Source organism: Podarcis muralis, chromosome 6, assembly GCF_964188315.1.
Source record: "Podarcis muralis chromosome 6, rPodMur119.hap1.1, whole genome shotgun sequence".
Lineage (NCBI taxonomy): Eukaryota > Metazoa > Chordata > Lepidosauria > Squamata > Lacertidae > Podarcis > Podarcis muralis.
The window spans coordinates 35,818,237-35,926,703 of NC_135660.1; the positions used below are offsets into that span (position 1 = coordinate 35,818,237).

Consider the following 108,467-nt stretch of genomic DNA (forward strand, 5'->3'; position numbering starts at 1 on the left):
AAGTTATTACATGAAGCCATGAAGGAAGGAATTCTTGTTTTACCCTATTCAACAGAACATGGGTTATATAAGAAACCTGAAAAAGATCTGGGCTCTCATCATGACTTGAGAAATTAGTTTAAAAAACAAAAACAAAGCATAGTCTCTCTCAGGATTGCTTAACTTCTTATAGGTATTTATCGGTTCTAGCCATAGCCTGCATTTAATGAGAGGAATCCATGACCTCTTCCTTTGTATAAACCACCTTGTTTGCAAACCATAAAGATTGCAAAAAGAAACTGAAGACAGAAGTCTCCCATCACCTCCATGCTTCATAAGGAAAAACTATCAATGCTTCTTTAACAAATGACAACATGGAGTCATTTCTAATTCAACATAATACCATTCCAAGCTACACCTTTAAAAATAAAGGCTTTTTTATTGGCTTTTGGTTTTTTAAGTCTACCATTACAGAAACCTTAGAATAACTTCTTTCAGCAACTATAGTTTCTGCTGTCAGGTAGGAACTGGATCACAAAGATACAGAGTCACTGCTTCCAAGCTGCTTCCGTTTTCTTGGCCTCGATTCCTCTATCGTGAAACAACCTCCTCTTTGTTTTAAGGAGTCACTTTCTTGTAGGTAATGTGAAGGTGCTGAGTCATTGGCTGCGTAGTGGTTGCCATGGAGACAGTCTGTTCTAGTTTCCCATCAGAATTGAGCCTGAATTTTCTAGTAATCTAAGGAGGGAAATAGAAAACACATGGCTTATTATTTGATCCTGTTTATAATTCAAGAAGAAAAACAGCAGCAAAGCAAATCACTGTCCAATGACCTGAACCAAATCTGTGTCCTCAGGAATGGGAAGCAAAATGGCTCACCCCTGCAAAATTCTACAGAGAAAATATGAAGACCTGCTTATATTCCCACCACCCAAGTATTATTCAAGAGGAACAGATAATATATCCCATAAATCAGGAGAAAGGTGAACTATTTTGTTCAAGATTTTTGCTTATATTTTGTACCAGGATCCTGCTCTGAGATCACTCAACCTTTCAACAATACACAAGACAAAATAGTGAAAGAAAACAAAACCGACTGCTAATCATTTGTGATTGCTTCACTCAGCATTGTGCCTCATTTGAAAGCATCTTCTGCTTTCTAATTTGCCAAGCTAGGTTTAAACCAAGTATGAGAATACGAAGGCAAGGAATTGCAATGCTGAAATTGAAGAAAACCATGATGGAGAATTGGATTAAACATATTAAATAAAGGGGAGAGGGGGAGAGAATAGTTTAGAATTTGATAGCTATGGAATACTGGGGGTCTTGCACCAAACAGCCCATAAATGTAAAGCAAGGCACTGTAGTCAGAGCACATTTTGGCAGAGGCCGAAGAGGCCCACCCCCCCACTTATTTCAGTAAAAGATTTCTGCACACAATCCAAGATTTTGTGTATGCTAAGTTGGTGCCCTTTACCCTTTTTTGCCATAGTTAACATGGTTTTTAAAGAAGAGTGGAGATATCCGGGACTGCGGGATCCCTGCCAAAGAAACCCTGCCAAAAGTTATTTTGTTAAGTATAATTGCAGCAAAAACACCCACACCCCACCAATATGCAGCTATCGAAACAGAATAACTTCAGCTCCATGAAAGCTCTCTAATACACTTGTTATTTCGAACCATATATTGTGAGGAAATGCAAACACAAACCGCGCCAGTAAAATCAATTTCCTGTCTTTATTTGAAGAGGTCTACAGAATAAAATACTTTCCCCCTTTTAAAACAAACCGCTGAATATTGGTAATTTTTACATAATCACCCAGGAAATGTATCCCAAACATTACAGGCAAGATAATCTGAGACAAGGAAAAGGAGACATGGGTGAACTGGGATGTGTCTCCTGCTGCTCTCACCAGCAATAGAAAGATTAGCTTGACCCCAGCAACTGGCTGGGAGACCTATAGCTTCTGGGAGTTTGCTTCCCCCCTCCCTCCAAAAGGAACTCAACGGCAACTGTAAGTTGTCCTACGGCTGCAGAAATCCTTAAGGGAATGGATGGAACAGGATAAAACCTGAATAAACAAACCTCCGGTGTTATTGTTCCCGTGTTGGAACTGAATTAATATGAAGAGTGAGTGGTCTTGCTTTTTCATGTTCTTGATTTATCTGGACCTTAATATTTAGTACATTAAACCTTTAATACATACTGATAATTACCATGCTTTTCAGATAACATGCTTTGCAGGTGAACCTTGTGTGTTTTGCATTATAGGTGGGCTTGAGCACACTCAAACTGGAGATTATGAAGTTGACTTGCTTTCACCAGCCACAGCAAACTTCAAACATAGTTTAATGTTCAAACAAGGTTACTTGTGGTTAATCTAAAATGGAAGTGGAAGTTTCTCATCTCCTTTTGTTAGTGCTAGAGGAGAGGGGGAGGAAATAGCATATAAGCCAAGGGAGGAGAGGCCAGGCTTGTTCTTGTGATGCATCCAGTTACATTCAAATTGCAGCCTGTGCCTTTCCCAACTCTAAATTCTACAATGCTTTGACTGGAAATCCAGGAGCTATTTTTATCAAATGTTTTTAACAGTGGCAAACCTTGACATCTCTACAATGAACTAAGTGGTATGTTGCATTTTCGAAGCACCCACCCTCAGACAAGTCACTAGAATATAAACAGAAGTATACTGGAATACTGTTAGCATTGCTTTGCCGCAGATGCAGGGTACTTACATAACAATGTAGGTTAAATGTACCAATAAATTAAATTAGTTCCACAGTCCAAAATTATTCAAACTATTTTAACATTATGTATTGGACAGCTATAAGCAACAGGGATATAAGAGGGTGAGTGTTTGTAAACAAGCAGTTTACAAAAGGTCATAAATAGATATTCTGAGTATCTTTGTGGGATGTGGTTTTGTTGTTAGGCAATAGTCAAGAAAAATGAAAAATGTAAGGGTCCGGTGTGCGTAGGCTCGTTTCAGAACATCTGTGAAATGTAGGATCATTATATTTTTAACTGGCCACCAAAATTTTACATTAACTAAATGGTTAAAAACTCTTTTAGAGGGATGCTAAGAGTTGTAGTCCAATAACATCTAGAAGGCACTAGGTACCTCCACCCTGGGGCTTCACAAGTACTTTTTTTAATTTTTAAAAAATCCTCTTTCTTTATAATTCATAACATTGCATAATTCTGCATATCTGGGAGCTTGCTGTTATCTAGAAATGAATCCCTGACTTTTGAGTGGCCCCATTTAGCTTCCAAACTGATTGACACTCAGTCACCTGAGTTAATCTTCAGTAGAAACAATTAGGATCTGCAACAGAATGTTCCAATGTATTATCATTTCCTAATAGGACTCCTCTTGTTCAGGGTTCAAACCAGTCAGTTTGGTCCAGGGAGCCTTCCATCTACACACATCGCTTCTCCGCTTTTCTCTTTCAACTGATACTCAGCCTTCCATGGGCACTGAACATGTTTGCTTTAATATATAGTTGTGTACTTCTGTAAATCTTGGCATTCCACTGAATGTGTCATTGCCTCCCTCTTGTTTCTCAGTGGTCCCATTTCTGTTGGCACTCACTACCCAAGTTCCCTATTAGAGGGAAGGTTGACAGTAGCCCTCTCTCAGTAGCTGCCCTTCTACAAAATAGACAAGACCTTTCATTTCTCTGTCATTTATCTGACCTCCATATTTTTTTCAGGTCCTCTACTGCTGTTCTCGTTTTACCTCTTCTACCAAGTGCTTAATGCATTTTTAAAAAATTGGCACAGATCTCACAGTAGCATGAAATATGAGGATGAACAGAGCTACTTTAAATTTTATAGAAGCAGACTGTCTACTTGACTTTGTCTTTTTTCTCCCCCAAGGGAATGTGCTTGCTCTGCTAAGCTCTTCAACTGCAAGAGTCAAGGCTGCCTGATGAGGAAAAGTACTCTAAGACCTTGTACAGTGCTACCAAATAATAAAAATTATTATTAAAAGAGCAATATGCCTTACATGAAATTATGTGAACAACATGAAGAGGAAAATATGTATACAAAGAAAAAAGAAAAGGGAGGGAGGGGGGAGGGAGGGACAGTCCTACGAAGAGAAGAGACCTGTTGGCTAGAAGTATGAGAAATTCTTGGACAGATGAAATCCTTGAGATCAGGTAAGAAAGTGAGGGGTCTAGCAACATTTTTTTTTTTTACAATGCCTATGAACAGTCACAGCCTGCGGAGCCAGCAAGCACTCCATCAGCATGGTGTTTTCTTGTGTTGCCTTCTAACAGAGCAGAGAAAGTGGTGGCAAGCACCAAGATAAATGCGCCTCCTTTCATCCAAGTCATAATTAAGGCTCAGCAGGGTAAACAGCCCAGGGACAGGACATTTCTGTCTCTCTACAAACCAGGGGCCTTCCCAGGGCAGACATCCATATTAAAATAGCCAGAGGACACCTGAGGACAATTTTTGTCTCTTCTGTATAGTATCATGCCAGCCAGAGAGAAACCTACTATTCAATTCAAGAGGAAGGAAAAGTCAGGACTGTTGAAAGACTGGGAATGTCTGGTACAAAATACTGAAAATTTGTTCCTGCTTCTGAAACCCCAAAGAACCAGTCTTGTGGGGGTAAATGAGGGTCCCCAAAATTAGGTAACTACAGCCTTGACATCTGCCACAGAGGTTGTGGGCAGGAGAGAGAATATTCACTAAAATATCCTATCAAGTCAGGAGTACACATTCTGGTCAGAGTTTTGCAACTCAGAGTAAGAGCAGTTTCTGCTACTGTAACTATCAACCAAGCAGTGCTGCTGCCAATCTGTGGGGAGACAGATTGATAGAAAGGTCTGCTGGGTACAAAAATTGACAGATATTGGAAATCAGTTACAAAAAATAGGTAGGGCTGAAGAGAATGTCAAAGTTAAAGGCTTCCTGGGGCATGAATGAGTCAGACACTTATCCAGTGAGGCCCTGCACCACTCTTTCTGATTAGCTATATAACTGCAGGCACATCTCCCTCTCCACCCTTTTCCTGTGTGAGATCATAATCCTTGGCCATATCTGGGTCCTCTTGTGGTCTAAGTGGTTCTACTGTACTAGTGAGTTCAAAGGGCCCCATCATGAGTCTGCCTTCTGCCATTTCCTGAGATGTGGAGCTATAGGAAATTTGGGTTCAAGTCTAGATGCTCTTCCTACCTTCAACATCTAAAATAGTTGCTGCTGCCAGAATACACAAAAGCTTTCTTGTAGTCACTTCAGCATCTCCCTTCTGCAGGAACTGAACCCTATCTGTTTTATCCCCCAAATTTCGGTAGTTGTTTGCAGTCTGCTTGCCTGCTGACTAAGGGTTCAAATCCTTAACCACTGAAGTTCATAGCTACAGATGTTAGTTGCTCTCTCCTACTCTTTAGTGGTCTTTTTCGAGCTGCCCATTTCACCTTGTGTGCATGTCCTAGGTTGGGAGATATCATATAACTCTTCAGGCAGGCAACAGAATGCCGAGTACGGATTTGTCATACCAGTTCAGCTGGACCACACCTAAATATACTCACTTGCTCTACATGGGGTTTCTTGGCAAATGAGATCCTTGCTACGGAGTGGGAAGCTATAGAAAGCTCCTGACCATTAACCTCTCCTTCCTCCACCTCTACCAAACCTGGATCAAGAAGAGAAATTATTAATACTGACACAGTTCATAGAGCTGGAATACAAGACAACACTTGGCTTATAAGCAGGCAAGAGAGATTTGTTGAAAGTACGGCATCAAGCCACTTTCTGACTACCGGTACTTTAAGGGAAGCTAGTTTTAAAGCAGAAAGAGGGGGAAACCTGCTAATGTAATTAGGCTAGTACCTGTATTCTGAGCACTGATGAAGGCCACCTTGTTAGTGTCAGGTTTGATGCGGATAAATCCACATTCTCGGTGCATCGGTTTCCTGGTGTCTGGATGGAAGGCGTTGAATCTATTAGGATAGGAGGATACTAACATTACCATGCCTCTATAAACACATCCTCCACAGCTTTTTCAGCATCATCTGTATGAAATGAAAATAGCGCTCCCATACCTGTCCTCAACAAACAGTAAACCCGAAGTCCCATTTAAGAAGCACAGGATCATATTCAATGCAAGTCTTATTCAGAATAGACCCACTGATGTTAAGGGCATTTCTAACTTATGTTCACTCACATATGGCTGAAGATAGTTTCTTGGATATCTTTTTTCCTCTCTTGGAAATTTGTACATTCTTTTAACTATGCACTGCATTTTTGCCTATCCCACTAGATACTTGTCAGAGTATATTTTTCATTTTACTTGGCAACTCCAGCAACTCCTAATAAGGAAGATTGAGGTGTACCTGTCATCGCAGGAGTAGTATGACAGTGTTGTTCTTCCTCGACATAATACGCTGCAGTAATACAAGTTTCCTTACACATAGCACTCCTGAACAGTGCTTTTAAAAACTACAGAACTGTGCTAGTAAAAAAAGTGCTGATTTTATACATCAGGTCCAAATGTCATGTCGGCAGCAAAGAATGCTTTCTTCCATAACCGCCCTATTACCTCTCCCATATTTATGATGTTTCTGGATCATTTCCTACACTGCATTTCTGCAGAGGTCATGCAGAGGAAGAATGGATGCTCACTTTTGGCCTAAATAGTCCCCAAGGAGATAGGCAATTTTGCCATTTACAGAATCAGCTGGCAAGTAATATTTTAAAACACAACTCTTTAAAGCAACTTTATAGGGGTTCAAATCTTCCCAAATAGTGAAAATCCGTATTTCAGCTGGGCAATTCAGCAGAAAGAGTTATGCAACTAGAATAGGCATGTGGCAGAGTGCATTAAATTCCAAAGCACACTGAACCAACCACTTTTTAAAGGATATAAAAACTAGAAGCTTTAAGCAGTGCTTCCCCACCCCCCAAAAATAGGTGCCAGTATTCATCACAAAGTTGTTACAGTAAGTGCCACAGTTTTTAACAACAACAACAAGAGGTGCTGGTACTGCATACCCTTGAGTACCTCCTGGCGGGAAGCCATGGCTTTGAGAAAATAATATCATGCATAATTGCAATCATTGAGGAGGTGTTTGTTTATCTTTACAACAGCATAAGGTGAATATCCTTTCAACCCTCAAATTTCACTTTCCATTTTAAGAACACAAAAGACTGCTCAAAATTCTAAGAAAAGCTGTTTTTCTCAAAACCAAAACCTGTTACATTTCCAACTTTCCATTTGTGCTTATATAGAAATGCATCTTTTTTTAAGTCAAGAGAGCTGGAAAAATTTCAAAAATATATTGAAAAAATCTTTGTAATGCCTGGAGGATAATAAATCATACATTTGATCACGCCCTCTCTTGCTTGGCTCTGGAAAACACATTCCATTCCCAGGCTACCAGGAAGGACCCCATTAAGCACTTAAGCCAACTAAAAGAAAGTGTCCAGATCACAACATCCCATATGACCACTGTTCTCCTGCAACACATTCGTATGCCATTGAAGCCCCTTCAATCTATTGTTCCCAAATCCATCATACAGCCACTGCGGCTTTCCCCCACCTAATGTGACAGACTTGTATTCAACAAATCACCTGGCAGCCATGCATAAAAGGAATTCCATGCAGGTGAATAATTAGGCTGGTGGAGGAGGGTCATCTCCAATCTACTTGGTAGAAGGCCAAAGTTTGAGAAAAACCTCCTCTTAGCAGGGCAGTATAAATGTTGCTGACTAGTAAATTTTGGGGTCTTATTTACAAAGTCTATGATCCCTAGACACCCAATTCCTTGGTGAACCCACAAACAGTTGCATAGCTACCTTGACCCTGCAGCTACCACTGCCTCTTCCACCATATGCCCTGCTGTTACCTTTCCCAGGCACACACAGGATGGGAGCACTGGGAGGGAACGGGAAGCAGGGGGGAAACAAGATCATAAGGGGCTTTTAAAGATTTTGCTGCCTATTTACTTTCTTAAAGTGCCTGAGAACTCAATTTTGCACTAGAATTACTAGCAGGGATGTGGAGGTGTTACTTCTCTCCTTTCATTTATGTTTGAGGTCTTTAAGAAAACTGACTGCATCGCTAAGGATGACAACTAAATGTAAAAATCTATGTGTGATAGGTTAACAGCTGCTTAACAGCTTCTGAAAAACAGGATGTCTATTTCTAGGAAGAATTTGATTTATATTCTATGCACTGATTTTATTTAAATTGATTCTTAGCTTGTACCTCACTAACAGTCTCATTTGATAAACAACACAGATTATTTCAGGGTGTCCCTGTTGCAGAAAAAACCCTCAAAAATAAGGAAACTTACGAAAAATTCAGCATGGGTTGCCCCACGTGAGAGATGCACACTTCTTCGAGGTATTGAAAGGGCTTCATTGAAGGGAAGGTACCATCTCCCGGGGGGTCTGACAGCCAGGTGCCCAGCATCCAGGAGAGAGGCTCAACCACAGGGTTCAACTGCGGGGTTTCTGTGAGAAGAGAGAGACTGAGGATAAGAAAACTGCACCAAGACTTTGGGCAATTAGCTCTTACCACGTCAATGTTGGCCAACTACTTTGCATTGGTGAGACTGTTCCCAGTAGCCATGTTGCGTGTTCTACCATCCTCTTTCATTTTATCTGTTTTTATCCAGCTCTTTTTATCCAGGTGGGTCGAAAGTTCAAAACAAACAAATTTCATATTTTACAAACCTGGCTCGAATTTTGACTAGCTATGTGCATATAGGCTCCTTGACCATTTCTTACCCCCCTCAGGGTCAAACTATATGTTACAGAGAAAACCTGCAATCAAAGCAGCAATGCTGGGGAAGGGCATAATTACCCCACCATCAAAGAAAAACTGCTGGAATGTTCACAGTCCTGGAGACAAGAAGAAGAAATAATACAAGTATGTCCTTTTCCTAAATGAGGCTAACATAAATTTTCAGGCATGGAAAAATTTCAGCTGGAAAACCAGAGTTGGGCAAAGCTGTACACACCCAAGTCCCCTTCATATTAATGCTGAATGTGCTGCCACACATTCAAATAACTATATATGTGTACACAAAGAGCTACTAGCTATATTACAAATAACTGTATCAATGGCAAGCATTATTTTAGACTGAGAAAGCAATGTCATAACAAAGCTATAACCTGTAAGTTGGGAAACACAAGTAGGAACCAGAACAAAGCATTGTAGTCTTCCCTGCTTCCTAACAGGAATGGTCCCATTCAAGGCTCAAGCCATATGAATGAGTGATTGACGGTACACAAGACTGACATAACTATGCTTTGGATGAACACCTGACCTCAGTGTTCTCAAATGTCTGCTAGCATCCAGAAGTATCTGATTTTCTTGTTCTTTGATGAGAGCTCAAATAATAATAAGATATTGGTATAGTAAAATGGATGTTTTCTATAATTAAATTACCATTGTAACTCTTCAATATAGTACCCCTGTCTACAAGCACCCAAAGCACACTTTCTTTAAAAATGAACACACAGAATTCTACAGACTGGCTTGTCCTTTTAAAAATTTGACTACTCCATGCAAGATGGCAAACACTCCATGCAAGTGGTATAGTACTGCAGGGGCAGGCAGGGATGAAACACTTATTTTACACCAGGGACAATATCTATATCTTTAGGTATAATTTTATTTTATATGGGGTGCTTTCCAATTGCTGAAAGCAGAGTAAATAAGAATTCTTTTTGTTGTGAATAAATAACTTGTGAGTATATATTTTGGTGCTCTACTTATTATTTCAGTTTATGTACTAATGTTATGCTTGTGTTAGGCAAGTCTATTCTTTTTCAATTTTTAAAAAATACAATCAAATGGGCATAAAAGGATATTTCAAAGCTAACTTTACTCTACATAGAGCAGTGAGAAGTGTGATGGGTGATGAGCTATTCTGAAAAGCTCTCTTTATCTGGGCAGATTTCAATGAAAACTCTTTTCCTTCCATCTCCTTAAGCATAAAATGGTGGCAATATTTATGACAAAGCACAATTTACATGCAATTACGGTAGTATAAGGTCATGCAAAAGTCTGACCTCTCTCCCTTGAAGAACATATGCAGTTTATAACAAAGAGACTTGTGGCAACTTGAAGACTAAGAATTTATTATGACTTAACTTTTGTAGACTAGAGTCCATTAATTTATAAGAGGATGAAAACAGGGAAGCTTGCATAGCTGAAAATGTGGTTTTTGCTACCATCTAGTGGCTCAAGTAATAATACAGCAATTCAAAGCAGCCCTCCCTGAAAGGGTGTAACATGGATCCATATTATCTACTCCTTTTTGTTGTTATTTTTGTCACTTTTGTTATCTGGAATGGTATCACTAAATGAGAACAAAGAATAATTGAGAGGTCACTGCTAGACCTTCCAGATTCACTACGTTAAGAGCTCATCTAAATACACTTGCAAAGTTCCAAAGGCACTGAATCCTTTGCAGTTGTATCTTCACGACAAATTCCATTGCAACACATGCAATTTGAAAAGGAATATTGGACTGCAAAAAAAATGACAACCTTTCTGTTAGATTTGTACTAAGAGGTTGTTGGTCAGAGATACCAGAGAATGCTGACTCAAAGTTGAAATTCAACTCAAAGTTATTCAATTTATCATCCAGCCCGGACCGGTAAGGATATCTATGTTTATTTTTACTCTAATGAAGAAAGAATGTGAACTGAAAATTCGTGCAAAATGTTAGATGACTAGCTGGTCAAAAATCTTATCTGATTCATAATCAGCTATTTTTTCTTTTTTTAAACACATAGAGAAGCCCAGGGTGTTTTACAGTACATCTCCTTCCTCATTCTCAACCTTTCATACAGTACATGTTAAATGTCATATTGTGCAACTCCAAAGCACACATATTGCCTTGGAAAATCTCCTTAAATACAACCGATAAGTTGATTCTAATAAGATATATTTGATTCTACCGCTGTATGGTCTGTTTTGATTCCTATTCTTAATCACTATTTTAAAACTATTTAAAGTAAACTCTGTATAGGTTTTTTATTAAGCCATATATAAAACTTGCTAAATAATGCAGATATTATTTTATTGTACTTTCATTGTACCAAGAGTGTTTGTTAACCAAGTTCCCCTCTCACCATAAACAGAAGTTAACTGAATAGGAAGGTTGTGGGCTCTTCCCTGTTTTACTTGTAAACTTTTACCCACGATGAAGAGATAATAGAATCACAGAATTGTATAGCTGGAAGGGACCACAATGGTCATCTAGTCCAACCCTCTGCAACGCAGGAATCTTTTGCCCAACGTGCAGTTCGAACCCACAACCCTGAGATTAAGAGTGTCATGCTCTACCAACTGAGCTATTTGGATCAAGGGAGTGAGTGCATAATTCTGAGGTCTCATTCTGAATACAATCCCATGGACCACACAGCAGCTCCAAGTAAAGTTGCAGAGTGCAGGTGCACTGTGCTCTGTTGAGACAACAAATCTCTGCACACAAAGGCTGAGAACAATGGCCTGCAGGATAATTTAAATAGGCACGAAACTTAAGAAGAGCTCAAATGGAACCCAAATCTCCATTTTCAGAATGTCTGAAGTGTTTCGATAAAAGTGTTAAGCATTTTAGACTGTACCTGTGTCTGTTTCAATGCTGGCCATATCGTGCAAGATTATTTTTAGCTTGTTCACTCTAGATCGCTTATCATTCCCTATTCTCCAGGAACACTGTGATGCAATCTAGTAAGACAAGACAGGAAACAACCTTGGGCCTCTACACAGAGGTTACCCCAGTGTATTCTGGGACTTGTAGTTTAATTTAAGCAAGCTATGGAGAGAAGAAACCTACAAGGATGGCATATACTGTGACTCATAATTCCTTTCTGGCTACTACTGCCTTTTCATAGACAGAGGATAAGCTACATAAAGGAAGTTAAAGGCAAACATATATGTATTTACATTCAAGTTTAAGCAGTTAGTCCAGATGGCGATCATTTTGTGCAGGGGTTCCGTTCCCAGCCCCCGCACACATTGGTGGAGTGTGCGTAAGTGTGTCCCTGCCCATTATGCTCCACCCCGTCCCCCTTCTTCTCTCTTCCAGGTCCAAAAGGACCTGCATGTCGGTAATTGTGCACTGATTGGAGATGCCTAAAATGCTTGCCACCTGTATAGTTGAGTAGCAAAATTCTACTTGGAGCCTTTGCTGCGATGCAAAGGGGAAAACATAAAGCAGGGGGAAGGCTTTACATATACTCATTTGCAAATAATATGCGTCTCAGCAATAATATTGCATACCCTCTAACATGTCCCAGAGGAAAACTGGGACACACGTCTTTGGGGCCATGGAGTCACGTGACTTGTGCAAGAGCACAGCCCCCCAAAATGGGATGTCCCGCTTAAATCGAGACAGTTGAGGGGTATGATATTGCAGATTAGCAAAATTGCATCAGTAAGTCATACAAATTGAGATTTTGTCAGGCAAAGTTACATATTGAGCCTACAACTTTGTCCTTCGTTTCTTTCATTCTTATGAGACAAAGTAATCTGTAAGTAACAGTGTCCACACAGAAACATATTCCTTGTTTCTCTACAGAGCACACACAAAACAGTTAACAACTGTTCAAAACATCAATCAGAAGTTGTTGTTGTTGTTGTTGTTACTAAGGTTAGTACCTGCCCTTCACCAGCAGGTCCCAGGGCAAGTTACAACAATTTAAAAATTACCGTATTTTTCCCTCTATAACACGCAGATTTTTTCTCCTAAAAAGGAAGGGGAAATGTCTGTGCGTGTTATAGAGCGAATGTGTGGTCCCTGGAGCCAAAAAATCAAGCAAAAGTCAAATCGCGAGTCACAGAGAAGGGAAACCTGAAAAGAGGAAGTGGCAGCTTTCCTGCATTCTGCCTCAGGGTCTTACTGCCCACCCCTCCTCTGTTTCATTGCTGTGATTGCTGAAACGGAACAAAGAGCAGGGAAAGCCCCTCCCCTCCAGGCAAGCAGAGTGTAGTTCTTTCTAATTCCTCTCTGTGCTCCGGTGCTGCTGGGGGAGAGAGAGTGGGGGAGGGAGAGGGAGAGGGGGGGAGGGAGAGGAAGAGAGAGGGGGGAGGGAGAGAGAGGGAGGGAGGGAGGGAGAGAGAGAGAGAGAGAGAGATGGCTGGCTTGGGGGGGAACTTTTGCCTTTCTTTCTTTCCTCCCACCCGTTAAATCCCTCTCCAGCATTCTTAGCCAGCTGCTTCTCTGCACACCCCTCTCATGTCCCTTCTTTGTTTTTCCTTCGCTCCCCACTTAAAATGTGGTTACAAAGCATAAATCAACATGGATCCTCAGGATCTTTGCATTGGGTCACCCCAAATTCACCATCAGATCACATAGCATGTCCATGGCTACAGCCTGCACCCAAAAAATCACGCACCCACTGTTGCCTGGGGCTGCAATGGTGCAAAAACGTGGTTTAAAAGCATGGATCCACATGGATCCTCAGGATCTTTGCATTGGGTCACCCCAAATTCACCATCAGATCACATAGCATGTCCATGGCTACAGCCTGCACCCAAAAAAAGCACGCACCCACTGTTGCCTGGGGCTGCAATGGTGCAAAAATGTGGTTACAAAGCATGGATCCACAGGGATTCTCAGGATCTTTGCATTGGGTCACCCCAAATTCACCATCAGATCACATAGCATGTCCATGGCTACAGCCTGCACCCAAAAAAAGCACGCACCCACTGTTGCCTGGGGCTGCAATGGTGCAAAAATGTGGTTACAAAGCATGGATCCACAGGGATTCTCAGGATCTTTGCATTGGGTCACCCCAAATTCACCATCAGATCACATAGCATGTCCATGGCTACAGCCTGCACCCAAAAAATCACGCACCCACTGTTGCCTGGGGCTGCAATGGTGCAAAAACGTGGTTACAAAGCATGGATCCACAGGAATTCTCAGGATTTTTGCATTGGGTCACCCCAAATTCACCATCAGATCACATGTCTGTGGCCACAGCATGAAGCACAAAAATGATACATCCACGGTTTCATTCAGAATGTTTTTTCCCTTGTTTTCCTCCTCTAAAAACGATGTGCGTGTTATGGTCAGGTGCGTGTTATAGAGCGAAAAATACGGTAAAACAAATTACAGTCAGGGGAATAGCCTGATCACTGCTAGCAAGGGCGTGATCAAGAGTTGATGGGAGTTGTAGTTCAACAGCTGGGGACCCAAGTTTGAGCAACACTGGCCTAAATCAGCACAACAAACTAAAGCAGGGGAGGCTAACCTGTGGCCCTCCAGATGTTGCTGGACTACTTCTCCCATCACTGGCCATGCTGCGTGGGGTTGGTGGGATAGCCACAGCTGGACAGCTACAGGTTACACACCCCTGGTCTCAAACCTTCTGATAGTAAATAGGTCTTGTATATGAATTCTGAACGCCTTCATCACAATCCAGCCAGGAGAGGTATGCACATGCCACCTCTCCCTTATTCCCTTATAGGCAAATGACTTCCATTGACCTCTTTGGCAGCAAGGAAAGGAGAACGTGTGGCAAAACCTTCCACAGTCCTCAGTGGCTAGAGTGTTTTATCCTACCTCAGCTTACAGGTCTTCTTCTCCAATGGGGAGATGTTCCAAGTAAATTTCAGGCAAAATTTGGCTAGTATACCTAGACAACCCTGATGTGAGGAGTAGGAAGGAAGTTTGGCCCCTTCCCCTCCGGGGCTCTGAGGATTTTGGTGCACACATACAAACACACTCCACTGGAACACCTGACTTGCTAGGTCTTGGCCACATCAGCACTACTGAATCTGTACCGTCATTCCACTGTCTGCTTCCTGAACACAAGAAATGGCCATTTGCCTAAGGTAGGATTGCTCAAGGACCATATTATCTCACAGCAAATCTTCCAAGGTCATATGCCAGTAGCAGGTAAGCCGAAGGCAACAGATGTGACTCTTACCTTTTGTTGCCAGGCAAAAACATTCACTTGGCTTTTAACTATATATGGGCTTTTTCTGCGGGCGGTCTTTTTAATGCTGGATTTAATGTATGTATGTCTTTGGTTTTTCCCCTTAAAACACTATAAGTCATTTTGTACAGTAAGCTACATTCCTGCCATGCAAAAGTTAGAGGTTTAGTACACACACACACACACACACACATGGTTCTTCATTCAGAGAAGGATACATTCCAGCCAGGCAAAAGCATGCAGAGGATGCAGGGCTAGTGATGTGTGTGGCCTGGGGGGAGCTCCATGGGATGGCTAGAAATGCCAGGAGGCCTGCATCTGTCTTGCAAGCCTATGGCTTGAGCGGCATTTTTTTTTTTAAATAATGCATCTTATTTTGGGTATAACCAACCACAGAGCCTAGGACTTGCCGATCAGAAGGTCGGTGGTTCGAATCCCTGCGACAGGGGGAGCTCCCGTTGCTCGGTCCCTGCTCCTGCCCACCTAGCAGTTCGAAAGCACGTCAAAGTGCAAGTAGATAAATAAGTACCGCTCCGACGGGAAGGTAAACGGAGTTTCCATGCGCTGCTCTGGTTCGCCAAAAGCAGCTTAGTCATGCTGGCCACATGACCCAGAAGCTGTACGCCGGCTTCCTCGGCCAATAAAGCGAGATGAGCGCCGCAACCCCAGAGTCGGTAACAACTGGACCTAATGGTCAGGGGTCCCTTTACCTTTACGTACTTTACCTTTTACAGTGTACCAACTGCATGTCAAATGGTAACTCAACTGTGTTTGGTTATAAGAAAGCTACACATTCAGAGGGAAAGCATGCTGAGAAATCATGATATTCATAAATGAGAGGTATATGATGGATAAACCGGATTCCCAAGCAACTTTCAAACAAGTTTTAAAACTGCCATATTAATGACTCACCCATAGGCAGTAATGCAAACAATCGAAACCCCTAAAATGTAATTCTAAGGACAATATTCCTCCTCTCCTCAAATTTCAGAGCACTGGTGCATGGCGTATGGGTGGGGAATGTACGTGTGAATGTTTCGGTTAGGGTAGGACACCTGCAGCTTTCCTAGTTGTATAAAAGAGGAAATCTCAGCAGATGTGGCTTGCATAACAAGCCACACCTGCTGCTGAAATTCTCTTTTTTACATGACAATTTAATGTGTGGGTTGCTTGGCCTCTTTTGCACCTGACGATCCTAGTTTCAACAACAAAGCATAACAGTTTGCAAGCAGTTTCATTTTCAAAAACTGGAGGCTATATCACCAATAATAATAAGGTATTTTAAAGGAAATGGGCAGAATTCACCCAACACGGACTTCTGCTAGTGCAATGGGAAGTCCTGCCCTCTCCTCTCAGTGCGTGCCCCCTGAAATTGGCTCAAGGGGCAGTTGGGAGAACCCACAAATCAACACTGAAGGGGAAGAGGGGTAATGGTTCCATCTGGCAAGATGCAATGCATGCAGTGTGTGATTGTTCATTATAACGCAACACTGAATCCCACCCATTATATTTAACTAAATGGCTTCATATTTTTATATCAGTTTCACCCTGGCTAAGAGTGCAGAAGATACTGACCACAGTCCTGGGACAGCAGGTTGCTCAGGCATGGGAAATTGATCCTCTTCAGTTCATCTAGTTTTTCCTTCAGCTTTCTAACTTGGCTGTCGGAGCGACTGATCTTTTGTCTCAGCTGCTTTAGCTCTCCATTCTTCTTCTCTACCTGCTCTCTCAAGCAGCACACTTGACTTTTGCTCTGCCTAGAGGAGAAGCAATACGAATGCAGGGAATCAATGAGCTTGCAGGCTCCTGAAGCAGACATGATGACCTCATTGATGGACATGGGGTTGGCATCCGTTTCTCCCTTCTGACCTACAACAGCTTCTGTTGCTGGCTTAGGGGTCAGATCTGCAGGAGAAGCAGACATGTTCTGGGAAGGTTTCTGAGGGATAGCAGTGAGAGAGGAAGTAGAGGAGGATTCTGTTAAACTAGTATCCTGCTCCAGAGTGTTGCTACTACAGCTTGGATCCGCACTTCTCCTTAACCTTTTCCTTTCTAGTTGCTCTTTTGGAAAAGATGACCTCTCTCTAGTGTGCTTGGAGAAAAAGCTGTAAGAGTGAAGGGAGCCAATAAATTTGCATGCGCCAGACACAGGAGGTGTGAAGTCATCCTCCGATATACCACTTTTGTCCATTTTCAAATTCCCAGAATGGATAACTGCTTCAGAACAATCCTCCAGAGTCAGTTTTCCTGGCTTATTTTGAGTTACTTTTGTGACTAGGTTATCTGCTAACATCCTCCTGAGGGAGCCTTCAAGTTGGTCCTGGAAATTTTCTCCCTGCTCTGACATTGACCTGATTTCAGCTTGAAGAGTCACTTGCTCTATTTCTTGAGTCCCGTGAACTATCAAGTTTTGGTCAGATGATAAGATTCCCTCAACTACCTCACCGCTTCCTTCCTTTGGTTGATCGCCATCTCCTTCTAGAGTCTGACTTGCTATTTTCCTCCTCCTTTTGACATAATCCCTGCTCTCCCCTCTTTTCTCTGAAATATGGAAGATGGTTGGCACAGCTGTGGGCTTCAGCAGCCGGTGCTGGTCTTCGTGCCGTTTTGAAAAACTGTCTTTAGTAAAGTGCTCGCTGCAAAGAAAGGAATACTTGGTGGGAATCCAGTTGTCCCGCTGAACTGCTTTTAACCACTGGATCAGTCTCTTTGAATCCTTTAAGGGAAACCTTCAAAACAGTGTAAAGGAAAAGCATTACTGTGTATGCTTTTTGCCTAGAGCTTTTCAAAGTAGCTTATACATTGAGTTACGTTTAAGAGCAACCTGGATTTTATAAAAAGACAGTCTGTTAAGATTATATTGCAGGGCACAGAAATATGCAGCAGTAATTACATTTTCTACAAATCAAAATTTGTCATGTATGTTAAGACTCTTTCAGCTTTGAACCTATTCGTTCCTTTTTTAAAATGCAGTAACTCTGGACAAACTGAAAACGGTTCTTGCAGCAAACAGAAATACATACAATTCAGTAACATTAATGACAGTTAAAATATTTTTTATCATTTAGCCACTTGCAAACAATTCTTACAATCCAACCAGCAGATTTAAATGAGCTGCCAAGTGCTATGCTAAAGCTGCAACTCCTATGCAGGGTTGGATATGGTTAAGCCTATTTCTTTCCAAGGGGCTCAGACTCACCTAACTTTGCATTAGGTCAGGCTGAATGATAAGAGGCAGCTGGACAGATGGGTCTTCTACAGGGAAAGTACTATAGTAAGGGCACCACCACCACTGGTAATCTATTGCTGAACTTTATATGGTACCCTAGTTAGGTTATCCCTGCTATACCTTAAGTCTAGATTTGGGAGCTTAGCAGCTAACCATATCACAATGTATTTGTACCAGTCAGAAATATATGTCTATCCCTGACCTAATATGGAGTTACGCAGTCTTCCAGCTTAGTCTGAGATCACTGACCCATCTACCTCAACAACTTTCTCCTCAGATGGCACATAAATATCCTTCTACCTTCCTTCCCAGTGCAGTGCGAGATACAGACAAATAAGAGGAAAGGGTGGTGAGACACTGCTGGGGTTACCACTGTTCACTCTGGGGAAGAGAAATTGTAAGCCACACCAAATAATATGTGTGCATTTATCTGTTTGCCTGTGTCTTGGTTCAGGCAGAGGTGCATCTAAAGGTACGTCAAGTGTTGTTGACGGCACTATAGATCCTGATCAGCACTGTAAAGTTAAAAGAGCAAATAGTGTGAATAGAAAAACTCTGTCTGGCTCCACTACATCGGCGAGTTATCCATGATGAGAGAGGCAATCTAACCCATTAACCTGCTTTGTGAAACAGACTCTTCCAAACTGTAGGGAGAGAATATCAGGAAAGGTATAAAACAGTCTGAAATTACCACTTCAACACAAAGGCAGAAAAAATGGGTTTTCAAGTGTCAAGCCTTCTGATTCAATACACCTGACACTGAAAAGTTGGATGGAGACTATGCCAGTTTCTCATGTCTATCATGAGCAGACAAAATGCATTCTGGGAGCTAACAGGAAACCTGTGGTGCCACAGGCCAAAATGATCACCTATTGTGGGGGCGGCTTGCAGGATCTATTTCATGTGTGTGTTTTTAATAGATCTCCAAGATCCTCCAACTGAAGCCAGGCAGGGGAGCAGGACATACTTTAACAATGAAGAATATGTTCAACTCAAAAATATGCTATATTTAACTCATTCAAGGAAAACTAGGATATAAGTGTAATAATCAATAACATCAGCATTGTTGCTGATCTACTGCAACTTATATCTACTGGGATATCCTTATCCAAGTTCTGTTCACCCATAGTGCAAAATGCCATTGTTGGATGACAACTTTTCCTTTTTCATCTATGTCCACTTTAGTATTAGTTACTTCTGTTACAACAGAAGCTGCTGCCTCAATGCAGACCAAGTAGGCATTATAAAGTATTTATTTTGCTCAATTTAGATGTCATACCAAATCATGAGTAAGGAGTGCAATCCTCTGCAGGTTTACCAATGACTAAGTCTCACTATGTTAAGTGTATAGGATCTAACTATTATGGTTTAGCATGCTGACTGAATTGATATGTCATGATTTGCAATCAGTCAGCAAACCAAAATCATAAGTAATGGTTTGAAGTGTATCTGCACTTGCAAACAACATTATGTCTGAAATGACAAATTATAGTCATGGTCTTTGCTTCATTTCTGGAGTGCAAAGCAAAGGGGAAATGAAAGCAAACAGCTTTAAACCATGGTTTGCTTGTACATTGGAAGCTCAAAACATGATTTGGGCTCTAACCCACGCATAGGCAAACTCAGCCCGCCAGATGTTTTAAGGCTACAATTTCCATCATCCCTGACCACTGGTCCTGTTAGCTGGGATGATGGGAGTTATAGTCCCCAAACATCTGGAGGGCCGAGTTTGCCTATGCCTGCTCTAACCTATGGTTAGAGCAAACCATGGTTTGATGTACTATGATATCTGAAGAAGTGTGCATGCACACGAAAGCTCATACCAATAACAAACTTAGTTGGTCTCTAAGGTGCTACTGGAAGGAATTTTTTTATGATATCTGCGGTAAGCCTGTGCTTTGACAAAAGCAATAGCTGTTGGTCATCAGTCCCACTTTAAGAAACAATGTAATGCACTTTGCTACTCTCAATGACAGAACAGTTTATGTAATCTAAATCTGTGTATACTCTAATACAAAAAGAAAAAAACAATATGTGGGCAAAATATGGAGGAGTATGACTCCCATCATCCCTGACCATTGGTCATGTTGGATTCAATTGACTAGACTCAGGAGCCCAACACCATGTGGAGGACCACAGATTCCACAGCCCTTCTCTAGACAGCACCCGTTTGCTGAGAATCTACCTTTTGGCCTGATTGTGAATTCTTGGTTGCTGCTGGAAACAAAATGCTGAGCTGGGTGAAATTTGCTTCTTTTCTCAATTTATAAATATATATTGTTTTCTCAAGTTATTTATAGTAAATTCTGCATATCTTTGCAACTTAGCTATTTGTCATTTCTATATGCGTGGGTGTGGCATATTTCTTAACGCTAGGGAATGCTCTTCTTGCACGCTACCAGAAAAGCAAAAAATCAGGCATTTCTAATTGTTGCCATCTGCCGAGATGTTTGCTGCACACCTGATGGACAAGTTGCTTTCTCCAATGGGTGCATACACCTTATTCCCAGAACTCTGACAGGACGAGACAGGCAAACTTACAAACAGGAAGGCTATGTACTCACACCTGTGCTCCACACCTTAAAAGTGGGGCTTACTTTTAGAGTTCAGGACGTACCCGCCCTAGAACCTGTTTTCAAAGGTTGCGCTTCTGCTATAAAACGTGGGAAAGTGAGGGACGGACGGGGCAATGTGTCATCATCATCATCATCATCATCATCATCATCGCCATAAGGAAGCATGTGCAGAGTGCCTTGCTCTGCCTTCCCGGGGGGTGGGGGCACAGCCCTGACACACCTCTCTCAAAATTAGGTTAGGCGGCCGGAGTTGTATTGGCGGAAAGAACATGGATAAGGGATTCTCTTTTGTCCCTCGATCTGCCTGGGAGCGGGTGGAGGCGAGGTAATAAGGGGGGCAGCGGATGCAAGCAGCCAGGTATGCGAGCGGGGCACCCCGTTTCGTGAAGCATCAGCCCGTCAGGGTGCTGCAGGCGGCGGCGGAGGAAAAGCAGGAGGCTCCTCGCCCGCCTGCCCAACGTATGTCACGGAGAAGGAGATGGGCAGGGCTGCGCTCGAGTCGCCCTCCCAGCACCAGGTGCGACCTGTTCCTGCCCTCCCCCTGGTTACCTGTGGAAGGAGACGGCCGCTCGACCCCGGGGAGCTTTGCCCTGCCGGTTGGAGCAATTCAGCGCCGCGCAGCAGATCACCATCTCGGGAGGCCGCGCGGGCGGCCCTGCCTCTCCCCCCACCTCCACCTCCTCCTCCTCCTCCTCCCCCCGCTCCGCGTCCGTACAACAAGATGGCGCAGCCTGTCGAGTCCCCTCAGCCGCCTCGCCGCACCCTGAACGGCCACTTCCGTACGGAAGGAGCAGCCGTTTCACAGGGGCGGTCCTCAGGCGGCGTTTGGTCAGAGCGTACGTGTATCTACAGCACACTTGCCTTTTTAAAAAAACAACAGCAACGGCTTTTTACATCACTGTCGGTACACAGAAAGACGGTCGGACTGTTGTGGGGATTTAATATGGTTAGAATGGAAGTGTGACGTGAACTCCTAGACACTGCAATGTTGGAGGTGGGGGGGGGGGTAAGGGGGCGGGGCGTTAAGGTTCCGTACACAAATATGGCGGCCTCCACAGTCTGAGCTTTTCCTATCCTGTGGTGGTTGTACTACTCGGAGAGGTCGGGAGCACATCCTGAAGAAATCAAAGCGCCCCCCACTTCAGAAAGGTGCGAAGTTGGACCTAAAGGAGCCCGTTTGGCAGAGTCACCCTCTCCGTACAGCAAGATGGCGCCTCCCTAGCATCAGGAGGAAGCGTTGCGGTGCAGAAGAGCTTGCTGACCTCTTCAGCGAACCTATCCGCCACTCAGATGGGCTGCGAAGAGCTACGCGATTGGGCGAGAGTCGGACAGTCGAGGCGAGTAGGTTAGAGTGCGCCGTTGTGGTGGTCTGTTTCTGTAAGGAGACAGCCGTGGTCGCCCCTGAATCTTGAGCGGGGGCAGAATGGACGCGGGTGAGAGAAGGGAAATGTCTGGGTTACTGGAATGGGGAGGCTATTCGAGGGCCGGCGGGGGGGGGGGCTTTCTTTGTGTCTGTGGCTCAGGGCGATTGGGGTGTGAAAGGGTGGATGATCGGTCTGTTTATCAGGAGAAGCTGGTGTTGCGGGATGGGCTAGGGAGAGGGTCGTTCAAAGAGTGGGGAGATGGAAGGGGGGCGCTCTGTGTCGGGGGCACAAGAGGTCGTGTCTCAAAAAAGAGGGGGACACACTTCCTTTATAGAAGAGGTCATTGGGTAAAGTTGTTAAAGGGAGTCAGGCAAACGTGGTACTTCGCCTCCCGGTCTCCTTTCTGTAATAGACACACAGCTTGCTATGGCATTGTATGCTATTTATGCATTCCCTGCCCAAGCCAGCCTGTTTTTTGTCTTCCTAGCAATTAGCATAGAATGTTGTTTTCAGTCCACAGTGCTGACGCTTCATCACCGGTGGGTGCTGTGACCTAGTGAAATATGCCAGGGTTAAAAGTTTTATGAAGTTGACAAGAACTTGGGAATTAGTGGGAGTTGGTGAAGTTTGCGTGTGAGGCCTTGTAAGCTGAAAGTGTGTTTTCCTTTTTTTGCTCCCCGACATGTTGCTGCAGTGGATTCTCTTTGGAGCATTGTGGAACAGCGCGGCTGCATGACAGCTGGTTATAATACTATGCCAAAGTGCTACAACTAAGATGGAAAAACTGTGAGGATAGTAAAGAATAAGATAGCGAATCAAGTAACTCTCTTATTCTTCATCCCCTCCTTGAACTTCCCCAGTAGGTGGAAAAACATGTGATAGTCAAGGACTGAAGTTCTTACCCCCCCCCCCCCAAATAAGATAAGTTAAGCAAGTACACACACATTCTTAAATCTGTGTGCCCTACTGAACTTTGTTGAAAGCCCCTAGGTGCCTCCCAGATAACCGATCATTCATGTCTGACAGAAATGCACAGTATTCTACTGGCATACCCCTTCTGATCAACTGTCATGTAGTAATCAGTTGTTCTGAATCCATCATGGTATGAAATGTATGGCTCCTAAAACTATACAAATACCCTCCAAAAATATATGCTCTTTATTTCACCACACCATAGCTCCATGGCAGCCCTATCTTTTGGAATTTTGATCAAGCCATATGAAGTGAAAATAATTAGAATTAGTTGCAATACAGTATTCGAGTCATTTGATTGCAGGTAACCTGTTTCCTTCAGCCAGAATGCTTGAGGGCAACTCAGAATTGTGTCTGTGATCACTTGCCTTGTGGAAGAAGATTCCTAGTTCAGATCAAATTGTTGGCTTTTACTGGCTGTGTATTTGATGTCAGCCACATTTTAAAAATTACATTTGTATTCTCCTGTTCTCTCAGGAGTTCAGAGTGGTATTTTAGTCTCCCAGAAGCCCTGTGAAATGGGTTAGCCTGAAAAATAGTAATCTGTCCAGCACTAAAGAGTGAGCTTTACAGCTAAAGACCAAACTATTAGCACATTTTGTCTTAGTGTGTTTGTGTCTGTGTTTGCTGTTTTTTGATTTTTACAAATACCTGGTGTGTGAAAGCTGTTTCAGGACTATAGTGTAGCAAAGGCATAAAGTCACCCTTTGCTCCATGCGGTGGTTCAGTCCAGCTGGGTGTGTATTGTATGCAAGCTATTTTTTAAACAGGCCAACAGCCATAAAAGGGTTAATGGTGGTAATAATGTCATGACTACTTTGGCTGTTATTGGGTTTCCCATATCCAACTCTCTAGCCACTGCACCTACTGGCCACCTGTGGAAGGTTATTATTATTATTATATACAATGTTGCCCTTCTGTTTTCTATTGGTTGGTCACATGCTGAAGTCATGCAAAAGGGCACCCTGGGGCTTTTTTGTTTGTGGGTTTGGTGCTGGTAAATTTTTAAAAGATTTTCCCCAATTTCATCCCAGTCATATTTTGACATATTTAAGAGTTGTGGCTTATCTCCAGTGCCTTAACACTAACCAATAATTTGCTTACCTTCTTGAAACTGGCACTATGATAAACACTTTATTTTAACATCGGTTGCTAAGGATCAGTTGCCCAAGAAGTTGCTCTTGAGCTAGTGAAGTGACGGCTCAGTAACTGAGGTTGCTTTCTTTATTGTAGCTTGGCATTCCAGAAACACTAACAGTTTATTTTGTTCTGATCTTTGACTATAATCATTTAGAAATGAATAAGATTTTCTCATTACTGTACTAAGAGTCTTAACAATGGCCATTCTTTATCGGGCCTGGCCATTCTAGTTGTGGAAGTTGCAAAGCAGATAGAATAAGTGGTTTTGAGTTTTTTCATGGTGCCTTGGTTCACAGACAGCTGTGAGAATGATGTACCATTTCCCAGAGTGTAATGGCAGTTCCTTGTTATATTTCATTTTTTGTCCTTCCTTTGACATGTAATATAGAATCATTTGTCTGTAAAAATGATGGCTGTGTCCGGATAGGCGATATAAACCTCTCCTGCTTTGACCAGTAAAAATAACTGTGCATGAATAGCCTATAATGGTGGCAATTGTCCTGTGTTATTTATTTATTCTTGGATTTGCTTCCTATGAAACTTATTGAAGCGATTTCACAACACAATAAAAACAGTTAAAACAATTGCATATATAAAGCAATTTCAAATAAATTCAGATACTGACAATGGAGACTCTGCCTGTCTGATATATAATGGGAGGGATTTCCAAAAGGTAGGTGCTGCCATATTAAATGTCCAGTTCTGGCACTGTGTGGAACACCCTTCCTGATAAGATGGCATCTCTTTGTTTTGAGTCACTTTGAGTCACTTTTGTGAAAACAACAAATATTGATGGGGGTAAATAAACTGGATGCTTTCTTTGCCGGTTTGTGACTATCTACTACTATTACTACTAATTTTATTATTTGTATGCCACCCACCTGACTGGGTTTCTCCAGCCATTCTGGGTAGCTCCCAACAGAAAAATATAAATACGTTAAAACATCAAACATTAAAAACTTTCAATAATAATAACATAATACGTCCAGAATAGAGAAAACTATGTTGACTGCATCACTACAAATCTGGACTTCCTGATTGCTTCCACTTTGTTAAAACTATGTTTGTGAGAGTCCTATCTCCTTTGGATGAAATAAAGTATGGTGATATAATATATGAGGTACCAGTTGAAGGAATAACAAAAATAGATAGTAAACAAACATGAGTGAAGATCATAGAATAGAAATAATAATACTTATGTGGCTTCTGGTGAGGGGGGGGATTTTTTACCCTTCCTTTTATGGATATCAATGTGCTCGTTGCAAAATAAATCAAATAATTATATTTAATTTATTTCCCACCCAAATATTCTAATATTTTTTGGGAGGGGTAAAATAAATATAATCAGCAGCAGCAGGTTGCCATCTCCTAGAGATCTCTGGGATGATCTTTTAGCTTTCTATGTAGAGTTGAGTCCTTTGGATTGCTTTTCTGACTCCTTGCCACAGTTAGTTCACAAGAGTTTTTCCTTGTACTGCACACTTGGTAAGGTTGCCAGAAGTTATTTGTTCCAGAGCAGCCCCATAGAAGTCAACAGATGAAAGATACTGCAGCTGGCACAACAAGCTAATAATCTAAACCATGTGCCTGTGTATGCTGGGACCATCTTTCTGCTGCTTATCATCATACTAACTTCTTGACCACAGTATCATGTGGTTTATAATATATATCAATCTTGATATTGAAACATCTTAATGCAGAGGAATTATTGAGATGTGACTTGATGGGCACCCTCACTGTCTGGGAAGAGAATATAATAAGCTAGCAGTGGGGCATGATGTCCTCTTAAGGTGAGGCTGCAGAGCATGTGAAATTTGAACTGAATGTATGATCTGGAGATCTATTGATTTTTTTGACTACACAAAATGAAGAAGGTCAAGGAGAGAAAGATGTGACATTGAGGTGCATATTTGCTTCAGAACCTTTATTTGTTCATGGTGATTCAGATTCCTAGAAATGGGTTGTATGGTTCCTTTGGTGTTGCTACAGAGGAATAGAATTTTCTCTTTTTATAGATTTCAGCCTCCTGCTACTTGTTCATCGTGTTACTTTTAGTGTTGCAGATATGAGTAAATTGGCGAAAGGTTACATTTGTTTATCAGATTTATTTCTTGCCCCTCATCACATTTGATCCCAGGGTAAGCTGCAACAATATAAAATACAATATGTCCATAAAATACAGTTGAAAAGCATTTAAACAGGTCCATCTCTCATGTAAACCCCAATATCCTCAGGTGGCTTAGACAAGTGGTTCTCAAAGTGGGTGGCAGGCATGCCAACTCCTAGGGCTTGGAAGTGTTTTCAACTCCCTCTAAAACAGCTGGCAGGGGGCTGTGCCCCCTCCATGCTGAGCGGGTAGAGGAGGCCGAGTGAGGAGCCAAGCGTGGCTGGTTCCTTCTCCTGTCAATGCAACGTGTGCATGATGTCACACACTTGCAGTGTGCACTGGGGCCCCTCAATCTTAAGTGCAAGGCGGTACCCACCCAGGAGGGCAGTGGGATTACCCACAAGAGGCAGGGGCACCGCAGGTGTAAATGACTATCAGCCTTTGAAAAGCTGGTATCTTTGGATCAGGGTTGTCAATTTTGCTGACTTAATTCAACTATATATTTTGAATTGGATTTTGAATAAATGTGCAGTTGTTACTGTTTTGAATTTTATTGTGCGAGTATCTTCTTTAGTGGGTCGTGCAAACTGCTATTCTGAGTAATGCTTTTTACGGGATAAGATAAGGGACACTGGAGAGGAGTTTTTAGAACCAAGGGGGAGGCGCGAAAACATTTGGGAAACACTACTTAGAGGAAGAGTTCTGTCTTCAACTGGTACTACAAAACAGGCAAAGTAAACACCAGCCAAGCTTCAAGAGAAGAGTGTTCCACAACCAGGACACCATTGCTAAGAAGGCCCTCTGGCAGTGTAGCGTGGAATAAGTGTTGGAGTGTCTCTTTTGCTCCCAATAAAAGTGAAATGTAAGACAGGTTCCTAATCTGTAAATCGGGAGTGAAATAGCACTTCTGGGGATGAGGGAGTCTTCCTCGCAGCCTAAATCCCTGAAGGGTTATGAGGAGTGAAGTGTGTAAATTTTGTAAATTGCATAATATTCTTCTCATCTAACTCAAGGAAAGTTGTAGCCTTCAGCTTTTTCCCTCTGAGTTGTTCTTGCTCTGTTACTTTATTTCCTGTTGCTCCTCTATCTTTATTGTTCTTTCTCCAAAAAACCTGAAACCAAAAAAAGTGCAGGTGGTGGCTTTGGTGTGACCCACCGGTTGAAAACCACTTGAGAACGTACAATGAAATACCAGAATCTAGATGCATCCTGTAAGTGGCTGGATTCCAGCAGAGTATCTATCTTGGCAGACAGTGAACAGAAAATTCAGCTTGACATGGAGCAATGTATGTCATGTTGTTCACAAATTGGCTACTGGTTCTTTTGCTGTGTGTTTGGGTGTGAGTAATGATGATGAGGCCACTCCCACTATTGGCTTGTCTTGTGTCTACATATGCTGGAAAAGGAAGAAATGAAATGTTGAGGTTTTAAGATTAGTGATGGGCAGATCAGTTCATAAGCGTGCATTCATCAATCCATTCTTTTCTATGTTGGTGTGATTTTTTAAAATCTGTATGAAAATGCACATTTAAATATGGACTTTTGAACTTATTTTCTCCCAAAATGTATTTAGAAATGTGCTTTTTATCTGAAACCACACATTAAAAAAAAATCATTTTAATACCTCTTTGAGTAAGGAAACTGCATTGCAAAAATTTGGTAAGTATAACCTCCAAACCTTAGCTACGTGTTGATCCTCACATGCAGGGACAAAAGCCTCAAAAGATTAGTGACAGTCTTGTGTATTTTTGTTTTTGAACAGCTACTCTCACGTACGATACTCTCAGGTTTGAGTATGAAGACTTCCCGGAAACCAAAGAGCCTGTTTGGATCCTGGGGAGAAAATATAGTGTATTAACAGGTAATTGAAGGGCTATAAATACTCCTGTCAGCTGTGTTGCTAACTCTACTTTTTGAAGACTTGGGGTATATGTGGCTTTGATTTAACAGCTTGCCTTTCTCTTTTCCCTTCTTAACTACCTCCACTGAATATTCATAGAGAGAGCAGTCCACCCTCCTTCCCCATTTTCCTGAATGAGCTTAGGCTCTGGAATCTAAAGGCTAAAATAAAGAGAGAGAGAGCTCCCAATAAAAGATGAAATGTTAATATGTATTCTCCCTCATGCATACTGTATTAGTCTTGGCTTAGTTGTCTTGTACCTTTTGTAGTCTGTAGTCCAGAGAGCTGATGAACCTAAACCTCCCTAAAAGGAACCACTTTTTAAAAAACTTCTCTTGGTTTGGTTAATTAATTCAGTGACAGTACCACTGAATCAGCACAGTGTCAACACACTTCCAGAAAAAATGACATTTGGTGTTTTCACTTCCTTAGAGAAAGAGGAGATCCTGTTAGACGTGACCTCTCGTCTTTGGTTCACATACAGAAAAAGCTTTCCTGCCATTGGTAAGTAGGAGAGTTCATTCACTATGTTACACCTCAAATGAAGCTGGTTTATTTCTTAGTACCCAATTGCCCCTTAGCCCAGTGATGACAGCAGGGATCATGTGTTGAGTTGTGCTACCAAAATCTGAAAGCCCTGTTCTGCTCATTGGAGGGTGGCATAGAAGCATGTTGCTCTGCTAGGTTCTGGAAAGCAACTTTACTTCTTCCTCTGTTCTGATGTGACATCTGATTCTATTTCTGGTATTCATAGAAAAAGGAAATGTGCTCCCACCTTGAAAACAGGAAACACAAAAAAATGCAGAAGTTGAAGAATACAAAGGAAACTTATTTTGGAGGGCGGGTGTGTGGTGCTTAGAAGTCTATAATTTATTTGTTGCATATCTGTATACCCATACCCTGGGATCACTTGTTGGGTGAAAGGTGGATTAGAGATGAAAGGAAACATGAAATAGATCAATACCTGACTTGCAAAAGAGGAAAATAGCTTATATTAGCTAAAACAATTTGACAATATGTTACTTTCAATAACATTGCTATTGGATTTTTAAAAAATGCTCTGGAAGCCAAAGTTGATAGTTCTAAAGAATGCTGAGGATGGAGAGAATTTTCAAGAAGGTGACAACCCACTCCATTTTAAGGTGTTAAAAATAATAATTAAAAGTATAGGTGGAAATTAATGTTTTCTTATAGGGTTAGGGTTACATGGAAAGCATTATACTGAGTCAGACATTTGGTCTATCTAGCTCTCTAATGTCTACACTGATTGGCAGTGTAGTGTGTTCTAGACAGAGGACATTCCCAGCTCTACCAGGAGATACCATGGATTGATTCTGGGACCCTCTGCATTTAAAGATATTCTACCACTGAATTAGGACAGTGTGCGAAACTCGCATTGTTCTAGGCGCATTTTGCAACTGGGAATTTCATTAGTGTGAGCAGTTTCTGAGCTCTGGGTTCAGTACTGCACCTATGATTTCAGATTAAAACTGAAGAGTGGAAGGAAAGGAGGACCTTTTTCTGCCTCCCCTACTTCCAGCTACTCTCTGAAGACTGGAGAAGAGACCCTCTTAAGAATATTAGGGGGGTGGGCAGGGGAAGGACTAGACCAGGGGTAGGCAACCTAAGGCCTGTGAGCCTTCTCAATCCGGCTCGTGGATGGTCCAGGAATCAGCATGTTTTTACATGAGTAGAATGTGTCCTTTTATTTAAAATGCATCTCTGTGTTATTTGTGGGGCCTGCCTGGTGTGTTTACATGAGTAGGATGTGTGCTTTTATTTAAAATGCATCTCTAGGTTATCTGTGGGGCATAGGAATTCGTTCATCCCCCCCAAAAAAAATATAGTCCAGCCCACCACATGGTCTGAGGGACAGTGGACCGGCCCATGGCTGAAAAAGGTTGCTGACCCCTAGACTAAACCATGCGAAAAATGAGCATAATACTTTAGCTGCCGTTCATTCATTTTCAGTTTTGTATTCTTGTTATAAAAAAGAGTGCCTAGACATTCTGTTGTTCCGCCTATAAGCTAGGTTTAAGGTGCCATTTAGCTCCTAGCTTTCATATCTCAGTTTCTAACACTGAATTAGGGTCATTCCCCTTCTCCCAAGTTATGACCATGGGGGATTGGGACATTCAGTTTGCATACTTAGTTGTTCTTATAATGGCTACAAAATATCTGTAGCTCTTTTTCCAATACTATGTGTAATCCGGGTTCAATTCAATAAAAACGTGTGTATTTGTGTTACATAAATATATTTTACTTCCTCTAATTTTTGCATTTATTTTTCTGAGCTGAAGAGAAGACCAATATGATACAGTGCTGTCCTATGAATGCCAATGCAGAAATAAGTCATACTGTGTTCAGTGGGTCTTAACCCCAACAAATGTAAATAGGATTACAGCCATAGCCAGGTTTCTGGGCTTTCCAACCTATGCCTGCTCAGGTATACAGCAAAAATCACATTGCCCCACACCACATATGCCACACGTGCCACTATGGTTAGTTTCTGTTTTTTCTTTTTGGTTGCAGGGGGAACAGGTCCTACATCTGACACTGGCTGGGGCTGCATGTTAAGGTGCGGTCAGATGATCTTTGCTCAGGCCTTGGTTTGCAGACACTTAGGCAGAGGTAAGTCAAATCCCCCCCCAAAACAAATGAATATGGTACTGTGACAATGTGATATGTTTGTGTGTTCAGATACCAAAAGGGCCTTTTAAAAACTGCATTTAAACTGTGAAGAACTGGACAATAAAGCTGTCCCTAAATATAATATTCCAGTTCATCCTTAGTAGCACCACCTCCTTCATAATAGATAATATGTTGGGTACAAGTGCAATTCACAAGGGACATGCTAACCTACAGTTATTTTGGTGGTGGGTCAACTTGCTTGCTCCTTGCAGTGTGAAGTGTTTTTTGAGCATGGATTTGTCACAGTAGGAATAAATCGTTACTGTTAGTGCTACATGACAGGAATGCAAGTAAACACTCAACTGGAGGGTGTTAAAACAAGATTGAGGTGTCTTTCGCTACTCAGAGACCAGACTGGAAAGTAAAATGTTGATTTTGCTTTTCTTTGATAAATGGTTTTGTTTAATAGTTCGGGATTATAGTCTTCAATATTCTTTGTCATTTTTTGTGATGTTGTGAAAACAAATAATGTGTGGCGTTGAGAAAATTGATTAGATCTTCTATATCTCAGATTGGAGGTGGGTGAAAGGGAAGAAGCAAATGGAAAACTATTACAATGTTCTAAATGCCTTCATTGACAAAAAAGACAGCTACTACTCAATCCACCAAATAGGTAAGATGGATACCTATGCTGTGTTTCTATGCCTTCCTTGCAATAAGGAGTTCCCAATTTATTTATTTTTTGAGGGAAACTACTTATAAATTGCACTGTCAACTATATACTAAGAATGTGGACTGTGTTTAGACAGTAAACTCATGCCAACTAATGAGGACAATGGTATATTCAAAGCATCTGTTGCTGTTGCTGTAAATGAACAAAACAACATATGTTGTTTGTGCTGTTCAGAAAGAGAGGTCGTTATGTGAGTTCTAGAGGAGGAGGAAGAAACATGGTGATGGAGGTGATTCAGATTTCACATTTTATGGAACTAGGTGATCTAGATGTGGGCCATTTCAGAATTATGCTTATTTCTATAATAGTGCAATCCTATACATATCTACTCAGAAGTAAACACAATTGGGCTCAGTGGGACTTTCTACCAGGTGCATAGAACTGTTCCTGAAGTCTACTGTACAGTGAGATAGACCTTCAACTTCCTTTCATCTTTCACAAACAAGATCTCCTGGCACATCTACTTCACAGAATGTGGAGTGAAATGTGCACAAAGTGAAGGCTAGTGAGACTTTCCAGAATAGCCTTCTATTCAAAATCTTCATACTTCTTCTGCACTGAGCCATTAGAAATCTATTTGTTTTTAATTTTTAAAAAGTCCACTGTGGTTTGACCTTTGATATTGCCCTGATATTGTCCTGCTCACAAACAAACAAATGAAGACAATGGTATATTTTAAAAAAATGTGTGTTTTATATCTGATGCCAGAGAACAACTCTTGCTGAATGTTTTCACTAGACAAAGTCCCTTGTGAGTCTGTCTCTGACAGCTGTATATATCACCTAAATGGTCTTGTGAATCCACTTTTGGATGGATGGACCTCCTCCATATTTAGTGACCGTCTGATACTAGGCACTCTCAACTTCATTAGGAATCACAATTAAATTAAAATCCTGGTTTTAGCATAACGAGCAGTCTGATACTATGCATGCTTACTGAGAAGTAAATCCCACTGAGTTAAGTCTGCTGATGCTGTGGTCCTATACTAATTTATCCAAGTAAATAAGACTCCTGAAAATAATTAGGATAAGAAAAACAGACAGCGTGACTATCAACTCCTATTCATATGCAGTTAAAAAGAGTCAATTGATTCTGTGTGTGTGGCACGTTCTAAGATTTTTGAGGACTGCTTGAGAGTAACTAATGAAACTAATGAAAAGTCAGGAGTTGCCCCAGTGGACATCACAATGATTGGCAGCACCCACACATATGTAGCAAACACTGAAGTTTTAATGCTTCCAAGGCTAAGGTGCAGAAATGTGTTCTTAGGGATAAACAGAGAAGGCAGGAAACATGTTATAGTCGTGGTCTCCAGATATGCCAAGCAGCTGCAATATGATTTAAGGAGAACTGTGGTTTCTTGACATCTCTCAAAATCTGGTGAACAGAATGGTTTTTCCAACAACAAAAACTGTGTCAGATTATTATGGCTTTCCCCATGGAAGCACAATTTTGGTACTTTCCTTGATGCTTCTGAAGTCGTCTTGTACATTAAGGAGTGAGAGCATTTCTCCCCCACTTTTTAATACCTAAATCATTTCAATAGAGATTAGAACGCTTTTCCTAAGCCTTCTAATATGCCTTATTTAAAGGAGTATGCAGATTGTTGCTTGATGCATTTTGCAATTATTTCACGGCCCTTTGCCTCCAGAGAGGTAGCAAAATCTAAGTATCTGCTAACTAATTGAAGTACCCATAGTGTTTCAGAAAGTGCCTTGGCTGAAATTATGGACCAATTATGGTTTGTTTGCTGTTTGCTGTTGCAGCCCAGATGGGAGTTGGAGAGGGGAAATCCATAGGCCAGTGGTATGGACCAAACACAGTTGCACAAGTACTCAAGTAAGTGCTCAGTGAATCCAACTGTCTTGGGTGTTATTATTTTTTAGTACACAAAACTCTTAGTAACTGTTACTGTGCTAAAAATTAGAATGATTTGCCTTGGATCGAATGATTAGAAAACATTTATCCAAATCAACACACATATATGCAGTTCTGACTTGCACCATATCACAATATGCATTTTGTATTGGGTTAGTGGAAGGAGTGATTGAGGTTAGGGTTCCATATAAGTAAAGAGTCTATGGGGAAGGCGGATAGCACTACGTAGATATTCTGCCTCACTGGTTATTAGAAGGCCAGCCTAGACCATGTCTCATCTCTGACCTTTTACTATGATGTTTGTATTTTATACACACGGGAAACATCTCCTGTGAAATAAGAGCTGCAAAAATTTGCTCGCTAAAATAATATGAAAAATAAGACTTGGGATACCATATTTGCTACATGACTACCACCGGGTAGCAATCTGGATTTCCAAAGTGTTCTAAACCCTTGATGTAGTGGCAGATTCTCCTTTCTCTAATGCATTTGCCGCTAACTTTCTTCTCGTTCTCTTCCTTCTAGAAAACTTGCCACTTTTGATACATGGAGCTCCTTGGCAGTGCACATAGCCATGGACAATACTGTTGTGATGGAGGAAATTAGTAAGTGTTTCCTTTGTGGGGCTGTGTTGTCTTTTTGATGAAATAAATCTATATGGAATGGAACGGAACTGTGGAGTGTCTATGTTACAGCAATGCTTCCTGACTCTCATGGGGATGTGCAACCAGAAAAGCCAAATGAGTACAATTAACTTTCATCATTTCAGATTGTAAAGTGAAACTGATTCTTAACTATGAACAAGGGCACTTCCTTTAAAGAGGGAAAAGAATTTTACAAATATCAGACTGCTGACTAATTTAGGTGGGGCATGTTAGAGGTGGATGCCTGAAATAGGACAAGACCAGAAATCTTCTCGAGTGCTTTCATATTGTGCTTGGAGGAAAGTGGAAAGTTTAGGTCCTATTGTTGGTGCCCCGACTCTTAGATTCTATGAACGCAAAGGATGTTTTTTTGGCAGCTCTTTGAGACTTTTCCTGAAAGTGTTTCTGCTTATGACTTATCTCTTCATAGGAAGGCTGTGCAAGCTCAGCTGTCCATGTCCTGGGGCTTCAGCATTTCCTGCTGCAGAATTGGACTTGCTTTCCAATGGTTATCCAGATGGAGCAGAATGTATGGACAGGCTATTGTCCTGGAAACCTTTGGTGCTCCTGATACCTCTTCGCCTTGGTCTCACAGACATCAATGAAGCCTACATTGAAACACTGAAGGTAGAGGGGGAAATTACTTACCTGAGAGCAGAACTTGTTTATGAGTAGACATGCCTAAATAGTGCTGTCAATTACCTTGCTCCTTGCAAATCTTGTGCACTGCGGTGGTCCTCCCTTGCGGCAGAACATTTGTTCTAAAAATGACTGTTCTGCTGCCTTTTCCTGAATAATCTGCAGGCCAGCATGTGTCTCCTCCATGTTTCTAAACACAGATTGTTCTTTACTTGGGTAGATTTTCCAGTTTATGCCAGCTGATATGTGACTCATTGCCTGCCTGTTTTCCAGCACTGTTTTATGATGCCTCAGTCCTTAGGAGTCATTGGAGGAAAACCTAATAGTGCTCATTATTTCATTGGATATGTAGGTGAGTAACTGTCATCAGTGAGTACATCAGTGGGTTACCTAGCTAAATTTTGGGAGTACAGCTATAAGCCTACCAAGGGAGCAACTTTATCAGATGCACATTGCCATGTCACATGGCACGCCTTGCCATTAAAGAGGAATGCTTTGCTAAATAACAAATCTTTGTGTGTCATTTGGTTTAGATAAAATATTAATTGTTGAGAAATAGTCAGTGCTTCCCACACCCTCTGAAAAATAGGTGGTACCCCCTGAAAAAAATCACTGAATTGAGTGATCCCTCATGCATTACCATCTTACGCCATTTTTCACTGTTTCCTTTTGCAAGTATTTAAGACCTCTCTGACTTTCCCATTCCTGATCTCCCCGAAATGTAGCAACAGCGTACATTTGATCCGTTCTCTTCCCATGGGAAGTCTAATATTGTATTTCCTTTTTATGGCGTCTATTTTTGTCTAGGTGAAGAATTAATCTATCTTGACCCACACACTACGCAGCCTGCAGTGGAGCCCATGGAGAGTGGCCACATCCCTGATGAGAGTTTCCACTGTCAGCATCCACCCTGCAGAATGAGCATTGCGGAGCTTGATCCTTCAATTGCAGTGGTGAGTGTGTGCACCTGCAGTGAACTTTCACATTGTGAGACAGCTGTTAACTGTCTTTCAGCTCTCCATTAGTTTCCAGCTGATTCCTCTCCCTACAAGGACAGTGGTGTTGCCTTGCCTCCCTCCCATCTTCTCGCTATACTAACCTTTTAGCTGTCAAAATGTGTCTGCTTCTCAAAACATATCCAAGATATATTCATTTACACAGAACACGAGACACAATTTTTGCTGATCTTGAAGGCATTTTCTGTTAATGTTAAGCCGATGCAAACTTTGCCTTTCCTTGTAGGGCTTCTTCTGCAACAATGAGGAAGACTTCAATGACTGGTGCCAGCAAGTAAAGAAGGTTTGTCTACAGCAAGTCCTTTGGTAAAAAAAGGATGATATGTGCCCAAGTAACTTTTAAAAAATTATAGAAGTGAATTCAGCTTTGATGGGCACTGACTAATACATTTGAACAGAATCAGCATTAATGCAAAGATGTGTTGACCATATGACTTCTTTGAGACCAGGGCCTTCCTTAATAGCCATGTGACCAGCGTCTGGGATAGGTCAGGAATGAGGAACCTGTGATCTTTTAGATGTTGCTGGATGCAACTCCCCTTAACCCTGTTCCCTATTAGCCATGCTGACTGGGCCTGATGGCAGTTGGAAGTCCAGCAACATTGAGGAAGCCACAAGTTCCCCATCCCTGGGGCAGAGGAACGTTCAGGTTGTACTTCACTGGGGAAATGTTTCAGCTGCTTCTCTTTTTAAAACTTTTTGCCTGCTGCTCCTCCTGTGAAGTTCCCCGTGAAATATATATTTGTTAATATAGTTATCGATCATTTGCGTCTTCCAGGATTATTATTTTTTTAAGTCATGGTGTTTTGCAAAAGAGCATCTAAGGCTACAATGCTATGCAAGCGTTTAATAATAATCAGCCCAAAATGGGGAATAAGCCCTAATGAATACTTGCTTTGAAGTAAACATGCTTTTCATTTCACTGTAAAATAAATCTATAAAGTGTGAAACTGGCTTGCTCAGCATTAACAAGTTATGGTAAACCCTAGGAATACCTTGACTGAGGAATTACCAGCCAGTTGTACACTTTTTCCATTATTTTCCAACAGTTGTCACTGATCAGAGGAGCCCTACCAATGTTTGAACTGGTTGAACACCAGCCTTCGCACTTCTCTAGTCCTGATGTTTTGAATCTTACTCCAGGTAATGCTTGCCTATTTGACTGTTTTTTGGTTACTCCAATTGCATAATTGTTGTGGTAGCTTTTATTTCTTCTTAGCCTAAAGTATATATCCTAGATGAGGCATTCGGCATTGGAAAGCCCACTGAAATTATTCATTTCAGTTGCAGTTTTGGAATGTTTAATCCCATATAGAATCACTATTGAAATGAACATAGTGACCATTTAGGCACATTTTCTTTCATTAGAAGGGATGAGGAGACCAACCTATTTCTTGTCAGGAATATTCTGCATACACTTGTGATACTGGTCTCCCTTCTAGCAAAATATTAACTAATGCTTTACTTATTTCACCATTCCTGCTTGTGGGAAAAAGTTTACTTTTAAATACTATTTTCTCTGTAACAAATCCCCCTTTTGTTGTTGTTAAATTTATATCCCACTGTTTCTCAAGGTGACTTATGTGGGTCTCCCCCTCCTGTTATTCTTACAACAATCCTATGAAGTACAGTGGTACCTCGCAAGACGAATGCCTCGCAAGACAAAAAACTCGCTAGACGAAAGGGGTTTTTGTTTTTTGAGCTGCTTCACAAGACGATTTTCCCTATGGGCTTGCTTCGCAAGACGGAAACGTCTTGCAAGTTTGTTTCCTTTTTCTTAACACCGTTAATACAGTTGCGACTTGACTTCGAGGAGCAACTCATAGAACGCGGTGTGGTAGCCTTTTTTGAGGTTTTAAAAGACTTTGGTGATTTTTGAAGCTTTTCCAAAACTTTCCCGACACCGTGTTTCGCAAGACGAAAAAAATTGCAAGACGATAAAACTCGCGGAACGAATTAATTTCGTCTTGCGAGGCACCACTGTAGGTTAGAGTTGACTGACTCGAGGTGTTTCTGTGAGCTGCTAGACTGAATGGAAATGTAAACCCTGGTTTGCTAGGTGCTAGGTAACCACTAAACCATATTGACAGTCTCTCCAAAACTCCTCTCTACAAATTTTAGCGGAGAATATTTGGTAACATTGTCATTACATAATTTTACAGCAGCAATTAATATTTGACAACCAGCATACAATATTTAGTAAATTATAATAATAACTCTTAAGTATCCTCTTGAGTAGGTAAAAAACCCAAATATTATTTAATTTTGATGTCAGATTTAGAATCTGAATTTTGAGGTGAAACTCCAAATTGTGAAACTTTTAATTTTGTCAAAGGTTTGCAAAAATTCTTATCAGATCTGATTTGAAATTTGTTTCTAATATTTATCATAAAATTATAGCATGCTTTGCTTGAGTTTCTGCTTTTTAGTGTTCACTAACATTTTTTGTCAGTACAATGATCTGTGTGTTTCTGTTGCCCACTCATGTCAAACTGGACCTGTTAAATTAGCTGGACATGGTGAATCTCATTGCCAGCTACTTAAACTTGTTCTCTTTGGATCATAGACACCATGGCAATGTTGTTGTTTTTTGCATCTAACCCTATACGGGGAATATGGTGAAGAGACTCACATGTCATTAATAATGTGGCACTAATTCACAATTTCAAAGCAAAGTATTGTACATTGTGTAGTATGTATCATGTGTAATATGCAAGGGAACAAACATAACTATTTCAGGATAAAGAGTATAGCATCAAAGCACTTTAGTATGCTCTCAATCTTCAGAGTTAGGAAAATTACAATATTCATTGACCTCTCCCAGGTATAACAGGAACAGAGCCCGTTTGCCTGTTATCTGATCAGTTTTTTTCTTTTACCTGCACAAGCAACTTTCCGTAATGTGCTGGTTCCCAAAACAGTCCAGTAGCGTTCCTGGTCTTCTTGATAGATCTAAATATATGTGCTGGTGTAAATAATTCCAGGACTATATTAATTATGATTTATACCTCTCTTTGCCTTTCAGATTCTTCCGATGCAGACAGACTGGAAAGATTCTTTGATTCAGAAGATGAAGACTTTGAAATCCTATCTCTTTAAAGAACAATAAGAAGCTAACTCTGCCAATTTGTGTTGTGGGGGGAGGGGAGCTCCATGGAGAGCCTAGGGCTACCAGCTTTCATAGGTGCTTGTTGACATCCCTGCCTCCCATCCACCCCAGCATTCTGTGCAGCCTTGGAGCTGAGTGGATTTTTTTGCAGTGGGATCAAGAAACGGGTCATCATTTAAGGCCTTAATAGATTTAGTCAGGCTTTCTCCGTGCAAGAGTACCTGCAGGAAAAGGAGGCAGTGTTTCCTAGGAGCTGAAGATTATTTTTATGTTAGCAAGCCAAAAGGGTGAGCAAGAATAGTAAAAGCCCTTCCGAGTGCTTGGCTCTTACAAGTTCTGTTATTAAGGAAAACTTAAAATCCCATTTTGCTTCTGTCTCACTTTTTGTAGTTTGATGTGGAAACCAGCATAAAACACAGACACCTATCCAATAGCTGTCTCTTTAGCCCAGCAGAATGTGTCCTGTGTAAATTGGGGGGTAAAAGCTCTCACAAGATGATTTGCATCAACTGTTGCTACTCATGCTTTAATTTATCTCGGATACAGTGCTTCCAGAGAGATGTATTACTGCTTTTAAGTTCCAAAATGGCCCTTTGTTTTAAACTCTCATACTCTGCCCAGTGGTGTCATTCTAGAAATCACGGAATCTCATCATGCATAGCAAATGATACAGTAAGAAGTATGGGTCGGAAATTACAAATATAACTGTTCAGTATAGAGAGTAGGGAGGGCTTGGACAAGTGCTCTCTTTCAGCTTGGAGGCCATTCACAGCACATCCAAAAGGAAGAACTGACAAGTTAACCAGGATATGGCTTCATTAAATATAACCTGTATTTGTTGGGTATTTTTCTATTCCATATTAAAAATATGGTGGCTGCTATTTAATAAAATGTGGTGGTAGAAACATCCACCAGCTCACTTGAATTGAAAGTACCTCTGCTTCCTTCTCTTGATTCCATCTCTTTGTGTTTAGATTCTGATCATGAAATCTGGAGATTGTTACATGGATTTGAAATGCTTTGCTTTAATGCCAAAATTGTGATATTAAAAGCCTGGCGTGGTTATTGCCAGAGGCTTGCCCCCCCCCTTCTTTCCCCGGTTTATACACTACACAAGGTTAAGTTTCTCTTGCGTGGTGATGTTCACTTGCTTTTCAGTTTTATGTTGTGACTTGTAAGGTATACTAGTTTCTAAAGAAAATCTCAGCAAATTCTGGATGCCTTGAAATGTTAATTTACCAGCTCTCAGCTAGGCTGGAAATGGTGGCTGTTGTACTCTTAAAATAGCATTAGTTACCTTTGTTTAGAAGAGATGAGAATGGCTGGAGAGGACCCGCCACTCCCCCCACCCACAAGTATTGACCACCTTTTTGAAATTCAGTCGCTTCATTGATGGATGCTGGAGGTGGCAAATATGTTTACAAAGCATTTTTTCCTGCATTTATCAGCAGTGCTATCAGCCTAAAAGATGGCAGTATAGCCATCTATAAAGTAACTGCATCTAGGGGTAACTGGTCTACTGGTAGTAGGTCGTAGGTCTGATTGCCCCTTAAAGCTGCCAGAAAGCAGAGGTCTGAACCATGATGCTTATTTGTCATTGTTATAACTTGCTGTCTTTCTCTTGCTGTTTCTCCTCTTCTCTTGATCATAGACTTTTGGAGGGAGAGGAGGCAGAGGAAGTGGGGCTGTGCTCCATTCATCAACTGCTTTCAATTTGTAACTGAATAAACCAAGTTAAAAGAAACCTTTGTATTTTTGGTACTTCTGCCCTGCTGAGTCGGAAATGTCAGACTAATTGAAAAGTGGGTCATAACCAAATGCTGTTTGTGACATATTCCATGAAATTTTTGGCCTGCTCTGTCAGATAGGGTAGAGTCCCTTCCTCTGAAAGATCAAACCAGGAGTGGCAAGAAACGTTCTGCTCACTTCTCTCCTCCATATTCTGGTCCTGCTTGCTTTGTGAGGCCAAAGCTGCATTTTTCATAGAATCAGGATTGCAGAGCTGGAAGGGATCCTGAGGATCATCTAGAATCAAGTCCCTCAGGGCCTCTCCTTGCATGCCTCTTGACAATGCTTGCTCGATCTGTTGAAGCCAGAGCATTTCCCCACCAGTTTGTGTGATGCAACTGGCGCTCCTGGGACATGCTCGGCTCTCTACTTGTCCTGTGACAAGGGCAAAATATAGGACAGGATCCGTGCCTCACTGCTTTTGCTGAACATGGGCTCTTCTAGTCACTGAGTCTGGGACCAAACTCCTGGTTTCCTTCTGAGAAGTAGGCACCCTCACTAGGAAGCAAAGAAGATTGATCCTGCTTATATAATACAGGGTGTAATGTCATCCCAAGGTTACGGACTAACTTCTAGGAGAGGCAGAAAAATGAGGTACTTGTTATGTCCTAACACACAGCAATCAAACATGAGGCCTGAAGGTTGCATGCTGTCCTTGAGGCCTTGGTAGCCCTGGCACTGCCAAGGATGGTGCTGGGGATGAAGCGTAAGGGCTCAGACAGGGTCCTAGAGTCCTCCACCTTCCCAAAGCCTAGTGTTTTTTTCAACTTTGAGAAGAATGTGAGGGTTCTAGGACCCTGCCAGAGCCCCGTGCCTCCTTCCCCAAGTCCAGCGCTTTGCGAGGGCTGGGTGTGTATATCTTTAGTTTTCTATGTATTTCTGTTTTCCTTTAACACATGTAAAAGAATACTGAGATCAGAAGATAATGATGGAAGACAGCATCAGTGCCTATAATGCACCTTTGGGACCATGAAATGATGTAGTACTAGAATTGCATCCTACTATAACCTCCCCTGCGGTTCAGTCCAAACTCTGACGGTGATCTTGAGATGTTACCTATAACTACCCTCAAACTTAGTAGTAAGAATTTTGAGGATAGCACTGTGGTTTTGTCAAAACTTTCAGGAAACAAAAAACCTGATTTTTAAATAAAATCCTAGCAGAGATCCTAGTTCAGGTACAAAGTCTAGCAATGTCAAATTACATAGCACCAGTGATCATATTGAATTCAACATAAAAATATGAGAAATAGCCTGGGAATTGCCTTTTTTTTTATGGGGAGGTGGTATGATTAAAGGATAGTTGAAATGTATATATAGACTGCAGCTTAAGTTCCAAAGCCCATGAAAGGATTTATTATATTAGAAAAGGTACACACAATTCCAAGAGAACACCAACATGAGTAAATAAAAGATTTCTAGATATAAAATGCAAGACTGCTTTCTTTAAGAATAGGAAAGTGCAAAAATTGGCAAATAAGTTAACAGCAAAGGACAAATTTGAAGAATGCATTTCTAAATATGCAAACAAGTTGCTTCTTTAAATAAATCACTAATAGGAAACTGAACAAAGGCTTTATCACCATAACAAGGTTTGAAGGTGATAGTGGGAACAATATTGTGAATCTGCAAATAGGTTAATTCTCTACATCAGTCTATGCTTTAGAATATGGTGGAGACCCATATCCAAACCACTGCTTCCGAAGAACACAAAAAAAGTCAGATGAAATCTTTAGATAGGAAAAAGTCTAAGAAATATCTCAAGAATTTGAGAACTCAAATACAGTAGACTTTCATTAAAAACACTGCTCTAATCAGGATCTTTACTACATAATTGGACAGCAGCCCCCGTAATACCACTAAAAAACAAACACCATAAATGGGGCTAATATAATTCACAAAGAAATGGTTTTGGTGGTAGTGTTTTAAAAGCGTGCAGGCATTTCTCCTTTCATAATACTGAAATCCAGAGTTACCCAGTGAACTGCCAGTTGAGTTTTCAAGGCTGTTCAAATGTTGTTGGACTCCCAATTACCATTAAACCGAGCCAGCGTGGTCAATGGTCAAGAATGATGGGAGTTGTAGGCTAGCAACTTCTGGAGGGTTCCTGTGTCGTGCTAGAGTTAAGATTCCATATTAAGTTAGCCTTATTTTGACCAGGTACCATAACCTCAACTCTCTCATATGACACTTTCCCCCATTTATGCAGGAAACGAAGAATACTGTCCGTGGCAAAGGGTTGTGTGTCGCTCCAAATATTTAGGTTGGGAAGTTAATGCACTATTCTCTGTTGGGAAGGCAGGGTGAAACATCACATTTAGTCACGCTAAAGCAGCTTGATCTAGAGCAGGGGTGGCTATGTTGTGGCCCATCAGATCAGGCCATGGTGGTAGAGGCTGATGGGAGTTAAAGTCCAACAACATATAGAGGGTGACAGGTTAATTACTCTGTTCTAGAGTGAAAGGTGCTTAATCAGCACTGGGGTGGGCATGTTTCAAGTTATTTAAGCCATCCTATCAAGTACATATTGCAGGGATAAGGAACCTCCAGGCTTCCCTAGCTGGCGCTTGGATCTAGCCCAGGCCCCGCCCCTAGCCTCAGCCCATACCACTTACCAACCCAGCACTGGATCTTCCTTGACTGCTTCTGTATGGCTGGACTACATCCTTGAACTCTGATAATGCCTCTTGCTTGTGTGACTGGAGAGGTGCATGTGTGTACAGGAACCTTTGACTTTGCATAGCTGGAATGTAGCTTACCATACAAAGGGAAGAGTTGTACTGTTGTCTATCCACTTCTTGCCTCTCAGACTGTGTACCACTGGCATGTGGCCTTCTAAAAGGTTGCCCAAGAGGCAGTGTGGTCTTTGGGCTAAAAAAGATTCTCCACTCGACATAACTTTGTGCTCGACAACATTAGGTGAAAATCTGACATTTATTAGTAAACTTCTTCCGCCTCATTGCGAAAAGAAAAGCTGTTTTAAAATTATGACTCTGGAAAACAACAGCTACTATAGTGCTGAAGTATTAAGTCTCTCTTGGTAGGACAAAAAGACCTTTGTCTAATGCTTCTTTCACGCATCTACTCCAGTCCAAGTCCCGACAGAGCTGCCAGTTCAGTCTCTTATAAAACGCCACCCAAAACAGAAAGAAGAGAGCTGCATCAAGAGCAAGTCTAACAAATCCTATTTGATAATATAAATACAGGGTGGCTTGAAGGTGAATGGTGCAGATTTTGGCTAGGTGAGAAGTGACCCCGAGGAGATGATATACTCCAGTCCTAGTTCCACAGTTCTCCTATGGGTTTGTACTGAGCTTCTCGCATGACCTCCTCTGCAAACGATTTTATTTCATTATGCAAGTCTTCTATGCTCTTTGAAGCATCAATCACCTGCATCCAAAACAAAACCACAAACACATGAAACACTCCTCATGTACAACCCAACTACAGAAGAACAGTTGGTGGAAGAAATAAAGTATCAAAATATACTAATAAGGTATTACGTTGATGTCTCATCCTACAAGTTTTTCTTCCCCTTCAACAGATGTTTCAGATCTCCTAGAAGGGTTGCTTGATTTTTTTTGGCTTATGAATGCCACAGTGCTCCTCCTGAAGTTTCCTTTTTTACCTTCCAGTTTAAAGTCTTATCTTCCATCAAATGGTAGAAGCGTTGCAGAACTTTCTCCTGAAAAGAGCTGTATTCGTATCGTTCATTTCCAAAGTCTCCTCGTTTGGCTGCTTCAGACGGGCTCAACTGAAGAAAAAGGATCAAGTCTGGCTTTGGAAGCCCAACATCAGGTTGCTTACACCATTCCAAGGAGAAGTTCTGTTCAGAGATAAATGAGAGATGCAGCAAACAGCCCAATGAAGCCAAGGAGCAATTTGACAGGAACACAGGAAGCTGCGTTATACTGAGTCGGACCACTGGTTTAATCTAGCTCAGTACTGGCTACCACTCTCTGATAGTTCAGACAGGGTTTCTCCCTTAACTTGCCTAGAGATGTGAAGGACTGAACCATTGAACCTGAGACTTCAATGCAGCAAATCTTTCCATAAATACTATATTTATATGAGGCTGAATTGGTGTTTTTTACCCACCTCTTTAGCACCTGTGAAGGCCACTCCAGAAAACGCGTATCTGTCCACTACCAGAGTGATACCTTGGTTTAACTTCTCTTTAATCAATGGCCTGAATGGTAAAAAGATACCACTGTTAGAGAAAAATCGAAGCATAATAATTTGGAATAAAGTGTGGTGCAAGGTATAAAATTCCTGCGACTGTATTTATATGGAGAAAATGTTATGTTTATTTATATATGACATTTGGATAAAAAAAGGTAAAGGGACCCCTGACAGTTAAGTCCAGTCACGAACGACTCTGGATACACCCTCATTAAGACAAGAGTACTCTGGGATGCGGGTGGCGCTGTGATCTAAACTACAGAGCCTAGGGCTTGCCGATCAGAAGGTTGGCAGTTCGAATCCCCACGACGGGGTGAGCTCCCATTGCTCGGCCCCAGCCCCTGCCAACCTAGCAGTTCAAAAGCATGTCAAGTGCAAGTAGATAAATAGGTACCGCTCCGGCGGGAAGGTAAACGGCGTTTGTGTGCGCTGCTCTGGTTCGCCAGAAGTGGCTTGGTCATGCTGGCCACATGACCTGGAGGCTGTATGCCGGCTCCCTCGGCCAATATAGCGAGATGAGCGCCGCAACCCCAGAGTCGGCCACGACTGGACCTACTGGTCAGGGGTCTCTTTACCTTTTACTCTCCCAAAGCAGAAAAGCAGCATTGAATTAGGGGCTCAAAAAGGTACTCATGTATTTCATAAGAATTCTATTTACACTTGCTCCCAGCGATTAGCAGAGAATAGCAGATGGACTGTGTGGTCCTCCAAATTGTTCTTCTTTTCCAAATAGGAACTTATCAGTCGTCCGATTTCTGTAGTTCTGTCTGCAATAAGATGTAGACAAGAGTGGAATAAGACAAACATATTCATCTTCTATAAATTCTGTAATATTCTCTTCCCAATGTACATCATTATCGGAAGTATGAGTCAAATGCTACTTCTAAACTTCCTAAAAAGATAGCAGCATTCAATATCAGAAATATACATTCCCCAGCATCTAGGCTATGGTTACCAGATTTTTTTCAATGAACCCGGGGACACTTTTTTTTTGAAGCTGAGTAGCAACAGGGAGTTAGTAGTGAGGCAAAAGACCCTGGGGCCAAGCACACATGCATATTGTATAAAGGTGTAAAGCCTTTCTTTTGCACCATGTGAAACATAAATGCGCAGTTTTTAAAAAACTGGCCAATGGCATGCCACCCACCCGTGACTCCCGAGCCTTCCCCGATCTCCTGCCCCCTTCCCCCTTTGTTTTGACAGATCGGGGGAGGCTCAAGAGTTGTGGATGGGTGGGCATTGCCCAGGGGAGGTGCAAGGCGCATGGTTTCTCTGCCAGGCAAGGTGCAAAGCCCTTCTTTCGCACCCTGTGAAATATAAATGTGCAGTTTCTTTAAAAACTGGGCAACGGCTGCCCGCCTGCGACTCCTGAGCCTCCCCTGATCTGTCAAAACAAAGGGGGAAGGATGCAGGAGATCTGTAGCACAGGACGTCCCTGGTTCCCCTTCGGCAGTGGCAGCAGCGGACAGCTCCTGAAGCCAGCCAGAGCCAAATGCGCTACCAGGCCAGCTCCTGCCACGTTTTCCAAGGACAGATTTGCAAATCTGGGGTCTGTCCCCAGGAATGTCTGTTAACCCTAATCTAGGCAGAAAATAGATAACCACGATCCCAACCCACAAGTGGGATTACACCCACTTTATGTGTTACTGCATCTTCCATCACTGTACCCTTGCTATAAGGATGGTTTAATGCTATTTGTCTCTTTCTGCGTGTCACAATGTACCCTAACACACATGGTCATGCCAGAATGCCAATTCTAAGATGGTAGTGCAAATCTAAGATAGTGCATCATACTTAGTTTAAGTTTTTCTTTAATAAGCACTATTTTGCACCATGGTTTCAAAGACACCCCAAGAAAGTATAAAGTTAAATAAGCCTTCCAAAGACACACACACACACAAGCAACCAACCAACAACAACCATAAAGAAACTGACTTTTTCGAATGTCAAAAATGATTAGATATTAGATAAATTAAGGAAAACTCAAGGAGGTTATCTACAAGGAGGGCCAATGACTCAGCCCAAAGCTATGACAATGCTAGTAAGAAACGCTTTCTGCACATCACTAGCACCGCCACAAAACGTATTAGATTTGGCCCCCTTTCCCACCCCATCAGCAGCCTTAGGACAGACAGAAATCCCACAGATGAATCGTTCCCGCCACTGCACCTCCGTAGAGGGAGGGGCTGTGTGCACCTGTCGACTTTCACCCCGCCACCCGTCTGTCAAAGGCACAGACATGCTGCCACAGCAGGGGAATTGCCGACAACCTATACAGGTAAATCTAAGGCAGTGTGGCGAAGGGGCTGCGCCATCCTGCAGCTGCCGCGACCCCTAAGCCTCGCCTACCGGGAAACCGAAGGAGTTCGGCCCGGTGTCCCCCTGCCAGCAGGCCCTCCACCAGCTTTCTGGTCTGCGTGCTTTTGCCAGCTCGGTCTACGCCCTCCAGCACGATCAGCGCCCCTCGCCTGCCAGCCATGGCGCCCCTTCTCAGTCAGCGGCGAAGGGAAGGCGATCGAACGACAACTGCAGCTTCCCGCGCTTTTGGCACAATCACAGAGTTACAGTCCTCCGGCGCATGTAGAGCGGCTGTGGTGTAACCATGGTGACCAAACCCTCGCGCGATCACAGAAAACACAGCAAAGCGGAACCGTCTGAAAAAAGCAGAAGTCGACTGCGCGATCAAAGAAGCCGACTGCGCGGTGCTCGACAGGATTGGTCCGTTGGACGCCGCTTTCTTTCTAGGCGTTTTTTGTCCATCTCACTGATATTAACCCTTAGCTGTGTTTGAATGTAAGGTATAAAATACCAAAGCAAACGCACTCAAGAGCACAACGCTTTTCTGATGTCGGCGCAACAGACTTGACAGTAAACTTGTACCCTTAACGTGGGGGAAATCTCGTTACGGGCATCCGTGTTTTGTAGCTAAATCCCTCGGGGATTCGAGGGCGCGCGCGTGGGATCCTGACGAGCGTTTCACGCATTCGCCCACCCACGCCCCATGATGCCCTTTTAAAATTTGGAGGTTTGTTTCTTTTAGGGGGGTATTGGGTTGTTTTTATTTTGAATATATATTGCGTGGTTTTATTTTTTGATTTTGTTCTGTAAACGGCCCTGAGACCTTTTTTAGATATAAAAATAAAATGCCAGGGGAGTTTTGGAAGGGTGGTTTTAAAACAAAAACAAAAATCTTAAGTGATGGTGCGGGGGGAAATGGAGGTCCATCCATATTGCACGCAGCCTGTTATAAGTGGGGGCATTAAACCGTCCTCCTTTTTACGTAATGAACTAAATAAAGCTTTCAGAATTACGTGCAATCATATATTTTTTTCTATTATAAATAAAAGTATGTTTACATATTTATCTGTAAGAATGATCTTTCTTTCCACGTTGACGGTAACCAGAAGCGTCTAGTCCACACTGGAAGCCCCCATTCTCCGCAAGGCTCACCTGGGCCATAAGCTACACCGAACACCGTGCCACTTCTCAGAGTAAGCACGCGTAGGATTGCGCTGGTGCGCCATGGTACATAAAACATCTTTCTTCTCTCTACACCCATTGAAAAAAGAGCTATTTTATGGGTACAGTAAATAAGGGACATATTGAGGAGGTGCCAACGAAGGGACGCTTAAGGGGCTAAATGCAGAGTGTTTCTGTCCTTGGGTGGATGCAGAAATCCTGAGAAGATTCAAGCATCCCCCCCCCTTTTATTTTTTACTCTGCTAAAGCTACTTATGCTGTAAAATACAGCTTTCCGGGAGACTTGACACGCGTTTGCTCTGCCACGTCTATACAGCCCGAACCCGCGAGCTCCCGTGCACTTCTATTTATTTGAAGGAAGCTCCGTCGGCTTCGGTGGCGTTTTCCCTTCCAAACCAGACAAGTGTACGCCTAGAACCGCGTCACGCGAAAACCGCGCGGGAAAGGCGTAGCCGGACCTGCGCGGGAATTACGACGGGAGAAAGTGGGGGCGGGGAAACGCCGCCGCGGACACAGGAAAACGGCCCATTCCGGCCGATGGCGAACGAACGTTGATGTCGTCTCCCCCGAAACGCCCCCTCATTCCTATGCAGCGGCGGCGTCCGACTGGCCAATCGGCGCCGGCCTCTCATGACTATGCAATGAGAGCCCCGACCGGCCATTGCGAAGGCGCCCGCGTGACAGCGCCGAGCGCGGCGGCGGCGGGGCCGGAGGGTGGCCGTTGGCTGGCCGGCTGGCTGGCGCGAGATGGCGGCGGCGGCCTTGTACCTGGAGCACTACCTGGACAGTGAGTGAGTGCGGCGTTGGGCAGAAGGAACGGAGAGGGAAACAGGCCCAGGCCAAAGCCGGGCGGGGGCCACGCCGGCAATTGCGGCTGCGTCACAAAGACCCGGCGAGGGAGGGGGCGGCGGGCGAGGTTTCTTGCTGCGTCATTGCGACGCGTAAAGGAGGGATCTCCGCGCCGGCCTTCTAAGGGTGCAGCTGCGATCCTTGGCCACTGGGGGCCGCTCCTGCTCTACTGGGCGCTGTCTGTCAGACGAGCAGCAAAAACATCCCCCCCCCACCAATGCTTTTAAGGCGCGTCGTGTTGCGCATTCTCTAGGATTGCCACCTAAAAATAAATAAAAATGTCAGGGTTCCTCTTCTTTCCCCACCCTTGTGACCAGTAGAAATTCAGCAAGTCAGGTGGCGAGGAAAGCGCCATTATTTGTAGAACGGCTGTTGAATTCAACATAGGAAACCAAGGCAGGGCATAATACTAATACTATTAATAATAGTCGCTTTAATATTCCCATGTATTCAGCCCCGTGCATCAGTACTTCGTTAGCAAAGCTGCAGACTTCTCAACTTAAAAGACACATGGTTATTTCATTCTTAAAATCTGTATTCTGTTTTATTGTCAAAACCTCTAATCCGTTTATGTAGAGCATAATATACACATTAAAGTTATGAATAAAAGACAATAAAAACAAGCTGACCTAAAGAAAACACAAGCTTTCATAAAATTTACCTGCCCCGTAGCTTGTGGGAGCACCCAGCTCAATATGCCATATACAACAGGGAGCAGATAAAGAGGAAGGTGGTAGGGTAAGGTAATTATGGGAAATAGGGTACTTGGCGAGGTTTATGAATGCTTTTTGTTATGTGTAGTTGGTTTGTGAACTTTTATATTAAGAAAGTTATGGTAGAGAGGGGACTGCAGCATTTCTGTTTTTGTATTTCAGGCATTGAAAACCTCCCTTGTGAGTTGCAAAGGAACTTCCAACTTATGCGTGAGCTGGATCAGAGAACAGAAGGTATGTTCAGGTATTCTGGTTCACAGATCTTCTTGTGTGCTCATCTCATATTAGATTTGCACACATCTGAGATTCACTTGTCAAGTGCAACATGAAGATGGGGGTGTGTGTGTCATAGTGTGGCCAACAACTGATTCCATTGTTTCATGTGCACCACTTCTAGCAAAGCTTGTAGGAGCAGAATTATATAATGCTGTATTTACATTTGAGTTTGACAAAGGCGTGTGAAGGACTGTAGATGTGTATGAATTGATCTTGCAAGCACAGTCTTACTACTTTTTAGTCAGTTGTGCCTTACTTTGGTTGGAGAACATGCCTGCTCATTTGAACTTTTAGAAGCACAACTCAAGAATTCAGCTGGCACATGTGCTTTGGTTTAGTTGCAAGTATTTTAAAATGAGAGAACAAAGGACCAATTAAGTGGTCAGATGAGAAAGAGGACAAGACTCCTTCACTTTTAACAGTCGTGTGGCTGAGGGAATGTCTGCAGGTGTAGCTTGCATAACAAGCTATGTCTCCTAAAAACCCTTTTTTTACACAGCCACTGAATGTGCAGAAGCCCTGTACCGTATCCCCCCGGACTACCCCAGAGAGACATTTCTTTCATGGTTTCTAAACATGTTTCCAATTGTGAAACATATAGTTTGATCCTAAATCAACTTACTTACAAATAATCCCACTGACTTCAATGGGATTTCCCCCCAAGTAAATGAGCTTTGGGTTGCAGCCTCACAGCTCAGTCTTACTCAAAATTAAGCCCCACAGAGCTCAGTGAGGCTTACTTCTCAGGTAAGTGAGTATAGGGCTGCAACCTCAGTCTCACGCACATACTGTCTCCCATTGCTCTTCAGACAAGAAAGCAGAAATCGACAGTCTTGCTGCTCAGTACATTTCAACAGTGAGGAGTTTGTCATCAGAGCAACGGGTGGAAATCCTGCAGAAGATTCAGAATGCTTATGCAAGATGCAAAGAGTACAGTGATGACAAAGTGCAGCTGGCCATGCAGACCTATGAGATGGTAAGGTTAGATTAAGGTAGACAGAGGACTTGTGTTTCAAAATGAAAAATCCACCCTCTGTATTTCTTACCTCTCCCATAGCTACCTTTGAAGCTTGTATTACAGGTACTAGTCTTTCTGCGTAATTAGTAGCTGTTGACTGACACAGACATGAGGATCCATGATCCCGGGTTCAGTTAGAGATAAAGAAGATAACAGGCAGGCTTGCATCATACATTCTCTACTTCAAAAAGAATCCTGATGTGGACTGGGATTGTGTACAAGGTTGTGACCTCCCCCTGTTTAATCTATTACAGTCTGGGAGCAATGGGGCAAAGACCTGAGGCTAAAGTTATGGTGCTGGCAAGCAAGTAGATTTGTCAACAGTGCGTTTATCAAAATTCTTTCTGTGGCTACATGTTCTTATTCACTGGACTATTACAGAGAGAAAGTTGTTTTCTGAGGCAGTGCAGGAATCTTCACTGCTTTGAGAATCCAGGCTATGGGGTTTATAGTGAGGGTCAATACAACTAGACTTGCAAGGATTCATGGCTCTCTGTTGTGGGAAGGGTTTGGGGTGGTCAAGGATCTGCCACATTTCCTTAATCTGTACATATGTGAATGACTATGGGTATTTCCAGACAACTTGTCCATTGAGCATTCACCCCGATTTGTCAGCACAAGTTTATGGGGAGCTTAGATGTTGGCTACTTAATGAACATTCCTTCTGATTTGTTTGTGAGGTTAGATGACATTGAGTCAAAGCAAGTGTTGTCCCAGTTCATTTTCATTTCACTTTCCTTAATCACCAAAAATCTGAGCTTTGGGGGAAGCAGGTTTCTTTCACAAGACCTCCCAATCAACTATATTTTGCAACCTGAATTTGCTGGTCTGTGATTGAATTCCACCTGAAAACAGGAACTGTCGGGACGAGTCTCAAGACTACAGGGGGACTGTGGTTTGTATTGACCACCTTCCTATGGTAGCTGGTTTTTCTGCTTCCTTCCTCCCTCTGTTCCCTAAATGGTCTGTGATTTGCATTTGTGTGGTACCCACAAACACCCAGAAAAGCTAAGTGAGCGACTGTGGTTAATGCACACACCAATCACAGGTCAGATGAGAGAGGTGTATTGAGGTGCATTGAAGTGATAAATACCAGAAAAGGAAGATAGCAAGTTGATTCCGATGATTTCTAGAGATATTATTGGATTTTGTTTTCTTTAGCTGTGTGGTCTCTCTTTCTGATGTAGGTAGATAAGCACATTCGACGGCTGGATGCTGACCTGGCACGATTTGAAGCTGATCTGAAGGATAAGTTGGAAGGCAGTGACTTTGAAAACCCTGCAACGCAAAACCTAAAAAGTGTGTACTTTATGAATAATGTCATCTCACTCTGAGGAAATCCTTCTATATACTTTTTAATTTGTTATTATTATCATCTATTAGACTTACAAAACTTTTAAAACATAAATACTAATACATTATACCATAAAAAACAGAACAAAACAACCTCCTTAACAGCTACAGGAAGCTTTGGCAGCACACTAGTACCAAAGCAAACATCTTATGTGAGTCTATCGAAAGCCTGGGGGGTGGGGAATATAAGTCATTACCTGGTGCCAGAAAGATATCAACAAAGGCACCAGGCAGACCTTTCTTTCCTAGTAAAAGCTGTTTCTCATACACCATGAGAGTCTTATATAAAAAGCATACATGCCTGCTATGAGTAACAAAGGGAGAAATCAGTGAGGAGAGACATTTAGTTGGACAGAATTGAGCCATAGTTTTTCTTCAATATGGTTTCCATAATTTTGGCATAAAGCAGGCAAAATTATGTTGATTAAGTTAAGATTAGGAAGAATCCTCCTACCTCAAACCACAACTCCACCTGGTCCAGTTTTGCTTTATAACCTGTGTAAATTCTTCCACAAGGTACTGTGCATTGACAGTGGCTTCCAGAGTTCTTACTCATACAGAAAATAAAGTAGTACCAAGTTTCTCCAAACCCATTTTCTAATCCTTTAGCTTCTCTTAGTAAGTTTTTTTTGATAAAGCAGTTTGCCTGTGGATTGCATTTTGTTCCTCTGAAATTATATATTTGTTATAAGATCATATATAGAACAAAAATTCTATTAAAATAAGAGTCTGGTGCACAATGTTAACAGGGTAAAACTGTAGTAGTATTTTTTTTAAATGATTATACATATAAACAGCTTAGGGTGATTTGAAGGTATGTGTATATGAGCTATTTTCATTTGAAGTATTGTCAGAAGCAAATTTATCAAACATTAGTTTATTAGGTACAATCTTCAATGTATTTTACAAGGAGTAAACCTCATTTGACTTGGTGGGTCTTACTTCTAAGTAAACCTGTATAGGATTTTACTGTTTGACACTTTCTGAATGTACAAGTAGAATACATTGTTATTTATCTTAATGCCCCAGCTTACAGCCAAGTTACTTGAACAATCGTACAAAAAGATACATAAGATTGTTGTCCAACAGGTAACATCTTAGTGATTTTGGTTAGCTACAAATTTTACAAATGTCAGGTTCAGATAATAGGGGAAGTTGTGCTGGATAAAGTTGTAGGATTTTTTCAATGTATAGCTACATCAGAGGTTGCATTGGCAAATGGTTTCTGAACAAGGATCACTTTCCAATTTATATAAAGTCTGGAAGAATAGATGAGAGAAAAAAGAAAAATTAATCATTTTTGAATCATTATGGTGCTTCAGAATAATTGAAATGGTACCTCGGGTTACAAACACCTTGGGTTACAAACACTTTGGGTTACAGACTCCGCTAACACGGAAGTAGTACCTCAGGTTAAGAACTTTACCTCAGGATGAGAACAGAAATCACGTGGCAGCAGTGTGAGGCCCCATTAGCTAAAGTGGTACCTCAGGTTAAGAACGGTTTCAGGTTAAGAACGGACCTCCAGAATCAATTAAGTTCATAACCAGAGGTACCACTGTATAGTATAAAACCTCTGGATTTTCTTCTTATGGTGTAGTTAACCAGAAATAACTGTCTTTCAGAGGGGCGAACTCCAAAGGATAAAAAAAGCTCTCGGGGTCGGGGCCGGCGAACATCCGAAGAAGATGTCCCAGTAAAAAAGAAACCAAAACGAAGGTAAGTGACTGCCGTCTGCAGTTAGCTTGTTCAGAGCAGCTTCCATTTGAAAAAAAAATTCTGCCAATGTGCCATAGTAACCAGATTTTTTGACATGCTTAGTTTCACATGCTTTATACTTTCTCCACTTTTGCTGTCTTGGTACTCTTCAAACTAACCGACCTCCCAAATAGTTCTAGTTAGTTTCAAACTGGAGATTTATTTATTTTTACCAAGAATCGCTGGCATTTACTCAATATTTGTTCATGTTGCTCCCATTGCAGGTCTGAATTAGCTGATACCATCCTGTCGGTTCATCCTTCAGATGTCCTAGATATGCCGGTGGATCCCAACGAACCAACGTATTGTTTGTGTCACCAAGTATCCTATGGAGAAATGATCGGCTGCGACAATCCTGATGTAAGTACTGAGATAACCCAATGTGGCCATACACACGCTTCCCTCCTCAAATTCTGCGTGAAGGTGCTTCCTTTAGAAAGAACGGAACTATGCAAGGGGAAAGGACCCCATCCAAGTGACCAATAGAAGCTGCTTCCAGACTTCCCCTAGTTTCTGAGCACAAATTTGAAAGCGCTTTTCTACAGCAAAAAATCGTAGCTTATATATTTTAAATGAAAAGGTGGATCTGGATCTTAGGACTCACTGGATTTGATACTTCACTCCATATTTGAAGTTGTTTGTGCACCTTTCATACATATACAACCCTGAGGTCACGTCTACACCCCAAGCTAACTTGCTTCTATTTTCCCACCCTGGAATCTTCGGATGAAGGGCATTATACAAATGTTAATAGTAATAATGATAATCGTTTACATCATGCTTTACGGGCCATTTGCAGTGAGTAGTGCATCCTGTGTCTGCAAAATTTGGGCACTTCACAAGCAACAAAGGGCTCATGAAGTTTCCTATGTGATGTGCAGTATATGCCCCTTCGATTGTGACATGCCAGGCACCAACCAGGCTCCCATTTCTGTTAAATCTGATAAGATAAATTAATGTTATCAAGCTCTCTAAGAAAAAACATCTTTTTATTCTTCCCCAAAATATAGTGCCCAATCGAATGGTTCCATTTTGCTTGTGTGGACCTCACCACGAAACCCAAAGGGAAATGGTAGGTGTCATGAATAATAACTTTCTACACTTGTGTTTTCTTCACTTAATTTTCTTCATTGATACTTTCTTCACTTTACCATAACAAAAGCACAAAGGTCCTTGACCGAAGGCTCACAATCTAAAAGAGACAGCAAGGTGATATAAAGGGGTGGGGCAGCCTTTGCCAACCTTGTGTCTTCCAAATGTTTTGGACCACAGTTCCCAAAAGCCACAGCAGCATGGCTATGCTGGCTGCAGCTGATCGGAGGTGCTGTTCAAAACATGGTAAAGACTAGAATCAGGAAGTTAAATGTATAATTCTTGAGTTTTATTTTTCCCCAAATGTGACGTATTCCCAAAGTAATGCATTGAACTGAACACAGTGATTCTTTTTTTAACCCTTAGGTTTTGTCCTCGCTGTGCTCAGGAGAAGAAAAAGAAGTAGAATGGGAATGTACAGTCCGAAAGAAGAAAAAGTTTAATATATTCGTACATGTTGCAATATTTTATTCTATCTTTTTTGTCACTTACCTATCTTGTTTGGTTTGATATTTAGCAGTGGCCAGTCATTTTTCTTAACGTTGGGGGGGGGGAGCTATCCTAATGAGAAAAGGAGGATGTGGAGGAGGTTTACTGTGGTGATGGTCACCTGGGTTTCACACTTCTGTGGCACTGCAATCAATGTTATGAAGTACTAAGAGTAGCCCTGCACTGGAATTTCTGCTCACGTACTAAAAGTCTGTGAAATTGCCTATATGGCCTTCCAGGTGAACGATGATTTTTTGTTTTGTTTTGTTTTGTTATCAACAGGGTAGTCACTCTGCTCCGCACAATATTTATGAAGGATTTAAAATCTTTAACTGCATCTTTACAGAACCTTATAACTACTGTCAAGGGAGGAATGTGCTGTTCTGTTCCTCAGTTGCAGCAAGCAAAGAATTGTTTCTTACAAAGGCAGATGAAAAGTAATGGGTATTATTTTGGTAAGGTGTGATCCACAAGTAAATTTCAAGAGTAGTACACCTGTTCCAGTTGCTTCTGAATTGTACACTACTGCCTCTGCGCTTCATACGAGTCCCTCTGAAGTCATCTATCCTATCCTGATGGTAAGCAATGAATGCTTAAATTGAGGCACAAAATGTCTAGGAGACATCAGTATAGTTTGATTCACTCATGAAACGAAAATAAGGCTTATTTTTCATTGGCTAAGCTATTAGATGTTAGACATGAACAATCAGGAAAACCAGATGTAAAAAGAAAAACTTTTTTTTTTAAAGGAAAGATTCCTAGGACTGCAAAGCACTAAAAGCAATTTGGTGTAATTTTATACTGAACTTTTATCTGGTTTGAGATGTCTGTTCTCTGTAAGCACCGAGATGCCGTCCAGTATAAAATGTGAATGTGGGTGCCCCTTAAAGCAGCTTTGAGTTGGAAGACGGACAATATTTTCCCCCAGGAAGCTGGTAGGGCCATCGTTGCCTGTGATGCACACAATATCATCACTATCCTCTCTGATAATGCAGGCAGTTTGGATCCAGAGTGTCCCTTTCATGAGCCCACCCAGGGGTGGCTGTGGGTAGGATTTCTGCATTGCAGGTGGTTGTAGTAGTAAGCCCTCGAGGTCCCTTCCAGCTCTGCAGTTCAATGAATGAAAGGGCTTCTTCCTATTGCAGAAGGGATTGAGATCCAGTGGAGGCTCACACCGGAGGAAGGCAGATTTCGTTTATTCCCTCTACATCTCCCCATGCCACCTCCCACACTGTTAAGGAGGGTCACCCAACTTCTTGGCATGGTTTTGCAGGGGGGGAAGGAAGAACCATGAAAATCACCTCTCCCTCCTTTGTTAGCATCCCCTGGGCAGAACTCCATTCACGGGAACTGGATCCATGCCAGGGTTTGCAGGCTTTATAAGTAACATCAAAAACATGCAAATGTTGTTTGACCAAAGACAATATATAGGGAGATAAAAATTATACATCACGGATCATGTTGACTCTGTCATACCAATATTTGTTAAAGACGATCATCTGTCTCCAGCTTTTCATTTCTCAGCTAAAAGCTGGAAAAAGCAGGTCAAGAAGGATGGATAAATAATATTATGTACAATGGCTAGTTTGTCTCAGCTGTGCTTGCATTGTGAGATAATGTTGATTATTTGCATATGGTGATTAAAAAGCAGCCAGAATATAGCACGCACGGCTGTTATCCGTTCCAGTGGTGTGGAGTTTGTTAAGGATTCAGGTATACCCCAAAATCACAGTGATGAGTTATTCTTCCTTCTTGAACAACTTGCACCACGTGATACCTGCAATTTTGCAGTAATCTCGCTTCCCTTCTGGAAGGTAAAGGAGAAAACTATCACAACAACCAAAATGTGGAGTTAACAGGTGTAGCTTTAAACTGAGAAAAGGTATATTTGTTTTTTTCTGAAAGGACATGGTTTGGGGTTTTTTGTTAAGAAAGAACGCAAGTCCTAAGTTCTTATTTCACATGGCATTGATTTTGCATGGTTTTGTAGGCAATTCAGTGAAAGCATTCTTTATTTGTATCACTTTACTTTCTATAGCTACATCTAGTTTTCAGTGATCACATGCACATTTGCATTGGCCACATAAGAGTGAACTAATTTTGGAGGTTTGGTTGTCATAACTTGCTTTCAGAATGTTTTGTCTCTACATAATGTTCTGCTGTTATCAGGCTTAAGTACTTACTGGAGTAAGTTGTCACTCTGAGAGTTACCCCCTATATATCATGCACACAACTATGGAACTTAATGCAGACAATGAGGACATTAGACCATTTAAGTCTTCCATAACCTCGTGCCCTCCAGATGTTTTTAACTACAGTTGCCTTAGCCAGTGTAGCCAATGGTAAGGGATTATCAGAGTTGCAGTCCAACTTCTGGAGGGCACTAGGCTGGGGATGGTTGTCCTATGAGACAGCATTTTCATATAAAGTTTGGGGTGCACTAAATTAGCTTTTCCCAACATGAAGCCCTTGAGATGTTTTTGACTATAATTCCCTTTAGTCTTTGCCAGCATGGCTGTCCAAAACATCTGGAATGCTCCAAGTTGGGGAAACTGTTTCTCTTTTAATGCAAAGCAATCTTCCACAAGATGTGATCCACCAAGCTGTATGTGGCTCCAGCAGTGTTGTTATGGTTATCGAGATGCTTGACAGTTCCTTGGCTTTTGCAGTCGTGACTACAAAATAGGAAATGAACCTGATGGCAACAACACATAGTGGATTGTAGATGGATTTTTGGGGGGGTCACAGCTTTTGCATTGTGCATTTAGATTTTAGTAGGAAGTCTTATAAGACCTCATGAATCAGTAGTTCAGTTATCAATAATGGACATGTGTTTTAACTTCCCATAAAGTCATGTTAGCTTCTACTATAATAGCAATGACTTTCATGATCTATTTCCCCTTTTTTCCACTTACGTTGTATCTTAGATAATGGAAAATTAGTGCTATAGGTTGGCATACATCTTGAAAGTCCTTAAAATGTGTTTGGGGGTAGGAAGTTAGTGCTGCCATGTAGGTATTGAAGCAACCTGAACCTGTTACTTTACCATAAACTAGAACCAAGATCATGTTTCCGTCCCAAGGAATTGGATGTTTTGTTTCTTTTGAGGCAGTACTCCAGACAGGAGTGAAGATGTGGCGGCGGCGGCGGCAATATTTCACAGCACGGTTTCTGGTGCTGTATAGTGTTGAACTGTACACTACAGATGTCATATGTTGCTGTCTTGACTATAAACTGATTGTCAACCAGATCATGTTGTTTCAAGTTTTTTATATCCATGCTGATAATGAACATTGGGCATTCTGGTCTGTGAAGAATGTATTCTCCTGAATTTTGAATGTATCCTGTTTAATAATAATTACCTTTGTCAGGATTTAGAGCACAGGAAAAAACTGAAGATAATCTTCCCCTCCTTTTTTTTTTTTAAAAAAAGAAATCTACATATTTTGTGGTTGTCGCCTTTTTTCATAGTTTATCTCCCAAGTAATCAAACGACACAGCCTATACTTTCTTGTCAAAGGAATTAGATTTATGTTTTCTTTGTAAATGAAAGAGAATATTAGAAATCTTTTTATTAAAATGTGAAAATGTTTATCTGTATTTTTGATCATGTTATAGATATAATAGGTATATTGTTACAAATAAAGTATTTTTGAGAACAAACAACTGTATGTTTTGTTTGCTTCTGAGGTATAGTGTGCAAATGGCAAGTTCATGCTACCAACAAAATGTATGTACGGTACGTATAAAGGGTAAAGGGACCCCTGACCATTAGGTCCAGTCGTGGCCGACTCTGGGGTTCCGGCGCTAATCTCGCTTTATTGGCCGAGGGAGCCGGTGTACAGCTTCCGGGTCATGTGGCCAGCATGACTAAGCCGCTTCTGGAGAACCAGAGCAGCACACGGAAACGCCGTTTACCTTCCCACCGGAGAGGTACCTATTTATCTACTTGCACTTTGACGTGCTTTTGAACTGGTAGGTTGGCAGGAGCAGGGACCGAGCAACGGGAGCTCACCCCGTCACGGGGATTCAAACCGCCGACCTTCTGATCGGCAAGTCCTAGGCTCTGTGGTTTAACCCACAGCGCCACCCGCATCCCTATGTACATATACTTCTAGCATTTAATTGGGTCTTGTGGAAAACGCTGGTTACTTGCATGTATAAAGGTGGACAAGAAAATCTTGGATCCTGTGAATTGTCAAACCTAGCTAAATGCACTAAGGTGACATGTAGAAATTTGAGAGAACACTGAAGTGTCATTTGGTTGATCTATTCTGAAACCAGAAAAAGTACTACGTTGGAAATAAATTCCAAAACCCACTCTTGGACAATACCTTTATCAAGAATAATCAATGTTACAAAATCATTAACAGAACTCTAATGAGGGTGGATGTTAAGCAAAAGGGAAGGGAAAGAAACTTGATGAAACAACAAAAAAGCATCCTTTGCTTTGATCTTAAGTTTATTAATTACAGCAACCATGAGTACCAAACTGCAAAACCTAGCACGCTATCACTGTTCATCCTAGAGTGATATACAAATCTGGATCTTTATCGGTGAAAAAGTGCTGGATGCGATTCTCAGATCTAGATTGCAGCACCTGGTACAAAGTTTCTACACTAGTTTGGAAACGGTGCTGATAACAACCTAAATCTCTTCCCTGTTCCTCTGCAGACAAATGGCTTCCCTCGGCCAGTAAAGTGAGATGAGTTCCGCAACCCCCGAGTCGTTTGCGACTGGACTTAACAGTCAGGGGTCCTTTACCTTTACCTTTAGGCTTGGCTGTCTACGTGCATGGCCTATTGGTACTTAATAGGCATAAGAGAACCAACAAATTAGATGGCAAAGGCAAATGCAAAAAGGAACTCTTACAGCTCTGCATGGGAAAGACAAGTTGCTCTTTGGGTACAGTTCAATATGTGAGGGTGTGGACTACAGTTTAATTCAGTGGCTGCTGCTTTCTATATTTTTGAAAAGCTACATTTCAGCTGTGCATGTCTAAACACGCAGACAAGAAATGCATTTATTAGCACAGATCAAGGACCCATTCCAGCCAGGCAGAAGCACTCGAGGAGGGTGTGGGTGAGAGAGATGTCTTGACAGAGGGGGCAGAGCCTGGGAAGCGTTTGGAGGGCCAGAAAGAGATGTCTGGTGGGCCATATTCAGCACTTGGGCCCAAGGCTCCCTAGGCCTGGTGCAAGCGCTCAGCGCTGGTCCTGACAATGGTAGCCTGGTGGGAGGAAATGTGCATATCCGGTTCGAGGCAAGTATTTTCAATCAGTAATGTGGATAATATGAAAAGGGTAATAATAGGGCTTATTACCATCAGGCAGCATATAAAACTTGTGAAATAAAGATAAATCCTTTCTGCATCTCTTTTTGCCTCAGCTTACAATAAAAAAAAGACCCCACACAAAACGGCAAATTAAAATGCATCCAAAGTATTATTAACTAAAAAGGGCTCAGAAATGGAGCTAATATGACAAGATATGCGAAAAGGCAGGCAGACAGACTTGACGCGCCCGCGCGTGCGCACAAACGCCGAGCGCAAGCCTTCCCTCCGCCCCGCTCCTCGCCTGCCTTCTGGCTCCGCCCACAGGGCGCCCCTCTTCTCTGTTTGGTCCGGAAAAGAGCACGAGGGGGAGGAGCGAGCGGAGCTGTGAGCGGAGCTGTCTACCGAGAAGTGCGCGAGATCCCGTGGGCCCCGTTCAAGGTGAGCGCAGAAAGGGCGACTGCAAGGACGGTGGTTTCTGGGCTTGGCAACGTCTTTGGCTGCAGCCGGTTTCTAGAGAGCTGCCTGCTCTCCGGAGCCTAGCGGTGCCTGGGTCTGCACTTCCCTCCCGGTCCTAAACACCAGAATCAGCTCCAGGCAAAGGGGCGATTCTAGCTCTGACACCGCGTCTTGCTCTGACACCCATCGCGTTCACTTTATGTTTGCACCCAAACAGTGAATTTGAGGGACATGAGGCTTCCTTCTCTTACCGCAAGATAATTCGCGGCCAATAATAACATGCCTAATGGAACTTCACAAAGGAAACAGCCATGTTAATCCATTACAGCAAATTAAACAACCACACACAGACACACAGGTTTATAATACATGCCAGCTAAGTGCATGGCAGTTAAAGAGTGCAGGAGAGGATACCTCTTTTTCCCAGAACGCTTACGATCTTGAAAGTTCAATATAGGAGATCGACAGAAGGAGGAGAGGGAAGTGGAAGCAGGGAAGCAACAGCAGTTGTTTCAGTTGCATTTGCTTCAGTTACCGGCTGAATTTGAGTAGGGCAGGCAGGGCCGGATTTAGGTTTGATGAGCCCTAAGCTACTGAAGGTAACATATACTGAAGGTAACATATACTGAAGGTATATATCCAGCTGTCCTTTGTCAACAACAAATTGTCACTGTTTTTTGTGTTGAATATATGCTATATGGTAATTTATGGACCTAATAGGTATCTAAAGCCATTTGCACATAACAAATAGGAGCCTACACAACACAAAACACTGTTGCTGTAGGTAGGTTTTATTTTATTTGTTTTTTATTTTATATTTTGGAAATGTACATCCAGGGGTTTTTTTCTTTAATTTTTTTGGGGGGCCCCAAGAGAGTGGGGCCCTAAGCTATAGCTTGTTTACCTTATACATAAACCCAGCAGGTAAGGGCAGCCTCTGGCACTCCAGATATTGCTCCCCGCATCTATGACCATTGGTCATGCTTGATGCTGGGGCTGATAAAGGTTGTATAGAAACAAGAGGGTTATGCTTTCCTTCTGTGTTGTTTCTTAAGTGCTGTGTCCTGCAGCTATCCTACCCATGAACGTGATCTTTCACTTCCTGAAGGAGTTCTCTTTTCCCATAAAATGAGATAGCTGAAAATAAAATAAATCGAGTCTAGTGCCTTTCAGAGGAAGTTGATCAAACTGGGTGTTTATTTTGCTTTTGCAATTCAGGTTCTTCATGGCTGTTGTTTGCAGCCTTGTCCGGCATTTCCCGTTCAGACACCGCTGGTCCTTACCAAGGTTGCAGATCAGATGCCAGAGAAAAGCCTTGAATGTGTGGACATGTGGGTCCTCCCGGTCCAAACTTAAGAAAGAAGGAACAGGGCCATTGAAGAGAGAAGTGCTCATCACGCCTTCCATCCGATGGACCATCAGTCACTTGCCCAAGAGATGTCTGCATGCTACCCAGCTTCACCTCCAGGAAGTGATGCTCACCAGTGAGCGATATGGGGTGCAGAGGCTTCCTTTTGCCCATGTTTCCAGTACTGATGTGTCTTTCTTTGAAAACCTTATGCCTGGCAGAGTCATCACAGATTTAGATGAACTGAAACTCTTCAACGTGGACTGGCTGAAGTCTGTAAGAGGTACGTTATTTTGGCAAACTGCTTTAAGTATTTTCTACACCAGCCCAATTGGGTTGGACTACAAATTTCATGGCTCTGCTATCTGGGGCTGATGGGAGTTGTAGCCAAAACACCTGGTGAGCATCAGGTTGGGGAAAGCTGGGCTGTACTTACTGGAAGCCGTTCTCCAGAGTTTGAGGCAGGAGTGTTTCTCAGCATCACCTGGGGACTGAACCCTGGACCACATGCTCTGCCACCGAGCTCCAGCCCTTCCCCTTAAGGCTATAAATCTGCAATGTACGTTTACTACATGCACATGAAGTTTTAGCCATATTAACCAGTACAGGTGTTTTTTTATTTGGGTGGTGGTGGTAGGGGAAAGCGTATTGTGGGCGAGCTTATATTCAAGTTTCAAATGAATGTTCTCACATCTTGTTTACATTACAGGCTGCAGTAAAATACTGTTGAAGCCACGGACAACAGCAGAAGTATCTGAGATTCTCAGGTAACATAAAAATTGTGTTTCCGTGAACTCAATAAACAGCGTTAGAGATGTCTGTATTTAGCAGACTGCCTTACTTCTGTCTTGCTCGCCCATGTTTTAAGATATGTACAGTGGTACCTCTGGTTGCGAACGGGATCCATTCCAGAGGCCCATTTGCAACATGAATAGAACGTAACCCGCAGCGGCGCGTCTGCACATGCACAGGTTGCAATTTGCCGCTTCTGCACATGCGCGTCACATCATTTTGCGCGTATGCGCGAGCAGCGAAACCCGGAAGTAACCCTTTCCGGTACTTCCGGGTTGCCGCGGGACACAACCTGAAAAAATGTATCAGGAAGCAAACGTAACATGAGGTATAACTGTATATTATCTTGTTTTTCATCACTATGAGTCATATTCAGGAATCATATGATGGTATCTCAGAGTCCTTTCTTATGTGTCTCTCTCTGTATCCACTCTGATAGGCAGAGGTACATGAACACACAGTACAAGCGTTAGGTCAGTACTCTTTAAAGAGAAGTCTGTACAGTGGTACCTCGGGATGCGAACGGGATCCATTCCGGAACCCCTTTCGCATCCCGAACAGAACGCAAGACGTGACGGTGGGTCTGTGCGTGCGCGGGTCGGGTTTTGCAGCTTCCGCGCATGCGCACGACGTCATTTTGAGTGTCTGTGCATGCGCGAGCGGCGAAACCCGGAAGTAACACGCTCCGTTACTTCCGGGTTGCCGCGGAGCGCAACTTGAATGCGCTCAACCCGAAGCACATTTAACTCGAGGTATGACTGTACTCACCTTCTTTCCTTCCTTTTCTCTCTGTGAGCAGCAGCTGAATCATACAGAGCAGTGATGGCCAAACTTGGCCCTCCAGCTGTTTTGGGACTACAATTCCCATCATCCCTGACCACTGGTACTGTTAGCCAGGGATGATGGGAGTTGTAGTCCCAAAACTGCTGGAGAGCCAAGTTTGGCCATCACTGATATAGAGAGTCCATCACATTCGAAGGTGGTCTGTTCTCCTGTCTGGCAGCTTTTACTATTAGGAAGTTTATTCAGCTGTTAGTGGGAATCTGCTTCCCTACAGTTTCCTCCCATCCCATTAGTCTTGTCGTCTAGAGTAACAAAGAGCAAATCTTAGCCTTTAGTGTGTTAGCTAAACTGGAAAAAAAATGCCTCCATAAATATGGTATTCTGTTTTTGTTTTTATTACTAAATAAGTTAATTGATGATAGATGAGATGATTTCAAATAGAATATGGTTCCTAACGTGTATGTACTGTGAATCTAAAAACTATAGGAGTTTTTTCTTAGTCTCTTTTCCTATGCACTTTTCTCCCTCTCCACTTGTTTTTCCCCTCCTTGCCATCTGTATGGTGCTTAAGTGAAAACTCCATGAAATTAAACTAAGGGTGAGCTAGTTGCCCACCCCTGAGTTAAAGGGATGCATAGCATCTCAGGGCTCATTCACACAAGCAGGTAGATAGGTGTACAATCATGTGGCAAAAAGCGTGAACTGAGAGCACATGCAAGACAGCTTGCATCCATTTCCAAGATCCTTGCCAGACTCCACCCCCACCCAATCACTACTACCGCCACAACTGCAAGCACATCACACCGGCTATCTTTGTGTGTACCACTTAATTTACACTTGCGTGCCACCTTCATATTCTTTAGGATTTTGGATCTGAACCCACTATTTGAAGTCTTACTGCAGTAATGGGATTAGTGTGCATTTTAAAACTATTGAGTAGTAGCAGCCAAGTTTACTCTTGAGTCAGTCTAGAACTTTGATCTTAAAAAAATACTTTTTCGTTTCACTAGGATCGCCTTTTCAAAGGCATTATAATATGCCCTTAGGAACAAGACCCCATGGGCAAAATGTGTTCCCTTTCAGGTACTGCCATGAGAGGAACTTGGCTGTGAACCCTCAGGGGGGTAACACTGGCCTCGTTGGGGGCAGCGTCCCTGTCTTTGATGAGATCATTCTCTCCACAGCTCTTATGAACCAGATCATCAGCTTTGACGACGTTTCTGGTAAATATATCTTCCCAGGGCAGGGGAAATGGCTACACTATCATCCTCTAAAGATTGCCATTCTCCTAAATTAGGGAGTAGGGAGTGTGGCCCTCCAGATGTTGCTGGACTGCAACTCCAACCATCCCTGGCCATTGGCTCTCCAAAAACATATGGAGGGCAAACAGGTTCCTCAACCCTGTCTTAAGAGTTTCCATCAGGGCGGACAAAATGGGAGGTTCTTGAACCTTGAACGGCAGAGCTGATTCCTCCCTCTGCTAATAGCAATGGGATGTAAGCTCAAATAAAGGAGAGGCGGAGGTGGTTTTCTATTCAGAAGTGTTGGGAGGTCATTGCCTAGTAGCACAAGCCAGAAATAACATCTGGACAGCAAAAAGTGTAATTCTGGTTGTGTTGCTGGCATTAAATGAAAGAACTGGACAATGGTGCCCGTAAACAAACAAGAAAACCCACCTCACAGATCCTTGATGCTGAGGCTGTTTGGGGGGTGAAGAATGTTGCTTCGTTGCAAAGGCTCTGACAGACAGTAGATCTCATTGGGTTCAAATTACCCCAACGAAAAAGGAAGTTTGCATCCGTTTCTCAGACTGTAACTGGATACTGATTTTTCAGGAATCCTTGTTTGCCAGGCTGGCTGCATTTTAGAAAACCTCAACCAATACCTGGAGCAGTTGGATTTCATCATGCCGCTTGACCTCGGAGCAAAGGGCAGTTGCCACATTGGAGGGAACGTGGCTACAAATGCCGGTGGCTTGCGTCTCCTGCGCTACGGCTCTCTGCGAGGGACAGTCCTAGGACTAGAAGTGGTAAGATGAAACTTTGAAAGCTGCTTCCCGTATTTTATCATCTTCTTGTCCTTGACCATCGGAGGGATGAACTAGAGGCCCACAAAGCCCTAGCTGGTGGCCCATCAGCCCCCTTGACCTGATACGCTACAGACATGGGTGGGAAGTCCAGGACATCAGCAGATGTTCCTCCTCATCATGCCGCTGAGCTGGGTGGGGAGGTTTCAACCTCTGCCTACTGAACACCACCATTGGGATACAGGTTATTTCCTCCTCCTCACTCACCAGGTGATTGTTCGCATGAGCAGTTGCGAAGGGAGAAATTGTATCTGTGTCCTGTGCATGAACCTGCCTGCCTGCCTGCATATCTTCCCCAATGTGGATATCATGTGTGTATCCACACACTGGTGTGTATGTTTACACATGCTGTGGTGTGTGTATGCTAGCTGTGGGTGGCTGCCCACTTCATAGCCCCACTGGGACATGGTCCCCTGGAGATGTGGGAAGGTGGTGACTTGGTCCTTGGACCCCAAAATGTTAGCCAGCCCCATCATTCAGCCTGGACACTGAGGTTCAGTCCAAAGGCCTTCTGGCGGTTCCCTCACTGTGAGAAGTGAGGTTACAGAGAACCAAGCAGAGGGCCTTCTCGGTAGTGGCGCCCGTCCTGTGGAACGCCATCCCATCAGATGAACAACTATCTGACTTTTAGAAGACATCTGAAGGCAGCCCTGTTTAGATAAGTTTTTAATGTTTGATGTTTTATCGTGTTTTTAATATTTTGTTGGGAGCTGCCCAGAGTGCCTGGAGAAACCCAGCCAGATGGGTGGGGTATAAATTATTTGTTTGTTTGTTTGTTTGTTTGTTTGTTTGTTTGTTTGTTTCACTCCCACTTCAGATGCGCATACTGTTAATTGCTGAATTGTAATCTCTTCATTCCATTTCAGATCCAACTCTGCTACTGTATTGTCTTTTTAAAAAGTTCCCTCCTGAAATATTCTGTGTGATGGCAGCTAATTAATTAATTTAAAATGTTATGTTTAATCTTATTGTAGCCTTTTTAAAAAACAAAACACACACCCTCTCAAATATATCAAGGAATTATCTAAGGATGTCCTCTTCCAGGTTCTGGCTGATGGCTCTTTGTTGAACTGCTTGGCATCTTTGCGGAAGGACAATACTGGCTATGACTTGAAGCAGTTGTTCATTGGGTCTGAGGGGACCTTGGGCGTCATTACAGCAGTTTCCATTCTCTGCCCACGAAAACCCAAGGCTGTGAATTTGGCATTTCTTGGTAAGAGCCATTCTCCGCTCTATTTTCAGAAGTGTTATTTGTAACTACTAGTGGTATTTGGGACATGGGTGGCGCTGTGCTCTAAACCACAGAGCCTAGGGCTTGCCGATCAGAAGGTCGGCGGTTTGAATCCCCGCGACAGGGTGAGCTCCCATGGCTTGGTCCCTGCTCCTGTCAACCTAGCAGTTCAAAAGCACGTCAAAGTGCAAGTAGATACAGTGGTGCCCCGCAAGACGAATGCCTCGCAAGACGGAAAACCCGCTAGACGAAAGGGTTTTCCGTTTTGGAGGTGCTTCGCAAAACGAATTTCCCTATGGGCTTGCTTCGCAAGACGAAAATGTCTTGCGAGTCTTGCCATTTCCCCCCCGCTTCCCCCCCCTTTTTCTAAGCCGCTAAGCCGCTAATAACCTTTTAGCAGCTTAGCCGCTAATCCTTTAATAGCCGCTAAACCGCTAATAGCGGTAATCCGCTTAGCCGCTAATGGGGTTGCTTCGCAAGACGAAAAAACCGCTAGACGAAGAGAATCACGGAACGGATTCTTTTCGTCTTGCGAGGCACCACTGTAAATAGGTACCGCTCCAGCGGGAAGGTAAACAGTATTTCCGTGTGTTGCTCTGGTTCACCAGAAGCGGCTTAGTCATGCTGGCCACATGACCCGGAAGCTGTACGCTGGCTCCCTCGGCCAATAAAGCGAGATGAGCGCCGCAACCCCAGAGTCGTTCGCGACTGGACTTAACGGTCAGGGGTCCCTTTACCTAGTGGCATTTTAGCAAGACTAGACTTGGACACAACTCCGCTTATGGTGAAACTGTTATAGCCCTCAAAGACAAATTGGTTATATTTATATTTTGTTTCCACTGAATATGATGACTGGCATATTAGGAAAGGTTTGGGATAAGAACAGAGAAAGCAATTGGCACAATCAGCAGTGTAAGAGCAGAAAATGCAGTTAACGTAACCAGCAGATCACTTTTCACTTATGTCTGGAATAGTTCAGGGCTGAGCCTAAAATCAGGGTGTGTGATGGCCCTACAGGCAGCAGGGTGAATTGCCTGCCTGGCCCAAAGGTTGCAGATATTGCCTGCCGCCCAGATAGCATGGTGGACAATGCTGGGGAGGAGTCAGTGGTCGTGGGACGTGTTGGCAACAACATGGGGAAATGTAATCATGAGGTCCTGGAAGCAAAATTTAGGCGGCTAGGTAGGATGCCTGATTCAGCAGGCTCGCCATACTTTCTTAATAAATTCACTGTGCCAAGGAACTGTAAATAAGTTATAGCCGAATCCTAACCTGGTCTACTCAGAAGTTATTCCTATTACATTCAATGGGTCTTATTCAAGTAAGTGGGGTTAGGATTGCAGCCTTAAGCTATTTTATGGGTGTCATTCCTAAAGCTGCTGTTAATGTTGTTTTGCAGCATGGAAGCCTCCAGCCTGAAGAATGTGTGCAGTGGTGGTGGGGGAAGAGTTCTGTGTTTAGCAAATAAGTTGTCCTTTTCATCTTTTACAGTTTCACACATATGTGGCTCCTTTCTAGAAGGCTTATTGATGTGAATAGGTGTGATGTCATGTTTCCTCCTAGTAGTTTTTTGTTTTTTCATTGTTTTATGTTTTCCTTTGTGTAAAGGTTGTCCAAGTTTCTCTCAGGTCCTGAAAACTTTCACTCTCTGCAAGGGCATGCTGGGAGAAATCCTGTCTGCCTATGAGTTCATGGACAACGAGTGCATGAAGCTGGTTGAGCAACACCTCAAATTAACCAACCCAGTTTCAGGTACCAGCTAGCCATATGCAAAATTCACTGGAGTTATTCCTTCACTGATTCTGTTGGGGAGGGTGGGGGAATAGACTCAAATGGTTGAATTGAAATGTACAGGTTCCCTAGGTGCTTTCTGTGCTTGCTGCTACTCAGTTGTCCGCTGTAATCTTGGATGCATTCATTGCTCACATTCACGCTACATCATGGATTTTGTAGTCTTAGAATAGAATAGAATAGAATTTATTATTTATACCCCGCCCATCTGTTTGGGTTTCCCAGCCACTCTGGGTGGCTTCCAACAGAGTATTAAAAGACAGCGGTCTGTTAAACATTAAAAGCTTCCCTAAAGAGGACTGCCTTCAGATGTCTTCTAAAACAGTGTTTCCCAACCTTTTTTGGGCAAAGGCACACTTGTTTCATGAAAAAAATCTCGAGGCACACCACCATTACAGCCCCGTGACGTCAGCGCGCAGCGTCACGCCGGGAGGGACGCACGAAAGTGTAAGTTTCAATTTTTCCCCCTCCCCCTTGCCTTCCTTCTTCGCCAACCGCCAAAAAGCCAAGAAAAAAGCCAAGACTTTAGGGCAGCAGGTCGACACGGAAGAAGCTCCTACCTAAGGACAGGTGCGACGGCCGTGTCCTCTTCTGCCACACTTGGCAGCCCTGCCTCACGGTCGTGACTCCCACCCTGATTTCTCCCCGCAGGTCGAGCGGCACAGGCAGCCCAATGTGTCCAGCCCAGACACAAGCCCCGCTTCCCCACTCTAGATCCTGAATGCGACCAAGTGCTCTGGACTCCCGAGCAGGGTGGGAAAGAGGACTCGCATCTGGTAGCCTCCGGGCTCCTCGCCTGCTCGAGGGATGGCATTGCAGGCAAGCTGCCGGCCGTCGCCATCGCCGCCCCCTCATGCGAGTGGACCTGCCCGGAGTGGTGGGCCGGGGGAGGCTCGCTCTCTGTGGGGATGTGGCCCGCACGCGCGGCCCCGCTTCCTCCTGCCCAGGGCTGAGCTCCTTACCCGCGATCTCGGTCTCGCGCACGCGGATCCCACTTATTCTGAAGCTCGCACCACTAGCCGGGGCTCTCACACCGTGCCAGGGCGAGGCGGCGCGGCCCACTGACGTCATCGCGGCTCGCCGCCGCCCTCGACTTCCCTGTTCCCTCCCCTCCCTCGGGTCGCCGTGGTTACCGAGGACTGCAAGCTGCTCGGGCGAGCGTGGGGCATTAAGTGGGAGAAGGAAAATTAAAATTAAAACTTGCCTGAAGGCCGCCTCTCCGGATACAGTGGTGCCTCGCAAGACGAAATTAATTCGTTCCGCAAGTCTCTTCGTCTTGCGAGTTTTTCGTCTTGCGATGCACGGTTTCCCATAGGAATGCATTGAAAATCAATTAATGCGTTCCTAGGGAAACCGCCTTCAGACCAGGTCCGGGGACAGTCTGTCCCCCGACCTCTTCTGAAGGCTGGGGGGGGGGGGGACAAGGGCTTTTCTTCCCACCCCCAGCATTTTAAAAAACCCCGGGACAGCGGAGGACTTATCCGCTGTCCGGGGCAATCTTAAAATGCTGGCGGGCGGCATTTTAAAATCGCCCGGGACAGCGGAGGACTTCTCCGCTGTCCGGGGCGATTTAAAAGCCCCTGGGAAGGCAGGCAGGGGGGACAAAGATTTTCGCCCCCGCCCGCCTTCAGAAGAGGTCCTGGACCTCTTCTGAAGGCCAGCGGGGGGCAAAAGTCTTTGCTCCCCCCTGCCTGCCTTCCCGGGAGAGCGGAGAAAGGCAGCGCCTTTCTCCGCTGTCCCGGATGGCTTTTGAAGGCAGGCAGGGGGGAGCAAGGACTTTCGCCCCCCGCCCGCCTTCAGAAGAGGTCCTTGACCTCTTCTGAAGGCGGGCGGGGGCGAAAGCCTTTGCTCCCCCCTGCCTGCCTTCCCGGGAGAGCAGAGAAAGGCAGCGCGTTTCTCCGCTGTCCCGGACGGCTTTTGAAGGCAGGCTTTTGAAAGCCGTCCGGGACAGCGGAGAAACGCAGCGCGCCCTTGCCGCTGCCCCCCGACTTGGCTGGAAGGCTGGCGGGGGGAGAAGCCTGCTCCTCCCCATCGCCAGCCCCGCAAACTCGGGGGACAGCGGGAGAGGCGCAGCGCGCCCTTGCCGCTCCCCCCCGACTTGGCTGGAAGGCTGGCGGGGGGAGAAGTCTGCTCCTCCCCATCGCCAGCCCTGCAAACTCGGGGGACAGCGGGAGAGGCGCAGCGCGCCATCCCGCTGTCTCCCGACATGGTTTGGAGGCTGGCGGAGGGCTTCCTCCTCCCCCAGCCCCGCAAGCTCCCAGAGCGATGCCAAAGCTGCGCGCAGCTTCGGCATGGCTCTGGGTCCCGTTCCGGGGGAGGGGGAAGCTCGGGCTTCCCCCGCCCCAGCCCCACGCCTGGCGGTGGGGGAATAATTTTTTTCCCCCTTTATTCCCCCCCCCCCGCCAATTTTTCCCGCGGCACACCAGGCAACGTCTCGCGGCACACTAGTGTGCCGCGGAACACCGGTTGGGAAACACTGTTCTAAAAGTCTGGTAGTTGTTCTTCTCTTTGACATCTGGTGGGAGGGCGTTCCACAGGGCGGGTGCCACTACCAAGAAGGCCCTCTGCCTGGTTCCCTGTAACTTGGCTTCTCGCAGTGAGGGAACTGCCAGAAGGCCCTCGGCACTGGACCTCAGTGTCCGGGCAGAACAATGGGGTGGAGACGCTCCTTCAGGTATACTGGACCGAGGCCATTTAGGGCTTTAAAGGTCAGCACCAACACTTTGAATTGTGCTCAGACCTGTGCACACATATTATACCTGATGTTGCCATGCATCAATATTTTTGTTGTTTTGTTAAACTGCTTATTCAATGTTTACACATTGTTAACAAGCATTATATACATACATAATGTTATCCGTATGCACCTTTCCATAGTTGAAGCCATGCTCAAGGCGGCTTAAAATACATAATTACAAACATAACAAAAGTAGTTAGAAACAATAAATAAGACATCAAAAAGTACACAACCAAATTGAATCCATTTCCATATAAATGATAATAACATATAAAATAAAGATACCAAAAATTAATATCAATAACAGCAAGAACCCCCAACCCTGCCAGTAACCCAGCCTATGCATTTTTTACACCACATGCAGTTGAATTTTCTCTACCGTTTTCACAAATTCACAGAGCCATCTAAGCAATCTGGAAACAAAATGTTTAAACCAAATTCCACTTTTTCTGAATTTTGGCAACTAGTCTAGTAAAAACAGGATATAGGCCAGGAAACTGTGTCATGTGAGGCATTCCGCAGATTAATTTTTTCTTTGGGGATTTCTTTTAGGTTAGTAATGCTAGAGAAACAGATTTTTGATAAAAAAATAAGATGGCTGCTAATGTGACTTCAGGAAAAGGCCTTCTCCTCCTGTCCTTTGGTTGAACCATTTTGGGCAGGTTGGCAGGATCCACTGAAAATGTCTTTTAAAAGATCCAAAATTTAAGAGAAACACCGTTTTCTTAACTTCTGCGTGGTGCAGCAGGAGTCACTCCAGTGAATATAGTGTGGTTTTTAGCTTTTGCAACTGTTAGTGACAGTCTGCTTTCTGATTCTGCTTTTACAACTCCAGAAAGTCCTTTCTATGTGCTAATTGAGACTTCAGGCTCCAATTCTGCCCATGATGAGGAAAAGCTGAGCCACTTCCTGGAACATGTCATGGCCTCTGGTTTGGTAGTAGAGGGAACTCTGGCTTCAGAAGATAAAAAAATAAAGGTAATTTCCCATTTCTCCCTAACTGTGCTTAGGTTGGGGCTCTGATTTGAATCTGAACTGCGTACCAATGGATGTGCAACTACTGGTGTATGTGGCATACACCAGTGATCCCAAATTGCTAGGCATTCATCAAATAGTCAACACTGTCTAATTAATTAATTAATTAATTAATGTTTTAGTTTTACTAAATTTGTGTCCCTCCCTTCTTCTCAAAGGAGCCCAGGGAAGCAAACATTGAGAGACAAAATAATACAAACATATTTAAAATAATTCCAAGGCAGGCTGGGAAAGATTTCAGCTTAAAAAACTTGAAAGAGGAAGGTATTCAGTAGGCACCGAAAAGGCAGTAGAACCAGCACTGCCTAATATTAAAGGAGGGGATTCCAAAGAGTAGCTGCCGCAAGACGGAATACCATGTTCTTATATTGTTCAGAATAGACTTCCTGATAAGATGGTACCTGCAGGAGTGCAGTGATCAGTTGGGTATATAAGAGGTGAAATGATCATTCAGGTCTCCAGGTCCCAAGCTCTCTATGACTTGATACACCAAAACCAGCACCTTGAACTTAACCTGGTAGCTAATTGGCAGTCTAATCTCCATGCAAAACAAATCAGGACAAATGCTGAAACATGTCCTTTGAGACTTGTGTGTGGCTGGTCCAACTGCAAAAGGAAGACTTAAGCTACTGTGGAATTGCTCATTGGAATGACAAAATAATGTCAGCCCAGCACTAAATAAGCTTTTGGTGATTTGTTGAAGCTAGCCTAAACTCATTATTCTCTGAAGATTAATTGGTTCTTTTAACATAAACACCTAAGTATCCGAGATGACTTAGCCAACAGTGTTTAGATAGCAGGTCACTTTTGTAAAGCCATCTATGTGGAATGAAAACGAAAGCTTTTCGTTTTCCATCCAAGTCACTGCTTGGGTCCATTGCAGGCGCTGTGGGCTTTGCGGGAACGGATCACAGAGGCCTTGACTTACGATGGATCCGTTTACAAATACGACATTTCGCTGCCTGTGGAGAAACTCTATGATCTGGTGATGGACATGCGGACACGGCTGGGCGGCAGTGCCAAGAATGTGGTGGGCTATGGCCACCTAGGTAAGCTGGAATGTGTTTGGAAACAAATGGCCTTTACTAATTTGGATTTAGGGTTCTTTTTTAAAAAAAATATTATTGAAGTTTTCTTGGTTTACGAAGGTATGCGCAATGGCTCTTTTTTTCAAGTTACATTTTTCCATAGACCAGTTTCATTTGTTGAGAGGACTTAGGGTTCTTATAGCAAAGTGCTGTATAAGGAAGTCCTTGGTTCAGCTCTCACCTGCTCTAGGGGGTTGTACTAGAGGGGTCCCTTCCAACTGTACAGTTCTAGGATTCTATGAGCTGCTGGATGGTTTTCGGCCAGCTTCTGTCTCTGAGCCTCAGCCAAAAGGAAAAGCCTCTCTTCCTAATAGAGGGGAGGAGTTGTGAGCGGGAGCCGGTTCCTGCATCGGCGGGGGGGGGGCATATTTGGCCCCCTGCGTCAGCTTACCTGGCTGCCGTGCCGCGCCCATAGGCCAGCCAATAGGGCTGGCTTGTGGGTGGGGTTTAGCCACATTCAAGCGGCCGCGGCGGCTCCATCTTCTCATTCTGCGCCCCTTCGTCGTCGGATCACCCTCCCTTTAGGTCATATTTATGTGTCTGACCTTGCTATGGACTCAGGTTGGTTGCCCTGGTTGCCTAGGGGGGGCTGGTAGGAATTTTTATCCATTTGGCAAATTGGAACCAGCCTCTTGGTTTTTCGCCTACCTCATAGCAAACCGCCACAACTTTTTGGGTATTGGCAGTTAGGCATATGTGTCATGTGTTTCAGAGCCGGTGTGGCCATCACCTACCCCTCCCCTTGTTGGGTAGTCCGTTAAAGGAATCCGGTGGTCGTGGATCCTGTCCGATGCCCTGCTGGTGGCTAGGGCCATGGCACGACCCCCAGTGACATCAGGGGAAGCTTCAGTTGTATTTGCATCAACAAGCTCCTCCCGCTGGTTGTTAACCTTCGGATGAATGTCCGCTGAGCGGGGTGGAGTCATGTATAGACTGTTTGATCCAATGCCTAAAGCCGATACCACTCACATGCTGTAACCAATAAGGTTGTGGCCTTCTTTAGCCCATTAACCTTAAATTCATGTGTCCCTGTGTCTTATTTATCTCTAAGCGGGTGGCAGGTCCTCAACTCATAAAGAGTGATGAAATAACTTCACCAAAAGAAAATGAAATGATCTGCTTGCCGTCTGAAAGGAGGTTGCTGATGATAAAGGGGAGAGGATTTTTTTTTTAACCATGGTACCTGACTTACAGAATGGCCTCCCCAGGGTAGTTCAGTTGGTGCCAACTGTGATGTCATTATGACAACTGGGAAATACATTTTTATTCCCCATTCCAGTGCCTAGTGTGAGCTAGTCTTTATCTGCTCTGTCAATAACAGAACAAATCTGTTATGATTTGTTCTGCATCTTGCTTTCAGCTGTGGTTTTTACCTCTTTTTTGTTTTATTCTTTTTTCTTGCACTGGTAGCTTACTGAAGCGTGGCCTCTAGAAATCCCTTGGACCATGAATACCCAATGTGTTGCCCCCCAGACACTGTTAGATGACAACTCCCACCAGCCCTAGCCAATGTGGTCAGTGGGATAATGGGAATTGTATTCCAGCAACATCTAGAGGGCGCCACATTGTCTACCTTGCTTGTAGACAAATAATATTAATGAATAATCTTCATTATATTTTAAAATGACCCTCTTTTCTAGAATGAAGAGAGGAATTAGGGGGAGTCACTGCACTGCATGCCCAGTAACTGAATGTGTTTTCTGCTTTCTCTTTTGAAACCCACCCATTTGGGACTTTGCTTTGGCAGGAGATGGAAACTTGCACCTGAACATCACTGCAGATTCCTACAGCCATTCCCTGCTGGAGGCTATTGAGCCATTTGTGTATGAGTGGACTTCCCAGTACCGTGGGAGTATCAGCGCAGAGCACGGTCTGGGCTTCAAGAAGAAGCATTATATCCACTACAGTAAGCCCCGGGAGGCAGTCCTCCTCATGCAGCAGTTCAAGGCCATGTTGGACCCCAAAGGGATTCTAAACCCTTACAAGACATTACCGGTGAAGGGTGCATGATGGTGACTATGAAGAACAGGATCAGGAGACCTTTGCGTGGAGGTGGTCTAGCACGGGAGCTGTAAGCAAATTGTGAAACTGCAACGTGAAATGGAGGTTTGCTCCCTACCCACCCCCAACAAAAGAAATAGTAAAGGAGTTGAATTGTCCTCGCAGTATTATCTATCTACCAAGCTCTGAATTATCCGAGAAGCAGAGAAGACAACATTTGTTTTCTAAGGCTCTTTCCTTCAAAGCTTCCGGTTGCTCCCCATTTTTAGGGCTTTGTTCTTATCTGAATACAACGTGTAGGAGTGGAACTCGGGATAAGAGAACAATTTTCAGGAGGAAATTCGTGGGATAGCTTCTCTTGCCTTCTTGTTGCAGCTGCATACATTCAAAACACAAATCGACAGCTGCAGGATTTGCAAGGACACTGAAGAAGATAAGAGGGTATTCTGTGCTTTGAACCAAGTGTGGGAAACATTTTACATTTCTTCATGGAAAAATAAAACCTGTAATGAAAATATTACCTCAATTTCTCTACATTTCAAAGCAGTCCTTCTTTATTGGTTCCCCGTTCTTACTCTACAAAAACTTAATTCGGAGATTGGAAACCTGTGGCCCTTGCATCACCCATTATTACTGACCCTTGGCCATGTTTGCCTGGGGTTGATGGGAGTTGGGAATCCAAAACATGCAGAGGGAGCACTGGGTTGGAAAAGGCTCCTCAAGTTGTCTTCCTCAACCTGGTGCCTTTCAGAGGTTTCAGACTGCAACTCTCATCAACGCCACCTAACAGCTGGTCACTGTTCTGTGACTGCTGAACATGTGTCCTGTCTTCATTGGGCTGTTTGGGTTTCCACCACCCCCTTTCCCCCTTTAAGAATATCTACTTCACCGAATGTTGGTGTTGCCTGAAGCCTGCTGCTACCTCCCATTTGTGTGTGGATGGTACGTTATAATTTAGCTGCACAATGAGCCATACTTAGATGGTGAACATGCTATCCGTGTACACTGGTACCTCTAGTTACAAACTTCATTCGTTCCGGAGGTCCGTTCTTAACCCAAAGCCGTTCTTAACATGAGGCGTGCTTTCGCTAATGGGGGCCTCCTGCTGCCACCGCGTGACTTCCACTTGCATCCCAGGGCAAAGTTTGCAACCAGGAGCATCTGCTTCCAGGTAAGCGGAGCTCGTTACCCAAAGCATTCGTAAGGAGGACGGTACGTAACAGGAGGTTACGCTGTATTGGATACTTGGTGGAATGTAAGAACCTTTGTTAGACAGTGGGGTTTATTGGGTGGATTTATTGGGCTATAGTTCAGTGGTTAGAGCACACTCTTGGCATGCAGAAGGACTTGGGTTCAATCACCTGCATCTCCAGTTAAAAAGGTCAGACGGCAATTGATGGTAAAGGCCCTGAGGCCAAGCAGAGCCACTGCCTGCCAGAGTTGACAGTTCTGAGCTAGATGGACTAGTAGTCCCGACTTGGCATAAGGCAGCTCCTTGTGTTCTAACGCTCTCATGCAATCACTTGATTGACACCCAGTGCCCTTTTAAATATGGGGATTGGTGGTTTGTTTTTGTTCTTGTTTATTACGTATTTTGTATTTTTAATATTGCAATTTTATGTTGTGAACCGGCTGGGATCTACTGGTGTAGGGCGGCATACAAATTTTATAAATAATAATAATGACCTCAGCATGGCCATAGCTCAGAGGACGAATAACCCCCTACATTGACTTGCAGTTCCATCAGCCTGTGGCAAAGCTGTTGTGCTCATGCCATTGGCCCGGCTCCCCATTCAAGCCTCAGGTTGGCTTTTGGCATATCTCCACAATCTGGTTGGGATGGAATAATGATAATAATAAAGGTTTGCATGTTCAGAACTGTAGGAGTTACCATTTGGTCATCATACTATGGTTAACTAGTGCCTCTGGCACTCATAGTTACAAATGAATTCTGTTAACTGTAGAAACTATTGTACTTTCCCAGGTGTGAAGTGTAGTCCTTTTACTCACAAGAATCTTCTTGTTTCATTCACAGAACATCCATCAAAGGTGGGTGGTAAATAAACAAATAAAAACCAAGTGACCTTTTAATGTGTAAAGCAGGGGTCAGCAAACTTTTTCAGCAGGGGGCCAGTCCACTGTCCCTCAGACCTTGTGGGGGGCCGGACTATGTTTTTTTTTGGGGGGGGGGAGAAATGAACTTCTATGCCCCACAAATAACTCTGAGCTGCATTTTAAATAAAAGCACTCATTCTACTCATGTAAAAACACCAGACAGGGACCACAAATAACCCAGAGATGCATTTTAAATAAAAGGACACATTCTACTCATGTAAAAACACACCGATTCCTGGACCATCCATGGGCCGGATTTAGAAGGTGATTGGGCCGGATCCAACCCCTGGGCCTTAGTTTGCCTACCCATGGTGTAAAGAGAGGAGGATTAATGTGTAACGCTCAGAGCAGCAAGTCCTGATTTCTGCCGCCTGGGGGTGCTGTGACAGCTGCCACCCTCAGGAGAAAGCCACACTGGGCTTTCAAATCAACTCATGGTAGGCTTGTGTGAAATTCCATCTTTTGAGGAAATGATTTGGAACTAATGTTGCTGATGAGAGTGGCTAGTGAGAATGAAAGTACGTTGTGCAGTATGTTGTATTACAGTATATTCTTTGTGCCACTGTTTGCAGTCCCTTTTAGACCAAGAATAACTACGTAACCGCATATGAAATGCATCATTACTGATGACTGCACAGGGAAAGAAAATTCCAAAGCTATGGGAGACCATATCATATCAGCAACACAGAAAGCTGGCATCGTCCAGAACTTTCCCATATGTACCTGGAGAGGCCAGAGATTGATGTGCCATTGCTGGTGCACACTCACCCATTTGTAGCACAAATAATGTAGCTTTCTCGATGCAGAATTGTTCGTGCTCATTCTCGACATGCTGCTTTAAATCTAGGTTCATAGAATCATAGAATCATAGAGTTGGAAGAGACCACAAGGGCCATCGAGTCCAACCCCCTGCCAAGCAGGAAACACCATCAGAGCACTCCTGACATAGGTTGCTTCTAGATTCTACTGTCCCCAAGGGTGGGTGTAGATACTTGAAAAACACATAGCTTATTCATGCTGTCAGGGCTGCCTCAGGTCCCAGCTCACAAGAGACCAACACCAAGTCCAGTTTATATACAAAGATGTTTATTGAAGTGCATTGTACGTTCCACAGCCGAGGCGCGCAGCCCCACGTCTGTTACGCTTAGACCGCTGAAGTCCCCTCTGACTCAGTCCCGCCTCTGCACCACTTTAAGAGGCTTGTGCTGCTCCACCTCTTCCTTTCTTTCCTTTTCCGCAGGGTCTTCCTGCCCCCTGGGGTTTCGCCCCTCCTGGATTCCCCTGACGTGGAATCCCCAGACAGCTCTTCCCCCCTCCTGCGTGCTTTGGGACCTGGCTCCTCCTCCGGGCTCCCTGTACTTCTGCGCGCCTCCACATTTGAACTTGGCGCGCGTTCACAACCTCTAACCTTCCTCTTGACAGTTACACTACTCCCTGCACTACTCTCCTCCCCTTCCGGGAGGATGTCTTGCTCCGATCTCCCCTCCCTCTCTGCTTTGGGACCTGCTTCCCCTGTCACTCTGGAATCTCCACCCCCTTCACTGCGCTCTGGCGGAGAAGCCGGTCCCGACTCCCAGCTCCCACTCTGGGTTCCCCCGCTGGTCCCCTGCTCCTGACGAGTCCACCCTGTGACTCCCCTTGGCCTGACCACAGGCGCCCCCTTCTGGGAATCCTCCGACTCACTTGAAAGACTCATGGAATCCCTCAAGTCATTGTCATCCTCTTCCTCGCTGCCCTGGGATTCTTCCCCCTCGCTCTCCGCCTCCTCCCTCACCTGTGCCTCTGTCCCTGAACCCCTGACACATGCCCTTTCCTCCCTGCACAAACCCCAGTAGAAGAAAGAAGGAAGTCACAACTGTGATCTCTGTATAAAAGGTAAAGGTACCCCTGCCCGTACGGGCCAGTCTTGACAGACTCTAGGGTTGTGCGCCCATCTCACTTAAAGGCCGGGGGCCAGCGCTGTCCGGAGACACTTCCGGGTCACGTGGCCAGCGTTGAACTGCTAGGTTGGCAGGTGCTGGGACCGAGCAACGGGAGCGCACCCCGCCGCAGGGATTCGAACCACCGACCTTTCGATCGGCAAGCCCTAGGCGCTGAGGCTTTTACCCACAGCGCCACCTGCGTCCCTGTGATCTCTGTATACACCTACTCATAATGTCATTGGGAAGATGTGGATGCATCTCCCATTGCCAGGACCATCTACATTTGTTGTCAAATGGACGACGCACTGCTGAGCAATGCAGAATCCATCTGCAATGAGCTTTAATTTTGGGAATTGAGTCTAGAATAAAAACACCATGTGTGCACAGCCACTGACCATCTGCATGTAGGGCAAGTTTTCTGCCACTGAGTTATCTAGAGCTCATCGGCTCAAATCCTCAGGCAGAGCTGTGAACCAGCACTGGGGCATACAATGCATGATGTCAATCACAGGAGTTGTGCTTGAATGTAGGGTTTTCTTCCAGAAATACCCAGTACAGGGACTCCAATGTGGATTGAGAACCTGGCATGGAGGCTAAAGGTTTTTAACCTTTCCACCCAATCGCATCCCACTCTCCAGAAACAAAATTCCCTTCCCCACCCAGAGTCATAGAACAAAGAAGCTATGTTTTCCATCCCAGTAAATCTGAAGTGCCTGCTACAAAATGGGACACTGTGTCCAGCTTGACATCCCATCCATCAAAAGTATCAGGAGCCAAACTAAACTTTGCGAGAACTGCTTCTCCCCTGAGGTCATGAGGCTTTTATGACAAGGTGGCTTGGGGTGGGTGGGCCTTCTTACAAGCGAACAAAAAACTTTTGCAACTCTATCCCCTCATGCAAACTTACCTCCATTTGTCTTCCATCTCTGTGTTTACTTTGCTTGTGTAAACAGGAGCATCCCATCCTGTGCCACTCATATTTCTGTATCATATCTGCACACCCCTTGCTTTGCCTGCCTAGATTGTTGAAAGGCTCCACAGAGAAGCAGTGGCATGTCCAGCTGGCTAACAAGAAACTCACGTGTCACTGTGATAGGACCAGCAGCACAATGAAAGGCACTTGCAGGTAAGGAATAAGGAGTAAAAAATCGTAGAGTTGGAAGGGATCTTGAGGATCATCTAGTCCAGCGCCCTGAAAATGCAGGAGTACGCAGCTGTCTCTTACAGGGATCAAACCTGCAACCTTGGCATTATGAGCACCACACTCTAACCAACTGAGCTATCTTAGTAGTAATAACTTATTTTGCAGGGAATTTTGATGAATGTATTTGGTTAACTACACCAGATCTATATCTATCATCTATCATCTCTATCTATCTATCTATCTATCTATCTATCTATCTATCTATCATCTATCTATCTATCTATCATCTATCTATCTATCTATCTATCTATCTATCTATCTATCTATCTATCATCTATCTATCATCTATCTATCTATCTATCTATCATCTATCTATCTATCATCTATCTATCTATCTATGTATCTATCTATCTATCTATCTATCTATCTATCTATCTATCATCTATCTATCATCTATCTATCTATCTATCTATCTATCATCTATCTATCTATCATCTATCTATCTATCTATCTATCTATCTATCTATCTATCTATCATCTATCAATCATCTATCATCTATATCTATCTATCTATCTATCTATCTATCTATCATCATCTATCATCTATTTATTTATCTATCTAGCATCTGTCATCAGTCTATCTATCTGCAATTTAATCTGGAGAGATGTGTTTAAGGTGGGTCTCCCTATCTGTTTCTTAGACTTTTGGCTAAAAGGAAGCATTTGGAAGCTAGGTAGGCTGTGTGTTTTTCAGAACTCCAGTAATGTCATATGCGACTTTAGGAGAAATTGACAATTGTAGGTTATGTATTCCCCCAACCCTCTAATTCCATATTATACCATTGCAACTTAGTCCAGGGTTATTCAGACCTGTTTCTTCCCACATCAGATTCTACTTCTTTAAAAATGTCAAATTGTAGAAAAGATGGTGCTGGCAGGTCAAATCCTGTTTACAGCATGATTCACTTATAGCCTCTCCCAGCTAATAAATGCCACACAAATATCTAGCCGATCTTCCAACTGGTGTGTGTGTGTGTGTGATGTATTGTGGGGGAGAGCACAAAGAGATGACAAATTTGGTAGGTCCCTTGAGAAATTTTTGTGGGTCTTTGTGTGTGTGTGTTTGTGATGTACAAACCATACCCGAGGCTCTGCAAAATAAACTTTCAGCAGTTGTGGCTTTCTGGATTATAGCTTCTCAGCTCCTGGTAGAAGTGTGGAGCTCACTCTTTCTTAATGGGCAGCTCTGCAAGGGATGGAAGGAAAGCCTCCAGACGTGGCTGGAGAAGAGGGTCAGTGACTCTTCCTCCCAGGCCTCACAGAGGCCCCGGAACCAAAGAACTGTTATGTTCAATTACAATATAATTGCATAAGGGAAATTTAACTAATCCATCTTGGCGTTAAACCAATCCAGTGGTGAGCATGCAAGCAAGTGGATGGCAAGGTCTAGATTGGAATCGATCTAGATTGAAAGCAGCATGTTGATGACAAGTGTGAATGAACCCAGATTGAGAAAAACTACATTTTTGTGCTACAAACGGTTTAGTGTGCATACACAGCCTAAGTAAGCGCGCGCGCACACACACACACTTTTTGTGCATGTGGATTGCACTAAGGAGCAGAAAAATAAAAGGAATGCAAATTCAGACACAGAAAAGTCTTCCAACCACACCTGGTGAAATACTACAACTGTTCAAAAATCTGACCCTGACCATATACTCTAAAGTGGTGCTGCCTTGGTTTCATTTTATCCTGAAAGTAAACTCTTTGGAGCCTGCTTAATCTCTGGCTTTATTTCCTGTTGTCCTTAAGATGCAATGAATACAGACCTCTCTCTGTCTCTGTAGAACAAAATGACTTCATTGTCTCATACTGCACAAGGTATTTTTCCGAAGTAGCAAATGCAATTTGTAAACTGATCGGAGATAAACAATTTTTTTTTTTAAAATCATCGAATAACTCTTTGCTATCACAAAGCTGAGCAAAATGGGCAATTTTATATCAGCAATATATGCACACTTCCAGGATAAGAGAAAGATAATCTGTTTTGTTTTAAAAAAACCAAGTTATGACACATTCATTTTGAAGGTGATGTTGGTATTGAAAGCCAGTGTTACCAGGTGAATGGGCTCAACTTTCAGAATTCTTTGAGGAAAGCCAAGATAATATCCCTGCGCCTTCAGCGTTACAGCAGTGCTGTTTTATTAGAAAATGCAGACCATGTACTGTATCTATTCTTTTTCAGGTATTTTCGACACTTTACATGTTTCACTCTTTGCCTGGGAGTGATAGCCTTGATAGGATTCTTTCAGCGCAATGTAAAGCTTGGCACGTAAGTTGATATTCTAATATGGCTAAACCAGACAGGACAACTGCTACCAGAGAACTCAACCTGTTAAAACCAACCACCAGAAACCCTAGATATTTCTCATAGGCATACCGGTGATCTTTGATGGTGATAGTGACCTGACCTTTGGGCCAAATCTCTTCTGCATGCAAAGCAGACACACTATCATGAAGACAAGGCCCTCCCCTTAAAAAAATAATTTGGTATTTTCTCATTGTGGATAAAATATTCCAGGGGATGAAATCTGCAACACATCTATTTATTCTGATTAATTCCTGTTCACTTGACTTTCATTTCTCAAGGACGGTATTCTCTAACAAGGGCAGTATTCTGGCTATTCAGTTGGCAAAGGAAAAGAGCCAAAATATTGAGAGCCCTGGTATGCAGAGTGCAGAGTTTTGCTTGTGAATCTGGCTAGACAGTAGACTGTTGCAAGCACACATGGATCAGAAGTGCCATTGGGCTGGGGGGGCAAGCCTCCCCCAAACTTTTCAAGGGGGTGGTTGGGCCCCCTCAATATTCTGCAGCCTGCTGGGCCCCTTTGGGCCCTGCTGGGCCTACCTGCAGTTGTGGTGGGCCCCACTGGGCCTTCCCACAGCTCAGCTAGCAGAAGGCTGCACCAGCCCGCAGAGTGTTAGGAGGCGCTGCAGGGACTGGCACACCTGGCGCAAGGTTGCACCAGCCTGCACATCATCTCCCGACACAGAAGGCTGCACCTAATTTACAATGCAATCCTATGCACACTTACTTGGAAGTTAAGAATTCATTGGGCCTAGGCTCCAAGAAAGTGCATGCAACGTTGCAGCCTAAGAGTTGCATGGGATGGTTCTAATGGCACCCTATTGAGTTGCATCAGCTGGAGGTAGAATTCTCTGAGATTGGATAAGCAAAAGGCAGCTCTGGTTAAAAGGGTTTTCATTATCTCCACAGCAAAGTGCAAAAGGAGATCAAATAAGGACAAATGAGCAGCAGGCAGTTATAATATACAGTTACTGACTCACACTTGGATGTACGAAACGGTTAACCTGAGCCCTGAGCTCAAGTTACCATGGGAGGGCTAAGCAGGCTCCCAGCAGCCTTTGCCTCTCTCTGCTTCCTGGGGTAAAAAAAAGCTGCAGCCAAGCGCGGCTTCCAGCTCACGTGAACGAAACTTTCCAAAAGGAGGTTTTTACTGCCTGCCTCTTTGCTAATGCAAAAACTGCATGGGGTTTTTTTTTTTGGTAAGGAACACAAGTTCTTTCTTTTTAAGTCATTTGGAACATTTTTCTTCTTTATTTCATTGCCAATGGATGGAGACTTGTTTGTGGTAGCTTCTGAAACTCTGTGAGTAAAATCTTCACTTATTTGCAGAGTAAAATCTTCACTTATTATCTCTGAGATTTATTCTAGCCTAGGTATTTTCATGGGGAATATATGTTTAAATGTGGATGCAGGCAGATGTAAATCTAATGTTTTTATGTGCTTGGAGCAATCACCATTATGCTAACTCTGCTATGAGAGAGGATGGATCTTATCCAAACCTTTCTGTTCAGCAGGTGGGAAGGGTGGCATCTGGAGTTTAAAAAGATTCTACCCCTTCTTTATTAATTTTATATTCATGTAGGCTGGGACCTGTTTCCAAACCCTGCCAACCTACCACAAATGTCATGTTCCTCAAGACACACAAAACGGCCAGCAGCACAGTCCTCAACATCCTCTTCCGCTTCTCAGAGAAACACAACCTCACTGTGGCCCTGCCGTATCACTTGCACTTCCACCTGGGCTACCCTGTGCACTTCAGAGCAACATTTGTTGAGGAGTTCAGAACCATTGGTCGACACTTCAACATCATGTGCAACCACCTGAGGTTTAATTTGCCAGAGGTAAGAAAACAGAAAGGACTGCTATTGCTGATTACAGTGAAGTTGTCCTCCCTCCCGCCCCCGGTCTGTAAAATTGAGTGATGGCAACCTTGAGGATGCATTTCCACAGAGATTTCAGGGAGAATAAGGTCATTCAGCATATCTGATTGCACACAAACTATACTGGGGCAGACCTTGGTAATATGCTGCCCTGCGCAAGGCCATTTGATGCCCTCCCCACAGCCCATGTAATACCAGCTTAACCCGGGCTTTGGGAAGGAGGCACGATGTTCTGGCAGGTTCCTAGAGCCCTCCTATCTCCTTCCCAAAACACGATGAGCATTTGCCCAGCTCTGGGAAGGTGGCAGGAGGACTCTAAGACCCTGTCAGAGCCCTCCCGTCTCCTTCCCGAAGTCAGACAAGCATTTACTGGGCTTTGAGAAGGCGCCTTCCTCAGCTGCGCTGCACCATTCACACTGCCCCATATCCACCTCTGCCTGCACTTAACCAGCGTTGATCTCTGTTCTGCAGAAATAGCATAACCCACACAGGGTGGGGATGGGGACCTTTGGCCCTCCAAATGTTGTTGCTCTCTTAACTCTCACCAGCTACGGTCAGCATGGCCAATTTATGGAGATGATGGGAGTTGTAGTCTAGCAACATCTGGAGTTCTGCAGCAGCAAGAGCTTCTGTGGGCAAATTTTGGGAAACTGTTGATTTGGGGAATTAAGATTACTGATATTCAAAAGTCTGGCAAATTGCCCTTTTAGAGAAGATTTCTTCTTAAATCTAGGGGATATAGTACAATGTATTGATTGTGCAAGAAAAAATATCCTCCTTCCTTTCCCATATCTTCAATCCCCCTTGCTAAGGATCCTGCCTTTCTCTGTTCTGCTTTTTATTGCAAAGGTAAGAAGAGTAATGCCACGTGATACTTTCTATTTTTCTATCCTGCGGGACCCTCCTTCATTGCTGGAATCCTCCTATGCTTATTACAAAACATATTCACCGGCATTTCAGAAAACCAAGACACTGAGTGAGTTTCTGGCATCTCCTTGGACATACTACAATACAGGCAAAAAGGCTTGGAACTTCTATGCCAGGAACTTCATGTGGTTTGACTTGGGCTATGACAACAATGCAGAATATGATGACTTCTACGTCCAGTCTGTAATACAGGATATTGAGCAGAATTTCCAGCTGTTGCTAATTGCTGAATACTTTGATGAGTCCATGATCCTTCTGAAGAATATGTTATGCTGGGACCTGGATGATGTGGTTTATTTCAAACTGAACACCAGGAGCCTAGACAGTGTTCAGACTCTGAATCCAGAATACAAGGAAAAGGCGAGAGATTGGTGTGCTCTGGACTGGAAACTTTACACACATTTCAATAACACCTTCTGGATTAAGATCCAAGAGAGGATGGACCTAAAGACTTTGTACAAGGAGGTTGAACTTCTGCGGAAGAGACAGAAGGAACTGATGGAGATGTGCCTCTTGGAGGAAACAGCAGTTGATAAAAGCAAAATCATAGACAATAAACTGGAGCCCTTTCAGGTGGGGCTTGCGAAAATCTTGGGCTATAACCTCAAGCAGGATTTAGACAATAAGACCCGGACGATCTGCCAAAAGATGATCATGCCTGAGCTCCAGTATACAGCATATCTGTACAGCCACCAGTTCCCAAACAAGACGAGAAAACCCATAGACTTCCCCACTCCATGAAACAAGATTTGCTTATGATAAGGATGTACAATTGTGCTGCCAATATAGGGGAATGTAGTCTCACTGGAGGGCAAATGGGGCAGTGCCCCACCAACCTCAGGATGCCCTCACTTGTCTACATTCCTATTTGCAACCAGTCCAGAGGGTGGAACTGGCCATTGTCTTAATTCCTCCTTGCAGTACTCCACAGGGAGGAGCCAGAACTGGTTGGTTCTGCTAGCCATTGCCCCAGCTCCACCTACTGTTGGTCTCCCCTGCCCCTGCCCCACTCCCATCACAGTGGTCCAAGCCACCACTGTATAGTCTCAAGTCTCAGTGGTAAAGACCCTGACTCATCACATGTGGGTGGTGGAGATTTTATTCCAGTGAGTGTTTGCCTAATTTGGCATCTTTGGTCTAATCCTCTTTTAAAGCCATCTAAATTGGTTGCCATCACTTTGCAGTGCTCTGGTCCCCAGTAGTTTGCAGCCACTCTTCTTTTTAGGTAAAGGTAAAGGGACCCCTGACCATTAGGTCCAGTTGTTGCCGACTCTGGGGTCCGGCGCTCATCTCGCTTTATTAGCCGAGGGAGCTGGTGTACAGCTTCTGGGTCATGTGGTCAGCATGACTAAGCCACTTCTGGCGAACCAGAACAGCGCATGGAAACACCATTTACCTTCCTGCCGGAGCGGTACCTATTTATCTACTTGCACTTTGACATGTTTTCAAACTGCTATGTTGGCAGGAGCAGGGACTGAGCAACGGGAGCTCACCCCGTCGTGGGGATTCGAACCGCGACCTTCTGATTGGCAAGTCCTAGGCTCTGTGGTTTAACCACAGCGCCACCCACGTCCCTTCTATTCTTCTTTTTAGTACATATCAATAGATGAACCAGGTCATTTTACTCAGTTAGTCAATGTGATGCTGTGATCTTCTAAATATGGGGTGGGAACACACATTACAACTCACTGAATGACTATTTTTAAAGAAGGTTCAAGTTCCCACAGCCTTGTTCATGGTTTCATCATCCTTTAGTCAGTTTTGCTCTTATGCTGGAAAGTTACTAGATAACCATTATGAACCATGTGAACCATGAGGTCCTCTGAAATAAATTTCCTGCAATGCATTGAAAACTCATTTTGTTTGGTTTCATTCCATCTTCTCGGCCTTCAGTTGTCACAGTCCCCTTTGTCCTCAGGTTTCTGCTCCTTGCTTTGTTTAGTCTCCGCCTCCCCGCTTTTCTTAATGGGAACATTTGGACTCAGCTCAGTGAACTGGAAGTAACTCTGTCAGCACGAATCCTAGTCGCACAACATGTCAATTGATTTGCGACTGAAATCAAAATGCAAGAAAGTCTAGCCTATGTTAACAACTGCTCCAGTTCAAGAAAAACAGCAGTTTAAGTCCCCAAATGCATGGTGGTTAGGAATGAGGAATAAATTAGAATCAGTTCCCACTCAAAGGCTGCCAACCTACTTCACACTTCCTGAAACAATGCAAAAACCAAATCACAGCCATCCTTCAAAATCTGCACTTCTCCAAATTTCTCAATGCAGTTTTCCAGGCAAGTACAAGAAAGCATATTCCGGTAATAGGGTAAAGTTGCATAAAATGCATATATTAGTTGTCGGTTGAACAATGCTAGCTTATGCATGTTTACTTGGAAGTAAGTTCCACTGTGTTCAGCGAGACTTACTCTCTAGTAAGCATGTTTAGGATTGCAGCATAAAGCAATTTTTGTAAAGGCTGGGGAAAGCTTGACAAAATGCAGAAGGTGAGGGCAAAGGTGAAGGGCACTGCAAAACATCTGGCCAAAAATTGTTTGCTAGCATGAAGAACATGGGGATAATCCTAATTCCTGTTTCTGTGGTTCTAACACCTTTATCCGAAACTTGGAAATATAGAGTACAAGCTCCCTGCAATGTTTCTAGATACAAGCCGCATAATTGTCTGGTGAGAACAATTTAATGACATGAGCGGCTTTTCATTAGGAAGTAATGCATTCTGTATATCAATAAACTATCAGTGGCATATGCACTGCAGCTGACATTGTGTGTACTCATAATGTGTACACTGGTGGGGCTGCATTGGAGTCAGAGTAAATGGTAATTAATGTGTACATGGTCAAAGTCAATAAATTCTGGTGCTTACACCCTCTCATTGAAGCATCCTCCAAACATAAATATCAGTTGCCATCTGGTACCCTATCCAGGTCACCCATCCTACTTTACGGACCTCCGGGGTTGTCTAGTTCAAGTACCGTATCTTTCTTACAGTTCTTCATCTCTAAAAAAGGAACAGCAGGCAAGTCTTGAAATTGCCCATCCAACCAAACAGAGAATTATAGGTAGGTAGGTAGGTAGATGTTATTTGTTATCTGTACAAAGTATGGCTTTGTAATCTACACAGATGTTACAAAGGATAAGACAATTTCCCCAGAATTCCGTTCCCAGGCTTTCCTTTGAGGAAGGAAGGGGTGGAATTCAGATAATAATGTCACTCTTCCTAGACTTTAAGGCTGCTAGTCTGGTTTCTTTCCATTTGCACAGATAAAAGCAGAGTAAAGCCACAAAGGCCAATGGGCTTACTCCAGCAGCATAAACATGATAGTGGTGAACATGACATTCTCCCTTCACTGCCATTACACTGGACATATGATTCTGATTATGGAGATGTGCTGCTAATGAAGTCCACATATACAGACAGGTAGGTATGCCCCGTGAGAGTTTCCCAGTTAGTTAAAAAATTAAAAATAAAAGGGAAAGTGATGGTCACAGGTATCTGCACATGGACATTGCTGACTGTGTCCTCACTGTGCTCTGACAATGATGTCTTTGTCCTCCGTTCGCTGATTAAGCTGCTGGCTGCTGGCTCAGTGCTTTCCCCCCAACCATGGAACAAGTAGCGAGCCCACTGGGTCAGAGGTAGAGGGAAGGGGGGGTGCTTGAGAGTCAGAACGTGAGGAATGGAATAAGGCATCACATAAGCAGTGAAGGAAGCTGCTGAAATTGCATCGGTCAGCAAAGCGGAATTTGTAAAGGGCTCAGATGAAGACAGATCAACATAAATAACTTATCAGTGGCTTTGGGGACGAAAGACAACCTACCAAGCAGAAAGGGGGCAAGGTTTGTGGTTTCATGCTTGTTTTTCTTCTGTAGTCTCCGTAAGTTTCTAGATGTCTCCTTCCTTATTTGGGGTATGCCTAGATGGACTAGGATTTTCTCACTCTGTTCCTTATACTTGTAATATCTCTTCTTCCAAGAAGGGACTAAGAGGAGATTCTGCAGTGTAGTGTGGGCACTGCTCCCGTGTTACCCCTGCCTTTCAGCTGCTACCATCCCCTCCCCAGATAGTGTATCGTGTGACACTCACCCTACTTCCTCTGAGAAATCATAAAATAGTGCAGAGCTTACCTGAGACATTCCTGTTTTTTCCACCAATGCTTCTTTCCTACCAAAGCACCATCTGGCATACTGTTCTTGGTGGCCTCCATTCCGCTCCTTTGAAAAAAAGAAAAATCACACAAAGAGCGATACAAATGTTTTGTCTGCAGTGTTTGAAAAACTATCTGTGTGGACTCTTTGGTACTATAGTGGGACCTAAACTTTTCTCCTGAAATTTATGGACCCTACAATAATTGTGTGTCTGGTTACCATTTTTAAATGAAGTTGTTTTTCACTTATTAATTTCTGGTCACCTTTGTTGTTTTACGAGCCCCTGCAGACTTGCCTGTTAATGTGGGAGTATCCTGCAACATCTCCTTGACACAATAGTGCATTAGGTAAAGATAAAGGGACCCCTGGCCGTTAAATCCAGTTGCAGACAACTCTGGGGTTGTGCGTTCATCTCGCTTTACTGGCCTAGAGAGCCAGTTTTTGTCCGCAGACAGCTTCTGGGTCATGTGGCCAGCATGACTAAGCCACTTCTGGCAAACCAGAGCAGTGCAAGGAAACGCCGTTTACCTTCCCGCTGGAGCGGTACCTATTTATCTACTTGCACTTGACATGCTTTTTAACTGCTAGGTTGGCAGGAGCTGGGACCGAGCAGCGGGAGCTCACCCTGTTGTGGGGATTCCAACCGCCAACCTTCTGATCGGCAAGCCCTAGGCTCTGTGGTTTAGACCACAGCGCCACCCACATTCCAGAGTAGTGCATTACTGGTGGGTTTATTCCGCTTTAGTCTAGTTTAGTTAAACATCATTGCCGTCTGGTGGAGTTGTTGCAGAACAAAAGTACAGTAGAAGAAAAATAAATCAGAACATTTTGCGGTATAAAAAGTTGCGGTATTTCAGCAGGAAGTTACAGGATATGCACTGACTGGAAATAAAGCTGGGTGACCATCCCAAAACATTTGCAGGGGCAAGAGTGTTAAAAGCAGGATTGTGTCTAACCACCCAGAAAGCATCATGAGCACAAATCACCATCAAGGTGCAACGAAAAGGATGTCTGGAGAGCTGCTGTGTCTATTCCTCTCGTGTTATTGTTTCTATGGTGTTTATCCATAGTGATGGATTGATTATGGGTCCTATATGTCTAACTCTTGCCAATTTAACTCTCTTGGTTAAGTTGCCTGTTTTTGTATTGTGCATGGGAGGCGATGTGGGTTAGGATCCTGGGACATCATCCTGGCATACCGGCCATCACTGCTTGTCAGTTAGTGATTGCCAGGCATGACTAATGTGGAGCTAAGCATCATCAAGAATTGTGGGTGATGGGGTAGAATGGCCAAGGATGAGTTGGGAACAGCTGCTGGTGAGTCTGCTTTAGATTTTACTAACATTCTGTTTTGGGGGATGGGAAAGCATAGGATTACAACAACTATGTTGTGGTGTAGTGCAACAACATGTGAAGAGCCACAAGTTCCCCATCCTTGTCCTCAGCCAAAGGAAGAGACGGAATTAGGCGTCTGGAGGCTTGGGTGCACATTGATTTGCTGTCCTTGAAGACAGCACAAACCCTTCACCGACTTCACAGGTTCTCTGCTTACAAAGAATGTCTGCTGTGTGGTTTTTAAGTTTCAAGTCTGCTGTGTAGATACATCCCACCTCTCTCTTTGGTATTTTAGGGCTTTCTCTCCTTGCTGCAAGTGCAATGGGCTCTCGCCATTTCCCTGCCCGGACAGTCTTGTTTGAAAGGGAGACGAGCGGAGTGACATACCGAGTGCCAGCGCTACTCCACATCCCTTGTGTTGCAAAGCTGCTGGCTTTTGCCGAAGAGCGGCTCAGCGTTGATGATGCTCATGCCAACTTACTGGTGCTGAGAAGGGGCACTTTCTACAAGAACTTTGTGGACGTAAGACAAAATGAAGCCAGTTTTGCTGACACCGTATGACAGGACTGAAACAAGGCATAGAGGAAATTATCTGTGACATCTTTGTGAGTTTCCCACAGGCTTCTGGTTGGCCACTTTGAGAAGAGAATGCTGGACCTGATGGGCCATTGGCCTGATCTAGTGGACTGTTCTTATATCTGTTTCTGTGTTGCTCTTTCTTTGTCACTTATTTAGTTGTTAGGAATAATATAACTGGTGCCTCTTGATACTCTGAAACTCCCACCTTGTTCAGCTATGCATATAGCAACCATAATTGCCAGGAATGGACCAGAGCAAATTAAATGATAAATAACAGTTTTTTTCACTCACCATATTTAGATCCTGCTGCAACCAGCTCATCTTGGCTGCACTGAATAGTCATTTTTCTTATGCTTCATGTGACCTGCAGTAGAGTAGGGTTTGTTCACAGGTGATGGTTGACACTGTGCTCTTCAGATGATAACTTAGGCATAAAACTGCTGTTAGAGATGATGGGCAAAGCTTTCTTTACCCCCCACCAGGCCCAATGCTTGTCAACAGAGGCAGTGTACATATTCAGCTCCTTATCATTGAATGATTAATACTGAAAGGACCAAAGTTCAAGTAATGTGTGGAATCAGCCCTAATGGTTTATGGATACCTTTAAAGATAGACGTTGCTCTCACCACTGCTACAAAAACATAAGAAGACCAGACCAAAGGCCTGCCTAGTCCAACATTCTGTCCTCACAGTGTCCAACCAGGTGCCTAAGGGAAACCAATAAGACATTAAAATTGGATATTAAATTGAACTCTACCATCCACTGCACTGTCCACTGATAAACCTCGTTTCCATTTCTTGGTCTCAGTCTTTTCATTTGTAATATAGGGATAATATGGATCTGTCCTACAGGGTAGTTGTTGTAAGGGTTACTGAACTAATGCAGATAAAATGCTTTGAACACTTAACAGTTCTGTAGAACCGTAATCATGTTACCCATCTGCTTTTGGGTATTCTTGCTCACTCAAGGGATTGACTGGTGCCAGTAACACTGGTGTAACTGATTGGCTTAACATCAAGCACTTTCAAGCTTTCTTCTCTTTCAAATACTACCTAACACAATGTGATCTTTCCTTTGGAATGAGGAGGGTCCCAGAGAGAGAAGCTGCCGACCTCAAAGATGGTCTCCTGATTAAAGCCCACCGCAATAACTGAGAATAAATTATTTCAATGAATAGAATATTTCTGTATGATCAGACAAACACAAGATTGCTGAATCGACACCTTCACGCTATTCCTTATTGATCTTCGAGGAGTCTCTTTTCCTTGTTTTTACTGACCAGCTATGAATTAATCTCTTGACCAGATGAGCAAACCTTATGCAATAATGGGTTCCTATTTCAAATGAAGTGATTAGTTTTTTTCAGGGGAAAATGCCTGGGAGGGGGTGGGGGAAATGAATTGGCTTCCTAACTCTTTTCCGTCTTTCTTTGCCAGTGGGAAGATATGCGAGCCCTTGAAACAGCAACTCTGGCACATCATCGGTCCATGAACCCTTGTCCTATCTATGATGAGCTTACCGGCATGGTTTTCCTGTTTTTCATTGCTGTGCTGGGCAGAACCCCTGAAGCCTTTCAGATCATCACAGGCCAAAATGCTGCCCGCCTCTGCTATGTGACTAGTTCTGACCAGGGCATCAGCTGGAGCCATGTGACTGACCTCACCCAGCAGGTTATTGGCGTGTCCATTGAAGGTATGAGACACAGGAGCAGTTTACTTACTTACTTACTTACTTATGAAATGTATATCCCACCCTTGCTCCCAAAGGAATCCACAGTGGCAACCAACAAGCAACAAAACAATAATAATAAACCTTTAAAGCATCTTAAAAATAATTTAAATACAGATCCAGGCTGGGAAATATCTCAACTTAAAAGATCTGTTGAAAGAGAATAGGGTCTTCAGCAGGCACCGAAAGGATGACAGCATACTTACCAACTGACCCAGAAAAACCAGGACACCCCATTTCCCACTGCAACAGTACAGCAGCCATTTGGAGCACCTTGGTCTCGTGCAATTTTGGGCCAAGAACTTGCCCCCCCCCCAGCACATTTTCTGGGCCTGCAATCTTGCACAGGATTTTGGACCAGGAAAATTGTGTCCTGGATTTGGGCCGCATTGTGTTGGAGGGTATGCAACAGAGACAGTGCCTGTCTATTATTCATGGGGAGCGAATTTAAATGGTTGGTGTCAGAACACAAAAGGTCCAATTCCTACATTGTCTGGAATAGACCTCCTGATAAGGTGGTATCTATAGGAAGCTCTCACCTGCAGAGTGATCAACTAGATATATAAGTGGTGAGACGATCTTTTATGTTAATAAAGGAGAAGGAATGGAGAAGGGATACATTTAATGAGCATTCATTCTGATTCGTTTGTGGGAAAGTTGGATGATGTTTCATCAAAGCAAGCAACTTGCCTAACACTTTTTCCATTGTAAAAGCTTTGAACTTTGGGGGAAGTGGGTTTGTTGCACAAGAGCTCCCAAACTAACTATAATCATGCTACCCAAATTTGTTGGTTTGTAACTGAATCCCACCCCAAAACAGTGGCAATTTGGGAATGCCCAAAGAGTTTTGTGGCACCTTAAAGAGTAACACATTTATCAATTTATTATAACTTATCCAGAAGTTTGATTGTTTCCATGTGACATTAAATAAAAACAATGGTTTCTTGTCCCACTAGAGGTGTTCACTGACAGAGCAAAGTTTGGATGAGTGCGCTATCCGCTTTGTGTTCATTTTGCATACCCTTAAACTTTAATTGATTTGTCACAGACTATGTATTTGGAAACTCATTGTCATTTGACCCCACCGTTTGCAACTTTATTTCTTGACATGTCCTCCTCACTTGTCAAATGATAACAACACTTCATGCATCTGATGAAGTGGACTCTGTTATACAAAAGCTCCCACCATAATAAATGTGAACTTCATTGCCACTTAGTGGAAGGGCCATAGCTCAGCAGTAGAGCGTCTACCTTTCATGCAGAGGGTCCCAGGTTCAATCCCCAGCACCTCTAGGTAGGACTGGGAGAGACTGCCTCTCTGAAAGCTTGGAGACCTGCTGTCAGTCCTGAGCTAGATGGACCAATGGGTCTGTCTCCGTATAAAGCCATTTATATTCACGACTCTTGGTTGTCATTGTTCCTGACACTGTCTTTCCCCTTTTGCTTCAGACTGGGCCACTTTTGCGCTAGGCCCCGGGCACGGCATCCAACTGAAGTCAGGCCGCCTGCTATTGCCAGCCTATGCTTACCACATTGACTGCAAAGAGTGTTTTGGGAAGCTCTGCAAAACCACCCCTCATGCTTTCACCTTCTACAGCGATGACCACGGGCAGAGCTGGCAGTTTGGCGAGTTCATCCCGAACCTGCAGACCGTCGAGTGCCAGATGGTGTCGGTGGATGAGGAGGACGGCAGCAATGTGCTCTATTGCAACGCCAGGAGTCCTCTGGGCTTCCGGGTGCAGGCCCTCAGCACGGATGATGGAGCCGTATTTCACTCAGGCCAGCTGGTGCAGCGGCTTGTGGAGACCCCGCACGGTTGCCATGGCAGCATCATTGGGTTCCAAGCTCCGCTTTACTATTTGCAGCACAACACTTGCGTATTCCAGAGAGACACCTGCTCTGATAAAGATGTGGGCTTCCTACCTCAGGGTTGGTCTGATACGAAACACCCACCTAGTCTTGCCTCACTGACTCCTTTTTTCTGCAGCCAGCCTCTGAGCCACCGACAGCCTCAGGAAACAAGAACTTCTGGTGTCTGTTCTGGTCCTATCTCATCAGGTAAAGGACATGCTGATCTAGAGCATGCTGAAGCTGGAAGTATTTCGCAATCGGGCTTTTCTTTCCAAATGCCAACATGGGTGTTGTATTGCCACCCAACGAGCTCCAGATCCCGAGTCAACCTGGGGATTTACCTCAGCACCTTTCCTAGGGATGCTGACAGCTGGACTGAGCCCTGGGTTATTTACGAAGGCCCCAGCGCCTACTCAGATCTGGCCTACATTGAGCTGCCTTATCCAGATTTGTCAATAACTGGGATCCCAGCCATAGCTTTTGCCTGCCTGTATGAGAACGGGGTGCGGTCCCCGTATGAGCAAATTTCCTTCAGTATGTTCACGTTGCATGAAGTTCTTCAGAACATTCCTCTCACAACTTCTGCCCCAGGTTTGAAGCAGCCGTCAGGTGGTAGAAAGAGAAAGGGGAAGAGTTGTGTCATTTCTTAAAGATCATGACAGAGGGCCAAACTTCATGTCATGCTAAAGATGTCACTAGAAACCATGTCAATTTTTATATTACTAATATCAAGCGCAAAGGCAGATTTTCATAGAGAATGCAGCAAGCAAGAAGGAGTAGAGGTTTAATCTTTCCCTCCTGTTGTATTCTGCTAACTGAGTTGTGTTTTGAGAATTTTGCCCCTAGGAGCACCCAGTAGCTGAGGAAGGAGGTGGAAAGAGGGAGAAGAGAAGAGGGAATTAAGAATATGATTGAGAATGTAGCTGGAGGTTGTAAATAAAGCTCTCTTTGAAAATCATTAGAATATCTTTCTTCTGGTTGAAGGAATAATACAAAACCCCTACAAGTAGGAAAGCATAATGCAAAAGCCCATGGGATTCTTTCCAAAAGAATTATCTCAGATCTCCATTCAGTCTCCAGTTCCTATGCTATCACCGCTACTTTGCTTCCAAACAATGGAACACACATAGTAGAGAAAGTAACCTATTCACTTAGACCAGCCTTCTGTATTGGCTTTTTGCAGGGGGCGGGGCGGGGGGGGGGCAGGGAGAGGGGAATCCCCAATGTGCCAATGGATGCTGATATTAGCTAAAGGGATTTCATTCAGGACTGTTGTATTAGCTGTATACCCCCTGCCTGGCACTACCACCTTATGCATAACCCCCCCCCCCTGCACATTAGATGCAAAGACACATAAATGTCACATCTACTTTAGCCCTGTAGTAAGAGAGTGAAACCTGTCCATTTTCTTAAAGGTCTTCCTGAGCAATCAGGACCTGGCTAGTTTGGGCCTGCCACCTGCTGGCCAATGCTTGACCTGCTGGCCAATGCTTGTCTAGCAGAAAATTCTCCCCTGGGACAATAAGAAGGATGGGTTTCCAAGTCAGGCTCTAGAGCTCCTCCTGATTGCTGCTTTATTGCAGGTATATTCTGCAACAAACTCTTAACAATAGTGCATTAGTGGTGGGGTTTTTTCTGTTTTAGTTTGTTGTTCAATGAATGCTTCCCCAAAGCTTCCAGGTTATTGCGGCCTGGGAGGGGCTATAGCACAACCAAAGGAGAACAAAAATAAGCCAGAATATTTGTGGTATAAACAGCTACAGGATTTCAGCAGGAAGTTACAGGATATGCACTGAATGGAATGAAGCAGCGCGACCACCCCAAAGCATTTGCAGGTACAAGAAAACAGGATCACATGTGACAGCCTGAAAGCATAATGAGCACAAATCATCATTAATGTGCAATAAAAAGGATGTCTGGAGAGGCCCTTTGACCCAATATTAGGGCATTAGTGGTGGATTTCTTCTGCTTTGTTGATTTATTCTGCCTTTGGGGAAGGGGCTGTTACCAATTACCCATTCAAAAACCTGTTTACTATATTAAGCCATCTTCTGAAAACTCCCTTTGTTAGTTTCACCACTTTTTATATGAGAATAATGGTGCCAGCATGCTGCTAGGGCTTCCTGGGGTCCAGGATGTGAAATTCTAATTAACAACACCCCCAACTTGAGGTGAGGCAATAGTGTTACAGTACAGTCAATTCAGGTGTGTAAGGATTTTGTCACAACTAAAGTGAAAAATAAACACTTGAGGGAAGTGAAGGACAATGGGGAGAATGCAGCCGTCCAGAATGAATGCTATCTGACTTCTCAGGAATAAAAAGAGTGGGTGAATAGTATCAGAACTGAAGAAAAGTGGCATCACGGTGGCATCTGGTAGCCCTGAATCCTTTTACAGTAAGTATCGTTAGCTGAGATCATTTTAAAAATGTATAGAAAAATAGGTATCTTTATTTATTTTCACACAAGTTTTCTGCAGCTTCGACCAACAAGGCCACCTATCATGGTGGCAATTAACACAAAACAAGGTCTGAACATAACACAGCTAGGCAATTGTTTTCTGACATGTTTTGAATGTTAAGGAAGAAGAAATACAGGTCATCCCACTCAAAATATACTCCCCTCTCTCTTGAAAATAACAAGTCTCCTGAACCTACTCTTGTAACAGAAGGTAGGGTTGCCATATTCCCAAAGATGAAAATCCGGGCAAAGTTGTTGAGCTTATTTTTGGGAAAACATGGACATATGGCAGCCCTACAGAAGGTATACAAAACACAGACCTGGAAACACTGCCCTACCCTTCCCAATTCTTCAGCAGCATAATCGGAAAATATTGCAATTCTTTAAAAATTAGCTGTTCGTACAGATGTACTGTACATTTGTTTCCCTTAATTTTAAACTAATTAAACACCAATCTTAATATGAGTATTTAAAAGTATTGAATGGATTTTTGGGTTGTATGACTTGTCAACTCTATACACTCCCTTCATTCAGGGATGAGGAACTTGTGACCTTTCAGATGCTGCTGGCCTCCAATTTTCATCAGCCCCAGGCAGTCCAGCCAATGGTCCTGGATGCTATATAGGAACATCTGGAAGTCCATAGGTTCACCTTCCTGGAGGGTGGGAATGTGTATGGTTGGCAAAGAGAATTCAGGAAGGCGGTTTCCATTTGTGGAGCCCTGCGGGGCCTCTCATATGAGCAAAACAGATTAGAACTGTCTCCTTGATATTGCTCTGTTTTGTTCCTAGACCATCCTTGCCTTTGCTTGAGAAAATGTACACGTTTCTAGCATTTGACTAGCTCTAAACTTTAAAGTCTGACTAAAGCAGCACTGATCCCTTTCTTAGACCAATGTATTAGGTGGCTCTTAGTGGTGCCTCTTTCCACTTGCCAACCAATCCATGACACGAACCTGTGGACTGATGATGCCACGAACTCAAAAATATGTTGCTCATCAGGTTTGGCCTTCTCACTTGAAGGGCCTGTGGCAAGGGAGGCAGAAAGTAGAGCTCCAAAGCCAGAAGTCCTGATACAAACTGAACCTGTGTGCAAAAAATCTCTACATTCATGCCTCCTGTGTAGCCATTTCCCACCCTCCCAGAACAACCCAGCATGCTTTCTGCCTTGATTTCATGCGGGCAGGAGTGTTTTTATTTTAGAAATAGCAGGAACACGAAAATGTGTTCATTCAGCATAGGAAAGGAGGACTTAGGTAGATGCTAAGGAAGTATAAATAATTAAATAAATAACACAACAACAGTAGTAAATCTCAAAGCACTGAGATCAATAAACCCAGGACGTCATTTTAGATCTGTGACGCTGTAAGCATTTCCTTAGTGACAGCAGTTCCAGTCTACATCTCCTGACCGTAGCTGACAATGATGCCCATGGAAGACAATGATATTCCTTGCACTGAAAGGTGGGTGATGGCTCATTACTGTCTGGCAAGCAGCATCTTGAGGCTTCAGGATCAACAGAGGAAACAGAAATGCGCAGAGGCTGCAGCAACGAAAGTTGATGATTGCGGATACAGGTTAATGCACATCTTTGTAATCTCACATACAGAGATTAAGTAAACAAAGTCTGTCATCTTGATCCTAAAGAACTGATGTTGCAAACAATAAAAATGTGGGGACCAAAGCATTTGAGTATGCTGGTCTGGGTGTTTCACAGAAATCTTCATCAGAGTTTGACTCAGTTTATTATTATTATTATTATTATTATTATTATTATTATTATTATTTAAATATATACTCCCTGGAGTTCTCTAAATGTTGCTGGACTACAGCTCTCATCATTCCTGACCATTGGCCATGTTTGCTGGGACTGATGGGAGTTGAAGTACATTACCTCTGAAGAGTCACAAGTTCACCTCTCCTGATATAATGTAATTGCAAAAATGATGGAAACAAACTGAAATGTCATTATTTTCAAAACTGCTCAAGGGCATGCTGTTTTCAGCTATGAGCTGCCAGAGCTAGAGCTAGGAACCAGTGCATTTTGCTCAGGGTAAAGATCTGTGTAACTTTGGGACTCCATGTTCTAAAATATTAGGAGCAGATGTTTTATTCTTCTGTCCCAGAATCCTAGATTTCTTTCATGTCTCCTGCCTGCCGTCTTCTTCTCAGTCCATCTTGGGATGTAATCTTTATGGCTACAACTTTAAGACTTCGTTTGTTATTATTTTTTGGTGCCCTCCCCTGCCTATCTCACTACTTTGTGTAACATCCTGCCTGTTTAAGAGGTCTGGAGCAATCAAAAGCTTGCTCACTATTTTGTGATATTTTGATTGGCTCTAGCAAAAATATTGCTGAATTGTGGGTTTTAGCATTCATCTTATGGGCCCACACAACTTCCTTTCCCCTCTTCTACTATTGCTGACTCTCCCTACTTACTCCCCAACTGCACATGTGTGTGTGTGTGTGTGTGTGTGTGTGTGTGCGCGTGTGCACGTACACACACACACACACACACACACACACACACACACACACACACCACACCTTTTCAAGCATCCACAAAGCTATTTGGTCTCTACCTACTGCTGAAACCACCATCACAACCCTGCTCTATCCCTTTTAATATTTCTAGACTAGAGTACAAAACAGACTGGCAGCAGCTGCTGCATGATGCAACATGAGCCTAGTGATCTGTATCTTTGTTGCATGTCTGACTTTTATTGCTGTCTTTTTGGTAATGTGGGAATATGGAAGTTTCTCTATTGGTCAACCAGCATTCATATTATGTTATTCCCCTTCCCACTATCACAAAGTAAACTACTCTGACCAACTGCTACCCTTCTTATTAGGTATCTGCGTTGACAAGGGTAGAAGGAATGTTAGCAACCATCACTTGCTTCTATCTTCTCCTTTTGTTGTGTGGATGCAGGCAGAGGGACAGGCCATATGCAGCAACAACAACAACAACAACAACAACAAAGTTACAAAATTTTAGTGGATTCTTGTTACCTATTTCTTTTCACATGAGCCACAGAAACATCCAAAAAAGCCATTGATGATCTGGAGAACAGCAAGGACCATTTCCACTGTGCTGATGATTAAGAGAGCCGAGAAGAAATAGACATTCCAGCTCACAATATTACGTGGCTCGATGCACACTTTGTTCCAAAGGGGAGGATCATACAAATAATTCCGAGTCCTTAAAGGAACAGATTTTGAATGAGAAAGTTGTAAGTGAAGATACATTATAAACGAAGGACAAGGGAAAGCTGTTCAATCAGGAGATGATTTTTGTACATTTCAAAATAATAATAATTTATTACTCATACCCCACCCATCTGACTGGGTTGCCCCAGGCACTCTGGGAGGCTTCCAACAGAATATTAGATAAAGATTAGACAAAGATTTCTGGATTTACTGGGTTACTGAGTATGCTGTCCTGTGCACCATTTTTCCTTGAATGGTTTTACATTTACAATATAATATTAAATATTGTCTTCCCTGGTTGCATTGTCTCAAGATCAAAGACATGTGGTTGCCCTTCTGACACCATCATTGTAGAAGTTAGTAGCAGTAATAGTAATTCACCAGTGCCCCCAGTCTAGTTTCTCTGTGTGTGTTTTGATGCACAGGGCAGGTAATATTCCCCTGGGAAATAGCTCAAGCTAGCCTCACAATTTAACTGAGCAATGCAAATACAGTCTCCTGAGCTGCATGTTGTTGTTGTTGTTTAGTCGTTTAGTCGTGTCCGACTCTTTGTGACCCCATGGACCAGAGCACGCCAGGCACTCCTGTCTTCCACTGAGCTGCATGAGCCACGTTTAATGGGAGTCAGTAACAGAGAACTTGTTTGGAAACACTGACACCATCTATATAATTGTTCTGTCTTCAGGACCAACAATATACAGAAAGCCATATGCCCTTTCAAACATCCTTTTTATTGTGCTTTCACAATTATTTGTGCTCATGATGGTACAGTAGTACCTCCGCTTACGTAACCCTCTGGTTATGTAAACTTCGGGATACGTAAGTGGCAAACCCGGAAGTATTTTACCGGGTTTTGCCATGTGCGCATGCGCAGAAGCGGTCCTCCAGTTGCGAAAAACTCTGGAACGTGTCCCGTCTGCAACCAGAGGTACCACTGTATTGGGGCAGTTATATGTGATCCCACTTTCAATACTGTTTGTTCCTGCAAAAGCTTCAGGGCAGACATACTGTAGCTTCCTGCTTAATTTCTGCAACTTTTCATACTGTTCCAGGGATGGTGGTAGTTTTGCTTTTTTTACACTATAGCATAAGCGGGGTCCCCTGGACAGCAATGATGTAGTATCACTCCGGAAGCATTACAGAAGCATTACAGAAGAACTAATAAAGTGGAATGATGTTTGGGCAGTGCAGCATCCATTCAGTCCTATACTGCATCAATTAGATGCTGCAGAATAGACCTGGCAAAACCCCCACCTCTCTGGAGGGGCCTATCATCAAGTCATTGCTTGCGGCTCATTTTTTGGTCATGACTCTGAACTCAATGGAGAATGAGTCTCAGTTTTCACCACCAAGCAAAAACAGCTCTCAACACAGGTTAATAGGCATTGCTCTTCCATAAAATGACCCATGGCTTCCAGGTTTCTTTACCTGATGTTTGAGGACTGACTGTGTGTTTGAAGGAATGGATAATCCCACTGAGTCATCTGCGTCCCATTGTGGGTGGTGGAGCTATAAAAGCAGAGAGGTCCCTCTGTCAAGCCCACACCAGACAAAACAAAGCAAGCAGCTGATCCCAGCAAGGCCAGTCCTGATAATACAATGGAGAGAAACATCTGTGGGCAAAAGAGGCATAGAAATTAAGGGCACTTCCAGATGACCTGATAACCGAGCACTGATCCTGACTTGTTTGCAAGGAGATGAGATGGTGATGGCTATTTAATGAGCACTTACTCCGTTTTGTGTTCCAGTGCAGTTTCCTGTCACTTTCCTTATCATGAAAAGTTTGATGTTTTGAGGAAGTGGGATTATTGCTCAAGACCTCCCAGTCATTGATAATTGTGTAACCTGAATTTGCTGGTACGTGACTGAATCCCACCCGAAGGTATTGACAGTCTGGAAGTGGCCTAATTCCAGTTATGCAAGACCCCTTCAACTGTACTGCTGAACCCCAGTAATTAGGAGCAATGGGAAGGGAGATTGGTTCTAAAGGGCTTTATGGAAACCATAAACTTCTGGTAACTTCTGATTGCTACACTACAGGCACCAGCAACAGGCCGCAAGGCTCCTGGATGGGGGAATGCACCCTCCAAGTTTGGATTAGGGTGGGGCATGACAAGGTCCTTGACCTTGGCAATGACTAGAGTCAGGTTGAAAAGTGTAGTGTCTGGTCCATTAGGACAAATGGGACACTGCACCATTAACCTCTTTCATCCAGCCCCCATCTGCCTGCCTTCATGTTGACAACCAGTCTAGGGCTGGCACTGCCTGTCAGCTTCCTTCTCCTTGGTCTTAAGTCCTATCAGGACCATACTCTCGAAGCACTGCAATATTCCTTTAACAGTCTCCCAAACAGTGTTTTTTTTTCTTTTAAAAAAATGTTTAGGGGTACTCTCATTTTCCTACTCATATTGAAATACTGCCCCTCAATGATTCACAAAATATTTAGGGGTATGCGTACCCCTGTGTCCCCCCCAGAAAAAAGCACTGCTCCCAAATAATCCTTGTACAGTGGTACTTTGGGTTACGAACACTTCGGGTTACAAACGCTTCAGGTTACAGACTCCGCTAACCCGGAAATAGTACCTTGGGTTAAGAACTTTACTTCAGGATGAGAACAGAAATTGCACGATGGGGACAGCGGGAGGCCCCATTAGCTAAAGTGGTACCTCAGGTTAAGAACAGTTTCAGGTTAAGAAAGGACCTCCGGAACGAATTAAGTTCTTAACCAGAGGTACCACTGTAGTCTGTTAAGGGTACTGAGAGTCATTGGGAGACCCCCCCCCATTCCCCTCACTGAGCCACAATTTTCAGAGTTCCCTGGGAAGAGGCATTGATTGTGAAGCCACTCTATGAAAATGCTGAACCATGTACAGTATCGAACTGGAACTTTGTCAAGAATCTTGACTGTTAAGCCCTGTCATTAAAGCTGAGGGCCTTTCATCAGCGGAACAAATGAGCTACCACCCTCATACCTTTTGGCAAGTTCCCCAAGTGCAGGAGACATTCTTTCCCCTGAATCCGATAACTGTGATCTGAACTGCGGCTGGGAAGACCTGGGGAAGACAGTAATGATTCAGAATGAACACCCTTCTCTGCTAAGCAGGAGGGATCAATTTGATTCTGTTTGAATCTTAATGAGAAACTACCTCATTTGCACTTCTTGAACCAATACACAAATTGAAACTTATTGGGGTGGGATTCGGTTAACAAATTTCGCTAGCTCTGGGTAGCCCGGCAGCAGCAGCATGGCCGCAGGTGGAGTCCTGTAGTTGCGATCTTCAGTCTGGGAATCTGTGTGTTTGCTCATTCATACTAAGCCAAGCAAAGAGGTCAGAGGGGCTTGCGGGAACCCTGGAATGTAGCTCACTGCAGAACATAGCAGACACATATATATATATTAAAAAAAAACATGTGCAGCAGATCACTGGAAGAAACGAGCCAACCAGAGAATGCAGATCAAACGAAACCACACTCATGGCAGCTACTCTCTCTCTCACACATGCAAAACAAACATGAAGTAGCATGTCACACAGAAGAAGCATGCACAGCACATGGGTTAAACAGCTATAGCTCAGCCATCCTTTTTGAGAATTTTCAGAAATCTGGGGAAGAATCCAATTAACTTGTTCTGCCAACAAAAGGGTGTATGGCTGTGGAACATCCCTCCCTCTCCACAACGCATGCCCTGTGTCCTCCAAATCTGCTCCAGAGGGTTGGTGGGACCCCTAGGACAGATTTAGGGGTCCCATGGGGGAAAGGGGGGGAGGGATGCTTCATTAAGGTAAAGGTAAAGGGACCCCTGACCATTAGGTCCAGTCGCGGACGACTCTGGGGTTGCGGCACTCATCTCGCTTTACTGGCCGAGGGAGCTTCCGGGTCATGTGACCAGCATGACTAAACCGTTTCTGGCAAACCAGAGCAGCGCACGGAAACGCCGTTTACCTTCCCACTGGAGAGGTACCTATTTATCTACTTGCACTTTGATGTGCTTTTGAACTGCTAGGTTGGCAGGAGCAGGGACCGAGCAACGGGAGCTCACCCCGACACAAGTGTATATCCTTGCACTGGTGGTAGCACTACATTGGATACAACCCTGGTCAATTTATACAAGATATAAGATACTGCATGCCAAACTGCCATTGGATTGGACAAATTGTCTTCAGCGTATCATGAATGGAATTTTCAGGCAAAACTGAGAGCCAGTGTGGTGTAGTGGTCAAGAGCAGTAGACTCGTAATCTCCGCTCCTCCACATGCAGCTGCTGGGTGACCTTGGGCTAGTCACGCTTCTCTGAAGTCTCTCAGCCCCACTCACCTCACAGAGTGTTTGTTGTGGGGGAGGAAGGGAAAGGAGAATGTTAGCCACTTTGAGACTCCTTTGGGTAGTGATAAAGCAGGATATCAAATCCAAACTCTTCTTCAGTATATCCATGCTCTGCATGTACCCTGCCCACCTCCAATGACAAAACCTTGTTTGGTTATAAACAACAAAACAGAAGACAGAAGACAAAAAGAGCAGGCCTTACAGTTTCCTACGCAGATTCTTGACAGAAAAATATCCACTTACCAATAAGCCTCCTCCCCACACTCCTGGCATCAGCATAGCTTTCTTTGTGATCTGACCCATCTGTAGATAACGCCATTCCCAACTGGGAAAGAGCAGGAGAGTGTTGGCAACAACAGAAAGCAGGCCCAGGGTCAAGAGGCATGGCCCCAGGATCCTAGCACACGTCCCCACGCACATTGTCAGCAGAGAGCCCTGCAAAGATGAAGGAAAGAGTCACAGACTGTGTGAGCGTTTCTGTTTTCTCTGGCTTTAGAGCATTTTGTTTGAGTGCATGTGATCCACAATCCATATGTGTCCTGTAGTTTCTTGAGAAATACTGCCGATTGATGTGTTTTCCCTCAAACCAGTGAAGGACACCGTTGAAATAAATTTCATTGCCAGTTTGCACATGGAGTGAGGTACGCCATCTTGTCCTTTGCCAGACTGCCCCAGCCCCAATGGTCTGCACTGGCTGTTAAAGGGTCATGCACAGATTAGTCAGAGACACAAGACTCACAGAATACAGATAACTACACACTGAAAACTTGTTAAAAGCAGACCAGGAATGTGTCCATAAGGTATTTTGCTGCCCCCCGCCCCCCACACCGTCAACAGGACAAAGGGAGGGAGAGTTAAATGGGATGGTTTGCAAATTTCCTAATGTGAAAGCATCATTTCCTCTACTTGTAGTGGTTGGGCTGTAAGTGACATTGTTTAAGCCGTCAAAAATGGCACTGCCCTTGCATAAGAGGGAGGTTTGCAGATGTCCAAAAATATCTTTAAAGCCTATGTGGTGTGGGGGTGGAGACTCTTCAAAACAGCTCAATAAGCAGAGTATACTGAGTGGTCATAGCATGGAATGCTAACTGGTAGTTGGAGAGATGGGGCAGGGGAATGGAATGGAGTATCCTGAGCAAGAACATTTCACACCACATTTTCTAGCAGGTCCCACCCATTTATTTTAAGGCTAGATGTGCCTCGGACAGCCAGACTGATGACAACTCTGCAATGTTAGTTTCCTACCCAAAATACCCTGACCCTCTCCTGACTGTCTTTCCCATTAGCTGGGCATGCAGTAACATGTCGTTGACACATGAATGGCACATTTTAAATGGATTTATACTGGACCATCTAGTCATCACTCTACTTTATTGGTTGTTCAGTGATGTTTCCCCGGTGCTTCTGCAGCTCAGTTGGTAAGAGCGTGGTCCCAATAACACCAAGGTCCCAGGTTTGATTCCTGTATGCAGCAGCTGCATATTCCTGAGGTTTGGATTAGATGGTTGCTCAGGGTCCCTTCCAATTCTATGATTCTATGATTATTGCACCCAAACTTTAACTTTGCTCATTCCATCGTCCATGCTCCTGCCATCCCCGCTTCCCTTCCCTGCAGCAATAAGTCAAACTGCAATGCCAGGCCACCAAACTTCCATTTGCACACTTTAAAAAACTTTATGTTTGTGTTATGACTGGTTTGCTAAACCATCCTTGTTTGCGGGGCGGGGGCAGACCACAAGAATGCCAGCATATGGCATCTATAAGAAGTATGTGGGAGAGGCACAAGAGGGCAAATTTCTCTCCCCACACCTTTTCATGTTATTTGTGCTACATTGCCATGCAACCATATCACCATTTGATTTTGCCACTTCTAAAGTTGTGGGTTAAACCACAGAGCCTAGGACTTGCCGATCAGAAGGTTGGCGGTTCGAATCCCTGTGACGGGGTGAGCTCCCGTTGCTCGGTCCCTGCTCCTGCCAACCTAGCAGTTCGAAAGCACATCAAAGTGCAAGTAG

The 108,467-nt window shown here is 43.6% G+C and overlaps 8 protein-coding genes across 24 annotated transcripts; 5 read left to right on the forward strand and 3 right to left on the reverse strand.

Annotated features, from left to right (window-relative positions):
- Positions 1-398: 398 nt before the first annotated feature.
- THAP4 (THAP domain containing 4) lies at positions 399-21,407 on the reverse strand. Of its 4 annotated transcripts, none has more exons than XM_028730962.2 (6): positions 21,254-21,406; positions 16,475-17,628; positions 8,290-8,449; positions 5,825-5,934; positions 5,524-5,627; positions 399-717 (listed from the first exon to the last, which is right to left on the reverse strand). In XM_028730962.2, exons 1-6 carry the CDS (start codon positions 21,334-21,336, stop codon positions 598-600), a joined length of 1,731 nt encoding a protein of 576 aa, XP_028586795.2. In that variant the 5' UTR covers positions 21,337-21,406; the 3' UTR covers positions 399-597. The 4 variants fall into 4 exon arrangements, with proteins under 4 accessions (XP_028586795.2, XP_028586796.1, XP_077786101.1 ...); XM_028730963.2 differs by having other exon boundaries at positions 16,475-16,656; positions 21,254-21,397; XM_077929975.1 differs by lacking the exon at positions 5,524-5,627 and having other exon boundaries at positions 21,254-21,407.
- A 353-nt stretch (positions 21,408-21,760) lies between these two features.
- ATG4B (autophagy related 4B cysteine peptidase) lies at positions 21,761-40,581 on the forward strand. Of its 3 annotated transcripts, none has more exons than XR_013393161.1 (13): positions 21,761-22,137; positions 28,050-28,148; positions 28,620-28,691; positions 30,720-30,818; positions 31,390-31,491; positions 33,318-33,390; positions 33,955-34,034; positions 34,504-34,700; positions 34,986-35,064; positions 35,520-35,665; positions 35,955-36,034; positions 36,778-36,871; positions 38,754-38,808. XR_013393161.1 is itself a non-coding variant. In XM_028730965.2 (13 exons), exons 1-13 carry the CDS (start codon positions 22,128-22,130, stop codon positions 38,825-38,827), a joined length of 1,182 nt encoding a protein of 393 aa, XP_028586798.2. In that variant the 5' UTR covers positions 21,764-22,127; the 3' UTR covers positions 38,828-40,581. The 3 variants fall into 3 exon arrangements, 2 of the variants coding, with proteins under 2 accessions (XP_028586798.2, XP_077786102.1); XM_028730965.2 differs by having other exon boundaries at positions 21,764-22,137; positions 35,955-36,011; positions 38,754-40,581; XM_077929976.1 differs by having other exon boundaries at positions 21,766-22,041; positions 35,955-36,011; positions 38,754-40,581.
- A 1,371-nt stretch (positions 40,582-41,952) lies between these two features.
- On the reverse strand, positions 41,953-47,397 carry DTYMK (deoxythymidylate kinase). The gene is made up of 5 exons (XM_028730961.2): positions 47,156-47,397; positions 45,465-45,573; positions 44,723-44,813; positions 44,253-44,450; positions 41,953-44,014 (listed from the first exon to the last, which is right to left on the reverse strand). Exons 1-5 carry the CDS (start codon positions 47,283-47,285, stop codon positions 43,904-43,906), a joined length of 639 nt encoding a protein of 212 aa, XP_028586794.1. The 5' UTR covers positions 47,286-47,397; the 3' UTR covers positions 41,953-43,903.
- A 1,519-nt stretch (positions 47,398-48,916) lies between these two features.
- ING5 (inhibitor of growth family member 5) lies at positions 48,917-59,500 on the forward strand. The gene is made up of 8 exons (XM_028730959.2): positions 48,917-49,073; positions 50,011-50,082; positions 50,934-51,100; positions 52,330-52,441; positions 54,121-54,214; positions 54,478-54,613; positions 55,264-55,325; positions 55,712-59,500. The coding sequence occupies exons 1-8, from the start codon at positions 49,034-49,036 to the stop codon at positions 55,749-55,751; spliced, it is 723 nt and encodes a 240-aa protein (XP_028586792.1). The 5' UTR covers positions 48,917-49,033; the 3' UTR covers positions 55,752-59,500.
- A 1,946-nt stretch (positions 59,501-61,446) lies between these two features.
- D2HGDH (D-2-hydroxyglutarate dehydrogenase) lies at positions 61,447-76,977 on the forward strand. 10 transcript variants are annotated; one of them, XM_028730949.2, is made up of 10 exons: positions 61,447-61,547; positions 62,784-63,196; positions 63,623-63,680; positions 65,572-65,711; positions 66,324-66,517; positions 67,619-67,787; positions 69,414-69,557; positions 73,169-73,311; positions 74,252-74,417; positions 76,204-76,977. In XM_028730949.2, the coding sequence occupies exons 2-10, from the start codon at positions 62,791-62,793 to the stop codon at positions 76,464-76,466; spliced, it is 1,683 nt and encodes a 560-aa protein (XP_028586782.2). In that variant the 5' UTR covers positions 61,447-61,547; positions 62,784-62,790; the 3' UTR covers positions 76,467-76,977. The 10 variants fall into 10 exon arrangements, with proteins under 10 accessions (XP_028586782.2, XP_077786109.1, XP_077786106.1 ...); XM_077929983.1 differs by having other exon boundaries at positions 61,489-61,547; positions 63,135-63,196; positions 65,673-65,711; positions 66,341-66,517; XM_077929978.1 differs by having other exon boundaries at positions 61,490-61,547; positions 63,135-63,196.
- A 372-nt stretch (positions 76,978-77,349) lies between these two features.
- Positions 77,350-88,721, forward strand: GAL3ST2 (galactose-3-O-sulfotransferase 2). Its single transcript, XM_077930864.1, has 5 exons — positions 77,350-77,399; positions 78,450-78,506; positions 83,884-83,970; positions 85,589-85,847; positions 86,736-88,721. Exons 1-5 carry the CDS (start codon positions 77,350-77,352, stop codon positions 87,552-87,554), a joined length of 1,272 nt encoding a protein of 423 aa, XP_077786990.1. The 3' UTR covers positions 87,555-88,721.
- A 1,727-nt stretch (positions 88,722-90,448) lies between these two features.
- On the forward strand, positions 90,449-97,419 carry NEU4 (neuraminidase 4). 3 transcript variants are annotated; one of them, XM_077929985.1, is made up of 4 exons: positions 90,449-90,658; positions 92,598-92,824; positions 94,319-94,574; positions 96,060-97,419. In XM_077929985.1, the coding sequence occupies exons 2-4, from the start codon at positions 92,624-92,626 to the stop codon at positions 97,109-97,111; spliced, it is 1,509 nt and encodes a 502-aa protein (XP_077786111.1). In that variant the 5' UTR covers positions 90,449-90,658; positions 92,598-92,623; the 3' UTR covers positions 97,112-97,419. The 3 variants fall into 3 exon arrangements, with proteins under 3 accessions (XP_077786111.1, XP_077786112.1, XP_028586781.2); XM_077929986.1 differs by lacking the exon at positions 92,598-92,824; XM_028730948.2 differs by lacking the exon at positions 90,449-90,658 and having other exon boundaries at positions 92,802-92,907.
- A 4,512-nt stretch (positions 97,420-101,931) lies between these two features.
- On the reverse strand, positions 101,932-106,912 carry TM4SF19 (transmembrane 4 L six family member 19). Its single transcript, XM_028728475.2, has 4 exons — positions 106,696-106,912; positions 105,102-105,182; positions 103,558-103,742; positions 101,932-102,121 (listed from the first exon to the last, which is right to left on the reverse strand). The coding sequence occupies exons 1-4, from the start codon at positions 106,870-106,872 to the stop codon at positions 101,932-101,934; spliced, it is 633 nt and encodes a 210-aa protein (XP_028584308.2). The 5' UTR covers positions 106,873-106,912.
- Positions 106,913-108,467: the final 1,555 nt, after the last annotated feature.

Bases quoted from the DNA above. Each gene is read 5' to 3' on its own strand.
- THAP4 (XM_028730962.2), bottom strand. From the start codon at position 21,336: ATGGTGATCTGCTGCGCGGCGCTGAATTGCTCCAACCGGCAGGGCAAA. The intron at 8,450-16,474 runs GTCAGTATCTTC...CTCTTCTCACAG, and splicing joins CCTGCTGTCCCAGGACTGTG to AAACCCCGCAGTTGAACCCT. The intron at 5,628-5,824 runs GTACTAGCCTAA...TTCTTGATCCAG, and splicing joins CATCAGTGCTCAGAATACAG to GTTTGGTAGAGGTGGAGGAA.
- ATG4B (XM_028730965.2), top strand. The intron at 31,492-33,317 runs GTAAGATGGATA...TTGCTGTTGCAG, and splicing joins CTACTCAATCCACCAAATAG to CCCAGATGGGAGTTGGAGAG. The intron at 36,872-38,753 runs GTAATGCTTGCC...TTTGCCTTTCAG, and splicing joins TGTTTTGAATCTTACTCCAG to ATTCTTCCGATGCAGACAGA.
- DTYMK (XM_028730961.2), bottom strand. From the start codon at position 47,285: ATGGCTGGCAGGCGAGGGGCGCTGATCGTGCTGGAGGGCGTAGACCGA. The intron at 44,814-45,464 runs GTAAATAGAATT...TTTACCATTCAG, and splicing joins GCTAATCGCTGGGAGCAAGT to GCCATTGATTAAAGAGAAGT. The intron at 44,015-44,252 runs GTAAAAAAGGAA...TTTTGGATGCAG, and splicing joins ATAAGACTTTAAACTGGAAG to GTGATTGATGCTTCAAAGAG.
- ING5 (XM_028730959.2), top strand. From the start codon at position 49,034: ATGGCGGCGGCGGCCTTGTACCTGGAGCACTACCTGGACA. The intron at 54,614-55,263 runs GTAAGTACTGAG...CCCAAAATATAG, and splicing joins TCGGCTGCGACAATCCTGAT to TGCCCAATCGAATGGTTCCA. The intron at 55,326-55,711 runs GTAGGTGTCATG...TTTAACCCTTAG, and splicing joins ACGAAACCCAAAGGGAAATG to GTTTTGTCCTCGCTGTGCTC.
- D2HGDH (XM_028730949.2), top strand. From the start codon at position 62,791: ATGGCTGTTGTTTGCAGCCTTGTCCGGCATTTCCCGTTCAGACACCGC. The intron at 63,197-63,622 runs GTACGTTATTTT...TTTACATTACAG, and splicing joins CTGGCTGAAGTCTGTAAGAG to GCTGCAGTAAAATACTGTTG. The intron at 63,681-65,571 runs GTAACATAAAAA...GTTCCCTTTCAG, and splicing joins GAAGTATCTGAGATTCTCAG to GTACTGCCATGAGAGGAACT.
- GAL3ST2 (XM_077930864.1), top strand. From the start codon at position 77,350: ATGTTGGTGTTGCCTGAAGCCTGCTGCTACCTCCCATTTGTGTGTGGA. The intron at 78,507-83,883 runs GTGGGTGGTAAA...ATTCTTTTTCAG, and splicing joins TCACAGAACATCCATCAAAG to GTATTTTCGACACTTTACAT. The intron at 85,848-86,735 runs GTAAGAAAACAG...TTTATTGCAAAG, and splicing joins TGAGGTTTAATTTGCCAGAG to GTAAGAAGAGTAATGCCACG.
- NEU4 (XM_077929985.1), top strand. From the start codon at position 92,624: ATGGGCTCTCGCCATTTCCCTGCCCGGACAGTCTTGTTTGAAAGGGAG. The intron at 92,825-94,318 runs GTAAGACAAAAT...TTTCTTTGCCAG, and splicing joins TCTACAAGAACTTTGTGGAC to TGGGAAGATATGCGAGCCCT. The intron at 94,575-96,059 runs GTATGAGACACA...CTTTTGCTTCAG, and splicing joins TATTGGCGTGTCCATTGAAG to ACTGGGCCACTTTTGCGCTA.
- TM4SF19 (XM_028728475.2), bottom strand. From the start codon at position 106,872: ATGTGCGTGGGGACGTGTGCTAGGATCCTGGGGCCATGCCTCTTGACC. The intron at 105,183-106,695 runs GTAAGTGGATAT...TGTCTTCCCCAG, and splicing joins TGTGGGGAGGAGGCTTATTG to GTCTTCCCAGCCGCAGTTCA. The intron at 102,122-103,557 runs GTAAAGAAACCT...TGTTCCTTTAAG, and splicing joins AGTCAGTCCTCAAACATCAG to GACTCGGAATTATTTGTATG.